This window comes from Bacillus rossius, chromosome 16, assembly GCF_032445375.1.
Source record: "Bacillus rossius redtenbacheri isolate Brsri chromosome 16, Brsri_v3, whole genome shotgun sequence".
Classification (NCBI taxonomy): domain Eukaryota; kingdom Metazoa; phylum Arthropoda; class Insecta; order Phasmatodea; family Bacillidae; genus Bacillus; species Bacillus rossius.
The window spans coordinates 44,063,127-44,194,278 of record NC_086343.1 but is presented as its reverse complement, the minus strand read 5'-3'; the positions used below and the strand labels follow the sequence as shown (position 1 = coordinate 44,194,278).

Here is a 131,152-nt window from a genome sequence, read left to right as displayed (position 1 = left end):
CGAAAATAACCGTCGGAAACGTGGTATTGTAAATGCCCAAATTTTGAAAATTGGTATTAATGAGCACATAAGTAATTTATACAAAATAATTCAGACAGTGAAAGACGATTATAATGTAATAATAAGTGCTATAATTAAAGCGCAACATGGTGTCTTGCAACCACATATAATATCTCCAGCTTAAATTATCCTACACCTAAGATCCTTAGAAAACCATAAAACAGATGGATTATCCTTACCTTTCCCACTGAGTGTGACCAACAGCCATTTAATATTAAAAATAATGGATTTGAGTGTGTTTGTTCATAATGGAATATTGTGTTATGTAGTAAAACTGCCGTTAGTAGATCAGTTGAAGTTCACATTGTATAAACTAATTCCTCTGCCAGTGCCTATACCCAATAGTAATTCAAAATTTGTATTTGTATTGCCCACAATGGAACTATTACTATCAGATCAATCAAAACAATTTTATGTAAAAATGACCACTGCTGAATATAATAAAAATTGCAAAACTATCACGTCAAATTTAAGCGTATGTAAACAAGTTTCTCCAATGTTTAGTACACACCAACATGAAGACTGTGAAATGCAATTGTTGTCCTTTGTTATGCAGTTCCCTAAGGACTGTAATAAACAGATAATAGAAAGAACCACTTCAGTATGGACTCAACTTTCCCCTAACAAATGGCTTTATGTAACTCCCAAACCAGAAATAATAACAATGATTTGTAGTAACTCAGCACCCAGAGACGTAAACTTAACGCGAGCCGGTAGATTAATGTTATTAAACAAATGTAAAGGTTTAGGGGAAAGAGTGGTCATTCAAAGTCAAACGGAATTCAGAAGTAATTATAGCAATAAGGACATTGTACCTCCTATTGTAATAGATTATGACTGTTGTGAAGGTGTGAACCATAACGTAAAATTTGATGACGTAATGCTGAGTTTGTCATTAAATAAAAATACTCCTAGTTTGGAAGACTTAAAACTAGTTGGACATAAAGTAGAAGCTGTTGAAAAGGCAATAAATGAGGAACAATGGAAATTGAATCATGCAAACCTCATGTATAAATTCTCTTGGGCAATATATGTTATTAGTATTGTAATAACAATAATGATTGTATGTGTATGTTGTATCAAATGTAAATGCTATAGGTTGTTTACTTGGTTTAACCGGAATGACTGTTGTTTCAAAGGTCTTTGCTTTCGACCTCTTATTGTTAACACTGTAAATAGAGATACGAGGTATGATAACCGTCCTTCAACGAGGACCGTAGAGAGGACACAAGCCCTCGCACACGAGATAACGGAGATGAGTTCATTGAGGAATGAATATGATGAAATAGAACCAGCACCTGTAGCACGAAGGAGGTAATTCCGCCAGTCAACAAGTGCCTGGCTTTCCCCGGGGGGGGGGGGAGGGATTGTTGTGTCCGGGATTCAGAGAGGGTAGACATAATGACAAGATTATTTCTTTGTATTGTATTTATTTCATTTAAGCATACGTTTTAAGACATTTATAAATATTGTACGTAGGTCTTATGATTCAGTGGAAATGGTACATGCGCATTTAGCCGGCTGATGCGTAGCGAATGTTTGTAATCTCAAGACGTCAGCGGGCATGTACACAGAACTGTTTGTGAAACTCTGTATGCTGTACAAACCAAGGATGAGTGTGCTTGTGCGTCGTTGCTGATTCCTGGAAGCCGGCGTGCCTCGTGACCGGACGCCTGAAAAACTGAACTTTGATCAGGGCGTTGCTGGCGGTGGACTTATGTGAGAGACGCTGAGGGACGAGAGCAGAGGAGGCTAGGCTCTCGGAGGGAGCGGACGTTCAGTATGTAATTATGGTTGTAGTTGACTTGTACTAAAATGAATTGTAGAATGGGCAGCAGCAGTAAAGAGGTCTTCCACTAAATCAACGAGTTCCTTCTTGGGGTACCTATCCCTTAATTTTGGCTATCAGCGAGTGTTCCGCTCGGCACTCGAACCCCATAGGCTCGACTGCACAGGAATAGGCAGTCGGGCGCAACATGAGTTGCAAAAACAGTTCACATCTTTGCAACTGGAAGATTTGTCAGCTGTTATTTCCAAGCAAGACAGAATTGATGCTGTTTGGTCACACATTGGTAGCATGAAGTCTGCAGACACGTCGTTGAAGTATGACAAGATTTCCAAAGTTATGTTGGCTGTTCTGTTAGTTCCACACAGTAATGCCCAATGTGAAAGAATTTTTAGTGTTGTTAAAAAAAATAAAATGCATTCAAGGTCATCTTTAAGTAATAATACAGTTAAAAACATCTCTGATTTTAAGAGCACTTCATCTGAGTGTTACAACAGAAGTTATAGTGAAGACTTTGTGAAAAGAGCGAAGAGAGCAACAAAACATTATTTGCAGAGCCAAAAGGAAAAAACAGCAGTTTGATTTTTGACATGTGAAATTTGTGCTATTACTTACTTATATGTGTTGTTTTATGACTTGTGTAGGACTATTTCATATTTGAATTTTAAACTGTTTTGAGAAATTTTATAGTGTGCTAAGTTTAAGTTTGCAGGGGCATAATTTTAACTTGAGTGTGGCAAAATTCAGGGGAAAAAAATAAAAAACACCACCCAGAAGATTAGTAGGTAAGTTGGTTTTCAAGAATTTTTAAAAGAAAAAGTGAATTTTATGTTTAGCAAAGAAAATTAAGTTTTAAAAAATATTTTTCATTTTGTTTGTTTAAATTATGGAGAATAGCATTCCTTTGCATGATATGTGATGTTTGTGTGTACATATGTGTATAACATATGTTTCCCACTTATTTGTGGTGAACAACTTGTGTATAACAGACATGAAATGCCGCGACCTATTTACGCACTTTTCGGAAAATTTTAAAATCTTACTGATAAGCAACTTTACAAGTTGGCAGGTCTGCTCCTGTCTGGCTTTAGCGAGATTACACGCAACACTATCAAGAACACATTCAAGTCCGGCGACGTCCAGGCTGGAGTTCAGCGGCGGCAGGCCCCACTGATTAAGCAAGGGATGATTGAGCTCGCGGCCCAAAAAAGGGATGGAGGGAGGGAATCTGGAAGCAGAATGACAGGCGGAGTTCAGGCCAACGTTAATGAAATATAAATCAGAGTCCTACAGAGTCTGATCTGAACGATGAAAAGATGTGAGGATGCTTTTAAGGACCTTATTGACTCTCTCTGGCTGATTGCCCTGGGGGAAGTAGGCGGAGCTGTAGATAGGCTTAATTGCCCACTCAAAACACATATCCCTATATACGTTCGACTGAAAATAACGGGCATTGTCAGAGACAATCATGCAAGGGGGACCTAACAACTTCCAGACTTGCTCCCTCAGGGCCTTTACAATGGTAGTGGCCTTCATATTTTTCAGTGGTAACAGAACCACGAACTTCGTGAAGATGTCTAACACCACTAACAGGCATACATTGCCCTTTCGGGACCGCGTCATCGGACCAAAAATATTGATATGAAGAACGTGCCAGGGGGCCACAGGAGGATCAGCAGCATAAAAGCCAATTTTAGAATTATGAGGGGGCTTCGCGATCTGACAGTCATGGCAACTGCGTACGTACAGTACTTCTGAACGTCCTTGTGTAACTCGGGCCAGAAGAGGTGGGCAGAAATTCTGCGAAATGTCTTGTCTATTCCCAAGTGTCCTCCAATCAGAGACGAGTGAAAAAGGAAAAGGAGGAGAGGGGAAAACGACGAAGGGAGGGGAAGGAATCGCTCAGCTGTACGGCGACGCAAGAAGCATATGCTTCAAATGGAATTGATTTTTTTAAGTGCTGCATGATTTGAAGTACAAACCTTTATGTTGACAACTGTTAGTAGTTTTACTAAACAACTTTATTTGTGAATACTGCTACTTTATTTTTATCACCAAAAGTTTACTGTACTTGACGTTGTTGTATTTATCATCTTGCTTTGCATATTGCATTGCAAAAAAAAGTAACATACCTATGTAATTTGAAATTTTGGCTCTTAGGGACAGTTTACACCTACATTAATTCAAACACATCAACTTAAAACCACTGGCATAATTTATGTAGGCGTTTAACTGAAGGAATTTGAAAATATGGTGGAGGATGGGGGGGGGGGGAAGGGGGGGGGTAGGAAATGATAAAAACTTTCTTGTTGAATGATGCCAAAATCAATATAAAAATATATCAAACTACATTAGCGCAGTAAAACCCTCTCACCAGAATTCCACTCAAAAATATTTCCTATTTAATAAGCTATAAAAATGTATCACTTGACCTATTGTACATATGTATAATTTTACTCTTTCAGTTAAGTTGCCACTGGTATGATATGTTTTAACTGTAAGTCTTTCAGTGGTATAGCATCCCACATTACCTCAATTGATGACATATGAAGGTTATCAAAATTACTATATCCTATGAATGTTCCAGACATGTCGGATCATTTAAATTTATTTTACTATGTTATTATGCAAAAGAGATAAATGTTTTGGACCAAAGATATCAGGTATTACACACATATTAAATGTAATAAAGATAGGTATGTATATTGAAGAACATAGTATTGCCTGTAGCATTGTGATGAATAAGCATTAATCAACAAATGCAAAGCTATAGACGTTGTGAAACCTGTTAGAAAAAAATGGCTTGGTGAACCTGAAACTTTACCATGACCAAGATTTACGAAAAAAAAAAAAAAAGAACTTTATATTTTATACTATAGATATATTTTGCTGGTCTTTTATTTTCGAGTATATATTTTTAAACATTTGTGGTGACCCGGAGTCGCTGATACATATACCAAGGAATATAACATAATTATAATTTCTGTTTATTGTAAGACTATGTTATGTGGATAAATAATTAGATGACAAATGATGTTTTATAAGGGTTATGTATATTGAATATTAAAAGGTAGCTCATAGTTAAAAGACATGTGCAGTAGACTAGATGATGCGCGTAGAATGTTTGTGAAAATCTTAATCATAGTGTACTAAAGCCTGACGTCAAGGAACCACGCGGTTGCAGCAGTGTCAATAAACATGTATACTTGCTCGATGCCCTGTGCAAACGAACGAATGAGTCTGCTTGTGTGCTCGTGGGAATGTGGAAGCCTCGATGGAAGGCAGGCCTCGTGACCAAGAACTGCCCGATGGACTTGGGGGAGGGGGAAATCTGTGGTAGAAGGCTGGTGGACACTCGGAGGGTGGGACTGATTGGCGTCGGATGTGCCATGTAATTCTGTAAGCTGTTTTAGTAGAGAACGCATATGGAGTTTAAGATGTGCTTAATAAAAGGACAGTCTTCAAGTTGATGCCTGCAGTTACGTCTCTGGGGTACCTATCCCTTAGACTTGGCAACGATACACGTCCGCTCAGTGTAGGAACACTCCACGGTCCGGCTGCAACTCTCAGGGCAGCCGGACACTACACATTTTAAAATTACATTGAATAATAATTATTATTATCAAAAAATGAATAAAAATAAAGGGCCCTTTGTACATAATGTAAGACATTTTATTAAAATGAATTATGGATTTTAAATAGTTATTAGTCCTGAATTTTCAGTGTCCTCTGCTATTTCAATAGAAAAATAAGCAGGTGCTTCCCTTAACACAGGAGCTCAGGAGATATCCTGGAAGCAATGCATTGAGGAGACCATCAAAAGCAAGGGAACTGTTGAACGATTGGAAACGTACAACGCGTTGAAAATCTTGAATCCATTGCATAACAAATAATGCAGCATATTACCATATATATATATATATATATATAAATAAAATTATACTCAAGGTTGCTACATCACGAAAAGGTAGAAAAAAAGGTAGGGGGGGAGGGGGGGGGTTGTATAAGTGAAACTTAAGGTTCCACTTACCAATTACGTTGGTAGAATTCATGTCGTCAGGCCGTGACGAGAAGAAGCATGGTACTGGTACTACACACTTGAAGATAAAATAAATAAAAGATGTCGGCAGTATAACTAAATAATTACGAGGAAGAGATGCTGGGAAACTATCCCATCTTGAAATGACTACATCTTTATTGAAATTCGCCACTTACACTTGTAAACCAAGATACAACTCAGATAAGCACGGTGGTTGCATCTGGCGCATGTCGTCGCGACGAGAGTCGAGGGACGCGAGCAGCGCGCTGGGAGGCAGAAGTAGCACCTGGAGGTCGGGCACGTCAAACACAGGAGTGTTAGGGACAGAGGGGGGAAGAAACAAAACTTCACAAGCAGTAGTCCGCAGAAGGGTGAAAGTGGGCGGGCCAGGACACTGCCGAGGTGTGAAAAGGATCCAGGCGCAAGGCCCAGAGAGAGCAGAGCACAGCGCTGGGAGGAGAGAGGGGGGAGGGAGGTAGTGTGGCGTGATGCACTTTTGCACAGGAAACAGGAAATGCAGTGAACAGCACTGGACGACAGGACGCTGCAAATGTCGGGCCGAAAGGCTTGGGAAAACTATATAAATATCTTAAAATACCTTTCGATAAATCTAAAAGAATACCTCAAACACAAAAAAGAAATTAAAACTTGCCATAAATGACACAAAAGTGACACACTGTTGATACGTCTAAACTTTTGAGTACCTTGAGAAACTTCTTACCAGGAAGTTGCTGTATTAACCATGGTTTAAAATTTTGGGCATGGGATTCACAAATCAAATGCTGGGGATTTAACGTAAAATGTGGAGTACAAGGTCAAGGAAATGTGCATCAGTCCTTTTATAATATTCTGTTGGTGTCCAGGTTTGTGAATAATTGCAGCAAACTTATGTTTTTATTATCTGACTGAACCTGAAACAAATTAGTGCAAATCTACAGTTTAAATAACAAAGACTTTAACATAAAATAACTTGGTTCAGCTATGATACTGACTGTTTCTGCTCAACTATAAACATAAATACCATTTTCTAATAAAAAAAAATTATTTCTTTCACAAATGGTTAGGGTTGTGTGAACCAAAAACAAGCTGACCTAACAGCAATTGGTTATGAATTAATTCTTTTGTTGGATAAAATTAAGTTAAAAATACTAAACCACTATTTCAACAGACATATCATTTGGTTTTAAGATATTTACCTGAAGAGATGAATAAGTATTTTATTCATAGTATATAAGAAAAAGTAAATCCATCTGAAGATATTTTTTTAAGATTAATTTTTATATAATCATTTGTCAAACATCTTGTACAAATGTTCATTAACTATACTGTCTCTAGTTAATAAAAAAAAAAAAAGGGGGGGAGGGGGTCTTGTATGCAAGTAGACAGTGTACTAAAGCTCACATACAATTGGAAGCCAAGTGTTTCAAATATGAGCCCCCTGCACATTTCTTCACAATTTTTTTGCGAATAAATGCTGAAGACATGAACCTGAACAGAATTTTTTTTGACATGATAACGTCTTATAAATCTATGAACGCCGGCTGCACGCTCGAAAAAGCATGACTCACTGTCACGTTGTGCCTGAGCAGAGCGTGCAAGAACCGGCCAACCACCGTGCGATAAAATCATCTATAATATCAAACAGGTTAAGGCGGGCTTTTTAAAAGCAGCAATTGAAAAATTTTGATTTATTTGTCTAATTTCATCATTTCAAATTAACAATTTGACATTGATTTGATTTCAGTTTATTTCTATAACTAATTTTTCATGATTATATTTAATTATTTAACTTAAATTTAAAAAAACTGTAAATAATATTTGAAAATTAAAAAGTATGCAATTTTTCATCAATGTTTTCTTATAACGTTATCACGTAAAATTATCGTCCATAAACAGACTTTACAGACAAACCCCCCCCCCCCCCCCCCCCTTTTACACTTTTGGTACAAGTTAATATTTTTGAACATTCTCACATCCTAACATATAATACTGAGCCGAAAATCAGTAATTTCTTGGCTCAATTTTTCAACTTTTATTTATTAAAATTTTTTTGCTTTCCCATAAGCTAGAGGACCTCATCAAAATTTATTTTCTCAGCTATACCACCCAGGGCTATACATATTAAAACATTACTAGTGGGTCTTAGAGAGTCTCAACATCTCAGCAGAGATATGCAGATGCTTACACGCAGCGTAGGCTAGCCGAGTCAATTTTATCTCCCTGCCTAACGTGCCTTCCACCTTGTTCCTCACGCAGGGGTAACTGCCTCGTCAGGCGAGCCTAGCTCGCTTTCCCAGGCCCAAGGTCCTGGCGAGCAAGCGGATGTGCTGGTCTTCCCCGCCACCCCTGGCCCTCTTAGGTTCTCTGCTATGCTTCCAGGAACCATGACCGAGGCATGGACCATACCCTCTCCCTTGTCAACCCCTCCTCTCCTTTAGGAACAAGCCACGCCTATGCTTGCGCTCCACGCACGAGGCTTGTGCGCGATCTCTCGAGCACAACCGAAACTAAGCATGCTAATATCAGTTTCTCCCGCCAGGGAGCACCACCTTCCAATCCCCCTTTGTCTTAGACGGCATACAGCAACACCACCGCTCGGTGCGCCAACTAAAGATGGCGCTGCCATAGAGAGTTTTAGATTTTTTTCTTGTGGCACTATGACGCCCACAAGCCCTGACCAATCCCAAGGCACTTTTCCTCCCATGGCCCACCTAGCTCCGCCCACTCTGTTTCACTTAGCTCCGCCCACTGTTTCTCTCTTCCCCCCTCCTCCTTTTCGGTTTCAAGACCATGCAGGAACTAAGGGACTCTCTCAAGTAGAGAGAGTCGTCAATCAACTGTGGTACGGGGAGCATCCTACATCTGCCGCGCTACTTCTACCGCAACTGTGTCTCTCCTGAGAAGTCGGACATCAAAGATTATAGGATGTAGTCGCGACGACCAGGGGAAAAACCCCCTTACAATTTTAAAATTAGACTACTTCATATTAGCGTTAGTGTTTTTCTGGTGAATTAAGTGCGTGCAACAGCGCTAGTGGTCGTCTACCATAACATGGATAGATAGTACCACCAACCTACCCCACAATTTGTGGGGTTTTCCATCCCCAGTGATGGGTAGACAACCACATCTACCCGCACTGAGTTTCTGATTTCGGCCATCTAAATTCCTCGCATTTGTTGTCAACTTTAGTCCGCTATCCGCCCCGTCACGCCTTGCCGTGCGGATGTCAGCACTTCGCATGCAGCTAAGTCTATGTTTGGAAGACACAATGTAAGAAATCTTAAGTTTTAAATTCTCTACGAACAATTTGCGAACTATTCAAATACCATTTAAAGAAAAAAATATAAAATATAGTAATGAAAAGTACTTGTTGATCCAAAATAATGGAAAGTTGTTTATTTTGATTTTACTACTCTGAAACCTTGTTTGTGCAACTTGCTTTAAAATAAATGTAATCTGTAAAGTAATTACATATCAAAGTATCCACGGCTGGCCTGTGTGTAGTAAATTCAATTATAATTTAATGTACTAAATTTTGAGTTTACTGGACCTGTGAATTTTCATAAAAATATTTACTGTCATTAGTTTGTTAGTCATCAAAGTGGTGACCAAAAGTATTAACTACCACACTATGATAAATCTGGCTTGTCCAAAATAAAATAAGTTAACCTTTAAAATAATCTAGAAGTAACCAGATTTCAGTGTTTTATTTCTATTTTTATATATTACGATCCACCTTAAAACCCCCACCAACCTTTTGGGGTGTTAACACCTAAATTCTTTGTATATTACCTGTGTTCCGCCTCTGTTCACTGTTCAAATGTCTTCTTGAGGTATGCCATAGCCCGTACGTTTCTAGCCTTTTTTTGTTTGAAGTACCTACTATGTCTACAGGAACACAGGTTTATTACAATACAACCTGCGATACTATAAAAAAGTATTTACACTTTCACCTGTTTATCACACAACTTCAGCAACGTGCAGGCACGCCGAGGGGCTGGAGAGGTGGACGTGCATGTGGCGGGTGAGCGCGTCCCGCTTGGAGAAGGAGGCGTTGCAGAACCTGCAGGCGAAGGGGCGGTCCCGCGAGTGGACCAGCATGTGGCGTCGCAGCGAGCCGCCCAGCAGGAACCGGGCGGCGCACAGCGGGCAGCGGAACGGCTCCTCGCCCGTGTGCACCAGGACGTGCTTCTCCAGGTAGTTCTTGCGCGAGAAGTCGGCGCTGCACACGGAGCACTTGAACGGCCGCTCCGCCTTGTGGTTGTTCCTGTGCCTCTCGAGGTTACGCTTGTCGGCGAAGCGCGACACGCACACGTCGCACTCGAAGCGCTTCTCCCCGCTGTGGACATCGAGGTGTCGCTTCAGCGCGCCCTTGAGCGAGAAGGCGGCATCGCACAGCGGGCAGCGGAACGGCCGCGCGCTCGCGTGCGTCGCCACGTGGCGGCCCAGGTTCCCGCGCTCCACGAACTCGGCCGGGCAGAACGAGCACCTGAGCAGCCTGTGGCGGGTGTGCGTGAGCATGTGCCGCTTGAGGTAGGCGTCCAGGGAGAAGCTGGCGCGGCACTCGGGGCACTCGTGGGGATTGTCGGAGCCGTGCGTGGCGAGGTGGCGCCCCAGGTTGCGCCTGTCCGCGAACCCGGCGCGGCACACGGGGCAGTGGTGGGGGCGCGTGAGCAGGTGCTCCGTCAGCTGCGCCTTGCTGTGGAAGCCAGCGCTGCGGTCGTCGTGCGGGTTGCTGAGTGGCACGTGGAACTGCGAGGCCGCATCGCCCGGCTGCCTCTTGGTCACGAGGCCGCCCGGGGCCCAGCCTGGGAACACCCCCGGTACTGTACTCAGCACATCAATTACAGCAATGTTTCTGTTGGATTTGTAAATAGTGCTTAGTCTAGATTTATATTAACTAATCCAAGTGTTGGACGCTTCAAAATTCAAATATGGTGCCATTTTGCTGCCATTAACTCAAGCGATCCTGGTGGCCACCAGGAAAGACTCAGTGGTTCATCTGGTACCGGCGTCATCGGATGTTCGGCTATCGTTTTTGACTTTCATGTTATCTGGTAACAGTTTCAGTATGAAACATTTGGTCCTCCGGGCCGGATAAATCCGCTAACCGTGATTACTGAGCTATCGGGTTCAGTTATAGTTATGTTGAGAGATTCGGAGTGTTTGTTTGCGTCGTTCGGTGTACCGAGTCTCCTTTGTCCGTCGTTGCGCCGCCATATAAACGTGAACGGGTTATCATCTTAATGTGCTATTAGCTTCCCGTGGAAGGGAAGATAACAACTGAGTGCGTAAGGGAAGATAAGAACTGAGTGCGTAAGGGAAGATAAGAACTGCCTTTATCACACTGACGGTGCTGGTGCTGACGAAGCCCTTTGTGTCGTGCCGCACTATTATTTCTTATCTTTCCACGGTAACCAGATACTGATAATGACCGGTCTGCTATAAGATTGCGTGTTTTCTAAGATTGGCTGTGAAATATGACTTTGAATTATTAAGTAGACGTTAACATAGATTTTGCCAAGTCTTTGTTTGGCATTACTACTTATATCGATACAAAATCGATTCAGAAAGTCAATTTACAAGACATGAAAAATCGATTACATTTAACTTTTATATTTTGTGCTCCCATTCTTGACTGATTGAGTGTAATTCGGGAGAATAAACACAACCATGACTGACAATGTTTCAGCTTTGGAGCGACGTTTGAAGCGTGCCGAAAACAGATAACACTGGCCAAAAGGGTTACTACAGACACTTCTAAGGAGTCATTATTCTTTGCAACCTGTCGGGACTTATTTCAGCTTCGTAGTGGGTTTGAAAATGACCATTTGACTTATGAATTGGCATGCAAGGAGCAAGTTGATTTTAATGACACAAGGCATACAAGTAGGCTAAATCACTTTGACGATCTTTATTATGAAGTTAATGCAATCTGGGACACATTAGTGCAGGATTCTAAGAACCGGAACAAAGAAACACGTAATCAATGTGCAGCTGGGTCGTCACCCCGTCTGCCAGCTATTGATTTACCCCACTTTCAGGGTAATCCAACAGAATGGCTCAGCTTCTCTAATCTGTTTGAGGCTCTGGTTGTAGACAACCGAAGTCTCACCAATGTAGAGAGACTATCATACCTACAGTCAGCTTTGTCTGGTGAGGCATTGGCAGTAATTCAGGCATTACCCTTGACTGATTCGAAATACAGTATTGCTTGGGAACTACTGTCTAAGAGGTACAGTAACAAGCGCTTGATTGTTTCATTGCACATTGAAGCAATTATGCAAATACCATCTGTGTCATTAGAGACCCCAGCATCAGTGAATAAGATCATGTCTCTTCTGGCAGAGCACATTGCGGCATTGCGAGTGCTGGATGTCAATGTTGAAACATGGGACCCGCTGTTGCTGCATATCATTGAAGCTAAGCTGCATAAGGTTTTGCGTAACCAGTGGGAGCTGTTTATTAATGACAAAGGAGCAGAGTTACCCAAGCTTACCGAGTTTTTGTTATTTTTAGAGGGTTACCGCCGTGCAGCTGAGTCACAGCTAGTGACGTCTGGGAAAACCTTAAGAGCAAGTCATCTATTTATTCTAAGCCAGCTTCTAGTTATGTGCAACATCAGTCATTCGCAGGAAACACTGTTTACAAGTCAGTGAAGTGTGTCATATGCAGTGGAACTCACAAAATCTACCAGTGCCCCAAGTTCCTTGAGTCATCTCCAAAGGAAAGGTATCAGATGGTGAGGTCAGGAAACCTCTGTTTGAACTGCTTGCGAACCTCTCATCATGCAAGCGCATGCCTTTCGTCTTCTCATTGTCGGTCTTGTGACTCTCAACATCACACACTACTTCATTTTAGTGACATGCGACCACAGTCACCAGACCATGATGGTGTGAATGCGTTGTGTGCTTCATCTCCTGGACAATATTTGGCTGCATCCGAACTGCATAATCAAGATAGTCCATCTACGATTTTGCTGTCCACTGCACTCATAGAAATTCCAGTCAGCTCTGGCAGGACTCACACAGTTCGAGCACTCTTGGACTCTGCCAGCCAATCCAGCTTTATGACAGAAGGTTGTGGAAGAGGCTAGGCTTAATACGTCGAAAGGCAGCTCTGCCAGTCTACGGTGTTTCCCAGGTACCAGTGCATGTCGCTAGGGGAGTAACTGACTGTTTAGTGAAACCAGTTGGTCAGGAGGGTCCGCGATTGTCACTCACTGCCTTCATTTTACCTAAGATCACCGGCTCACTGCCTACAACACAACTGAACCCTCATTCATGGGATCATCTTTCCCATTTGCAACTAGCTGACCCTCACTATGCACAGCCTGGGCCTATTGACGTGCTAATTGGGGCAGATCTGTTTCCCTATGTGCTGAGCGGGCGCACACTAAGTCTCAGTACCCAGGTCCCTGTAGCGATTGGCACTGTCTTTGGATGGGTAGTGATGGGGAGAGTACCCACATCTGCAGTATCGCTCAGTTGTGTATCACTTCATTCTATTACACCTAGTGATGGGACATGGAAATTTTCCCACCAGGTGGGAAAATATTTTTTGGGAAAATATAGGGAATTTGCCCAAATTATATTTTCCCACCCACAAACTGGGTATTTATTTTTCTTTTGTTTTGATATATAATTATTATATGTTATATTATATATTATCTACCATTTGGTTGCAGTAATTATTACTTAAGAACAATAGTTTCAGTTGGCAGTTTTGAACTAATAACTTCAAACATTTTCAATGTGACTGTTGGTTAGCATGCTAGAAATAAACCATAACCTCAAAACCATAACCATAACCTCAAAACTGTGTGCTATTGTGATGACTTTTGTTACTTTGTGGTGATAGTGTTTATGAAAGCCAGTTCAAATAAAAGTGTTAAAAATTGGAAGAAATAAAAGCAGTGTTTGGAAAGTGTACAACGAAAGAGGTGATAAAACTGTAGACTGCAAGTATTGTGGAAAACATTATAAATTTGCAAATGACTGCGCTGAACTTCGTTCTATCCACTGGCTCTATCCGGCCGTCCGGGTGTGTCATACTGCAGCGCGCTTGGGACAACAATGGCCTAAGTCATTACACGCAAATACAAACAAATACATTATAATTCTGAAGTTTTTTCCCCACATTAGCAGTTTGGAACCCCAGGGATGGTAAATATAAACCTTCCTACATGTCTAGGCTATCAATTAAAATATATATTTAGAAGGAAATATACAGTAAGTGATTGCACAAGGGCCTCTGAGGCCCTCCAATGTGTGGTATTCAAGGAATCTATCTCAAACAATAATTTTTTTGACCCACTTTGGCCGTTCGTAAAGATAGAGCTGATACACAGGGGCCTTCCTACAAGTATCTGCTACCAATAAAAAATTAATTTGGAAGGGCAACTCCCGTACGGGTTGCACAAGGGCCTCTGAGGCCCTCCAATGTGTGGTATTCAAGGAATCTATCTCAAACAATAATTTTTTTGACCCACTTTGGCCGTTTGTAACGATAGAGCTGATACACAGGGGCCTTCCTACAAGTATCTGGAACCAATAAAAAATTAATTTGGAAGGGCAACTCCCGTACGGTTTGCACAAGGGCCTCTGAGGCCCTCCAATGTGTGGTATTCAAGGTATCTATCTCAAACAATAATCTACTAAGCATTGGTATGCCAAACAAAATTTTTTAATAGTACAAACATCCTTTAAGACTTTATGTTAGAATTTATAGTAAAAAAAGAAAACCTAAAAGATACACATTACAATGTTGATAATATTTAGTTAACATTGAAATGTAGAGATAGCACAGCACTGTCATACAGTAGACACACAAAAAATTGTTAGCCTACATATATTCACAGAGGCGGATTTACAAATTTTCAAGGTAAATGCTTTAAAGGTTTTGCCGCCCTTGCCTCTACAATTTTCATGTCCTAGATTATTTTTACAATCCAACAATTTCGTTGAAATTGCATGCAAAATAATTTTTGGGTATATTTTGGAGTTAATCAAAGCTCAATCATGTATGATTAATAACACAGGGTAATAACACAGGGCTACTTATACAATAATGTGAATTTGGTAAACGTGAATAAATAATCATTATTGCGCTTACAAACAGTTATAAATAATCAACTCAGTCAAGTTATAAAAGTTTGTTACAATACCTTTACGTGCGATTTTTTGTTGGCAAAATCATTGATGATATTGTAGTAAGTAATCTTGTTCATTATATACAAACCATACAGTTCGCAGACTCCAACCAGTAGGATGACTGGCATGTATGGGTTGATAGTGGGAAGAGAGAAATACATTTTCTATAATTTCAAATTTCACTCATAAAAAGTGTGGGCAGAGGGCGCAAAGGCCGATTACTGGTTTGAGGGGGGGGGGGGGGGGGGGAGGAGAGGCGGCGAGAACTAGCTGTTTTACTCTAGAATATGGAAGTTTGCTACACGGATTCACGGAACGTACAATGACAAGGGAGAGGGGAAGGTCATTGGCAAAATTTGTTGCAGACTTCTATCTGTAAAACATCAGGAAACAGTGTAACGTTTTCCACCCTGACTTACGTTTGTTTGGGCGTCATTGGTTGTTGCACGACTCCCCAACCAAAGGGATTTTCCAGCGGTTCAGTGGTTACCGAGAAATAGCTACACAAGAGTTTGTCACATCCAGTGGCGTAGCCAGGATTTGTGTATGGGGGCTGTTAAGAAGCATGGGCCCCCCACCCCCGTATTAAAGCGGGGGGTCCGGGGGTCCTCCCCCGGAAAAATTTGGATTTTAAGATGTAAAATAGTGCTATTTTAGCAGTTTTCGGTACTTAAATTTAAATATTGTAATGGTAAAATTTTTATTAATTTTAATATGAAATTTGTTTGAGTGATGAATAAGAAATTAATTAAAGATTTGGTGCTAGGGGGGGGGAGGGGGGGTTCGAACCCCTAAAACCCCCCCCTGGCTACGCCCCTGGTCACATCACTTCCACTCAACCAACTCCAACACGTTGATCCAATCTTTTTGCAGTTCCGCTTCCTTACTCCTCCCCTGTGCACCTTACACACATGTTTTCTTTCCGCGTCCCATCCTCCATCTTGTCCTTTCTTTCTCTCCCGTCCCCTCTTCCGCCGGCACTGCGTATCCCTCCGCCGCACTCCAAATGAGGGAATTTGAATTCAACACTGTTTAGCAAGCTCACTTATTCTAATGAAGTATAATTTCAGAAAGTGTTTAACCACTATTATTGAAGTCCTACAAATTAGTTCACAATGCAAAAGTTTCAAGCTAAATACTAGGTGGATCAGGGCTCAAGAAAGTAGTTCCTAGCCAATACTGCTATCGAAGCGGTTGGAAGAAGTGGCTTAACTGCCATTTTACCAGGGCATTGGGGTAAGCTCCAGTCCACCTCACAACAGAAAACCGAACCGTCATGCAGGAATCTTTTTGATTTCTATTAGGTATATATTAAAAAAAAAAATTGTTGCCCCAAAAATCTGCCGCCCTAGACTCAAGCCTACTCAGCCTGCTGGTAAATCCGCCACTGTATATTCAACATCATGTTGTATAATAGAATTTTGTGATGAAATATTTATATAATAATATATTATATGAGCTCAATAAGGTTAAGGTTTGTTTGTAGGGAAGTATTTACAGACTCTATAAACCAACCAGTAGTTTATAGTAATTGATAATTTTATTTTATTTTAAAATTTGTATATATTTATTTGTGAAGTATTGCCACAACTTGTGTTTTGGGGAACTTTCTTCTTTTTCTTTCATTATACTTGATAGTAAATTTTAACAACGATATCTTTGGATTTTAAATACTTATTTGCCTACTTCCTCTATTCTTGCTTTTGAATTACAAGGTCGATGGAGGGTTTTTATTAGGAATGTGGAATTCGAACGGTGAGCATAAAAGAACATGATAAGCAGCAGACTTGACTGAGACCTTGAGCTATACGACTCTAAAATTTATTTAAAACTTATAGTTAATCGCATGCCAATATTCATCAAGAACTACATAATAATAGTCCTCGAAGATAGTCAAGAACTACATAGTCGTCATCGAAGATAGTCAAGAACTACATAGTCGTCCTCGAAGATAGTCAAGAACTACATAGTCGTCATCGAAGATAGATAAGAACTACATAGTCGTCTTCGAAGATAGTCAAAACTACATAGTCGTCATCGAAGATAGTCAAGAACTACATAGTCGCCCTCGAAGATAGTCAAGAACTACATAGTCGTCCTCGAAGATAGTCAAGAACTACATAGTCGTCCTCGAAGATAGTCAAGAACTACATAGTCGTCATCGAAGATAGTCAAGAACTACATAGTCGTCCTCAAAGATAGTCAAGAATTACATAGTCGTAATCGAAGATAGTCAAGAACTACATAGTCGTCCTCGAAGATAGTCAAGAACTACATAGTCGTCATCGAGGATAGTAAAGAACTACATCATTATCAAGAATGTGAACAACTGTCCTTTGTCGTCATCAAGAATCACCGGTTTGGAGACCCATCAACTACCAATCGCTGTCCACACCGGAACCTGTTCAACACCAAGCTGTATATACTGAGGGCCGCTGTTCCTGTGGAGCCATCATCGTGAAGATCAAGAACTAGAACATCACTACGTCATTACGAATGTAGTCACTGATATGCGCAGTTCACGGTATAGTTGAAATACCCTATCTTAAGATTGTATTGTCCTTAACTTGCGGCATATTCCGAGGTAACTATGAACTATGAGAACTTGTTACATCTTTCCAACTCCACAAGCTTATAATTAGTAGCAGTACATAACCCGATAGCAGTTTATCAATCTTATTTCTGATTCACCTACTTACACCCATATAATCTGAGATACTAACTGAAGAGTCCCGATTGAGCTAAAATAAGTTAAAACTTTGCTACATTTGAATATAGCAATATTTGTAATATCAAGTTCCAAAATATTATTGCAATATAAATATTGAATTTTTATTTGAAGAGGTGTCCTATTACACAGGTTGTGCAATATTAATCTTTTAAACCATTCTACTGAATATAGTTATTCATGTAAAAATTCAAATTATAATGTTATAATGTGAAAACAATTTCATTTACAGCAATACAACTAGTAATATTAAAACCGTGAATTGTTTGTATTATTCTTTGAATTGTAATGAAAATTAAGATTAACGATAAAGTATAATTTTGTGTGTGTTAATAATACAGTGGATAACCTTAACGTAAAGTATTACAGATTGTTTTCGATTCACCACCAATAATTATAAACATATACTCAGAGATCATATATGTTATTTAGAGCTTCTAAAATTTGGTAGAAACCAAATTACTATCTTTGTTGGTCTGCCAATAACCGGGCTAGGCATATTGTCATCGGCGGTCACAACTGATTTCTGCCATTTAAGCACACATACAAACACCACTGGCCTGCAATAGTTCGGTTGCCGCCATCCTGTACTGCTTTTTAGGATGACTTGCAACTTGAATCAGGATCTGACGTTAATTTTTCCACAGCACATATTAAAAAAAATGTCATATTAAGTTTTTTCATCACATGCATGCACTAATGCACTTCTTACATTGTTCTTACATTGTTAGGAGGAGTATTTCTTTAATTAAGATTTCCAGATTCATTTATTAATTCGATGACCTGTAGCCATCTGGCAACACTGTATGATCACGCTCAATCTAGAGCTGGCAACACTGTACAACACAGCAAGTTTTGCTGAATGGTGCCATTCTGTTGTTGTGCTTTGTCTGAGTTGTGCTTCGCTCGTTAGTGAAAAGAGATTCTTGTCTTCGAAAGTGTTCTATACATGACATACTGAGTTAATCTTACACTGGAAAACAAATAATGACACACCAAGTAATTTTAGTGTCTAATTATGTTTCACACTGATGCCAACATTGATCACTCTTCAAGTTTCTGTCAATAAACTGTGATGTGTCGACTGGCCTCAATGCCGACACTTGCTTGAATGTTAGATGATTTGTTATGTCACTTTGAAAATTGTATATCAACTTTTAAAATTAGTTTTATTCTTCGTGTCACAATAAATTGTAATCAATGTACTGTTCTTATTTTCGTAAAAAATCTTCATTCAAATCCAAATAACCTACTATCACTATCTAATACGTCAACGCTGAACTCATTTCACATAACATTTCGCTCCTTTTTTTTTTATCGAAAGAAAGTTACAATATCCTTAAATAGACTTAAAACTTTCATCATTAACTTGTACACGAAATATATTTGAAAAAAAAAAAAATTGTTGTGTAATTATAGTTAATTACATGTAAATATATACTATAAATGCGTTATATTATTTATTTCTGGTATTTCATAGCAATGCTGATGCTATCTTGATTTGGCGCTGATACAGTCATTCCTTCTTATCCAGTTTATATCAACACGCTATGTCGTAGTTCCAAGAATAGTCCAGATAAATCCTGCTACGTGTGCTGATAAGACAGCAGCGAAACATAACAGAGTTCATGAGAAAAGCCTTCTATGCCTACTTCAGCATCAAATGGGAGACTAAGACAAGCCGTGGCACCACATGGCACTTGTAGAACCTGTAAAGAGCAGTTGTGATGATAAGTGAACGGTGATGAACAGCGTTGCCTTTCGGAATTCCCCAGAACTCACTGCTACTTCTGTTCTGTGAATGTGAAAGGATTTAACAGCTGGAACAAAGGAACATTGTGTATCCAAGCAATATTCCATCCCCAATTCTACCTGTTACTCGTGGCCCTGATGTACTAGTACCACAACTACCGGAACATTTACAGGATTGTCCCTCTTCTGAACCTGAATGGGACGCAGAAATGGCCGGCCCTAACTCTGATTGTGATTTCTCGCCTGAAGGTGTTGAAAAAGAACCTAAACTTTCAAGCAAAGTGCATTAAATGATCTTGGCCTTACTCGGGTCTAGACTGTGCGAAAGGAACATGTTGGCACCAGAGACGACGTCCCATTGGTACAGACATCGCGAACGAGACTTTACACCCATCTTTTTTGAAGAGGGAACTTTGGTTTATAGCAGCAAAATTCTGGAATTTATGCTGGAACTAGGATTACCACAGTATGACCCTGTCCACTGGAGACTTTTTATCGATGCCTCCAAGCGTAGTGTGAAGTGCGTCCTTCCTTCTTCACAATGAAAACAAACTTGCATCCGTTCTCGTCGCACATTCAGTTATCATGCGAGAAAAATGCGGGAATCTTGAGATGATGTCGTGTAAACTGAAGTACCAGGAACAAGTGCCAAGTATGTAGATGGTGATTTTAAAGTCACAGGTAGAGGTATTCCGTTAGGTTTACAAGCACGTTACACAGAGCACCTCTGGTCTCTGTGTGAGTGGGACAGTCCAGCAATGTGCCGTTTATTGGTGTTTTTGGCACAGATTGCAAATTTAAGATTATATATTTTTATCATTTTTAAACTAATTTAATTTTTGTCCGACTACGGTACACTTCTATCAAACATTTCTCAGTCTAGTTCTCTGTCCCTTGTTCTCACCACCTAATACAATATTTTTGCCAGCACATGCTATGCTAGCAGGATGACTGCAATTTCTCTTGCTCCCTAGCACGTCCGGGGTCTGTAATATTAATTCCCTATAAGATTAAATTTGCACAGAGCAGCTTCTGGCATGCGAGCTCTATTTCTTAGCGGCCTACTGAGCCCAGCGAGTCTCGGCACGACCGAGTATCTCGTGGACCCTCTTTCCCAGCCTCGTTGCATTTTTTGTCCACCCTCACCCCCAGTTCCCCCCCCTTTGTTTCTCAGAATTTAGCCCAGGATCATTACCCTGACGTGAACTCGGCAAGTAGTGGCCTACTTCAAGGACAATTTGCAGAAAAAATATGTGCAAATATGGACCACACACGACATCTAGTGGCAGAAATAGTAACTTCTGCACTTGCACGCCCGCGACACCTAGTGGCGACATTGCTAACCTCCCTCTATTTTCCCCTTTAGGCCGCCAGAGAGCAGCACCGGCTGCGCCATAAGCCCTTATGCTTTCAACTCGCGTCCTGTAAAAGTCGATTCTATGTAGCATTCTGTGCCCGCTGGTAGAGAGCGCGGCAGTCGTCCTTCGGCGCATCAACTGATGTTGTTGTTACGCCCACCTTGGTCACCTCCGGAAGTTCTCGGCCCAGAGCAGAACCTTCCCCCTCTTTTCTCTAGGGCCGAGCGCCCGTTTTAATTAGGAGCATTATCCGCTATAGCGGCACTTAGACTTCGGCTACTTACCGCGGAGCAGGACGGCCTGTCATCTCGGCGTCCCCTCTGTTGAGAGGCTTTTTCGCGGCAACGACAAACTCTTCATTCGAGTAAGGAATGTAGTCAGCTGTGTTAAGGGATGTGATCCCAGTTTCGAAATTTGATAGTAGCCAGTCAGTCATTGTAATTAGGCAACAAGTAATGTCAAAGTTTAAATTTTATAATTTTTTATATCATTCTAAATTATGGTTTCTTCCGCGACCTCCGCGCTATTCTCGGTCTGCGCCTTTTGGATTTCTGCGCGAGACTATTCGTGAGTCCAGGAGCTACACCCTGTTTGGTGAGTACTTTGGTCTCTTTTCCTCCCCGTATTCCCATTTGTAGGCTTTCTCGCGAGAACTGTGTTTGGCTATCTGGAAGCAGGTCTGATTCGTCTGAATTTGACTTGTGTTTCAGACAGGATCCAACACTTGGGCACCGAAATTGCACCCAACATGTTGTCCAGGACCTAGAGCTTCGAGTCTCTTTAAGAAGAACTTCATCCGGGCCAGATGTCCAACTTTGAAGCCCCGGGTGATATTTAAAAATATAATTTCTCCCTACAACCAACGAACGAACTTATTTTAATGAATACCAGCGAGCAGTGGCATAGGGAACTTAACAAATAAGAATATCTGAAATTGTTTAAATGAAACGATAATTACAGTAATAAGTGGACAAATCTAACATGCTATAATACATCAGGAAGGATACTTAAATATTTTTTTTTGTGCTTGATTTGTTTTTAAAAGTATAGTATAACTTTTTTAATCATATCGGGCCGGCCCTTTTCATATCTTGTTAATACCCTTCATTGTGAAACTTAAATAATCTAAAACAAATGGCAAACAGATTTAATTTAATTCTTTTTAAATAAACCAGGAAACCTATAGACAAATATACTTATGTAGTGATTTATTTATTTCTTATTTACCTATATCTATCCAAACAATCCACTAGCTCCCAAGTTGCTAGTGTGCAGGGAGTATCAAATTGTCTTGTTCACCACCTCGTGACACTTATGATATTACTTGTATTTTTCTTTATAATTTTGCTCAGCTGTTTCCTAGGACTTTTTTTATAAATTTAAAATAATCTAATTTTGGGGCACGAGGGGCGTTACATGCCACATGCGCCTGGCCAGATTACAAGTGTCGTCACTACCCCCTCCCTCTCTGCTCCCCGCACATCGTCATGCCTTGTCGTCGTCATTTATTGCTGAGCGGCTTTGGAAATTCCGCGGGCCGCCGCGTGAAGTCATGTGAGTGCCGTGGGTGCGGCGAGAGTTTGGCGACAGAGTCCCGCGGCGGAGCTCCGCGGTGAGTTCGGCGACAGGTTTTTGGCAACAGAGTTCCGCGGGGTGTGCCGCGGGAGTTCCACGAGGAGTGCAGACTGTGGAATTTGACAGACAATAAATGACTTGAGAATAAACTTTTTTAAGTGCGAGCAATTTTTAATTAGGCATTTTTAAGTGAGGTTATTTATTATTGATGTAAATATTAGTAATCAAAAAAACTGTAATAAAACCAAACTAGGCTACCCTTTACCAACCCAATAGTTCTCCCCACATTATCAAATCGCAACAATATAATATTTAAATATTCAATCCAAATCTGTTGACGTGTGTGTGTGTGTGTGCGAGCTAGGTGCAGGTCTGGATTGTCACGACGACGCTGCACTCACCAGCTCCGGACGGAGCGGCCTCCGGCAGCTGCAGACAGCACCTGCACACACACCAGCGCTGAGCACCCTCCGCACCGTGCATCACGACTACACACATCCTGGACCTTCCACTCGTCCGTCCCGCTACAATAAGCTAGCATTTATACCCTTTCTGAAGTAGTTAAGATCCCCGCCTACTTGTGGCACACTCACCGTGCGCAGAGCTTCTGGAAAAACAATGCGATTTCAAAAATGCTCGAGATATCCAAGTGGGGCAAGTGGGGTCCGCTTACGAAAAGCATATAAGAAATCGCTGAGGGCCGAAAAGTACTTTTGATTTCGGATTAAGTTTTTAAACCGTATTTTTTTAGAAGATGGCTAAAACGTGTGTTTTCAGAGTAATTTTTAGACGTAAAACAACCGGTACAGATTCTTGAAAGCACTAAAGGGACTACATTTATCTTCATTTTTTCACCATATAATTTAACGGTAACCACTCAAATTTCACAGTTTTCCTGTGACGATGAGAAGACTGCGCAAGATATACCAGCGAGCGTCGCGCTTATCATCCCGCCTCAGTAATACACACACGCAGACCTGCCAACTTGTAAAGTTGCTTATCAGTAAGATTTTAAAATTTTCCGAAAAGTGTGTAAATAGGTCGCGGCATTTCATGTCAGTTATACACACCATTTGTTCACCATAAATAAGTGGGAAACATGTGTTATACACATATTTACACACAAACATCACATATTATGCAAATGAATGCTATTCTCCGTAATTTAAACAAACAAGATGAAAAGTAATTTTCACAACTTAATTTTCTTATGCTGAACATAAAATTCACTATTTCTTTTAAGAATTCTTGAAAACCAACTTACCTACCAATCTTTTGTATGATGTTTGTTATTTTCCCCCCCTGAATTTTGCCACACTCAAGTTAAAATTATGCCAATGCAAACACTTGTAAAACCTTAACAAAATATGTCACCACGAGGGGATGAAGTTTGGAACAAGAATCTGTGAAAGGCAAAATGGCCCATTTTGCAAACGGTCAACAATATTAGAAACTACATCTAAAGCCATTTCATTAACAATGGCAGTTGTCTTAGTTCTACCACAGCTATATTGTTTAGCCACATCACACTTAGGAAACATTTTTCTAAGCAGTGGGCCAATATGATCTGCAACACTGAAGGGTATGTTGTGTTCCACAAAATAACAAGTGAACAAACACTCAGCCTGAATAACCTCATTTTCAACACTATTTGTACCAAAGTAAGTGTTATATCTTTTTATTTTCCTGTTGGTATTTGAAATTACTTACATGTTTCGCACACTTGATATGGATAGTGGGTAAATATGTACTTAAGTGGTATTTGCGAAAGAAAATTTTAAAAATCTGAAAATACTTTTATTATATGCTCTTTAAATTCCTCTTTTCATTAAAGCCGGCGAAGATAAGAAATTCTAAATACTTTATGAGATATCGCCGTTCTTAATTATGCTATAGAAGATGTGTGTAATCATTCGACCGTTGCCATTTTTGTTATTTTGCCGTGTGTTCGTGAATGCCTAATTAATTAAAATGGTCCGCCGGCTTTAATGAAAAGATGAATTTAAAGAGCATATAATAAATTTTCAGATTTTTAATATTTTTTTTTTCGCAAATACCGCTCAACTACATATTTAAGCACATTTTATACCTTTTGTTGGCACATAAGTACTATATTAAGAAAAATAATCGACGCCTTGACTCAAACAACTTTATTTCTTTCTTGCTTCACTACATAACGGAATGTATGTGAAACTCAAATACACTTCCAAACATAACTGTATCGTAAATATTTTGCTTTAACTGAACCACTATAGTTTTTAATTAATGTACACCAAACCACTATTTGTTATCAAACACAACACTACACGCGTGGACATAACCTGCAATCTCATACACGACGGGCCCATCTACAACAGTCCGAACCTGTGGCCTCTGGATGGTCCGTGTCCTTATCCCATTGATAAAGGTTACTATCTTAAAGTGAATGAATGACGTCACATGTCGCACATACGACTGTCCAGTCTACAATTACGATGTCTGATGTCTGAATCTAACGATTTCTAAAGTATTCACCACAGCGCAGTAACGTGGAAGCGCGGCAAAAAATGTCGCCGGGTCAGTGCAAATATATGGTATTCTGTACTGTAAACTACAGTACATGTACCACAAAATGCGGTTAAAACAATCTTGCAGCACGTAAAAATCGGTACTTCCTTTCTTCTTGCCGTAAAAACCATTACAAAACTGTGGTATTGTACGTGACATTAACGGCACTGTTCCAACAAAAATACGGTACAAAAACTGTATATATGGTATATACCGATGCAAGTACACTATTTTATGGCACGAGATTGAAAACGCTAGCCCGTGCCCCGTGGTCAATGTAGAATTTCAGGCCAGAAGAAACGTAATGCGTAAAATTAATGCCGCTCCCCGTAAAAACGTAAGAACTGCAATCACCCGTACAAATTACGGCAGAATCGTACAAGTTGGCAGGTCTGCACACACGCATCCCTGACGAGGCGGGCCCCTTAAGGTCTGATAGCAAGCAGTCACTAGTTACCAGCGTGACCAGAAAGGAGATGACTTATTTACACATACAGGTGATTGTCACATTTATTACAATCTGTGGCTAGATGTTTTAAAAAGCCAGCTGTATAGACTTGCCACCCCGACCACATGAGCAGAAGTGTTGGGTTGATTCCAAAAATATACCTGTTTGAATTCCAGTTTTTATTCTAATTTTTGGGATTTGATTCTTGAACTTTGATACCACCAGATTCCGTAATCTTTACAATAATGCTTGTCAAAATACTTCTGATTTGTATACTCAAATACAAAAAACCTATCTGTTATTTACAAATGTAATTACGTACTAATAAATAAGATATGTAATTATTACTTACAATTACACCTATCCCTCACTTAGCACGACTATTTCGTTCCTAGAAATGCTCGTGTTATTCGAAATCGCGTATTCTGAAGTATTAGTTTCCATTAATAGCAAGGCTAATTTATTTAATGTGTTCCAGAATTGTGCAGGAATATACTTTACGTAATATAAATGCGTTGAATAACACTCAACTATAAATATGTCACATCATTTATCTTTATATGCCTCTCATCGCACTTTGTATGACAAATACTACACCGCGTAACGGGAGATACGTGGTTATGTACTTTATCGTCAGTCGGCTGGCTGACCTGCCCGCCTGGGCGTGACCTTCAACTCACGTCGCGTACCTTTCCAAACCATCCTTTACTGACAGTGAAACCGATATTACTGTCCGGATAGTTATAATTTAATTTTTCACAAATTAAAGTGCTTATTCGCGTATCACCACCTGGTTCACACCAATCCTGTCAAGCCAATTTTTTGTCTTTGCAACATTCATTTAACAACCTTTTCCACGTGAATCATCTGTTCATTTATGTTCCTGTATCTAATGTCAAATATATTCCCGCTAGTACAACCAACAGCATCAGACTTATGTATATAAACTTTTGGTAAGAGTCCTTATTTCGTAGGATTGTGCGCACAGTTGACTTGCTTAAAACTAAAGTGTGACCAACATAAGTGTGGCCTTCATGACAATCTGCGTGCCGTAATACTTCTAGTTTTGTCTCAAATACTTGAACACGATGCATTATAAGTGATCAAGCACGTACAGATACCGGCAGCTGAATGGGCAGACGTTGCTTTTATTTGAGTGAATTCCCTGTCACTAGCTAGATCGAGTTAACGGCCCGGTTTGTGGCCAGGCGACAACGGTACGGCACGGTGGTATACGCGCGGACGTAAAAAAACATTTTGACCTTTACACTCCATAGCCGCAATTTAACATGTCACAGCTGATGTTTGTACAACAGCCAATAGCGTAGACATACCTGCACGTGATTCTTCCCCTTTTGTTTGGCTAACTGTATCCCACAGCACATGTTCACAGAAGTTGAAACAGACTTAGTGGCGTCGTGGTCTACTTTTTTTTTGGCCTGCCGTAATTTCATGCTAACTGAAGTTTACAGACTAGCTATTTGAGACTGGGGCAGTAAAATTAAAATCGTGCTAAATGAATTCGCACAATCTGAAGCCGTGCTAAGTGAGGGATAGGTGTATTGAAATTAAAAATGGCTTATAAAGAGTAATATAATTTCATTTAAATACCTGAGCCCCAAAATAAATTGACTGATGTAGTGTAGAGCTACTTCCTGCTTGAGGCCCCACTTGGAGTGCCAAATTAATATGTGCGAACCCTTTAGAAGTTTAGGCTCCACACACTAAAAAAAAACGTTGGGCTGAATTAAAACTGTGTAATAAATGTTATTTCTTAATTGTGTGACTCTCCACTGGCAGTGTTGATATCATGTAGGTCACAGTTAGGTGTTACTTGATTGATTAGGAACATACATAAATATACACTGGGGTAGGTGAAATTACAAATGACATAACACAACACTTTAAACATAAAATATAGAATTATTTTATTCCCAATGTAAAAACGATTTAAAAGATTTCAATCTTATTAATATATTTAATTATTACTCATACTAAAAACAACAACCTAACTTAACATTGACATCATAGGAATTCAATAAAAGTTCAATTACCAGGAGTTATGTTGCGCACATTTAAATATTTTCAAAAGTCTTTATTCGGGTTCGTTGACACTACACAGTTTTTAATTAATGTTTTAGGGAACTTAAAATCAATTTACCTCGGCTAGTTAGGTTCAAAAGTCATCGGCAGAGCTCAGAGCCTCTCATCTATAGGACCACTGAGTCTGTTAATTAGTGTGTAAATTCGTAAAATTTATGTCCAAGTATTATTTGAATCATCTATAAAGTCAATTTCATTCAGAAAATCAATGTTTATATTAAGTTTCGACGACGATGTGACATAAAAACGGGAGTTGCGTGATTTGTGCATAAGATGAGGACACAAATATCTGGGCACTTTTATTACTCACGTTATTCACTCCTATATTATTTATCTTTCTAGATAAATCCTATTTCAATATTGTGAACTCCCTAATGGTTCATAATTATCATCCTCTATCCGGGATGCCTGATGCTAAATAGCTAATTTTCAAGATTTAAAATCGCCGACGTCACGAAGTTGCCGCTCATTCAGCTGGCCATTAAGAACTCTCTTTCTTACTAGTTTCTCAAATAAACCAGTAAGACTCAACTTTTAAATGGTGGCCTGTGATTGGCCAAAAGAACCAATTCTGTTACTTAATTTCTTACCGAAAACGTGAACTCCGAACGCAACAATTGCGCGGATAACAAAATTTCACTTACATTTTAAATAAATAAATATTAAAATCATAATTTACATAATAAATAAACGGCGTTAATTTCACCGTTTACAGTTTCCAAGTCCATTAGTCCTTAGAGGGGTATCAACAATACCTAGTTCAAATAGTCCGGTAAAAATCCAAAGAATCACTTTTCCATAGACATACATAACAAAATATTGCCGTTTCTGAAAATAAATAATATTATACATAGAGCAAACAAAATAAAATAAATCGTAAATAATAATAAATAATTAAACTGTCAAAACAAACATGTTGCAGTACAGTAGATAGACATAAAAATTTAATTGCATTAATTTATTCCAAACTCTATTTTACAAAATTGAAAAAAAAAAATAAAGCATAGTATCTTGTTAAAAGATCAGAAGAATTATGAAATTTTGTTGGAGTATCATTGCAATAAAATAATATTTTCATAACATTTGTTATAACAGTATTTGGTTGTAAATATGAGGGAAAATAAAAATATGTGTGTGTGTGTGTGTGTGTGTGTGTGTGGGTGTGTGGGTGCGTGCGTGCGTGCATGCGTGGGTGTGTGTGTGTAAAATAAAGAATCCTAACAAATGAGAATCATGACAAATGAAAATATTTCCAATAAACTGAAACAGGACCCTAATCAACTAAAATCATACCACTGGTAACTGAACAACTGTGCATTTATAAAAGTTTGCACAGCAGAGATAATGAATACTCAAGACTTCATGCACATACAGGGTTGTCAACAGAACTGAATTGTACGCGATTTCTCTTATAATAGCACAGAAAGAATCGTCCAGTACTGATGTGTACAGGATGTCTTATTTCGTGTCTCACAATGCTCTGCAAACATGTCTCGTGTATATTGGTTATTCATCACTTCCATAGTTTCCTCTTTGTATGCCAAGCCAGAGAGATCCAGGCATTGACGATGACGAGAGATGGCATTTGTCAACGAGTAGGTACCAAGTGGTAGTAGAGATTATCTTAGAGCAATGCTATGATGTGTGTGTGTATGTGTGTATATAAAATTTCAGTAAGCTTATTGTAATGTGGTAGAACTTGCCACAATTCACATTTACCACAATACAAGCTCAGAATTTCAGAGTTTGCCAAAACATAAAACAAAGCAACACTGATGTTGTACAACTGATGGAATGTAGAGTTGTCATTTAAGGTAGATGAAAGAAACATCTGCTAGTCGGTGCCTGTGACCTACGATATCTCACAGTGATGGAGGTGGGAACTCACGCGTGGAAGGTTGGTGACACTGCGTTGTCTTCCAGACTGCAGTGTGCCCCGCCCATTCCCTCCCTCGGAGCGCCGGGGTCTGCCGCGCTCCGCATCCTGCCCTCCGGCGCGTGGCCCCTGTGCTCCTGCAACCAGCGACAACTCACTGCCTGGGGAGTCCTTCAATCACAGCAGGAACTGCTTCTTAACGTCCTAGTCAAAGACTGATGATGAATTAATGCTAAGAAATTCTCAACGTTGTAAATAAACACTTGAATTTATTGTGATAACATTTTGATGTAGATAACGTCTTATAAATCAATGAACGCCGGCTGCACGCACAAAAAATTGTCACATTCCGCCCGAGCAGAGCGTGCAAGAACCGGCCAACCACCGTGCGGGAAAATCTTCTATAATGTCAAACAGGTTAAGGCAGGCTTTTTAAAAGCAGCAATTGAAAAAATTTGATTTGTCTAATTTCATCATTTCAAATTAACAATTTATTGACATTGATTTGATTACAGTTTATTTCTATAACTAATTGTTCGTGATTATATTTAAACAAATTATTTAAATTAAATTTGCAAAAACTGTAAATAATATTTGAAAATTAAAAAGTATGCAATTTTTCATCAATGTTTTCTTATGACAAAACGTAAAATTATCGTCCGTAAACAGACTTTACAGATAATTCCCCCCCCCCTTTTTTTTTCTTCTGATATCCTTTCTTTCTAAACTTTAACAAAGAAATTTTAAATTTTACATATAAAGTATTTGTAAAAACTGTACACTGATATTTTGCACACAACATAAATGAAGTATCTTGAACAATCCTGTGGGAGTTAATATTTATATAACATAGAATATTTTAAATGATTTGAGTTTTAAACTTGTGATTGAACCGACCTGCATAGCGCATGAAACAAACTAATGTCGCTTGAGTTCAGCATTACACCACTTGATGTCAGGCAGTAATTTCTACAATGAGTTTAAAGTTTAGCCTACTTGTAGATGCTTGACCATGGGTGCTGGAAACACTTATTTGGGGGGGAGGGGGGGGGGGGAATAGTTAATATGATTTCTAAATCTGTCAAACCCAAAATAATTTTATTGATTTTTTGGTATAAGTATGACATAAAGATGAAGTGTTACTGAAAACAGATTCAGCTAACAAAAAAAAATGTTTAAAGCCTTGTATTACTTACATTAAAAATAATAGGGCCCATAATAATTTACTGTGAACTAAAAAATCAAAATTTAGTTAAGGCCTAAAGTAGCAAAAGTTTCATGTAATATAGCATCATTAAAATCTATCAATAATCACAACACTAACAAACTAGGAATTGTCACTCATTTTAGTACAAATAAGATACTTTTCAAAAAAATTAATAGTTAATATAGAAAAGTGCACACATTTTCTGGGATTTTAAAGAGATGAACATCCCACTTATTTAGCACTCATTTTATTTGTCATGATAGATGGCACACAATTCAACATTTACACCTAGAATAGTCTTATTTAATATTTTGATATGATTTTATTCCTGAAGTGATGTCTTTCTCCTGAAATAAAGGTTCATTTTCATTTGACTAAGTTGTATTTTCTAACAAGAAGCCTCATAAAATAAATAAATAAAATAAATAATGGCAGAGAGTTAACTGAAGATCATCACATTATTACATACTTTGTGAACTTTCTTCAACAGCAACTGGTGAAACAAGTTAAGCAGATGAAATTAGAAGCTGAACTATTGATCAAAGGAAATTAAATCAGGCAAAAATAAAGGAAGAGGAACAGTTATGATAGAAGTACTGTTGTTAACACTAAAATTACTCCAAGTACCCTGAGATGCGAAGTGCAAGGGTAAAACGCCTCAATAACAAACTTATTTAATTTTGTAAACAAAACCTTGACGTCCCTCGGCTTCAGGTCCCCGTTTTCCCGTTGAAATAAATGTCCTGTTATGCCCGTACTGCCCTCGTCGGAGAGGTGTGGGTCCAGGCCAACGTGGCCGGGACCGGGAAAGGCGGGACCTGGAGGGAGAGTGAAGTGATTGCGAGGAATGTTGGTAGGTTGTCGCAAGCAGAACACGGCATTAACGAATTTCACGAGCCGTCTTTTATTAACGCTTATAAAGTCCTGCCGCAGCCTGGCGGAACCGTCGCGGAACAAGTGCCCTACCACGGCGACACGGACTCCCTGATGACGGGGCGGTTCTCAAATACGTTTCGGCGCGAATCGTAAAGTTTATTAATGCTAGGCTGACCCAGTGAGAAAGGGCCCGAAGACGGAACGCTGTACATACGCGGCCCGTTACGTAATGTTCCGTGGACAGCGAAAAGTTCAGAGACTCGTAGCACCACGTTCGCGTTGTAGAAACTGCCCGCTAGACACGTCTCCCGATGACTCGTAAGTTAACAATGCTAAGCTGATTCGCGGTGGCAGCTCAGCTGCCGTGACCGACTGCGGACTGAGCGAACGTTCAATCCCGAGCGCAACGTGCGCGGCTCGCGGAGCAACGAACACGTCTGTCTCCGCTCGAGACCAGGACGCGACTGCCTCTCCCCGCTCGCCCGCGGGCCGGCGCCCGCGGGTGGCGGGGAGGGAGGGGAAAATCGGCCGGCGTGGGAGAGAGCTCCGTCCCGCGGCGCGCCAGGCTGCAATTACATACTACGGCGAAACACTTCAGAAAAAGTTATTGAATTATTTACAAAGACATACACGAGACATTAATTACACAGCGAACTTGCACAATGAATAATAAATAAAATAAGTTAATTACACACATTCAAATCCCTTAATCGTTTACAAATATATACACACTGAAATAAAAGATAAAGTCACATAGAAAAAACACTCGTTGGCATGCTAGGGCGCACGCGGGTGCGTCCCTGGCCGTCGCACACACTGGGGTTCACTGGGGGGGAAAACAGGCCCCCTCAGGCCCGCGTCGGTGGCCAGGTACGGCCTCTGTATCTGGGAGGGTACGACGACTGTCGTCATATGCCCCCCCTCTCCCGAGGCCGTCCTGGCCCCCGACGCCGACCTAGACCGGCAGCCGCGTCCGCGTCCGGCCACTTGTCTGGTCGTCGGAGCTCGTCACGTCATTCCGTCCGGGTCGGGCAAACTGGGGCAGGAGCTGCATCACGCTGCAGCGTAACCCCCCGTCGGTCGTTTGTCTTACGTCGCGGGGTTTGCGCTGACTCCCCCACTCGTAGTCCCGGAGGTAGTGGGGGGCCGTCTTCTCACGCGTGGACCGGCGCAACGCCGGTCCCCTCCCCAAGTGAGCGGTCATCCTCGGCTCCCCGGAAGGCAAGTCCAGGACCACCTGCTGGGCCCTGTCGACATCGCCCTCCCCACTGAGGAGCCGGACCGTTACCCCGTCTGTCACGTCCTTGCTCACGTCCGTCCCCGTCACCCGCCGTTCCCAGGAGTGGACGTACCTCCGTCCACGTCTCTGGGTAGGCTCCGGCAACGTCACCACTGGTTCACTCAGGTCGACCAGGTCGCCCTGAGCAGTGTTGTCATGTGTTACGTCCTCGATGAGCGGTCCATCAGTGTCGTTGGCGTAGGCGCTGACGTCATCAGGCGGGAGCACCCGGTCCACAAAGCGCTCCAGCTCTGCCATGCTTGCGCCACGCGGACCCCTTCCGCCCCTTCTGACGGGCGTCCGTTCCCCGCCCCCTCTTGCCAGTTGCCAACCACCGTTCCCCTTTTGCTGTCCCCCCGTAGGAGGCTGAGTCGGTGTCGTCGTGGGGGCCCGTCCATGTGTCGTGCCCCAGGTGTCGTCGTCCCTGTCAACGTTCCTGCCAACCCCCCGCAGTGACTTGGGGTGGGCGTGTCCTCGTCGACGTCCCTGATCCGGCTCCGGTGGCGTCACCACGGGGTCACCGAGGTCGACCAGGACTCCTACTGCGACGTTGTCATCGGTCCTGTCCCGTGTGTCGTCGTCCCTGTCAACGTTCCTGCCCACCCCCCGCAGTGACCTGGGGTGGGCGTGTCCCCGTCGACGTCCCTGATCCGGCTCCGGTGGCGTCACCACGGGGTCATCGAGGTCGACCAGGACTCCTACTGCGACGTTGTCATCGGTCCCGTCCCGTGTGTCGTCGTCCCTGTCAACGTTCCTGCCAACCCCCCGCAGTGACCTGGGGTGGGCGTGTCCCCGTCGACGTCCCAGGTCCGGCTCCGGCGGTACCACCACAGGGGCGCCGAGGTCGGCCAGTACACCTTCGGTGACGTCATCCTCGGCCTCGTCACCGTCCACTGGTCCGCTGTCGTCGTGGTCGTACTCGTCGTGCGGGTCGCCTATCAGTCGAATGTCGTCCCTGTGCACCTTAGTTGTCCGTCCGTCGGCGCGACGCACGAGGTACGAGGTGGTGCCCAGTCTGTCTACGATCTCCTGTGGCCCCGCCCACTTAGGAGCCAGACTGGCGCAAAAGCCCCGCTCGCCAGCCGACAGGTGATGACACTTAACAAACACCTGCTGGCCAGGCTCTAGTCGTGCTGGGGGCTGGTGCGTCTGCGGCGTACGTCTAGTCAGGTAGTCAGCTTGGCGACGTCGGGCGTCTTCGCGCAGATCGTCCGTGGTCATGTTGTGCAAGTCGGGGGTTGCGCGCGCTTCCCCGGGCAGGTCGAGGTTCCGGCCCTGCACCAGTTCAGCGGGGGAATGGCCCGTGACCGCGTTCGTCCGACGGCGCAGGCAAAACAGCAGCGTCGGCAGGTGCAGGTCCCACTTGGTGTGGTCCTCGTCCAACCGGATGCGCAGCTGAGTTTTAATGTCCTGATTCCGCCTTTCGGTCGGATTCGCGCGCGGATGGTAGGTGGGCGTCGTGTGATGCTCCACCCCCCAACCCGCGCAGGACACTCGCCAGCTTCTCCCCGTGAACTGCACCCCGTTGTCCGTCAGCAGGACCGCGGGGTACCCGTATCGCGGGAAGAACTCGCGCTCGAGCAGGGCAATCACGGTGCCGGCCTTCACGTTTGGTACTGCGAACGCCTCCGCCCAGCGGGTGAAGACATCCGTGACCACAACAATGAATCGCCGACCACGGGACGTGCGAGGATACGGCCCCATAATATCCACCGCCACAGTGTGGAAGGGATTCCGGGGCCGTCGTGGGACCTGCTGCTCCTTGCCGTCGGGTCGCCTGGACTTCCGCTCCTGGCAACGCAGGCAGGCCCGCACGTAGCGTCTTACTTCTGCCGCGTCGCCAGGCCAGCGGAACGTCCGTCTGACCTCACGCAGCGTCTGCTCCGCGCCCGGGTGTCCCGCCAGGGGGTGGTCATGCAGGTAGCTCAGGACCCAGCGCCTGGCCTCGGGCGGCACGTGGGTCCGCCACCCGCTCGACCTGTGAGCCCCCCTGGTCTGGAGCACCCCGTTCAGGCTCCGGCAGCCCGGTATCACCCCCTCCCCACACTCTGTCAGTCGGGTCCGGGTGTCGGGGTCCCGGAGTTGCGCCGCGTGGACCCACGCCAGCAGGTCAGTCATAGTCTCGGGTCGCGCGTCAGGTGCAGGAGCAGTGGGGCTTGTCAGCGCGTACAACGCGCACGGTCGCGGCACCGAGTCCTCTACCCCGCGCTCACGCTCAGGGAGGAGCACTTCCTCCCAGCCCTGGTCGTCGTGGAACTCATTCTCAGGGTCCGGATTCCGGGACAACTCGTCGGCCAACTGATTTTCACGTCCAGGAATGTGCTCGACCGTGAACGAGAATTCCTGGATCAGCATGGCCCACCGAGTGAACTTAGACTTCCGGCCCTGAGCGGAGTCCAACCAGCGGAGGCATTGGCTGTCGGTTCTCAGCGTGAATGAGCGGCCCTCGACGTGGTGACGGTACCTCTGTAGGGCCCAGACCACCGCAAGGCACTCTTGCTCATTCACGTGATACTTCCGCTCAGCCTGCCCAAACTTGGCGCTGGCGTACTCGATCACGCGCCTCTCGCCCCGGTCATCCATCTGGTACAACACCGCCCCCATCCCCTCCTGACTCGCATCCGTCTGGATGAAGATGGGGCGGCTGGGCACCAGGCGTGAGAGCGTGTGACAGTTCCTGAACCGGCGCTTCACCTGTCGCAAGGCCTCGTCCGCGGCGGGGGTCCACCGGAACTTAGTCTTCGGCGACAGTAGGTCCGTCATCGGGGCCGTCACCGTGGCGAAGTCGGGGACGAAGGACCGCAGCCAGTTGAGCAGCCCCAGCAGCTTCTGGAGCTGCTTCCTGGTCTTCGGTGCCCCCTTTCCCTCTATTAGCTCCAACTGCTCAGGTCGGGGGCGGCACCCCTCCGCCGTCACTATGTGTCCTAGGAACTCTATTTCCGTGGCCCCAATGTGGCATTTCTTTGGGGCGCACGTCAGTCCGTGTCTGGCCATACGTTCTAGCACCAATGCCAGATGGTGCGCGTGTTCCTCCCACGTCCTGGACCAGATGATAACGTCGTCCAGATAGGCACTGGCGAACTCACCAATGTACCCATCCAGAACACGTACCATCAGGGCCTGGAACGTGGCAGGGGCGTCCATGAGACCAAACGGCATGGCGCAGAACTGGTAACGTCGACCGTCTGGTGCCGTAAATGCCGTCTTAGGGCGGTCCTCCAGACATACCGGCACCTGCCAGTAGCCTGATTTTAAGTCTAGTGTCGTGAAAATAGTGGCGTCCCCCAGTCCTGCCAGTGCGTCTGTGATATTGATCTGCGGGGGCGGGGCGGGAATGGTCAGTTTGTTTATCGCCTTGAAGTTTACGCAAAAGCGTAGACTTCCGTCTTTCTTGGTGGCCAGCACCACCCGTGAGTTATACGGGGAGGTGCTGGGTTCCACTACCCCGTCACGTAACATCTCGTCAATTTGAGTCTGTATGGCCTCCCGTTCCCGGATGCCAAATCCGTATACCTTCTCAAAGGGAGGGCGGTGCGGTACCATCGGTATCCGGTGCTCCGTCACGTTTGTCCGTCGTAGCCGGTCCGCGGCCGCAAATACCTGTGCCTGAGAGGTGAGGACATGGTTGATGACATCGACGTACTCCTCTGGAACACCGTGCTGAAGGTCTTCTAGGCGAATGACTGACTGAGGGGGACTGGGGGGAACCTGGTGCACGCCGTACACCGTCCAGCGCCCCTGGGTGCCGAAGTGCATCCGGCCAGCTCGTACTTCCACGGTGGCGTCGACCTCGTGCAGCCATGGGACCCCCAGAATCAGCCCCTCGCGGAGCTCGGGGACCACCCAGGCCTCGACGTGGCTAACGTGACCAACGATGCTCATTGTTACCTGAGTGATGCCCCCTGCTGCAACGACGGCATCCCTGGTGGCCAGCTGCACCAGCTCCCTCCGCGGTGTCACTGCCTCCGCTCCCACCAGGTGGGCCGCGATGTAGGTTCGGCTGGCGGCGGTGTCCACCAGGGCCAGCATCTCCCGCCCGTTAGCGCGGACAGGAATTCGCAGCAGCTCCGGCTCCTCGGGGCCGACCTGCCCCAGCTGTGCAGTCGTCTGTCCCCCACCGCCCCCGGCCACCTGGCCGTCCGGGCGTGGGGAACTCGCGGCGAGGTCCGCGGCTCGCTCCGGCGCCGACGTGTTGACGTTCCGGTGGTCCACCTCGTCGACGACAGGTCGACGAGGCGGCTGGTCCGGCCCTGGTATAACCGGCCTCAGGGCCGCGGCGGTGGCGCCGGCAGTCAGCTGTCCCTGCACGGAGATGGCCGGCGGGATGCCTGCGCTGATGCTCTGGTTGTCCGCCCCGTCGACGGCGTATCGACGAGGCGGCTGGTCCGGCCCTGGTATACCCGGCCTCAGGGCCGCGGTGGTGGCGCCGGCAGTCAGCTGTCCCTGCCCGGAGATGGTCGGCGGGATGCCTGCGCTGATGCTCTGATTGTCCACCCCGTCGACGGCGTGTCGACGAGGCTGCTGGTCCGGCCCTGGTACACCCGGCCTCAGGGCCGCGGTGGTGGCGCCGGCAGTCAGCTGTCCCTGCCCGGAGATGGCCGGCGGGACGCCTGCGCTGATGCTCTGATTGTCCACCCCGTCGACGGCGTGTCGACGAGGCGGCTGGTCCGGCCCTGGTATAACCGGCCTCAGGGCCGCGGTGGTGGCGCCGGCAGTCAGCTGTCCCTGCACGGAGATGGCCGGCGGGATGCCTGCGCTGACGCTCTGGTTGTCCACCCCGTCGACGGCGTGTCGACGAGGCGGCTGGTCCGGCCCTGGTATACCCGGCCTCAGGGCCGCGGTGGTGGCGCCGGCAGTCAGCTGTCCCCGCAGTTGCCTCGGCATGGGGACAGCTGATGAGGAGTAGTCCCGTTGTCCCCTGCTTCCCGGCGGCATACAGGACGTTAGTGCGGTAGGCGCCGGTGGTGGTCGACGTGTTCTGTCAGTTACTGGGACTGCCGGTGGCTGGCGGGCCGGGGAGCGGCACCCAGTTGTCCCTCCGCCCCCGGTCCTGCGTTTCCCGCCTGCGACGTGTTGCCTTCGCGCGCCTCCTCCCACGCGGCTCTGGTGGGGCAGAGGCGATGCCAATGGTACGCGTCCGGGCAAAAACGGCATCGCGGCGGACGTTCGTCCCTCTCCCTCGTATCGGTCCGCTCGTGACGTCCTCCTCCTGTCGCAGCTGGTTCCGGGCGTTCCCTGGTGCCACCGCGGTCTGTTGTCCTGCGCGGTCCCGCGCCGCCGGCGTAGCTCACCACGGTCAAGTCACTGTCCGTGACCTCTGTGACGGTGACCCCTCGCGGCCCCGAGCGAGCACGGGGAGCTCTCGCGCCCCTGAGTGCCGTCCTCCACTGCGACATGTCACGTTCGATCACGCGGGCGAGGGCCACGAACTCCTCCGTGTCACGACCAGCAGCCGTCCTCATGAAGGGGCGAAACTCTGGCAGCAATTGTTCGACAATGGTTGGCAACGCCGCACTCACGTCCCCACTTGTCCCCAATCGGCGGAACATGCGTAACTTCTCGTAAATGAACTGCTCTGCACTCTCGTCCTCCTCCTGGTTTCGGCAATAAAATGTCCGCAAACACATTGCCCGCGCCTGATCGTTATCAAACCTAGTTTTGACTTGGCGTACAAAATGTCCCCACTCGGTATCAAAACTCCCGGCCATTGACCACCAGTTCCTTGCCTCACCGCGGAGCTGTCCCGCCACTCGCGGCGTCCACTCCGCCCGTCGCACTTCGTACAGTTTTAGGAGGTGTTCACACTCCCGCAAAAACTCCCGCGGGTCCTCGTTGTCTCTCCCCGCAAACTCTGGCAACTCAAACTGCGCGCTCACGTACCGCACTACCGGCCCATCTGCGTCCGCGTGCCTGTCCCCCTGTTCCCGATTACTGTCCTCAACTGTGCTGTCCGTGCTGTTCGCGCTCTCGGCCGCGCCGCCGGACCCGCACACCTCGTTTTTTACGTCCATTTTCGCGGAGTCTCCCTCCTCACCCAAGTCCGTTTCGAAACTGATTAGATCGTATCTTTCTTGTCCCGCCTGTTTCCACGCCATCCTGTCCTCCTGTGCTACTGATCCGCGGATCGTGAACACAATCTCCCCCAGTAATACAATACGATCCTCCCCAGCGCGTTATCTTCAGTCCGGGATACCGCTGCACCGCCGTCTTGTATTTCTGTCCCCCACGACGCGCTATCTCTCGCCGAAACGTCTCGTGTTCGCGCCGTTCCCGCGCTGCGTTATCTCCCGCCGGCGCGCCGGCGCGACGTCTCGAATTCGAGCCGCTCCCACGCCGCGCAGCCGCACCTGCTTCCGTTCTGTCCTGCACCTGCGCGCTTGCGTGCGCTTGCGTGCGCTTGCGTGCGCTTGCGTATGCTTACGGCCACACTAGTTGGGCGCCAAATGACGTCCCTCGGCTTCAGGTCCCCGTTTTCCCGTTGAAATAAATGTCCTGTTATGCCCGTACTGCCCTCGTCGGAGAGGTGTGGGTCCAGGCCAACGTGGCCGGGACCGGGAAAGGCGGGACCTGGAGGGAGAGTGAAGTGATTGCGAGGAATGTTGGTAGGTTGTCGCAAGCAGAACACGGCATTAACGAATTTCACGAGCCGTCTTTTATTAACGCTTATAAAGTCCTGCCGCAGCCTGGCGGAACCGTCGCGGAACAAGTGCCCTACCACGGCGACACGGACTCCCTGATGACGGGGCGGTTCTCAAATACGTTTCGGCGCGAATCGTAAAGTTTATTAATGCTAGGCTGACCCAGTGAGAAAGGGCCCGAAGACGGAACGCTGTACATACGCGGCCCGTTACGTAATGTTCCGTGGACAGCGAAAAGTTCAGAGACTCGTAGCACCACGTTCGCGTTGTAGAAACTGCCCGCTAGACACGTCTCCCGATGACTCGTAAGTTAACAATGCTAAGCTGATTCGCGGTGGCAGCTCAGCTGCCGTGACCGACTGCGGACTGAGCGAACGTTCAATCCCGAGCGCAACGTGCGCGGCTCGCGGAGCAACGAACACGTCTGTCTCCGCTCGAGACCAGGACGCGACTGCCTCTCCCCGCTCGCCCGCGGGCCGGCGCCCGCGGGTGGCGGGGAGGGAGGGGAAAATCGGCCGGCGTGGGAGAGAGCTCCGTCCCGCGGCGCGCCAGGCTGCAATTACATACTACGGCGAAACACTTCAGAAAAAGTTATTGAATTATTTACAAAGACATACACGAGACATTAATTACACAGCGAACTTGCACAATGAATAATAAATAAAATAAGTTAATTACACACATTCAAATCCCTTAATCGTTTACAAATATATACACACTGAAATAAAAGATAAAGTCACATAGAAAAAACACTCGTTGGCATGCTAGGGCGCACGCGGGTGCGTCCCTGGCCGTCGCACACACTGGGGTTCACTGGGGGGGAAAACAGGCCCCCTCAGGCCCGCGTCGGTGGCCAGGTACGGCCTCTGTATCTGGGAGGGTACGACGACTGTCGTCAACCTATTCATAAAAAACATTCAGGCACCTGATGTCTAGTCATGCTATATGCACTGGTAATGTGCGATCTGGTTATGGCAACAACCGGCGCGCCCGAAATATTACCTTTTACAGTACTTCTGTAGCTTTCTCGCCAAAAGCAGTGAATATTTTCGTGGAAACGTATATACAAAATAATCATAACCTCTTGTTTATTGCAGGGATGAAGAAAAATAGGGCAGGTAAGCAAACACAATTCGTTAAAATAAATTGTGGAGATACATACTTTTTTTCAAACGTTTACATGGCCGTTTGATCCTTTATTTCATTTCATTATTCATTATTTTCTTCCAAAAATATTCTCTAAAATTTTTTTTTAAAACAAATGACATCCATAGAGTTCTGATTACGTAGACTAACCAAAATATTCCAACATTGGCTGCTCTTTACTCACACTCAATAAAAATAAAATAAGCGGGATTATTTAAAAAAAAGGTTTTGCAAATCATTGCTTCTCAAATAACTCATATTTTATTTTTCAGCAATTAATTGTATGACTTTTCTGTACGATTGTATCCTAATTTTATTAAATTCTGTCTGCTTTGTATTTACAAGAATGATCGATTATCTTTCTACAGTAATTTACGATTTTGTCACTAGTCATAGGTTACTACAGAAAGAGAAAGGCCACTGCCGAAGGTTACAGAAGAAAATTCGTGTGAATGGTAGAAATACCGAGAAGATTCTCTTCGATGTTCTAGATTGTTCCATTGCATCTTGGAATATACTGGAAGTGAAGTGGAATGCAAATTTTTTGGAAATCTTGATACGAGAAAAAAAAACGTTAAGCATGTGTTCTAGCGAAAGGGAATCAGATATGACGTAATGTTTTTATTTAATTTTATCATAATAGTACATCTATTAGCCATATGCTTTTTAAGTTACTTTGATTGTTTGTTTTTAAAATAAGTAAATCGTTAATTAAAAAAAAAAAGTAGATAATAACTGCTACGGGAGTTGAACCCATGTTTTTGCTGCAGTTAAACAGAAAAATAGTGCATTCACGACCTTTACGAATGGTTAACTTTTGACATACTTACCAAATTCTAATTTTTTTTGGTAATTTTACATAAAAATATAATGTTTTATTTTTTGTAGGTGTGTCAAACACATAAATGAATGAAAATAAATTTATGTATCGAAAATTCGAATTTTTTCTAAGAGGTTATTTATTTTTTAACCAGCCAATTTTTTGGCAGAGGACTATTTAGAAATCAGTAAAGTGTTAACTGTTCCAGTTAGTTAAAGCAGCAATAGTTATTAAGTATTATTCCAATGAAAGTCAGTGTTTGATTGAATTGACAACTTAGGTTTTGAATGCTTTTTGGTCATTTCTTAGAGTAGCGACTTTTGGTAAATATGTAGTTGAGCGGTATTTGCAAAAAAAAAATGTTAAAAATCTGAAAATACTTTTATTGTATGCTCTTCAAATTTCTATTTTCATTTAAAGCGGCGGAGATAAATTCCAAATACTTAAGGAGATATCGCCGTTTTTATTTTGCTATTACGTTTCAACCGCTGCGAACACAGGTCATAGGTAGTAAGGAACAACCGTCATATCTAACCGCTCAGGAGTTCTACGAAAGCGTGAATCATGTGCATTTGCATCGAACTATATATACAGATGCTTCCAAAACAGACACAGGGGTAGGAGCTGCATATTAAGATAGTCACAATAAAACTACTGGATTATATAAACTGCCCCCTATAACTACCATTTACTATGCTGAGGCGTATGCGGTATTTAAGGCGTTGCAATATGTGCTCCGAGAAAAAATTCACCAATCTATTATTGTGTCAGATTAATATAGTTTAATTCAATCTCTCAATTCCACCCCCCTTACTAGAGAACCTGTGGTCTGGCTTATTAAGGAACTTTCACTTACCTTGTGTAGACTTCACATCAGTGTACAATTTTTCTGGATACCTGGTCATATCGGGATTCACGGGAATGAAATGGTAGACCGCCTGGCCAATTTGGCTCGATGCTGTGGTAGTACGGTCCCGGCGGTATCATATAATGTCCTTCTCCCTTACCTCGACCGGCTCATTATGAAGGAATGGGATGCTGTATGGCTTATTACTTGTGCAAAAATATCGAAATAACAAATAAGACTTTAAAATTAGGAACGTTAAAAACTCACCTAAGTTGGAGGCGGTAATTAAACACAGTCTTAAACAATAAATGAAGTAAATAATCACGTATTGGTTCATTTGAATTCTGGCCTATCACGAACAATCACGTGACATCATTATCCAATAAAAAAAATAGATACTCGTAAACAAGAAACAACGGTTAAACACCACATGAATGCACTGGTATTGTGATGAATTTAAAAAATTCAATATCTCCTAAAGTATTTGGAATTTCTTATCTCCGCTGCTTTTAATGAAAAGAGGAAGTTGAAGAGCATATAATAAAGGTATTTTCGGATTTTTAACATTTTTTTCCGCAAATACCGCTCAACTACATATGATGAAATTTAAAAATTCGATATCTCCTAAAGTATTAAGAATTTCTTACCTCCGCCGCTTTTAATGAAAAGAGGAAGTTGAAGAGCATATAACAAAGGTATTTTGGGATTTTTAACATTTTTTTTCGCAAATGCCGCTCAACTACATATTTTCCCGACTTTTCTGTTAAACAGAAATCAGAAAATTGTAAATTTTGAGTACTACTTATATTGATAAATACTATTAGAATCTTAAATGTCGCAAACTTAACGTAATCAGCCATTCACACAAATTTACAGTATTTTAAATGTGGTTTCTCTAACCTAGCTATTTTTTCACACCATTATAGTATTTTAAATTTAACTAACCTAAACAATTATTTCCTTCATTTGATAGGTTTTAAATTTTGTGAACCTGACCTGACAAGCGTTGAAATTAGTTTTGGGTATTTTAAAAACCCAAACCGTCAAAACTAAGTAAGCTGTTTGAAATATCGAAATGTATTTTCACAGAACGATAAAATATAATGAGAGGGAACTAAATATACAATTTTTAAGAGTTTTTAATATTCTTAAAAGGGTACTTTTTTTTTTGTTGGAATTAAGTTGGGTGATATTTAAAGTGTGAAAAAAAAAGCTGCTACTTAAAATGTTCCTTGCTTGTCCTACAAAAGAGTGTTTTTCAATTCCATTTGAATTCTTAGAAACTCAGTAGATACTGGGGAGGGCTCTGATGGTCATGAAATTTGTGGAATAGAAATCATTAGGATATAGAAAATTAAAGGGGAAAATGCTTATAATATGAAATGAGATCCATCTATTCAAATAAATAACAGAAAAAAATTTTGAAAAAATATCTAAGTAAAAAATAGGGTTTTCTAATGTTTATTACAGTCATTAATACAAATATATGGCATTTTAAATTTTTATTTTGACCATGAATGTAGCAAGTTCAGAGGGCATACCAGTTTACATTTAGCATTTCATCCTTCTTAAAAATAATTAATTTGAAACTATGACAAACAAGAGATAAAATACTGTAGCTAGGCAGATGTTTTTTCTATGCTTTCACCAGTGACCAGAAAGGAGCAATTTTATGGAAAGCTCCTTGAAATTCGCTTTTTTTTTTCTTCTCAAGTGTTTATTAATTTTGTAAAGGTTTTAATTATTTTGATTCTAAAATTTTTTAATCACTATCTAGGTAAATATTTAAAATTACTCCTGCTTGAAAATAATTAGAATAATTTAACGAGCATAAAGGAATTTTTTTTTTTACTGACTGCAACATTGTAATATTAAAGTGGTTTTGTATCTGTGTAGCATTTTATATTAGGTCAGTTTGTTTAGGGTTTCCAACAGCTATCACCATTTTTTTAAATTCTGTATGGTATAGATAATAATAAAATTGTTATTCACTTTTTAAAATGAGCAAAACAAGTCGTACAAATTGGTTAGATATATTTATTTTTAAAATTGTTCAAATGATTTAATAATTTTTCATGTGGCTGACAACTTAAACCAACTTTTTGCTGTAATTATTCTCACCAAAACGTGTTATAACTTGGGCTCTGCGGATTGGTAACCTTGGCTTCTAGGCTGGATAAGGTTGATCCATGGTAAAATTGAAAGGTTTGGTTCAGTCAGTTACATTTAAAATATGGTGAAAGCATTAATAAAATATTTAAATTCTTGCTCAAGTTTTTTTGGAATGTGTACTAGAATAGTACCATAAGTGTAACATAGTGCACCATAATCATACTGTAATGATTAATTATTCTACCGTAATGCAAAGAAAATTAAGGAAAATTAAATTTCTCATAAAAAATAACTAATGGGATTTTCAGACTCCCAGCTGGAAAATAATTTAGCATTAATCGTAGATGCTGGAAAAAATTTATTTTACAAATTTATCTCACCGAATTCAATCAGCAGCTACTTAAAAAATTTACAAATATTTGTTGTCATCTGTTTTTGTGAGTTTAATGTGCAAAATTTAAAAAAGTTGTATATATTTTTTATTTATTTGTATATATTATTGGTTTTGTTAGGTAGTTGTAACACACTGTCAGAAAACTAATCAGCTTCAGCCAGAACCATTGAAGTAACTGTCAAATACAGTTATAAGAAATTTAATTTAAAAAAAAATTCTCATTTTCACACTTTTTAAAGGGTTGATGGTGGATAATGTAGAATTTAAAAAACCGTCAGTATGTGCTCTTGTATTTGTTTTTTATAATTTTTTATAAATCCCGGGTATTTTACATATTTATGTTTAATGAATCATAATTCTAGCAGTAGCCTTGCTAACCTTCATATTGACTTAAAAAACGTTTTTAGTATGTTTTTGTGTAAATTTAATTTTTTACATTGTCGCAGGTCGCGTGAATTCTTAAGAGTATTATTGTATTTTTAAATAGGCAAGGTGAAGGTGTTTGCAGTTCTAGGGGTTAGTTAAGAAAGTGAATCGTTTGTTAGGCTAGATCAGCAACGTTTCATATTCTGTAAAATCAATAAATAAACTGTATGAATTCTCTCGCAAAATGGTATTTTATACTGAATGGACTACAGAAAACTCTGTAGCTGTGAAGTTCCTGGAAGTAGAGACAAATTGAGTGGTTTACCAAATTATAAATGAGTAAATATTAAGTATGAAAATTTTTTTTAATTGTTGCAAATAAATTTTGTAATTATTTTAGTAATTTTCAGTTAAATATATATGTATGTTTTTAAAATGATATTTACTTTACCGTTTTCTTGGACACTAGGAGGTTTTTTTCTTCTTCAGAATCTAGTTGGAATTTGAAAACGTTTTGTTGTAGGATTACCACTTAATGTTAGTAGTACTCAAAACACAATCTCCAGGGTTGTTTTCCATTAACTAGTGACTGTGTTTATATGTTGTGTCGACATTGAGGGGATGGCTCGAGGCAACTGCGGAAGGGAGCGGGAGGGAGGACTGGGATTCGAACCGCGACGTGCGAGTCCAGCGTCTCCCCCCCGTGCTGGTCTGACTCGTCTTCACTTGGTTGTGATTCCTCTCCTGCAATTTCTATAGATACTTACCAAGTGTAACATAATGTGTGCAAAAAGTTTACCAAAACTTGCTTGACACTTTTACCCACATTGTTACACTCAGTTCACATCTGTGGAAAATATTTGTTACAGAATAACAAATGTGAAGGAGGTATCAAGTTAAAATTGCAGTTTCAGCCCTTAAATAATAAAGAGTAGTGATGAGGAACTGGAAAATGAGCGTGGCGCATGAGGCGACCCTTCTCTAACTTCCCGACCTGGCTCGGGACACGGACATACAACCAACACTCAGTCTTAGAGGAACTGCAGTCAGTGTACCGTTGGTATTCTACTGTTGCATGCAACGCACATCGCAATATTTGTTTCTGTAAGAATTGATATGTCTTTATTTACATTCTTAAGGTTATAGTAGATCTAAAACTTCCATTTTCCTCCCCATTTAAGAATGTAAAAATACGTAGAACTGATCTAAGTGAACTTTACCACTGGCAAATCATGATACTGGATGCAATTTGGAAGGGATTGTACTATAACTTGTAATACCCCAAGTGTCTTAAAGAATTATTAAATAAGTAGGTAAAAAGATTGGGAAACTCTTTTAACACTATGGCCCTCATTTAATAGCTATCAAGAGTCAACAACAGAAGCGACACTAGGAGTAAACAAAGAAAATTTAGTGACTCCTACGAACACTTGGGAGAAAAAGGATCGTTATTATAGATTTATTAAATAAAAACAATTACGTCTATAGACTTCCTTTTTTATTAATCATTGTTCTTTTCTTTTTATTTTAATTGATTATATTTTCCTTTGTAACATCTGTTTTTCATTTATAAGTGATCTTACATCAACTATTTACTATTACACTTATTAAATTATATTCTTTAACTTTATTTACGAGAGGTCCGGCCCTAAGTGTTTAGCAAAAATTACAATATTTAAAGAAATGAATGAAATTAACATCGCTAACTTTAAAGGTTGTACATATAGCCTTTGCAAAACATCATATGAATTTCCTCTCTTCAAACTGCTTTAACTGTCCGCTGCCTTTAACTGGGTTAGACTATTTTTGATTTCGTAAAGAAAATGATTGAATGATGCGGGTATCACCCGGTGCTGTAGATTGGCGGTGATTGAGGTAGTAGGCCTAAAGATGGTGGATTCTGCTCAGAATCCGACTCTAGAGATTCTGGCAGAGGATTTTCGTTGCCCCAAACTTGGAACCCTGTCAGAACAGGTTGTTGGTCCTGGCGCTCAGGAGAGGGCGTCTCGTTTTGGAAAACCCGAACCACGATGCGCGGTAGACGCGGAAGTATCCATAATTTAAGAAAAAAAAAACTAAAAAAAAAAAACTAAAGTTCTCTACTTTTTACTAATCTACTGACTGGTTAATCTAAATTTTCATGTAGGGACTTCATCCCTATAGTCTGAGAAGACTATATAATACAAGATGCGATGCCGATAATTCGCCGAAGACCGCAGCTACAAGAGGTACCAGTCAGCCAGGAGGCGCGCACCGAAGTCTCTTCAGCGCGGGATATCGTCAGTATATCATAAGCGCGGAATCTCTAGAGAATTGGAGGGGGTTAGGCTCTGAGCCGAAAATTACTGAGCCCACCCGAAGGTGTCCGGCATAAAATATATTAGATCTTACTGGAGTGACTGCGCGACTGAGGCGCTATCTTCTGGTGGCGAGAAGAAGTTCTAAGAAATCGACTTGGGGCCAACGTGTGTGGAGCAACCAGTGTTGCCACCTAGCGCCACGAGATATAAGGGGGAGAAAGGTTGTCGTTACCTCCACGCGAACGCGCTAGTGTCGGCGCTGCAGACGCCCACAAGTGGCGTTAGTGACCATGGCTGTCGCTAGATGTCGTTAAAGACCAGAATCGTATCTGCGGCTGTCAAGCCTGAGATGGCCTTGAATTCGGTTACCGTCCCCAGGAGTTCACAAACGGTCATCGCTCCTGGCTTCAATACTGAGAAGAAAGGGTGGGTGAGCAGGGGGGGGGGATGGCTTCAAAAAACGCATGGTCTGTGGGACGCAAGGCCCACGAGATCCTCCTGTCGTGTCTTGCTGCTAGTGAACCTTATACCGATTCGTGACAGTGTTAGCAGGGCTCAGCACTGCTCCACAAGCTGCTGTAGGCAAATTTAGTAATGCGGAGAAATTAAGTTACCGGCCTCCGACGTGCCTATAGGCGGGAGGAATGTAGGCCAGACTGCTGTGCTAACCTAGCATTAGGCTGGAAAAAAAAAAGCTCACCTCTGAGAAAAGAGGCTGAGGGCCTGGTAGTAAAGATATGAGGAGTAAAAAAAAAAAATTGGTTGTCTGTAAAGTCGGTTTACGGACAATAGTTTAACTTGACGTCATTACAAAACATTGATGAAATAATTGCATTCTTTTATGAATAAAATTGAATCTTTTTTATTTTAATAATAAAAGAATAAATACTTGAAATTATACTAGTAATCAGATTTTTAAAATGCAAGAATAATTAACCTTTATTGCCGAAATTGTTGTAATAAGCAATGAAAACCACATATTAAAATTCGTCGAGAATATTTTAGGTTTTTATGCCTTCCAGTGCTCAAAATGATATGCAATTGTGGGCCCGGGCACGAAATTTTATTTATAATTCATTAATAATAATGCCCCTCGCGATAAACAAAGGAAAATATGTATTAATGTGTGCCTGGTTCCCGCGCCAGCTGATAAAGAGCACAATTCATTCGGTTCGCGTCTTTCACCGTAGGTCGCAGCACCGTAGGGGAATAATGTTATTTCGTTTTTATAATACAATTTTATAACAAATACGCATCCCAAATACACCAAACTTATTTATAATGTGTTACAATATTTTTTAAAATATTGTGCAAAAAATCCCGGGTGAATTGAATCCCGGTTGAATTATTATGTGTAAAGCTGGACTCCCAATCATCCGTTTCATCCGTCCGTCACCCGTCCGTCCGTCAATCACGTGACCTGCAGCCAATCAGATGGCCCGAAAAATTCCATCCGTCCGTCCGTCAAAACCTTGCCAAGCTTTAGCTTTTGACGGACCAACGGATGGTCCACCGCCTTGTTAAGTCGATCGTCTTCATTACGACTTTCCGAAAACAGTGTTCGATTTTTTAAATTTGCAATATATAGAAGGCTGTGTCGTATTGACCGATTATTATTGTCATAATAACGGTAAATATTGCTTATGAGAATGAGCTTTTCGGAAGATATGCTCATAAATTACGTCTGGGAAAGGGAGCATTTGTATAATATATATATAGCAAAGACTATCGGGATAAGCAACTGAGGGAAAAAGCCTGTATAGAAATAGCTTCTTTCTGTTTCCTTTGACGCAGTAATAAAAGAAGCATAATTTTATTTATTGCTGGCATGATTAATGTTATTTTTAAGACGGCACCCGTTTAATCAACTTGTCAAAGCATGGTTCCCGCCTGTCAACTTATTATCACATTCATAAAAACAAAAGTAAATTATTTTCACCAAAAGTTTACCTATAATTGAGAAAGTATGTGGCGGAAAGTTGTAGCACTGATATTTTAGAATAGTAACGGACGGACGGATGGCGGATGGTTGAGAGTCGGTAATAATTTCCGAGAGAAATAACGGACCGAAATTGACGGACGGACGGGTGACGGATGGATGAAACGGATGATTGGGAGTCCAGCTTAACTGTAAAACACCATTGTTCGTTAAAAACGTATTTGAAAATTCAACATTACTTTTAAATAACCGTACCGATTGTGCTGAAAATTGGTGGACAATTGTTAAATTATATAATATTAATAATTCAAACGACGAAAACACGATTGAAAAGTGAAATCAATGGTTGTTCCAATCGAGTGGAAGAGAGATATGGCACATGTGTACATTGAGCGTAACAGGACACATCCGTAGTGGGACAAAGTGCATTACGGGACACTTTTTCATGCGTGCAGCTGGCGTTCATCGATTTATTAGACGTCACGTCAATAAATTTCCAAAAATATTTAAGATAACAAAATTTTAAATAAAACGTGCCTAAATATCTAAGCCACGGCACAAACTGAAATCTTTTTTATAGTTGTTTACAATGTATGCATAAATATACTATCATGTAGCAACAACAACAAAAGATAATATATCTACTCCTCTTAGCTATAAGGCCCTGACAGAGATTAGTGTGTCCTTTTTGTTTCAGTTTACTTAGATTGATTTTTACGTCAAATCGGTTGATTTTTACGTCAAATCGGTAAGTTTGTTTGTTAACCCAGGGCCGCCATGGATGTGGATACGGATCACGCCGTACACACAGTCAGAATTCCGCTAACCAGACAGTTGACTGAGTCCCAAACCCCTGGACCCAGTACTACTGGCGTCTTACACCAACCTCCCGCATGTAACAGTAATATTTATAATACTAACTTTCCTATCCAAACGTATACCTCGAATCTAGTTAATTATCATTTGCCGATATCAACCAAATACATTATGAGACTTCAACTCAGGTCTATATCAATGGTATTAAAGCATGTGAGACAAGTAGCAGTGGTTTGCTGATATCTAGCGATGTGGTGGTAAGGACAACCAAAATTCAAAGGACCGTTACTGTAGTATAAAAATTTTATCTGACTTAATTTTAAATTATTTGTTTTTTTTAGTGTTACTATTACTGACTTTTGTTAAATTTTATCAGTGACAAAAAATGTAATAGGGAAAATATTTGTATGGCTGCAATAACAATATATTTACTTAAAAATTAATTGTAAAGGAATTTATGTAGTTAACAGTGTCATTTATTTTGTCTTATTTTATTGAAATTATGTAGTACTGCTTTTTTTTTACACTTTTTTTAATAGTTGAAGATTACAATGCAAGAAGTTAGCCAAAATTTCACCTAATTCAGTTCTTATGACAAACATTTCTTTCTCAAGTTTAATGTGATTTATTCCCTTTTTAAAAATGTTTCTTCACTGATAAGTGAACAAAGATTCTTCCTTCATTTTAATTACACTATTATTTGTGGGTAAACTTATTCAATAGGCACGTTCCTTCTTTTAAAAATTAATAATGCTTCCATTTTAAACTACAAAATCTGATATGGGGAAATAATGTTTCATATACATCTAGTTATGCTATTTCTGAAACAGGTTTTTGGAACATAGGCTATGCTGTTGGGGAAATATTCATTTGCAACTGCAAAACTGTCTTGTAAAAAAATTGTGTGCTTGGAGTCCATATGCAACATAAGTGATAGTTATTGCCTATTACGTATGGCTAGAATTATTAGTATTTTTTTTAACAAGAGATAATAATTAAGAATAGCAAGGATGCTGGTATGATTTAAAAAAAAAAATTTAGCGTCAATTTTTAGCTGTTACGAAAGCTGGGGAATAGACAAACACATGCAGTGTTACAAGAATTCCGTAGCATCACTGCTGTGTCATTTCTACCTCTCCCCTGCCTTCTACCACTAGTAACTAGTATATAACATACCTACCCCGCCCCTCCCCCTTGTCTTCTTCCCATTCGAGCGCTAGCGCATGCGTTGGAGTGGCGTCGCCACTGACGCACTCTCCTCCTCTGTTGGTTCCCCCACCACGCACAATAAATAAATAAATTAATTTTGTGGACACTATAACTGCCGCAATCTTTCACTAATCATTTCCAAACTTATATATAATATCTAATAGTGGAAAATCTTGGTTGAGTTATTTAATGGGCAATATCCGACTAAAGGGGTAGAAAAGGGGAAGGTTTTTTGAAAAACAGAAAAATTGTAACTCTATAATATGGAAAATATCATATCCATTGGAACGTATTATAACTCGTAGGAATTATACCAAAATCTTTTGTCTGAAAAAATATTTGATATGACCAACTATAATTAAAAGAGATTGAAAAAACAAGGTTTTTGAGGGCAAAAAAAATCATAACTCTCTTTGTAGGCAAATCAAATTTGTCCAGATTGTTTGTTAATTTTATAATTTTTATCTAAAACTTTTGTCTGAACCAATTTTTGATAAGACAAAACATTGTTGTAGGGTGTCGAAAAAATAAAGGGGTAGAAAAATAAAATTCATGATTTCCGTACTATGTACACTAAAAAAAACTGTTCTTTTTTTATCGTATAAACTTAAATTATTATCTGGAACATTTGTCTGAAATGAATTTTTATACGACCAACCATTACTGCAAGGAGTTGAAAAAAGGAAATTAAAAAAAACTTCCCTGCCATGTACGCTTTTAAATATTGTTGAAAACTTTTGTCTCAAGTAAATGTTATGCACAAACCATTACTACAAGGGGTGGAAATAAGAAAGGTAGAAAGATAAAAAGTCATTACGTTTTTAGATGATGTACTATCAAATCCATAATAATTTATTGTAAAACTCTGAAACTTTATCTAAAACCTTTGGCTGAAACAATTTTTGATAAAATTATTGTAAAAACAGAGGTTTAAATAGAATAAAAACAATTAAAATTTCCTTAGTATTAAATTCATCTAATTTATTTTTGACCATCGTAATATTACCTTAAACCGTTGTTCTAAAATTTTTTTATATGACCATTTATTAGTGCAAGGGATAATATAGTGTTTTTACGTCAAAAATAATTGTATAACTACCTTAGTAGGCATAATGTGAAATTTGTAAAGACATTCAATGCTGGATGCATTGAGTTAAAATAAAAACATTCAAAATATTTTCACTGCATGGAATGTGAGAAAATGTTTAATCACTCTTTTTTGAATATTGGCAAAAATATAGGATATGTACATTAAGTTCTTAAAATGTTCCAGGAGTATATAGAAGTTTCCAAACCATTTTAAGAAGGAAATCTACCTACTAAATCTACCTATGTCTGTAATTTAATATTTAAATTTCTCCTGTTTCTTACATGTATACAAAAAAAATCACAGAAATAATTCTTTTTCTTAATTTTATATATAGCAATACTGTACATTATTTTGTAAAACAATATATTTACTTTATTAACTTATTACCAGTAAAAACACTAATCTAATAGCAAATCCAGGCCTGACACCACCTGGGCCTAATGCAGTGTTTAGCTTTCCCTCTGATAATACTAATGTACAACTGTACATATTTACTTTAATCAATGTTCAGGCGTGTTTCACTGTAGATCATCCTTTACTTATTCTACTTAATAATTATATTTACTTTGTCTGCTGTTTGTGTGCTTCTAGCATTAGTGCTTTCATAGCACATAACTCAAATTATACTTATCCCAGCACTTTGCTTTTTGAACAGTTTTACAGAATTTCTCACAGAAAAAGTGCCCATACAATCTTTTGATAAATTAGTTTTGTAATTTAAACTCTACTTACTTAACCTATCATAACACCAAATACACATGACTGTTTTGTGTTCCTACTTCACCTCATAGCAGTATGTATTCAAATTATAATAGTGCATACAATACTTGTTTTTGACTCTAACATTTGTGTGCCATATTTTATAAAGTATGAGAACTATTTGAAAATATTATTAAATATCTTTTTCTACAAAAAACTAGGATTGCTGAATGCAAAATAAAGCTTTCATCACATGACACCATAATGCCTGAGAACAGCATAGTCGGAATGTCTCAAAAAAGAAAAGTTGCTTGATGATGTAGTAATAACCAACTCGGGATGTCCTTGCTAATAGCACAAAGCAAACACCAGATCAGGACAGCAGGTGTGTGCACGGCTCTGGTGTTGCAGGGACCGGGTGCCGGCCTTCCTGCGCAAGCTGTGGAAGATAGTGGAGAACCCGGAGACAGACAGCATGATTCGCTGGAGCAACGTGAGTAGCTGCCTGGCGGGCCGGCCTTCATGGTAGCTTGTTCTCTGCTGGGCAGTGTACACAATAAAAGAATTTTACATCAAAAACCTTTAGTTGTGAATACAGAATGTCGTAGGTTTACGACGACAAAGTTGGAGGGTGATAGTAAGAGAACCTTTTGTAGTGCGAACTTTTGAAAGTTTCATGTCATGTACAACAAGAATTGTAATGACATGCATTAATTTTTTAGACGTAATCGTTTCAATGATGATAGTGGGTAAAAATACAGTATGTTCTCCTAACATAGCAATTGAATCAATTTAATTGACTAATTCGTGGAATTGGCACACAAAGTTTACAAAAACTCAAAAAGGGTGCCATGAAATAAAATTATCTTAAATAAATCAAAACTGATTTTAGTTATTAACCCTTTTAGTGCCAAAGTCCGATAAATCGGCTTTGCCTTGTTGTGCGAGAATTGCCAGAGCCGAAAAATCGGCCCAATTTTTTTTCCGTTTTCAAGACAGGTTTTTGTTACTAGCAGCACATTCCACCTTTGTCTAATGAAGTGTCCTACTATCTAGTTCCTTTTTCTGTAAACAGGTAGCGAATGTGCCCTACTATTTAGTTCTTTTTTCTCACAACAGAGAGTATGAGTGTCATACTGCTGGACATCGCACAGCGTAAGAAACCGCGTTTTGCTGCATTTCTTTATTCTAAAGAAACACGTTTCCTTTTGAAAAAAAAATTTGTTTCTTTTGTAAATTCTTTATTTTAATTCTTTTATATCATAAAACTTGAGGGCTGATCGCGCATTGCCGGTGATTTCGAGATGTTAACTATGGGCGCCACCACGTGGAAGGGCACGTGGACCCGGCGGAGTCTCTCACTCAGGGCGTGACGTAGCCCAAGTGGGGACGAGTTACCAGCCCTTTCTATCCTAGCTACCCAGACCTGGCCCGCTCTAGGCGTCGGGCACGCCACACTCCTAGACTCACTCACCACGTGATTAAATAAGTACTCACTTTATATTTATTCTCCAGATTTAATTTCACTAACACGTCTCTCTACACGCCCGTTACACGTTACACATTACACGGTTAAAAAGCCTGAGGCACGAATCGGTTTAGGTGAAGGCATGGTCCACACACGTGGCCATGCTGCAAAGTTTACTTATTACACGGTGATGAAAGAAACTCGACTGAGACAATTAATTAATTAAACAGTCCGCTGACCGAGAGCTGCCCCGAGGATGACGAGCGAAAGAGATTCAGAAATACTTAACGAGACAGAATTACTTGGTCAGTGCAGAACAAAGGTTGAAGTCCCCGGGGTGCTGGCGCGTCTGCTCTCGGTCAGTGATGAAGATCGACTGGGCTGAGCTCATCGCTCGCAGGTGGCAACATGGCGCCCTTCGCGCCAACACAATTACCGTTACTATATTCTACGATTCCGTGCCCCGGCGAAAGTTGAGTAAATTACAGATAAACATTAAAAATATATAAAAATTACTGACAATGGAAAGTTCGTTACTATTTACTTATTTAATGACAATTTATGTAAAAGCATTCCTACCCTCGTCCAAGTCCGTGCCTGTTCGGGTCCGCCCGGGCAACGTCTATAGTTATTTAAGGTAACCTATTTAAATTAAAGAAAACACAAGTAAATTGCACAACACTGGGGCAAAGACGAATGAAAACAAAAAGGGTTTACAAATAATATTAAAACGTAGCAAATTAGGGGTGCGGCGCACTGCAGCTAAGCGCCCTCTTGCCGGGCTAGACACACACGCACACACGCACGCACGAGCGGGAGGTTTGAATATAGATGGTGGTTGGGCGGTGTCGTATCGGGCTCAAAGGGGCCGCAGGCCCGGACGACGTCAATTGCCCCCTCCGAAAGTAGGCCGATATGACAGCGCCGTTTGACAGATGGTTGGGGGGCGTTGCCTGTGGTGTTTACGTCGCGCACTCCCACGTGGCAATGTTGATGTTTATGTTTGTGCGGGCAGGTGGCAATGTTGACATGACGGACGGACAAGCAATGTTTACACGATGGAAGGGCGAGCAATGTTTACATGATGGCGGCGAGCAATGTTTACATGATGGCGGCGAGCAATGTTTACAAAATGACAGTTGAGCAATATTTACACTATGGAGGACGATACACACGGACAGAATGGGCGCTGGCTGACTAACCTTGTGGGTGGTGACCCACCAGTTGTCCCGAGCCCCAAATCTGCGTCAGCTGCGGCTGCGGCGGCTGCTGCGTGTGATAGCGTGGCGGTGGCCAGGGCGCCGGCCGGCAGGGGCGGCGGCGGCCAAGGTCAGGCGGCTCGTGGCAGGCGGGCAGCAAGCGCGGGCGGCGCTCGGCACGACCCGGCTCAGCCTCGCCGACAGGCGGGCGCTTCGCGGCCCGTCGTGACAGACGGGTGACAGGTGTCGAAGTCCGGGTGGTGGTCACGTTCGGTGGTGGGACGGTCGGGCGTCCCGGCGTCGTGGCGTCGACCTGCATCGCGACAGGCGGACGCAGGGAGCTCAGGCGATTCTTCACGGTGCGGCGTCCCAATGTTGCCAACTTGCGACATTTGGGTGGCGTCTCGTGCGGCAGGGCACTTGACCGGTGTTCCGGTACTGCGGCGATCGGCGTCGGAATCGGGCGTCGTGGCGTCTCGGTCGTTCCGGGCGTCGCGTCAGGTGGGCATGGAGGCGGCTTCAGTGTCGGCGTCGCGCGCGTCTGTCTCACTCGGGCATGATCAACTGGCTGTGCTTCGAAGCCAGGCGGGCACAGCGGGGCGAATCCGGGCGGGCACAGAGGAGCGAACCCAGGCGGCGGGGCGGCGCTCAGGCGTCTCGGCGTCAGGGCCCTGGACATCGTGTCGCAAAGCGTCCTGTTTGCTACTGCGCACTCTGGTGGCGGTGACGACGGCATGATGACGTCGAAGCCAGGTGGTGGCGACAGGGTGACACGAAGCGTCGGCGTCGAGTCTGGAGGCGTCCGTGGCGAGTCGTGTGGCGGAGACGATGCGGGTTTCGCCGGAAATGACCTTGGTGGCGTCGGGACGGCGGTTCGGTGCGGTGGCGAGGTCATTCCGGCGTCGGGAGGTGTCTCCGACACGAGGCGGGTGCTGGACGGCGTCGCAGACTGCGGCGGGACGGTCGTTGTCGGGCGTCGCTCGGTTGGCTTCGGCGAGTCAGGCGTCATCATAGTCGGGATGAGTGGCGTCAGGTCGGCGAAACGAGGTCTTGCTGGCGATGATGCGTTAGGACCAGCGTCGGGAGACGTCAGGTCGACGAGAGGTGCCGAGGTTGGCGGCTCCAGGACAGGAGGTGGCGGAAGCGGAATTGTCGGCGTCGGGACGGCGAGCGTCGGCGTCGGGATAAGTGGCGTCGGGTCGACGAAACGCAGTGTGGCAGGCGGCGGCGGGATCGGACTTGTGTCGGGAGACGTCAAGTCGATGAGCGTCGGCACGGCGGGCGTCGGGACGGCGGCCGTCGGCGTCGGGACGACGGGCGTGGGCGTCAGGACGACGGGCGTCTTTGTCAGAGCGGTAGGCGTCGGTAACGTAACACGTGGCGGTGCGGGTGACGTCAGGACGTACCTTCGTGGTGCTGGGGTCGGCGTCGTGCGTGAGGAGTCGGCTTGGTGCGGCGGTGACGTTCCGGCAACGGGCGGCGTCCTTGGCACGGGCTGCGTCGGCGAGTCGAGCAGCGTCTTTTCCGGCGTGGTTGGCGTCGGCGTGAGCGGAGTCGTTTTCGGCGTGGTTGGCGTCGGCGTGAGCGGCGTCTTTTTCGGCGTGAGTGGTGTCGGCGTGATCGGAGTCGGTGTCGGCGTGAGCGGCGTCGGCGTTTCGGGAAGCGTCGAGGCGTGTCGTGGAGGATTTTCCAGCGTCTCTGCCTCGTACTGCGCCTGGGTGGCTAGGTAGGCAGTGCACCGTGCGCACGTGAAGGTAAAAAACTTGCGCAGTACGGTCCATTCACGTTCGCCGATACAGCCACGATGCCACAGGCCGGCACATTCCTGGCAGCGGTATCCCTCGCTACTACCTCCGGGACACGACCTAGCTCCACATTTCGTCACGCCGTGTATGCGGTACTCCGTACAGTAGCCACACTCGTATCCGGCGGCGGTCCTGCCATGCAAGTCCCAACTCGGGCGGGGAAAGTAACACCCGATACACTCGTCCGGATACGGATACATGTCTACGCACGTGGTACTCTGCACACGAACAGTCCTCACGAACACATCAGCACTGTGTTACTTACTGCGCTCGGAGTCCGTTGTTTGTGCGCGGATTCCTGGAAGCGTGCGCTTGGCTGATCACGTGGCTGGCGCGCCAGAGTCCCGCTATGCGCTCCGCGCGAACAATAGTTCCAGCGCGAACTTTAGTTCCGCGCGCTCCGCGTAACAACCGCCTATCTCACACGCTCGTACAGGTCTGGTTTTCGCGGAAGATGTAACTCGCCCCACGTTGGGCGCCATTTGAGGGCTGATCGCGCATTGCCGGTGATTTCGAGATGTTAACTATGGGCGCCACCACGTGGAAGGGCACGTGGACCCGGCGGAGTCTCTCACTCAGGGCGTGACGTAGCCCAAGTGGGGACGAGTTACCAGCCCTTTCTATCCTAGCTACCCAGACCTGGCCCGCTCTAGGCGTCGGGCACGCCACACTCCTAGACTCACTCACCACGTGATTAAATAAGTACTCACTTTATATTTATTCTCCAGATTTAATTTCACTAACACGTCTCTCTACACGCCCGTTACACGTTACACATTACACGGTTAAAAAGCCTGAGGCACGAATCGGTTTAGGTGAAGGCATGGTCCACACACGTGGCCATGCTGCAAAGTTTACTTATTACACGGTGATGAAAGAAACTCGACTGAGACAATTAATTAATTAAACAGTCCGCTGACCGAGAGCTGCCCCGAGGATGACGAGCGAAAGAGATTCAGAAATACTTAACGAGACAGAATTACTTGGTCAGTGCAGAACAAAGGTTGAAGTCCCCGGGGTGCTGGCGCGTCTGCTCTCGGTCAGTGATGAAGATCGACTGGGCTGAGCTCATCGCTCGCAGGTGGCAACATGGCGCCCTTCGCGCCAACACAATTACCGTTACTATATTCTACGATTCCGTGCCCCGGCGAAAGTTGAGTAAATTACAGATAAACATTAAAAATATATAAAAATTACTGACAATGGAAAGTTCGTTACTATTTACTTATTTAATGACAATTTATGTAAAAGCATTCCTACCCTCGTCCAAGTCCGTGCCTGTTCGGGTCCGCCCGGGCAACGTCTATAGTTATTTAAGGTAACCTATTTAAATTAAAGAAAACACAAGTAAATTGCACAACACTGGGGCAAAGACGAATGAAAACAAAAAGGGTTTACAAATAATATTAAAACGTAGCAAATTAGGGGTGCGGCGCACTGCAGCTAAGCGCCCTCTTGCCGGGCTAGACACACACGCACACACGCACGCACGAGCGGGAGGTTTGAATATAGATGGTGGTTGGGCGGTGTCGTATCGGGCTCAAAGGGGCCGCAGGCCCGGACGACGTCAAACTGTTTTCCAGAAATTTCTACAAATGTATTTTTTTCAAAGTTATGACAACAATCGTTCATTTATGTAAACGATATAGCTATGTAACTACCAGTTTCGTGGATATTACAAATTGCGTAGGATTTTATACCGTTGGTTATTCTACGTTGAAAATTACTATTGTAGTAGTCATAGTAAACACGTTTTCCCGCATATTTCTCAGTGGAAAGTGATGTTACTCTGTTTCAAACTAATATATTACCGCGAAACTTTGTGCGATCAAGGCTTTTGTTCTCGTTTTCATAATAATGTCTCGGAAAAGAAGTTAAATGGCGGGTAAAGATGACAAAGAAATGCTCGACTATTTTTATTTGCTCGATAGTGATATTAGTGAAAGCAGGCCCGTCAAGAGGGGGAGGAAGCAGGGGTAAAATCCCCGGGGCCCGACTCCCTTCAGGGGGCCCCGAGGCCCGAGCATAGTATTTCAACATTTTCGTTTGAAAAGGCGATGGTAGATTTAAATGACTATTAAATGTATGTATACTTTGCACTGCAAACATATGTTATTGTCTGAGACCTTTATAAAAAATTTTATTGGATATTATTCCCGTAGTGATGGTTTTAAAAAGCGCTTACTTGCCATAAAAAAACCGGGTAAATTATGTACTGTCTAGCAAGCAGCGAGCCGGCGACACTTGACTGACTGGACTGCTAGTACCTGGTGCTGATAAAATGAAGTTACATTTACATGTATGCATGTAGCATCGGTCGCTGTGTGAGTGTGTTAGTGCTATACAAAATGTAGTATATTATAACTCATGCAACGTGACTTTTACGATTGTGCGAACAATTCCAAGAATTCAATAGTTGGCCTTGGTAAGTCAAGTGCATCTAGTTATCTGCTCTTCAGTTTAAGCACATGTAAAGTTGTTCATAACGTCTGTGCATGTGCCTGTTTCCATGTTAAAATTAGTCTCTGCAGTTTACACTATACCACGTCTGCAGTCTACAATCAATCAATTATATATTAAATTAATTTAGGGTTGTGCAAATGGTTGGTAAGTTACTTCGAAATCGAATTTCGCCACTTTAATTTCGATTTCAAATAGAATTTAAGTTATCTAAATTCGTAAATAAGCGAAATATTTCAATCCAAACAAATTTTTCATAGTTTAACAAAGTTCGTTTCTTTTTAATTGATTCAGAAAAAAAAATATTCTGTGTATTTTAAACACATTCACATATGCAAGTAATGCAAACAATATACTATCTATTTGAAAAGATTTATATTAAGATTTATTTACATGCTATTTAAATAGTGTGCGTGTTTATTTTTGCTCTTCAGTGAAATCGCAATAAAGTGTAAACAAACATGGCCAACAATGTGAATAGCCAGGTACTATTCAGTTAGATGCTGACAAAAATAGTATTGTACTCACGTTGTGGCATTGTAACAAAATCATGTAACATTTGAAAAAAAATACCTGATTCATTTGTGCTATCAAACAGCAGAGTACATATTTACTTCTGAATGTACAATTTTGAAATGTACAGAGTGGTCAACTTTATTCATATTTTACGCACTTTTCTCTGCGTATTAAAATGTTTATAATATAGGTAGTGTCAATAAATAAAGGCTGGATTCATCTAACAAGAACTTTCGTTTTCGTTTCACTTTCGCGAAACTTCATAAATTTTCCTTCGCTTTCGTTTCGTGGGGGAAAGGTTACAATCACACAATCCTATAAATATATAAGTTTTAAATAGATGCAAAAAAATAACCCTTTACTATAACCAACCTAGTAAAATCTGTTAAAACTGATAATTGTGTTAGCATTAAGTTAACTGTTTTTTTAGGTATGATTATTTTTAAGTGGTAACTATCATGGAATACCATCATAAATCTGGGGCACAGAAAAGAAAAGAAAAGGCTGCTCGGGACAAGATTTTTAGTCGTGGCCAGAGATATATTACAGGCTTTGTAGTTACAGCTAAATCGGAGGACAACAGATCAGACTTGGATTGTCGTGGTCAAGGATACGATAATGGCAGCAACATGAGTGGCATTTACAAGGGTGCTCAAGCTCACATTAAGAAGGAAAATCCACTTGCCATCTTCTCACCTTGTGCATGCCATAGCTTGAATTTGTGTGGAGTTCATGCAGCCGAGAGTTGTGTTGAAGTTATAAAATTTTTCGGAGTGTTACAGAAGTTGTTCACTGTTTTTTCTGCAAGCCCTCAGAGATGGCAAATACTGAAGGAAAATACTGGCTGCTCTCTGCATAGCATGTCTACTACTCGCTGGTCTGCAAGAGTTGAATGTGTTAAGCCTTTTGCAATATACTTACTAGGAATCAAGAAGGCAATTGATCAGGCTCTTGACTTGAACATTACTGTGGAAGTTCGAGCTGATTTAAATGGTACTCAGAGCTACCTGGAAAATTTTGAGTGCATTTTAAAGGGGTTCAATTTGGTTTAAAGTCCTGACTTCTATAAATGATACCAGTTTGGTTTTGCAAGCAAGAGATGTTACACTGGATGTAGAAGTAGAAAATATATAGCATTTGATTGAAAACATTGCGGCCATAAGATATAGCTGGGATTCGATTTGGGCTGAATGTAAATGTGTTGCAGAATGTCTAAATATACTACCAGAGTTATCAAAGGAGCAATCAAAAAGAAAACGGTGCAGGAAACAGTTTGCAGATGAGAGTCTTTCTGCAGATGCTTTCGAACAAGCAAACCTAGAAGAACATTTTCACTGGCAAGTATTTAATGTACTGTTGGATGCTGTTATTGGAAATTTGACGAAGCGTTTTGAAGCAGCTAAATACTTGTGTAACATTTTCAGAATCTTGTGGAAATGTCCTGAGATAGAACAGGATCAAGTTCGTGAATGTGGAAGGCAAATTTATGAGAAATATAGTGTGGACATAAGTGAGGAAATATGTGAGGAACTGTTACATCTCAAAGCAATTCATCTTCCCAATCTAGGACAGAAAATTCTTCCACCTATTGATTTGCTGAATGAACTGCATGAAATGAAACTGGACAGTTTATTTCCTAACATTATTGTTGCTCTGCGATTATTTTGCACATTTCCAGTGACTGTAGCACAAGGTGAACGATCTTTCAGTACTCTGTCTAGGATCAAGAATGTACTGCGATCTACAATGTGCCAGGACCGTCTGACCAACCTAGGAACATTAGCAGTGGAAGGCAGGCTTTGCGAAAAAATTAGACTTTAATCAGGTCATTGAGATATTTGCTAATCGCAAAGCTCGCAAAGCACCTTTGAAATAATTTTGAATTTGGAACTCTGTGTTCAGGCTGTGATAAGAGTGCTGTTACTTGTACTGTGTACTTTTATGTAGGTCCTATGTAAAATTTTAATGTTAAATTTTCAACATCTGTTATCTGTGGCCCAGTATAATTTTTACCTCATATTTTTTTAAGTAATTTATTTACATTATGTGGAATTTGCAAGACATGTGATCAGACTGTGGCAGACTACAGGCTATCATTTAAATGATTGTTAAATTTGTAACATCTCTTATCTTACTGTGGCCTAGTTTTCGAGTATAATTTACTGTACTCCAAGTTTTATGTAATATAATTATGTGGAATTCGTGGTGTTTTTGATGCTTATATCATTGTGTTCGACTTAATTTGCATGCCATTTTTCATGTAAATTATTTATGTAGAATTAGTGACTTCCTTGACCAGACTTTGACAGAGTTTATTTTGTACCCCATAATTTTATTAAAATTATTAATGTTAGCATAAATAATTTTCTGACTTTCAATAACATAAGTACATGCCATTTCTTATTTGAAATGTTGTATTTTAATAGGAGAATAAAAAATTTCCTTTCACTGTTGATAACATTAGGTATTTTTAACAGTGATGGAAGGGGGCCCCACTGTTAGTATCCCCTGGGCCCCGGCCTGCTCTCGACGGCCCTGAGTGAAAGTGATACAACAAGCGACAACGATACAAGTACTGATGAGGAAGAGCATTTACCCATCTACTTCAAACAGGGGCGCAACAACTAAATTTCCAAAAGGGGGGGGGGGGGGGGCAATATACCTTTTTATAAAGAATCATCGATCCCCCCTATTTGCGGGGGTCCAGGGGTCGTCCCCCGGGACAATTTGTATTTCAAGGTGGAAAATGGTGCTATTTAAGCAGTTTTATTATCTAAAAATTGATTACACAGCACTTTCTTTGCCCCCGTTTGCCCCTACTTCTAGGTTTCAGAGGGGGGCAAAATACCCTTGACCCCCCTGTTGTTGCGCCCTTGACTTCAAACACACTGAGACTTACGCCAGTGTTTGCAGGTAATTATATTCCAGCCGGTGCATCACTTCGTACGAATTCAGGTGATAGTTCAAGTGATTCGTCGGATGAAAATGAACAGACTGACGTAAATAATATAATCTGGTCTTCTTGTGAAAACTTTTCACCACCAAAACACAACATACCCCAGTTTTTAGAAAATGCTGGACCAAAACATTTACCCCCTCGAAACTCGAAGCCCATAGCATATTTTCAGCTAATGTTTACTTTATCCTTACTACAGCTTCTTGTAAAGGAAACCAATAGATATGCTCAGCAGTTTTTTTATCACAGAACAAGGGTAAATTAGGTACAGGTTTGAGAGCTATTTTTTGGAAAAAAACTTCAGTTGTTGAAATGAAAGCATTTGTAGCATGTATAATAAATATGGGCCTCATAAAAATACCTACACTTTCCTCATATTGGTCTACTGTTCCTTCTCGCAGCATGCCATGGTTTCGAAAAATGTTTTCTCGCAATAGATTTCAACTACTTCTAAAATTTTTCCACCTATCCGATAACAAAAACCTTGGTCTACCAGGTGAATCAAACTATGATCCAGAAGGAAAATGCAAGCCAATTATTGACCACGCAAATAATGTTTTCAAGCACCACTTCACTCCATACCAAATGCTGAGCATTGATGAAAGTTTGGTCGGAACAAAGAGCCATACGTCATTACTTCAATACCTTCCCAACAAACACCACCACAGATGGGGAATAAAATTTTGGATGCTTTGTAATAGTACTGTCAATTACTGCATGGGATTTTATATATACCGTGGTGCTAAAGATCAATTAGATAAGACTAGCATAAAACTATATGGTCTTGGGTACACTGTGATAATGAAGCTATTATCAGGTGTGAATTTACTACGAAAAGGTTAGGGCCTATCACATTTTTGTTGATAATTTTTTTACAAGTGTACCAGTTGCACAGAAACTCTATTCCGAAGAGACTTACCTTACTGGCACTGTTAGGCGGAACAGGAATCATCTACCAGCTGAATTACACAGGCAAAATAAATTTCAGGTTGGGGAGAAAAGGTATTTCAAAAGTAATGAACTGCTGTTATTAGCATATCGCGAAAAGAAATCTCAAACAAAACCAGTAATTTTACTATCAACAAATGGAAAAACAGAAGATGTTCAGTGTACCAAAAAACGGCACGGACTAGAGAGAGTGCGTGAAAAACCAGAAATCATTCACAAATACAATAAATACATGGGTGGTATAGACACAAGTGATATGATGCTGTATTGTTACCTCGACGAAAGAAGGTCATTGAAATACTGGAAAAAAGTATGTTTCAATATATTTGGCCGTATGGTACTCAACAGTTATATTTTGTACAAAATGAATACAGATGGTAACATTCTGACAAGATATGAGTTCGTCTCTGCTGTAGTGGACAGTCTCGGGAAAGAGTGGTTAGAACAGCAACACCAACAACCTGGTGACACTAACGAAAGTGTGGCGTCATCAGGAATTCTGAAACTGTTATTGAAGAAAGAAAAAGAATGTTGTGTTTGCAGTGTATCGAGTAAACGTCAGGGAGGAAAAAGAAAGCGTTCGAGGACAGTTTGTGCAAAATGCCATAAAGGGTTGCATGGTGTTTGTTTTAGTAAACACAGCTGCTAGGACCAGTGAATATGTATTTGACTATAGTTGTGATGGATTTATCGTTGTTGTTATCATGAACTACCAATTAATTTTATATTTTTAATTGGAAAAAATGTGATAATGCAAAATGCTGATCAAACCAAGACAATATTTTTCTTCTAAAATTTGAAAGTCAGTTTCACCTAAATTTGTATAAAGGCATACAATAGTTATGCATAATTTTTTAATTACATCATTTACTTTTTAAATTACATTAATAACAGAATTATTATTATTAAAAAAATTATAAAGATTCAAAATACACTATATAGTTGGAGTTATGCTAAGAAAAGATTTCATTTGAATTGTCACACAGTTAGAAAAGCAATTTTTTTTTTTTTTTCAAAAATTATTATTACAATAAATATTGGAAAAAATTACATTACCATTATACTATCATATAGAAAAACAATTAAATATTTAAAAAAAATTCTAACCAAAGAATATTACTGTCAAAACTACTCCCTATCCACATTACAATCCATAAAATTTTTTTCATATTTTTTTTTTTTAAATTTAAAAAACAACAAATATAAAATATGATGAAAAATTTTATGTTTAAACATGAGAAGTGACAGAAGAAAACATTAATCTATAAACAGTAAAAATTTTATAGTTATAACAGTAAAGGTAAAAAGTCATTAAAATTAAACTCTAGAGATGCAATTTAGTTAAAAATGACCTGGCACTATTAGCACTACCATGTACCATCATAGCAGAGGCTGGCACTAAGAGGGTTAACATTTTTTTGATCATATTATGTAAACAATGTACCTTACACCAATGGTTAAGTATAATTCACCAATAGGAAATCTGAACAAATATGTTTTTGCTCAAATGAAGCTAAGTTAGTTACTAAGGATCTAACGGTTGCTCATTTCTATCAGGTCAAGAAAAACAAATAAATCTGATAATCCTTCAAAATGTCATATTCTAAATAATGACAGTATGAAATTAAATTCACTACCAAATACATTTAAGTACTCGGACTTGAAATCAGTGTTCTAAGAGCTGGACCTAAGGGATTAAAGTAAACCCATGTACATGTTTAAATTAAACTTAACAAGTGAGTAAATCAAATATGTAAGGAACTCTAAGATCATAAAGTTAAATTGTTGAATGTCTTGACAGGCAACGGTTTGAATCAAAGTATTAGTGTATGAAAAGTATTTTAACAAAATTACAATTGCTAGAATACAGGTCTTTAAAATGAATTTTGGCGTGACTTTCGGACAGTGATTCAAAATATTCTATTTTAAATAGACAGTAAATTTCAGTCACGTTCTTACTTGATATTTCCTTGGCTATATGAATGTGTTAAACAGCTCTCCACGTGACGATAATCCACATCATGAGTTGGGGTCAATTGCTATATTCTGGAATCCATGGATGGATTATTGGGAGGATCACACCAACCGACGTTCCTCCTTCCTTGCAGGTCCTGGACTTGCTCGGAACTGGTGAACCCACTGTCTTGAATCGCAGCCTCCTCAGAACTGTAACTGGCTTCTGTGTTTATTCCGAATGGACAGTGTATTTGTTCTGCTCTTCGGTCGTGATTGGTGACTTCCAACTTTGACGAATAATCTGGTTGTCTTGTAGAACTTTTCTATCAACAATATAATATTCTCAATAAGCACGCAATTCTATTTTATTTGTAATGTAATAACATTACTACGCTACCACGCAAGTAACTGATATGCGAAAATGCAACTAAATAAATAAAATTCCTAGAATCCAATTGCAGAACTAACTATCGGGTCTGACTGATATGCCAAAAATTAAAAAAAATATATTATAAAATGCAATTGCAGCGCTGCCTATGGGATCCAGTTGTGAACTTAAAACCATCCAAAGATTAACAAGACATAAATAAATACACAAAACACACACACATATATATATATATATATGTATATAAATGTGTACTGTGAACCTAAACCATCCAAAGGTAAACAACAACACATAAATAAATAAACAAACAAAAAAATTCTATTAGATCAAATTGTGAATCTAAACCATTCTCGAACCAACTTAATCTCATACACAAAATTTCATCAAAATTGGTCCAGCTGTTTAGGAGGAGTACAGTCACATACACACCTACAGAAGATAAGCAACTTTGTAGTGGTTAAAGTTTCAGGACATACACTCACAAATTTCATCATTTCACATTTTCCAATATTTCAGTAAATACATTTGTTTAAAAATTCATCATGTTGATTGACTGATTTTTTTTTCACCTTCATTTTGACCATTTAAGTGTTTGTGTTTAAAGCAGTTTTGTCTTTTTCCTTGTGCAGGAGGGAAAATCGTTCATAGTGCTGGATGCCTCAGAGTTTGTGAAGGTGATGCCGTTATGGTACAAGCATGGCAACATGGCCAGTTTCATCCGGCAGCTCAACATGTGTAAGTTAATCACAGAAAATACATTTGTCAATGTGACCATGTTAGTAATCTGCACTGTTACTTAACCAAATTCCAGGTAACAAAAAAGATAAAGATCATTGACGAAGCTTTCGACTGGCTTTTCAGATCTCAGTGTAATGGAATGTAGTTTTTGGTTCCAGTGAAATTTCAAATGTGAATTTTACGATTAGCTGTAGTATTTATCTCGGCCTGTAAAGGTGCTCTGAAGATATCAGAAGAAAATTACAAAAATTATAGTGACGAACACAAGAACTGTTGCACATGAAACTGATGCTACTATGTTAGCAGCTGCTTCAGAACAGGTGTGTTGGAAGGTTGTATCGTTATGCACTTGTTATGACAGAACTGTCAATAATTAGCTATGTTAAAAAAAACATATTTTTTAAAATAATATAAAAATTCATGACAGTTTTCGGCCGTCAACAAAACTGGAAAAAATTTCAATTAATCCTTAATCCTATTTATGCTGAAGCAATAATGTGAGGTCAAGTTGATGCCTGTTATTTTGATCTTGCAAAAGCTTTCGACACAATTAATCATAATAAATTACTTTGAAAACTATAAAATCTAGAATTAACAATTAAGTACTTAATATGGTTCAATAGTTACCTTAAGGAACAAAGTTTTTAGGTTTCAATCAACAATATATATACATTGCAATTTACAATTACATCTATCCCTCACTTAGCACGACTAATGCATTCCAAAAAATGCTAGTGTTATTCAAATTCGTGTATTCTGAAACATTATTTTACATAAATAGCAAGGTTAATTTATTTAGTGTGTTCTAAAATTGTGTAGGAAAATATACTTTACGTAATATAAATGCGTAGAATAACACTCAACTATAAATATGTCACACCATTAATCTTTATATCCCTCCCATCGCACTTTGTATGACAAATATGACACCGCGTGACGTGAGATACATGGTTATGTACTTTATCATCAGTCAGCTGGCTGACTTGCCCGCCCGGGCGTGACCTTCAACTCACGTCGCGTACCTTTCCAAACCATCCTTTACTGACAGTGAAACTGATATACTGTCCGGATAATTATATTTTAATTTTTCAAAAATTAAAGTGCTTACCCATTCGCGTATCACCATCTGGTACATACCAATCCTGTCAGGCCAGTGATTTTTTTTCATTGCAACATTCATTTCACACCTTTCCATGTGACTCAAATGATCATTTCTGTTCCAGTATCTAATGACAAATATGTTCCCGCTAGTACAACCAACAGCATCAGACTTATATAAACTTTTGGTAAGAGTCCTTATTTCTTATGATTGTGCGCACAGTTGACGTGCTTAAAAATAAAGTACGACCAACATAAGCATGGCCTCCATGACAATCTGCGCGCCGTAATACTTCTAGTTTTGTCTCAAATACTTGAACCCGATGTATGAGTGATCAAGCCGGTACAGTTACCGGCAGCTGAATGGGCAGACGTTGCTTTTGTTTGAGCAAATTCCCTGCCACTGGCTAGGCTGAGTTCACGGCCCGATCTGTGGCCAGGCGACAACGGTACGGCACGGCGGCATACACGCGGACGTAAAAACATTTGGTCCTTTACACTTCATAGCCGGAGTTTAACTTGCCACAGCTGATGTTTGTACAACAGCCGATAGCGTAGACGGACCTGTGCGGGCATATCTTCCCCTCTTGTTTGGCTATCTGTATCCCACGGCACATCTGTTGTTTACAGAAGTTGAAACAGACATTGTGTCGTTGTGCCAGACTTTTTTTTTCCTGCTGAGATTTCGTGCTAACTGAAATTTACAGACGTGCTATTCAAGACTAGGTCAGTAAAATTAAGATTGTGCTAAATTAATTTGCGCAATCTGAAGACGTGCTAAGTGAGGGATAGGTGTAGCTAGTTCTGGTGTTTAACAAGGAGGTATTTTATTGCCTTTATTATTTAATATTTTTTATTGATATTGTAAAAGTATTAAACCCTCTCACGGTGTACTGTTTGCAGATTATTAAAAAAATATATTTATGAAAATAAACACTTTTCAGGACAATGTTTTAATTCAAAATGATTTATGTGTGATTGCTGAATAGTACAATTTAAATAACCATGGGAAAACTTTTTACATTTTTAAATTTGATTATGAATAAGAAAATCAAACATTTGAAAAAAAGCAAATTGGTTCAAGATTTAGTCCTCACACTTGATTTGAAATTACTTTTCAATCATCTCACGAATCCATTATAACTAATCCCAACAGAACACTTGCCTCATTGAATATATTATTATGACTCTAATATATTTTCAAAATATATATTTTTATATCCTCTTGGTGAGATCAAAGTTTTAATACAGTTCTATTATTTGGAACAATCTAAATAAATCTAACAGTGACAAAATAGATAAAATAAAACTTACATATCACAGATCTAGAATTTCTAAACTAAGTTGATGACAATATTTGCTGGCAAAGTTATAAACTAGAACGTGATCAGAGGTTTGAGGCTGTAATGGAACGAAACCAGCGAAATAGGGTTCGGTTCAATAAAAACAAATATGTTTTTAATATTCAACAGGTTCATTACATGGGGCATATTGTCACTGCAATGGGTTAGCAACCTGATACGATGAAAGTGGCTTTCATTAAAGACATGGGACTACCAGCATGCAAAAAGATGTAGAAAGATTTCTTGGCATCGTAATATTCTTGTCGAAGCTTGTTCCTAACCTTTCAGAAGCCACAACCTCACTTCAGATCTTTTAAAAAAGGATGTATGGCGTTGGAAGCACAAACAGGAACTGGCTTTAAAATGCCTGAAAGGCCTTCTGTGTGACAGTATATTATACATTCACGTCAAAACTAAAGCCAATTACTTAACTTTACACCCAGTCTTGGCTATTAAAAACCATGTATGGTCATGTTTTTATTATTCTACTGATGTTAATGACCTTTTTGGTCAACTAACGAACTGTATTTACGAAAAAATTGATACCTATATTCCGCTATCTTTAAAAAACAAGTAGAAATTTTCTCTTTGGTTCTCAAGTGAATTAATACATGCTCTAAAATCTAAGAAACATTTTCACAAGCCCTACAGAAGAAACAATATTTTATTCTACTATTCACAGTTCTCTCATTCACCAAGATTAGTGAAATCTTTAATAAAGCACGAAAAAATACATTGGACTTGATCTACAAAAATAATATTAAGAAAAACCCTAAACAAATTTGGGAGGTATGTAAAATTAATGAATGATTGTTATTACAAACAAGTATCTCTTAGTGGGCCTAAATGGTGATATTTATAATGATACTAATGAAGTATCAAATGTATTTCCACAGTATTTCTCTAGTGTTAATGTGACTCCAAATTCTATTCCCCCCGTGACTATCTTCTGAGTCTATATCTGTTCCTACTAGTGGTGCACAGATGCGGATACCGATTAATCGTAATCAGCGATTATGGGTACTTTCCGATTAATCGTAATTGGCGATAATCTAAACGATTACTTTGCCGATTATCTACGTCCCGGCGTAATTAAGTAGGTTTTTACTGTGTAATATTTTGTTACACATTTTAGGACGAAATACGGTAATATTTGTATATATTACAAAATTCATCCAACTCCGTCAGATCTTGATTACAGATATTTAGTTAAGTTTAATAAATCTCATTGCCTCGAACAATAAAAAATACATTTTTCCTACACGTTTATTTACGTTTAGTCTTTTGTTCTGTCTTATGTTTAGTGGCCTTGTACATTACCTACAGCCAGAGACGTAAAATAGATGGCACGCAATCAAAATACCACAAGCAGTTGCAGTGTATTCTATGACAATCAATCTTTTCGAGTCGTAGTAGCAGTTCAAAATCGCGGCCCCGATTCCTTCTAGTGTTTATCACTGCGTTTTACCAACTCGTTATGGGTGTCTTTGGTAACATTAGCCGTTGTTGTGTTATTTGTAATGTGACGTGAAAAGTGAAAAAGTATTTATAATTTTATATATTCAGTCAACATAAATAAAATCACATGCGCTAGAATTGGTTTTGTGTCATTTTTATATAAATATAGTGAGATGGCGATTAGGGAGAAAAAAAGTGAAGAGTGGAAACATTTTTCTATAAACTCAAGTGAACAAAATAAAGCAACATGTTTACATTGTTAAACAGTAATTTCTCGTGTTGGTGGTAGTGGTCTGATCAATCAGCAGGGATCAACGACCTAGAGATATATAGACTGCTTATCACCCTGCTTTCAGCGCCAATTGCTGCTGTCGACGGCATACTGGGGAACTACAATCCGAGCGAGAGAGACAGAGAACTGATTTGACAGAATGGTGGGCAAAACATGGCTGTAAAAGCATTGGTTCTTATGGGAGAAAGATGCGAGTTGCTAGTAAATTCCCTAAAATTGTAGGTTTTCCGCAATTTTACAGTTTTTGCGGGTAATACTTAAAGATGGAACGAGTGAAATATAATTTTAAATACAGTTTCATCGTAGTGCGATGTGTAAATACGACATTAAATGCGCTAGAAAATAGCTAACCATTCTTCGACACAACATTTGTGACCAATATGTAGATCAGTTATTGAACCTATTATATATGTATTTCGTGTAGGTTATTTGATACATTACATAAATTTATCTCATCACTAAGTACTATTAATATAAAATAATCGACTGCAATGGAATAATAACCACTTTTAAATAATTTGTGTGGGTTTGTTATTATTGTAGTCGTATTCGTTCATTACGAGTTTTAGTTGTGTCACGTAATTTTACATAATGAACATAATTCATCCCGTAATATTACATATTAACTTAGTACACTGCTACTTTTCTGCTGTCACCGTACGTCGTCTGCTAACAAAGCACTGTTTGCCCACCATTCTGTCAAATTCAATTGGAATCAAAGATGTCCTCCCACTAGCAGTCTATATATCTCTAGGTCGTTGGCAGGGATACACTACTACTAACCTATGGAACCACATCAAGCAAATGCATCCGGATAAATTAGTGGAGAAGTGTGCTCTTGTAACCACAGATGATTGTGATACAGATGGGGTTCCAAGAAAAGTAATGCAATTGACTCAAACAAAAATAACAGACATCATGGAAAAGAAAATATTGTATGATGTGAATGACCCAAGAGAATTAGAACTGACAGAGTTAATAGCTGAAATTATTTGTGAAGATAAGCAACCTTATGCGATAGTTGATAATAATGCTAGTTTTCCGCAACAAAAACTTACCCATTGTAAATTACAATTATTAGACTGTAGTTCAAGTTGTTTACAATAACAAATATAAATAAAAGTTAATTTAATTTACACTTTGCAATGACTTAATAGTGTATTTTATATTTTTATACTGTTATTTTAACTGTATTCTCAGTTTTACCTAATCTTGTTATTAAATTCACATGGGAATAAAAATTTTTGTGTGCATTATTACACTTAAAAAAATTTGTTCATTATAATCGGTAACTGAATCGGTATTTGCCGATTATTGCTCTCATAATCAGTAATCGAATCAGTAGTTGGTAAAGTCATATCGGTGCACCACTAGAAAATAGCCAAAATGATTCCACTTTATAAAAATAGTACAAAATTAGATGTCTCAAACTACATACCTAGGTATATCTTTAATCAATGGGTTTCCTAAAATTGAAACAAATTATATCAAAATTCGTAAATTTTCAACTTCATAATATATTATTTAGTAACCAACATGGTTTCAGGTCTGGAATGTCTTCTAGTAACCTACTTACTTTTCTTAGTCCTTCATATAATATAGTTACCAATAGGGTTCAGGCAGATACATGTTATTTGGACTTAGCTAAAGCCTTTGATACAGTAAATCATTCCTTAATAAGTTATTCCATTTTGGCCTATGTGAGAATTATGTTAAATTGGTTTTCATATTACATTACCAAAAGATGCTTTTTTGTATCTATTTATTGATAATTCTCTGTACAGTGCGTGTTCCGGTATACCTCAGGGAGGTACACTCTCATCTCGCCTCTACTCAGCCTCCCTGTTGGTAGATTTTTTGCTGATGATCAGAAAATCTTTAAAATAATTTATACGTTAAATTATTGTTTATTATTACAAGAAAATATTATTGAAGTCAATAATTGGCATTTACAAAATCTGGTCAAACTTAATAAAAATAAAACCAAGGTCATACCATGTACTAGTAAATACCTTCCAGTTGAATATGAGCACAAATTAGCTAATTCTTTAATCTCTAAATCCCCTTTCATAAAGGATAATGGTGTCATTCTAGATTCTAAATTATATTTTTACAAACATGTTGATTATTTATAGTCTCATGCTCCTCTTATAAAATGTATTACTTCTTATGCAATTAATTCAGGCTCTATTATCTCACTCTATTATCTGGAATGGCATCAATCGTACTGATATTGAAGAAATTGAAAATATTCAAAATAAAGTTATCCATTTAATTATTATGATGAATTTCCTACTACCTAATTTAACTCTTCTTGTAGACTGTTAGGGCCTATCATCATGACACAAATTTTGTTCATAATTGTTATCTTTCTAAATTAAATTGCTTATATATCGAGAAGTCCCCAATTTAATATCCGCTGACGTTCAACCCTGTATACTCTTGCTACTAATAATGAATTTATTTACAGGCTTATATTAAATTATGATAAAACTTTTTGAATTCTAATTGTGTCTAACTGCAAGTGCAAACTTTAATTTTTTTATATTGTGCTTAGTTTTTAAGTCCAAGTCTGTTATTTTTAGCAATTATGAATAAGCAATTTTTTTGTTATATTGTTTCCTTTCATGTTATTTTGTGTTTTTGTGTGTATCTGTTGTCATCACTGCTAGTGTGTGGTACTCCTGCCCTCGTGTGTTGGCCGTCTGTGGTTGTTATGCCTGCTGTGGTACCGACGGTGGTGGGATTCCATACCGTTGCACCGTAACTATGTATTTGTCTATACGTGTCACGTCAACGAGGTGCTCAATACGGCTTTAAAGCTGTCCCGAGCCAGAAGTGGCAGTCGCAGTTGCCAAAATGAAAATAAGCCCAGCAAAGAATGCGTGAGAATACTGTACCATCAATATCTACGCCTAACAAGTTTAGAAATTATAAAAAAAATGAATAAAGGTAAAAATACTACAATTTAGTAAGCGATAACACATGAAAAACACCCATAAATATGTCTGAACAAAGTTCTACAAGTCCCCGTTACTTTGCGTACATATATCTATGCAGCAGAAAAAGGTAAAGAAATTTACAATTATTTAGAAAACCATACAAATTACCAAATTTCTGTTTTGACCCAAAGTGCATTTAAGTTATGGTGCAGCAGAAAGTTCATGTGGAGTGCAAAGTGCAATAAAAATAAAGTGAAAAATAAAGTTTGTCTCTGGAAAAGGGAACGAGCCAGATTCTATTACAGTAAACAGGCTACACGATGTTAGTTGCAATATTCGGTGAACACACCATAGATGCAAATGCAAACACGAGTGGAATGCCTCGGCACTCACGTGATCGATAGTTGTAGCGCAACAAAACATCTACATCAAACTTGAAGTCTATAAGTGAGTTTTTTGACTGCTCTAAACATCGGATGCAGTAAGGGGCGTGATCGTAGAAACTCTAAACTGAGTAATTTCCCCGAAACACCAGAAAAATGGGTGAAAATGCAAAGGTATTGCTGTCCAGCTATAGCCCATCATCACTAAAGTTTAAGCGCCACCAAAACTCATTTACTCATTGCAGGGGACATGTAAATAGCAGTTCAAACAAGAGTTGCAGAACCAATGCCCACAACAGTTCTCTCAAAAGGCACATCACGCAGAAAAAAGTGTCAGTTGGTCTGGATTTGCTGCGCAACAGTGCAGCCCCTGCCACAGCATTAGTGAAGCGAGGGATATTAAGCAAATATTTCCGGCCTGTCCGTAAAGTTTACCACGTAATTATGTCTCTTGCACCCAAGTCTGGCTGCGAAACTCGGGTGTTACTGGCTTACTTGAAGGAACGTAGCGACCACACGGGTGGCCCAGGCGTCCCCCGCTCGTCTCGGCAGCCACGGTGGTCAGGACAATCAGGCTCGGCGACACAGACAGAATTCTCACGCCGTGCCCCGCAGGCAGCACCGCGCAGCGGCATGCAGCGAAAACAACCGCGAAGGCCGAGAATTCCGGTACGGGGAGTACAGTATGCGGTAAGCTCACACACGCGAAAATAGTCCCACTACAGAGTAAAGTGAATTAATCATAAACCAATTTAAATAAATTATCAAAGCATACAACAAAAATATAAAGAAATAGCATTTAAAAAGAGAACTAGAAAATGCTGCACGAGAGACACTGAGATGTGCAGCGTACAACACCCACTGTTAAAGTCTTATGACTGTCAGTGCGCATGGCACAAATTTAAATAAAATAAAAATAAATTAAAAAAATTTGGTTCAGTACCCAGAAAGGTTGCAGAGGATAAGGCTAAAACTTCAGTGGCACACACTTGTGACCTTGGACACCATTGTGCACTGGCCTCTTGATTATATTAAAATTTTAAAGAACATATTTTTTTATTTATTCCTTTAAATTTAATAGACTTTCAAGGTTAAGATATAATTACGTATTGTTGTAATTTAGGTGTTAACCTTTAAGTTTAAGTTAGATGATTTTAGTTTCATCCATGCTGCTCATAAGGGGCAGAGAAATGTACTCAAAGGGCATGTGGTACTGTATTTTGGCCAGGAATGTCATCAGATATCTCCAGTTTTGTTGCAAATTGTGAAATATACAAAAATAATTCCAAAAAAATCGAAACTGAGGCGACCACTTCTTCCACACCCGGTTCCTGGTCAACCCTGGCATAGGAAGGCATGGACACTACTGTGAATGAGTAGAGCTGCAGAAACTGAGAAATGAAACACGTGCATGTGTCATTGGGCACTTGGAGTCAATGTTTTCTAGGTTAGGAATTCCAGCAGTTGTTTGTGTCTGGGGTGGTAGTGATGAATTCCTTGCAATTTGACCAGTTTCCTCGCGAGTGGAATTTGTTCACCGAACATCCAGCCCTCACTACACCCAGTGTAACAGCATGTTCGGACTGTGAAGGTAACTGGTAAGTCAGCCTTGAAAGAGCCCAGCGACACTCGGCTGGGCCCTGACTCAGCTGCTCATGGGTCGCCGACAATATACTTACGAGTCTAGGTTTGAATTGCCAAAGAGGTTTCACTTCTATCAAGGGTTCTTGAGTTACATGCATTATGTTTTTATTCATCTCTAACATTGTTTATTTTCTACAAAAAACAATATTCAGCAAGTTATTGTTTTGTATCTAAAGTGTTTGTAAAAAAAAGTGTGGGCTGTATAAGGTTATTTTTTCTTTCAAGATTGTGGAGATTATGCAATTTTTCACGAGCCCACAAGCATACAAAATCTTCAGAAACATTTTTTTGGGTGTGTAGTTTATATACTTATGTTTATGTGAAACTTTGTTTAGAATATATTCTTTTAGAACTTTACAAGGACCACAGCTTGTTGAGAAATAACGTGCTTATTTTGTGTGTGTGTCGCCGATGCGGAATGCATGTGCAAACAGCGAGGGCAGAAAGTCCTAATTCTTTTTTTCTATAGAACCTGTAATAGTACCACAAAATCTGATACATAGGTACCCTCCTACAATAGTTTACTATAGATTAAATATTTTTTAACATGACAACATCAGTACGGAGTGGACAATTTAATAATAATTAAAGCAGGAGCCCCACAAGACAGCAGTTTAGGGCCGGTTCTATTCAATATTTATCTGTATGATATGCCTACACCCGCGCACTTATCGGTCCAGTTTGGCTGATACGCAGACGATGCGAATATCCACATCATTTCATCAATAGGAGCTTTAATCTCAACAATAAGGATAATAATATTCATCATAATTATTTGAGAAAGACAAAGTAGGAGTCTTAACCTATCGATCAGTATGTTTGGATCCTTCCACGATGAGTAATCATTCTCTTCCGCCGCCAGCTTCCTTATATGTTTATAATTGCTAGAGTCTGGTAGATGCCAGGTATCCCTGCCTGGCTGAATCCTTGTGTTCAGAGCCACAGTGATCTGTTTGTCAAGCGACATGACCAAATAAGCTTTCTTTCTATGATTCATGGCCATGCAAAACTGAAGAACAGCCTATGTCTGGAGCAGTTAGGGTGCAGACTTTGGGAGGTTGGTTCAAAGAATCAAAGGGACTATTATTGTAGGACCAGCAAATCATCCACGTTCCTATGTAGTAAAGTTGCCAAATGGTAGAAATGTGTAATGCTCAGAAAGAGTTCTTAGCCCAGATAAAAGAGCTTTGCTCCAGAAAGAAATGACATTTGAGTTGGTACACCAGGAGGCAAAAGCTGATAGGGAAACAGTAATGCATATAGCTCATGGCATAACAAGGCTTATTTCCTTACAAACAGGTGGCTTTCTGGTTTCATAGAACAGTGCAGAGCAGGGAGTAGGCCAGGGAACTGTCTTTGGAGGAAGACTGTTCGGTGAATTCTATAGTGGATGTCTCTGTCAACAACAAAATTGACCCAAAATCTAAATTTAGTCGATTCCTGAAACAATCAACAAGGTATCGGTGCTCTTAATATGTTTCTAAATGAAGTGTTTAAGGTTTTGAGTTGACAGGTTCTGCATTGCATGTTCTATGTTTATTTATTTAGTTACAATTTCTGTTTGCATAATCTCTGTTGGAAAGCAAGATGAGCACAGTGTGTTTGATGATGAATGTCTCAAAAATCTATTGTTCAGTGTAACTGTATTTTATGTAACAATGTCTAGTTCTACGAGGTATTGTTTCTCATCGTTCATTACATGTTTTTGTTGGAAAAGATGTGTGGAGAGTGTTGGAAGACTGGCAGTGGTGAAGCAGTTTATGTGTATGGTGGAGAGACTGATGGTGTGAATAAAATGTCAACCACCTGAAATATGTATTACAGAAACATACTATATTTTTGATTAGCTTTTTCCTGAGATAATTCAGGGTTTTGTGCAGGGCTCTGGCTTTTTGATGCTCTCCCATTGGTTGTGCTCGCGAAATAAAGTATCGCCAACTGTTAGTTGCAGTACCTATGGCTTCGTAATTTGTGAATGTTTACCTGATGCAGATGGTTTCCGGAAGGTGGTGACCCTGGATAATGGAATGACCTCCGGGAACACCATGGAGTATTCTCACCCTCATTTCGTCAAGTCCTGTCCGAGCCTCATCGAGAACATCAGGAGACTGGTGAGTGGCTGATGAGAAACTGGTCCTCACTGTGATGGATGAAATGTCGTTAATCCCCGTTATCTACTACGCTTTGATGTGTGTGATTATTGTCACTTTCCCTTTAGCATTGAAGGAAAATAATTTCAGTGAAGGCTCTTTAGTTTGGCACATTGTGGGTCACGGCCGTGCCAGATTATTGAATGTCATTATAGTGTACAGGATAACAGAAATACCAAACAAACATCAGTGCAGCAAAAAGATATTTGAAACAAGTTGTAATAAATTGCAATATGGGAAGAAAAATATACATGACCATTACTACTTCTAAAATTTTCTGATATCATGTTGCTTCCATGTAAACAAATGCCGGAATTCACTGGAAAAAATCCGAACGAGAGCGGCTGAATCGGTGCCGGACTACAGAGAGCGTGAAGCCGAAGAATGCGATGTCAAAGAGCTCGACTGTACTGACATACAGTAGTGCACCTAGGTATGTGCAGTTTCCTTTGGTGCTGTCAACCAGTGGTGGTCGGTGTGCCGTGAGTGTGTTTGGTTCCAGTGTGGGGAGTAATAGTGGGAGTTTGAGGGTTTCTCCCCCCAGAAGATCTTAGCTCTTGGCTGTGGAAATGTAAACATTTCACATAAATGATGTTATTAATATTAGTAAATGTTCTATTGTTACTACTATAAAAGTTTTAGTAAAATAAAAAAGAATACTTAATGTGGGCTTAGAACTAAAATTATTCCTTTATTTGACAACAAAACATCACTTGGACTTTACATAAAATGTACTCTACGTCTTAAAAAAGTGTCAGGAAAACATAAAAATTTAAATATTTAAGGTTAAATTAGCAAACAAGTTGACCCATAATCTCTTACCACTGCAGCTGAAGAACTTAACTGCTTATAGATTGCACTTAGCAGATAACTTAATGTCAGCACAATATCATTGCACCTAATTTGGTTTCATTTTATAAGTAAATATAGTTGGGATTAATTAGTATGTATTTACCGGATTTACTCGAGTAAAAGCCCGCTTTTTTTCCTCCAAATTTTCGACTCCAAAAAAGGGGAGGGGGCCTATTTGCGAATTTGGGGGAAAAAATAGATTTTTCTTTTTTTCAGGTATGAAAAACTAATATTTAATAAAAGCAAAATGAAAAACTGCCACAATTAATTAAACGCCAATTAAATTTTGATTAAATGAAACAGCTGGCGGAACGACTGGCAAGTCGTGCGTCTTTGTTCTAATGAGGGAGGGTGGGGGAGGCAGCGAGTCCGCAGGAGGGAGAGAGAGGCAGCTATACTGCAGGGGGGAGAGGCAGAGGCGTGGCTTAACCTCCCTCCTGCCAGCTAGCCAGCCAACCAGACCCACTTCCCTTCCTCCTTCACTTCCCCTCTTCTTCCCCTCTTCTTCTCCGACAACACTGCACATCAACACAAGCGCGCGAGTCCAGCTTTCTTTATCTTTATGTCGTTTGAGATACGACTAACTGCGTACGTCTGTCACACCTTACGACAGTCCTACTGAGAACGGACAAACTATAATACCAGTCTCTGTATCACTGCCGCTTACAAAATCACCTCCCGCCGCTCACAATACATGGCTTGCTGTTTGATGCATGCCAAGCTGCCCTGCCCTCAGATAAATCCAGAAAAACACATTTTTAAATTTTTTCTCAAAAGTATTTACAAAACAAGGAGGGGGGGCGTATACACGGGTGGGGCCTTTAGGTGAGCAAATACGGTAAGTATATATTCAGCAAAAAACTGAATTTTTGGAAAATGTAAACTGCAACAACATACACTTGTAAATATTTTTTTAGTGATTAGCATGTTTTAAATTCCTACCTTCTTATCCTGCTGGAATGGGTTAGTAATTCTGTTTCACTGGTATATGGCTCATATCTATAATGTAGCAACAACTCTTGACGCAGTTGTAAACTGGTAATAAAAGCTGTAGCAAAGCTGATTGGAAGCAGCTCTTGCCGCAAGGCTGCGTGGCATCTCACCATAGCACAGCGCTACACACCATGTTTGTGTCATGAGCACAACAGATGATAGCACGGTGAGCACAACAGAAGATAGCACGGTGGGAGCGCTTGTGAAAGCGATTTTACAGCGTTCCTCTGCCGCTGCTGGTAGGCCGAGGGAGTGGTGGGAGCGGACCCAGCTACACTGAGATTTTGTGTAGCCCTGAGGCGCGTTACAATTCAACCATACAGCAAGGGAATATTCTCTGAAAAGAATGATAGGATAGCAACCTAAAGTAATGTTATAAGGAAGATGGTATAATTTGTTACAACAGCTTCGATAATGTTAACTTGGTATGGATACAGTAACATTTGACAGACTGTGTGTGGAAATGTAGATGGTACTACAACATGTGTGCACTGCCTAAGTCTTGTTTTTGTGGGGTTTTACTTATAAAATATATATATATATTTTTTCAATATTTATGGACAGAGGAGTTGTAAAGATACTTTTTTTTGCTGACATTAAAGGAAAATAACTCTCATAAAGAGTAGAGTGATATGGTTTTCCTGACCTCGAAGCTTATCGAAGAATATATTGACGCGATGTGGTCTGTTGCGCCCCACGTCAGCAGCGGGTGGCAAATCTCTGTGGTTTCTCGACAAAGCACCGGCCTGCCGCCGGCAACCAGTGGCTCATACTTTCATGCTGTTTGGTCAAGAATGTGACAGTGCGCAAACACAAATGAAGGTACTGTGAACTTGGCTGGGACGTGTCAGAACAGTTGAAGCACTCGTATTGCCGCTGTGTTCCCTCTTGCCAGGCCTGGCCACGTGTCCCCGGGGAGGAGCCAGACGCGGTGTTGCAGGTGAGGCCGAAGCGGGGCAGCGTGCCGGTGGGCCAGGTGCTGTCGCAGCTGCAGGAGGCGAGCAGCGCGCAGGAGATGCTGTCCGCACAGCTGCAGCTGATGCGCTCCAAGCACGTGCAGCTGGCCAGCGAGCTGGAAGCCCTGCGCAAGGTCGCGCTCGCCAGGAACCAGCCCGTGAGTCCCTCTCTGCTGTAGCCTCATCGTCGCACCTGTATTTTAGGGCGTCAAAATTTGGATAAAAAAACATCTCGTGTAAACGTCACATGATGTTTTTGGTCTTGCTATTGGATTCCGAGCTCTTTGTAAAGGTATTTTTTCCCCTGTAAAATGATGTAGTACATATTTCAAAGTATAAATCTAATATTTATTCGGACATTACCACTTACTTATTTAATTAACGGAAATACGAAGTTGTCAGATGTGTAAATTTTCTTTTAAAGATGTTTTTAAACGTTTTAACCCTTATCTGTTCATTTTGTCGCCGCGGTGTACCGCTTATAAAATTGTAGCCAGCTCTAGTGGCAACATTCGTGTTTGGTTATGTTGCTTCCCGTATGGAGTGAGCACACGTTGTTGAATATCGATATCTCGCTGATTGCATGTAACGCGCGCTCTCTGTCGGGTGCCGAGTTAACTACATTTGATGGTGTGCACTCTTTCGTGGCGTGTACTACGACGATAGTTACGCATTCAAGTGGCTCGCGTTCTGGTCACAGATTTTGTTTTTCTATTTAAAGTTGAAAAGTTTTTGTTGCTTGACTTAATAATTTAAATTGTTTGGCGTGCTCTTCTGTACTCCACTTTTTTTTTTAATAAACGTACTTTTCATGAATATGTTTTGTTTTTATGAATAACTTTAGCTAGCAAAATTTTTTTTTTCGCATAAACGTCGCACCTTTACGTTTCAAACTTGATTTTAGTATAAAATGTGGGACGATTATGCAGTAAAACATGGTATACTGTTGCACATTAAACAGAAAAAATTTGTAATTGTCCACTTAATACACGTGATTTTTCTTTAAAAAAGCGTAAGCTTTGTACACTTAAATATCAGTATGTTTCTTTGAATAGTAAGATATATTTTGTATTACACTTGCTCATGTGTATATTTATTTTATATATTATAGAAATCATGTTCAGAAGTTGCTGGTACGTATAAATGTAATGGGTGGCAGGGAATACCAAAAAGGGTGGCCACAGACCGGGATAACTGGGAAAAGTCAGGGAATTTAATACAAGTCCGGGAAAACCTGGAAAAGTGAGGGATTTTTTTGATGGTCAGGTAAATATTTGAGATAAGCTTGTTTCTACATTGTAATGATTTGTTCAATTGCCATTCGTTATAAAAATGTGAGTTAGCTTATCATGTTCAAAATTGTGTCTGCATATTACCATATTTACCCAATAATCCACGGACAAATTTGTATAAAATGAATGTTAAAAAGTACAGAGCGCTGCTTATTCAAAACTTGTCAACGCTGCAAGGCAACGCTGCATAACTCAAGTTTCTTCAAGCGCCAAGGTTGGTTAACCTTCTATTGCTTAATGGATCACAGACATCTTGCATGTGGTTTGAAAGTGCATATTTTTGTGAAAAAGATGCAGTGACTACTGAAGGTTTGTGATTTGTGATGATCTATGGTGGCTAAAAACACTAAAATGATTAAAATGGATGAGGAAACGGGAAATAATGTCATGGGAAGAAAGTCGGCGTATACGTGACTTGGAGGGAAAAAATAAGTTTGTGGCTGAAATTTTAATGGCGCTTCACTGCAATATACCAAACATCTTTGGTCGGTATGGTAGGTACTCTTTTTTTATTCATTACCATTTTTTCCTCGCTTTGAGGTTAACATTATAAAATTTACAGTTAACCCTTAAATAAAACATTTACTGCCTAATATGTGTAGGGATGTGTATTTTCAATTTACATTGTGAATTTTAATGGAAGTATTGAAACTTTTAATAGTATTCTTGTGGTAACAATCTATTGCTGAAAAAATAACTCGTAGACGTCTACAACGGTACAGAGAATGCTATATTATTGTTACAGAAAACCTTTAAAGCAATTTATAATTTGTAATGATTATGCAAGTCCTGAAAAAAATTAATAGAAAGTTGAAATATGTTTCTAAAGTCTGTTTTTAAGTTTGGTGCGAGGCTTATTAAAATCACATATTTTTGGTTATGGTCTAAGTATCATGGGTTTAAAGCTTATTCGATAGCATGGCTTAGGTCATCCTAAAGGAGAGCCATGTTTCTGCAAAAAATAAATTAAAAACTTCAAATTGCATTGTTTTTTTACTTCCGGGGATGTTTCACAATTTTTTTCAAGAGTGTGTTGTGATACAACTGGTGAGGCTAGGTTACATAATACAAATACTGTAATTGTGAAAATGGTCAGTTAATTTAGGTTAGCTGCATTAAAATCCTAAAATATTGTTTGAACAATTACATACTTAGGAATGACCACTATAATGTTGCTAACTTAAACTAACCAAACATTATTACTATGTTATAGTGTTTTTAATGAAGCTAACTATAATTTAAAAGTAAATCTAATGTAGGTAACCTAACCTAAATAACCCTCCGTATTTTTAATGTACCTAACCTAACATAACCACTCTTCAAAATTGTCAATTATTAGTAATCTACTTGTAGTATCACAATACCCTCTTAGATAATAATCGGAAAACATGTCACAAAGTAAAAAAGAAGTATTTTGGAATTTATATTATAATTTTTATAGAAAAGTGGCCTTCCTTTAGAATTATTGCGGCTTTTTTTGTTAAATTAATTGTCTGCCTTAATTCATTTGGTTTATATACTTCATTTCATAATGTTTTTATTCTCAGTGAGTTTTGTACATGGATAATAAACACCTAGAGATACATATTATCACATCTATATTGTCCTACCTGGAATAAAATTACGTTTCAATCTTTGTTTACTCATTTGTCTGTTGAATACTGTTGGGAAGTAAATTATTATATTAGTGATATTTCATGTGTTGGAGTTGCAGCCCTGCATTGTTTTTTAGTTGTCATCGATGTATAAAATTATGTGAGTGAGCTTTGTAAGTGAAGAAGTAAATAAACGAAGTGTCTTTGCTATGATGTAATTAGTTTCTTCCAACATGGGTTATGGGCCCAGGAACTGTAATTGAAAAAGAAATCGGAGACATTCGTGCGCGTACGCGAATATTTTAATTTTGTTTTGTTTGTTTTTCCGCAACTTAAGTATCATGGCGGCGAATGCATTGAACTTCGTTGAGAAATTAAAAGGGCGCGAGAACTACTGTTCTTGGAAATTCCACATGAGGGCCCTTTTAAAGCTGGATGACCACTGGGATGTCGTAAATGAGGGTATCACAGATGAAAACGAAAAACGAAAAGACGGTAAAGCACTAGCGAAGATATCGTTGCTGGTGGAAAAGGACCTAATCCACCACATTGAAAAATGCTGTACATCGAAAGAAGCTTGGGACACCATACAAACTTTGTTCGAGGACTCGGGACTGACTCGCAAGGTAGGGTTACTCAGACAACTGATCCTCACCCGGCTAGATAATTGCAGTTCTGTCGAAGAGTACGTCAATCAAATTATATCTACGGCACAGCGGCTCCAGGAAATTAAATTTGACATCTCAGACGAATGGATTGGCACGTTGTTGCTGGCAGGCCTACCGGACGAATACAAACCAATGATAATGGCATTAGAGAATTCTGGTACTCAGATTACCGCAGACACCATTAAAATCAAGCTTTTGCAGGATGTAAAATGTAGTGAAAGCAAACCAGGAGATTCAGCACTCTACAGTGGTCAACGAAATAAGACACATCCCGCCAGCAACAACAGGAACTACTTAAATGTAAACAAACCTGAAAGGAGATGGCCTCACACATTCCGATGTTATAATTGCAACAAGGTAGGACATTTTGCGGCTGAGTGCCGAAGCCAAACTAGAACTGGTGAAGGTAGAGGAAAACGGATGGAGGGAGAGGACCGAAGTGCATTTCTTGCATGCTTATTCTCTAATTCATCAAATGAATGTGAACGTTGGTATCTAGACTCATGTGCCTCAATGCACATCACCAAGTACAGACATTCTAAGGATTCAAATAAAAGTGAGCTGGAAATCTTCACTGCGAATGGTGAGACAATTAAAACAGAATCAGTGGGGAACATAAATATCAGTGTTTCAGTGTCTGGGAGAGACGATGTTGTTGAGGTTAGGGATGTGTTCTACTCACCAAACATTACCACTAACCTTCTCTCTGTCAACAAAATTGTACAGAAGGGCAACAAGGTCATTTTTGATGGTGATGGTGGAAAAATCTACAACAGCGAGGACAAGCTTATTGCCACAGCAACAGAACATGGAGGAGTTTACCAGCTTGATACACCAACTAATCACTGGGCCTGTGTCATCACCTCACAACAGGATTTATGGCATAGGCGATTAGGTCACCTAAACAGGAAAGATATGGCTTCACTAAAGTGTATGGCCATCGGTGTCGAGAGTGTTGAATACAGTGCAAAACCCTGTGAAGTGTGCATTTTAGGGAAGCACAGTCGACAGCTCTTCAAAAGAAGTGAATATCGGTCTAAGGAACCACTTGAATTGATTCACACGGACTTGTGCGGACCGATGGAAACCACTTCCCTTGGAGGCAACAGGTACTTCTTTATCTTAGTGGACGACTATTCCAGGTACACCCATGTCTACGTCTTAAAGTCCAAGGATCAAGTGCCTGACTTTTTCAGAGAGTACTGTGCGTTGGTAGAGAACCAGCTCAACAGGAAGATAAAAATGCTGCGATCAGACAACGGGACGGAGTACGTGAATTATAAAATGTCACAATACCTAAAAGAGAAAGGCATAAGGCACCAAAGGACTGTCATCTATACACCTCAACAGAACGGAGTGGGAGAACGGTCAATTAGAAAGACAGTCGATAAGGCTAGGTGTTTATTACAAGATGCTCACCTCCCTAAAGAATACTGGGCAGAAGCTGTTACAACAGCGGTATACTTGAATAATAGAAGTCCCACCAAAGCCCTCCAAGGCCAAACCCCGTATGAAGCTTGGTACTCGAAGAAACCAAACCTGAGCCATCTGAAGTTGTTTGGGTGTGAAGCCATGGTTCAAGTACCCAAAGAAAAGAGAAAAAAATGGGACGCCCGTTCTGAGAAGATGAAATTCGTGGGATATAGTGAAGACACAAAGGGATATCGCTTGATAAACCCTACCACCAAAGCAATAACTGTCAGCCGTGATGTAATTTTTCTGGAAGGCAAAATGCTTAGCCAGAGCAACCCTTTAGTCATGAGTCCACCAGAAAGAAGTCACACGCAAGACAGCCCTAACAAGGATGTTTTAACAATGCCCCTGACTGATCTTCCAAACGAGAGTTGTGAGGTAGATGGTACTAGTGAGGATCAAGAAACTCATGACAGCCGTGATCCCAATGAAGACATGTCCGACAGTGCCGAAGAACCTTTCTATGGTTTTTCTGATAAGGAACCTTTGGAACAGGAACTCCACCTACGACGGTCTACACGCCTCCGAAAAACTAAAAGTGACAAGGACTTTGTATCATACTTTGCTTCAGGTAAAGATGAGCCCTTGACTCCAAGGGAAGCTCTGGAGAGTCCACAGGCTTCGAAGTGGAAAGCAGCAATGGACGAAGAGTTGAAATCTTTTTCATGCAATGAAACATATGAGTGGACTGATTTACCAAAAGGGAGAGTACCTTTGAAAACCAAGTGGGTATTCAAGCTTAAGAACTCCTCCTCAGATCAGCCAAATTACAAAGCTCGCTTGGTCGTCAAAGGATGTAGCCAAAGGCCAGGTATAGATTACGAAGATGTGTTCTCCCCAGTTGTCAAATACTCCTCACTCAGGTACCTGTTTTCCCTAGCCACGAAAGACGATCTCAATATTGCACACATGGATGTCAAGGCAGCTTACCTACATGGTTTCCTCGAAGAAGAGATTTATGTACAACCACCCGATGAAATTGGAGAAAAGCCAAACAACAAAGTCTGGCGACTGAGGAGGGCCATGTATGGCCTAAAGCAGAGTGGTAGGTGTTGGAATCAACGCCTCCATGAAGTTCTCATCGAAATGGGTCTTAACCAATCAAAAGCAGACCCTTGCATCTACTTCACACATCAAGGCGAGAGTGTTATTGTTGTCGCTATATATGTTGATGACCTCCTGTTCTCCAACGACGAAAATCTTAAAAACATGGTTAAGTCAAGCCTTGAAATGAAGTTCAACATGAAGGACCTAGGGGAAGCCAAATATTGCCTCGGGATGTCCATCACCAGGGATCGTGTCTCTGGCAAGTTATGGATTGATCAACGCCCCTATATCGACGAGATCCTTGTACGCTTCAAAATGTCTGACAGTAAGCCCGTCGCAACTCCCATGGATTTAGGTGTGAAACTTCAGGGAACTCCGAGAAATACAACAGAATTTAGTGAAGGTGATGAGTGCTATGAAGAAAGCGAGAAAGATGACACAGAGGTTCCTTTTCAGCAGGCGGTTGGTAGTTTGTTGTATTTGTGTCAGATATCTAGGCCCGACATTGCACAAGCTGTAAATTGCGTCAGTCAGTTCAACAGTAATCCAATGATGTGTCATTGGGTTGCCGTTAAACGCATCCTCAGGTACCTGAATGGTACAAAGAATCTGAAACTGCAATATGACAGGAACTCTGACCCGGAAATGATTGCTTTCAGTGATGCAGACTGGGGCAGCGAAAATAACAGGAGGCACTCAGTAACAGGTTGTAGTTCTAAATTCATGGGGGGTCTAATCTCCTGGCACAGCAAGAAACAAAGAACGGTGGCACTGAGCACGGTGGAAGCAGAATATATAGCACTCAGTTTCACTGTCCAAGAGGTTCTGTGGCTTAGGGAATTGATAAAAGAATTGCAGCCTCAGGAGGTTGGACCATCCATCATATATTGTGATAACAGAGGGGCCATTTGTCTGTCAAAAAACAGAGTCGTGAGTCAGAGGTCTAAGCACATTGACATACGTTACCATTTCCTGAGAGAACATGTCCAGCAAAAGTCCATCCAAGTATGTTATTTACCTACTGAACAAATGGTATCGGACATGCTGACAAAACCTTTGTCAAAGGAGAAACATTGCAAATTTTTGATTGAAATGGGTCTTGTCTAGTGCATTGTACCTTATGATACACATATATGATACATATATATGAATGTATGTATGTATATATATATATATATATATATATATATATATATATATATATATATATATATATATATATATATATATATATATATATGTGTGTGTGTGTGTGTGTGTGTGTGTGTGTGTGTGTGTGTGTGTGTGTGTGTGTGTGTGTGTGTGTGTGTGTGTGTATATATGCACACATATAACTATTAATAATTTAAAGGGAAGTGTTGGGAAGTAAATTATTATATTAGTGATATTTCATGTGTTGGAGTTGCAGCCCTGCATTGTTTTTTAGTTGTCATCGATGTATAAAATTATGTGAGTGAGCTTTGTAAGTGAAGAAGTAAATAAACGAAGTGTCTTTGCTATGATGTAATTAGTTTCTTCCAACAAATACTCACTTAAAAAAAAAAGAATGATCATTAATTTTTAAAAGTGAATTAGCGTAACAGTGCAAAATCAGGGTCAGGGAATTTCATTGTAGATTTTAAGCTTTCAAGGAATATTTTTCCTATTATTTTTAACTTTGAAGGTTATGGAATGTGCATTGTAACATTTTAATCCAGTAGTATAGTATGATTGCAATCAGCCGAAATTTTCTGTATGATTAGTATTGTACAATTACTGCACACTTATTTTATTAATATACACTTTAATCGTGGTTGCTACAGGACTCGAAAACCAGGTAAAGTCAGGGAATTTGAAATGGTAAGAGAATAGCGGGAAAAGTCAAGAAAATCACAGCATATTTCTGGAATTTCTTCTTGTACTAACAAAAGTAAAATGGCAAATACAGCTTTTGTTGATGTTTAGGCACCTCAAAAAGTTCAGAAATGTTAATATCATGAATTTCAGTTGATTTTCCTTTTTTTCGTGAATTATCGTGCTTTTATTCAAGGAAGAAAATATTTACAAATACAGTATTTACATACAAGTTCGATAGCCTTCACTCAATAGTTTCAGGAGAATCAATAGTAATCATGTGCAAACATGTATTTCAATCTCAAACTGCGTTAATTTGACTAAGCTGCCATTTATTTTGATCAGCGTTTATCGTCAATAAATAATCCAACGAGGAATTTATTTACATTAATTCTGGAGATTACTGGCTTCTGAGGATTAATAGAGATAAAGTTACGAAGAGTTGTTAAAAATAACAGAATAATTTTATCATTTGTGATAAAATTTAAATTAATATATATTTTTTTGGTGGTAAGTATATCAAGACCAAAGTGTTTTTAAGGTAAATATATTTGTGATTTCTGCTATGTTCGAATAGACTGGATGCATAGGTATGGATTATGTGTTCATATTAAACAAAATATATAAAACAGGAAACCAGACTGCACATGTTTTAATGCCGATGGGAAAAACAAATAGCATCAGAAATCATTTATAAATTCAAAACTAAAAAATTCTGAGGAAAAATAACAAGATGTGCTATGAAGTATGGCATGATCATAATCAGGAAATCTGCAAGGGTATCAGTACAAAGTGTGAGACACTTAAAACTAGCTTTAAAAATCAGGTAACCTCAACTTGTGAAACTAGCAACATCAAGTAAACAATAATAAATAATAATAGTTTATATTATTTGTAATTTAAATTAAATTACATAATTGGTTATACTAGTTATTCTATTAAGTGGTTCCTACTTCAGTTCTGTTAGTTTTTTATTATGACATCAAATTTTAGGTCTGTTAGTTGTAATTGGTAAGTCGTAACTAATCTTTCAAATGCATATTTATTATTTTTACTGTAGCTAAGCTAGCCTAACCAACTGTCTTCACTATTTTAAATGCAGCCAACACAATAACTTATGTACCTACAGTAAATGTTCACTTATCTGTGGATGAACATTCCTGAAAACTTGAGACTATAAAACCAATTGTAAACAAAAAACTTTTCATTTAAATGCTTCATTTCTTCAATCCCACAGGCATACTTGCTAAAAGTTGTTGGGATTGAATGTGTGTTAAAATGCTTCTAAATTATTTCACATTCAGGACATCTTCAAAGACTACTTTGCACAAACAGTGTACAGAACTGCCTTTATACTATGTACTTGGATAAACTTAAATTTCACTATTTTTCCTTATATTTGGATGATTATTTTTTGTTTTTCTGACTAATAGTATGTAATATATGTATCTGCATACACGTTGGAAACTAAATTAGTGCAGATGGATGATGATGGCAATGAAAAAACTGAACTTTAAAAACCCCTGAGAGAAATTACACCGTTACTGAGAGAGAAACTCTGGCAATTATGTGCTCATTACAGAAATTTAGAGATTTACTACTGGGTGAACACATTAAAACTTTTGACCGACCACCAAGCCTTAATGTGTTTGAAGACAGGGGAAATTTTTGGTAGTAGGTTAACAAGATACTCATGCAAGAATTTGACATCTAAATATGTCATATCAATGGCAAGGAAAATTTTGTACAGAGTGCCAGCCAGACCTTACTTCAGATAGACTATTATACGAGTCTCAGACAAAATAATTTCTAGTAGCAAATATGCTTTCAGACCAGTTTAAAAATAGCAGCGTTTTTACAAATATTTTTAAGGATCTGAGAAAACTACAATCTGAGGATGAGTTTTGTCAAAAATTAGTGACCAAATTAAAGAATACTGATCCAAAACAAAAAATTATGTTTGAAGTATTGTATTTCGGCTGACAATATTGTATTTTTGCAAAGTAATATGAATGTTCAAAGATTTGTGGAAACCAGTTATTCCGTAAACAGTAAGAACAGAACTTGTTTTGGAAGCTTATGAAATTTGGGGCCATATAGGGTCCAAGAAACTCGGCAACTTTAAGTAGGCAATTTTTATGGCCAAATTTGCCAAAAACGGTTGCGTCCATTACCGTTGCTTGCGATTTGTGCCGTTAATCAAAGTACGTACACAAAAAGTTAATAGGTAAATTTTAATCTATTATTCCAAGGGAACCTTTGCGACTTGTCTCTATGGAATTATTTGTACCGTTAGCTAGCTCAATAGCAGGAATGCAGTATATTTTTGTTATGATGGACATATTTTCCAAATTCGTCCAATTATATCCGATTGTAAACGTGCCACAGGCAAATGTATCAGAAAGTGAAACAATTCGTTAAAGAAATTGGCCAGCCTGTCATGATTCTTTTGGACAGGAGATCGCAGTTCACTGGGAAAGTTTGGCAAGAAGAACTAAGAAGATTAAATATTATTCCTACCACGTCACCTATAAAACACCCACAAGGTAATCCAGTGGAACGACTAATGAGAATACTTAGACATGTGCTACGTACCTTTTGCCACAATTCACAAAGAAGTTGAAGGAACACGATACCTTTTATTGAATGGATTCACATTCACACTGTTCACGATTCTACAGGTTAAACTCCCTATGAAATATTAAGAGGAAATAGGTCAACTTCGATTCCCGCAGATTTATTACCTAAACCGGGATATTGAACTGACTTGAGGAACAACAAGATTTTAAAAAATATTAAAAGAAATAGAATAGTTGGTTAAAGCACGATTGATAGTTTTGGCTGACATTAGAAAAAGGCGCCAAAAAACTGTTTTTAAAATGAATTTGTCGTGCGGAGAGCTAGTATTGAAAAAAAGTATCCTATTAGTCAATTTTAGGAGTGTGTGACTAAACTGTTATTTTTATTATATGATGGCCCATATGCAGTAATTAAAAGAGTGAAGGAAAACTGTTACGAATGATCTGAAATTGAGACGGCACAAGTAATAGGCAACTATAACATTACGTAGTTGAGGAGATATGACACTTTCCTGAATATAGTACTGTATGACTACATGAAGTAGTAATTTTGTTTGAAACTATTGGTTTAATTTCTTACAAGTCATGATTTTGGAAGGGTAGGATAGATATGTTTGATGATTTTGAATTAATTAACATTTTGTTTTATTTAATTGATGATTAATTTAGCGTACTGTATTTATCTTAATTTTAATGTGTGTATTATGTGAAAGTTATATTGAGATTATTTTAAGACTTTTGTTCTCAGCTGATAAGTTATTGATAAGGTTGTTTATAACTATCATTTAAGAGCTAAGTACTTTTGTAACTACTATGTATATGGCCATAATTTAAACAAACCCTACACAATACTAGCACATAAAAATTCTTACGATGTATATAGTGCACTATATTAATTAAAGGGAACATTTTAATTATCAAACACAGAAAAAATACTTACATGCATAAAGTGGACAAAACTCACAAAAGGGAACATTAGATCACCACCGTCCAGGAAAACCCCTACAAGCATGCAGTACATGTAATGATCAAAATGGAATACCATGTTGTATCTATCGGGGCAGAAAATTGGATGTAAACAAATTTACATAAACATAAACACTACTATCAGCAAGCTACCGACTGTGATAACAAATAAAATACTTTGCTCTCATCTCTTTTTCGATCGTTTCTCCCCTTCTACAAATTTTGTGTGGGCTTGGTAACTCTAAAATTGGCGTATAAATACCCTAAACCCCCTCTTCTCCCCTCATAATGCCCCATCAAATGCCCTACGAAACCACGTTCAAGGTACGACTAAAAACTTTGAGAATGTTGCTCCCTAGTCTGTGTTAACCTGGCTATACAGGCAACATAGGCGTGCCCAGACATTTCCATTAGGGGGGGCCCTGCTAAATTTTTAAATCAGAAGCTGAATTTAGAATGTTAAATAGCCTAAATACATTCACTCATTGCCGTGTTTATATGTTTGTGCAGTATCAACGAGATATGTTTACTAGTTAATATTTATATCCGTATAATTTTAACAATCTTGGAAATATGTTTTTTTTTTTCCATAGACAATGTTTAAAGGGTTCTTACACATTTCCCCCCCTCGAATTTTCCAATAGCTTGGTCCAGATCTACCTTGAAATGAACTTCTTTTTAGTGAATGCAAACACAGCAATTCAGACAACAGAACTTTAACAAACCTCTTAAAATATTTATTTTTTTTGCTTGGCCATTTTAAGGGACCTCGTGTTTTAAATAAACTAAGGCGGCTGTATTTCCAGAACGATAAAATGTTTAAAAATATTGTTAATTAGCACGCTGCAACACTGAAAAACAGTTTGAGTGTCACAGTGCCAGGAATATATGAATATTAACGAACGCAATAGAGAAAATGCCGATCTGAGTGATTACATTAGGGGGGGGGGGGGGGCGGCCATGGCCCACCTGGCCCCCCCTGTAGGCACGCCTATGACAGGCAACCATTGATATTGGTAAAGACTTCCGGTTATACTTATTTCCCCAACTCTTCACGTGTCAGAGTGGTACCTTAGCCATGTGTTTAACTAGTTAACACAGCACCGGGTGTACAAAGTCCATAATGTTTATTAACAGGACATGGTTCTTCTGCACAGCTTGTTCAGGAGAGAGTTAATTTTCTTTCTACATCTAAATGCAATAACTGTCATATATACATACCATTTATAGTGTTCATGGTTATTAATTTGACCTTACAAACGATCACGGATCATGGTCATGGATTTTGCGCCGTAGTTTGTTCGTCGTCACTTGAGCTCAATGATGTCGGCAGTCCTGTGCTGGGTTTGTTATTTCTGTTCCCTTTTTTTACTTCGTTTTATGTTCTGGTCAAACACTTTTTTTCCGTTGATGATCGGAATGGAGCGTAGGCAGGCATCCTACGTCATGAATATCATTCAAATGCTTGTGCCCCATGTCAGGCCGCGAGCGGTGGTGTCTGAGCAGCGAGGGCGTGCGTGTGGTGTTGCAGGACTCGGCAGCTGGGGAGACGCTCAGCGGTGGAGCCGACCACTCGGCGGGGAGCCCCGCTGGCCCCACCCCGGTCGGCAGCACAGCCGGTGAGCAGCTCCCGTTGCAGCTGTGTCATGATCATGATGGTCCTTACGTGATTAGTGGCTGGTTACACTGGCTGTGATAAGCCAGCGCTGGGCTTAATAGCTGGGTACAATGGTTATACGGATAGGTCAATTAAAATTTTTCTGATTTGCGAGCACATGTTGTTGTTGTTGGCTGGCCCGGGCCGGGCACGGAGAGCGACGCGAGGAGGGCTGTATGTGCGCAGGCGCGGAGCTGGGCGGGCTGCTGGCGAGGGAGGCGCGCGCGCGCCTGGACCTGGTGGAGCTGCAGTGCTCGTGGATGGCGCGCGAGCTGGAGTGTGCGTGGGCACGGAGAGCGACGCGAGGAGGGCTGTATGTGCGCAGGCGCGGAGCTGGGCGGGCTGCTGGCGAGGGAGGCGCGTGCGCGGCTGGACCTGGTGGAGCTGCAGCGCTCGTGGATGGCGCGCGAGCACGCCCTGCGCGTGCGCGAGCTGGAGCTGTGCGTGGGCACGGAGAAGGCGCGGGCGGAGCGCGAGGCGGCCGAGTGGTCGCTGTGCATGCGCAGCCGCGACCAGAAGCTGGCCAACCTGCGGCTGGGCAACGACATCCTGCGCGAGGAGCTGCGCTTGCTGCACCACTGACTGCTACTCAGTCACTGATGCCTGGAGACCTGCACATACCCTTGTACACTCGGGAAAATAACGCAAGTTCGTTGGCTGCCGACTTGTGAGTCGTCTCAGCTGGTTTGTCTGCGATTCCATCCTTCTTTGGTTGAGGGTTTATAACTGGTTGAGATCCGTCCAGGTGAACAGTAAACCAATAGCAAAATTATCTAAGAGGTATATGTGTTTGAATTCAAGCCTACTGCCGAAAGAATCCGCGAATTTTGCAAGTCTCTACTAATGTATAGAGACCTGAAAAATTGCGGATTCATTTCATGTCATGCTACAATTGAAATAATTATACCTGAGTGCTGTTTCTGCCATTGGTTAAAAGTTAAATGAGGGCCAATTAGAGACCCTCACTCATAGAAGTGTCGAATCACAGGCTGCCCAGTCGAGACGACTCACAAGTCAACAGCCAATCAACAGTTGGCATTTGCCCGAGTGTGTAGAGGATAGTGGAGTCTATCCATGGAGGTCATTGAACCCGCAAATTTTTTCCAGTCTCTACTAATATATACGTTATACATAAGTACCGTATTTACTCGCATATAGGTCGCGGCAATTTTACCAGATTTGATGGGAAAAAAATGAAGTGTGACCGATATGTGAAGAAAATTTTTTAAAAATTTTTGAGGAATTTTTTTTGCAATATTTTGCTTTAAAATGCGAAAAAGAAGTTTATATAGGTATAGGCAAATTGATTTACAATGTACACATACAGCGAAACCCCTTATTTACGTTACCGTTATTTACGTTTTCCCGTTATTTGCACTATATTCTTCAGGTCCCGTTTGGTTCCCATTTAGTCCAATACAATACTTTCACGCAAATTACGACTTAAAAATCGAATTCATCCCGCTATTTACGTCACGTAACAACCATAAACAACCAGAAAATACCGTGGATACTTTAAGAGTAGATAAGATTAGCTAGTAGGCCTAAAAACACTAAAAACATAGTGAAAAACGTAACGTTTATAGTCAGCAATGAACATTTTAAATCGCAAAATATATATATTTTATAACATGAAAAGTTGCTCTTATTTCTAAACATGTAATAATTTAAGCCTAGGCGTGTAAAAGTCCGAGTAATTATAGCAGGAGACAATCTAAAATGCACGAGGGAAAAACGTAAACTCACGAATGTATGAACGTGGCTGATTGTTAATTTCTGATACTGTATTTATGTCATAACTTAGCCGAAATACTGGTACGAGACAAACTTCACAAGATAAAATGAGCGGAGTCTTGGTAACTGTTTTATACATATTTTATAATTTCGGAAGTATTGTACAGTTGACGCATGTTTTTTAAACTAACAATTTATTTCTGGGGATCGTAATTAATTAATTATTGGTATCAAGACATCAAGATGGACGTAAACTTGAACATGTCACGGCAGCGAGAAAACTGGTGCGTATACCAGTAAACTGGTATTAGAACTGGACAAAACCGGTACACGGGAGGTGGAGCTTATATTTTTTTCTGCTAAGCTCGTACCTATTGGCTGGCTGCTGATGCAACGGTCACGAGTCTGGGCGGAGCGTTGAGTGAGTTATACTGCGCATGCGCAGCTCAGTGAACAAAGAGAGCCAGCAGGCGCGCCGTAAGAGCAGCTGATCGAGTACAATGACCTTAAATACCAAATTCAAGACCTCAAATTATGGGTGCGACCTGTCTGCGATGGCGACTTATATGCGAGTAAATACGGTATCTACTATATGATGTCTGAAGCTGGAACTGGTTCCCGTTTGTGGAGCGTGGAGCCAATTTACAACTGACCGCCCTAACATCACTGTGCGAGTCACCAGAGTGAGCGAGTGATTGCACTCGGTGTTGTTGACACACCTTCCAGGACGGTGTTACCAGTGCGAGGAGGTGGCAACCACCCGGCTGTGACTACGAGTGTGCGACCGAGTGGCAACGCAGCTGCCTCAAGTCCCATCATGCATTTATAGGACTGTCTCAGACTGAAGAGACTGTGTTCGTGTGAGTGATGTCTCAGACTGAAAGATTGTGTGAGTGTGAGTGAAATATTTATTAGACGGGAAGAACTTAACTGAAGGAAAAGGATTGATATTAAATTATCTTTACGGATTAAGCAGGTGATTGGTATTTATAGAGATGCTAGAACAGGTCTCTCTTTGTGTCAGATCTCATTTCCAAATAGTATCTGCATGAGTTAATATATTATTACAAACTATTTTTATATGTTTTTTTTTTTTAAATTTAATTTTTGATAGGGATAAATTTTATATAAAAAAAATTATACTATTCTATCAATTTAAGTTTATGCTTGACTACAATTTACAATTGCTTATGGTTATGAATCTCAATTGACTGTAGTTTTTGTAAATATGTTTTTCTGTGCTCATTGTTCCAGTATTTGTACTTTACAAGTTGTATTATGGCACCATGAATGAAAAAAGTTAAATCCATAATCTTGCAATTCTTAAAATTCTATAAATATTACTGTAATATTGTTTGTAAAGATTACTTTCTCTAAACATTTGTAATTAAAGGTAGTAAAATAATGTGAATAGAAGCAGCAGGGTGAATAGAAAAATCTTTTTTTCGTAGAATTGTTACATACAAAAATCTTTAATGAAAATCTCTTACATAATGATGTTAGAAAATAGCTTAGGAAAAAAAAATAGTTAAAGAATCAATTATATAAAAAAAATTGGTTTGTCTGTAAAGTCGGTTTACGGACGATAGTTTAACGTGACGTCATAACAAAACATTGATGAAATGATTGATCCAGAAGAAAATGAAATATCCAATTTGGCCTGAGACTGAGCCGTAGTAGGTTTTTGCAACCAAACCATTTAGGCATTAAAAATATGTTATTCTTTGAGGAAGTTATTTTTTTTTAAATTTTTCTATCTTTTGTATGATAAAATCTACCTCTGCATACTTTTATGAATAAATAGAATCATTTTTATTGAATTATCACTATTTTGTATGGATACAAAGAAGGAGTGAAATGAAATCTACAATTTAATTGATAAATTTACTTTTATTTGCATTCATTAATTCAAATATGTTTATTACTTTTGTAGTGTCGTGTGTGCCGTATTTATTTTTACAAGTACAAAAATGAAGGTATAGCGGCGGCGATTCGATCCGTCAATCTTTGGATTGGTAGTCAACGATGCTAACCGCACGGCCACGAGGCCATATTGGTAGAGAGGGTGAAAAATCGTAAAAACGATATAGCCGCGAATTAATGTGACTCGTTAATTACTTGCGATTAAATGCGAAAATCCCATATTCCTGCGAATTGACACTAAAACGTCTCATAAACACTTTGCCGGGCAAAACTAACATTAAAAATACATTTTACGATAATTTTTCACGGAAAATTTGACATTTTAAATGTTAGTTTTTCATGTACATGTAATCAAACCCTAATATTTACTCTAAAAACAAACCACGCCACCATGTTGCCAAAGAATTGCTGCCAACACTTTTTTCGGCATTGTCAACAACTTTACAAACAATACGAGAGAAATAAAATATGGCCGCGGTATATTCTCTCTATGAAATTATTGAAGTTACTGCGTACGAGATACGAGTAGTGTCGTTGAATCTCGTAGGAAACGGTACTACGTGGTTCGATATATCAATTGACGATTCTCGATGTATTTCCGTAGCGCCATTTGCTACAGTACACATGCGGTGTAGTAAACCTTTGCTTTGTTTTTACAGTTGGTTTTTACGCTGTTTGTAAACAAAGTGTAGTTTGTGCGGGGTTTTTTGATATAAAGTGCTCAAATTTTACCATTCAGTAATTGTTTTTATTTGTTTATTATAATATGAAGCGGACCAAGTCCGTTTCCGTACATTCGCGCGCATCGGAATATAAGGGCCATCATTTTTATGTTAGCGATACAAATATTTTGATGTGCAAGCCGTGCAACCTTCGCATCAACTGGGAGAAAAAGGATACGTCGGAGAAACATATTAAAACATCGGGTCACATTGACAGACTCAAGCAATTTTCTGAGCAAGATGACAGGAAACGACAGGCAACATTACCAACCACACTGCATAACCAAAAAAAAGCAAAAATTGAGAAAGATGAATTTATTGAAGAGACTGTGAAAATGTTTCTAAAGGCTAATATTCCTCTTAGAAAAATCAATGATCCAGCTGTAAGGGAATACATCAACAAGTACATTCCTGGTTCTGGGGACATACCCCAAGCATCTACACTGAGAAAAAATTATGTCCTAGGATTGGTGAAGCAATACAAGAGGAAATAAAGGAAGCATTGCAAAACAAAAAAGTTGTTGTTGTGGCGGATGAAACTACAGAAAGTTTAGGTAGATGTGTATTTGCAGTGCTTTTTCACACAGTGTCTGCAACAGCAGTGCAAGAAGTGTATTTGGCCAGTTGCCCATTTTTAAATAATTCAAACGGCACAACATGCAGTCAGGCTATACTGGAGACTCTAAATAAGTACAACATTTCTTATGACAATGTAGTGGGTCTTGTATCTTATTCAGCCAGATACATGGGAACTTGTTTTGCTGCTTTAAGGATGATTCTTGGTGAAAATCTTATTCACTTTCAGTGCTGGGCACATAAAATTAGTCTGGTTGGTGACTGTTACCTCAAAGAGTTTCAGGAACTTAATACATTGGTTGTAAAAATGAAAATTGCTTTTCTTCATTCAAGAAAAATAAAGCATGCATATATTACATATTTAGATCATCACCATCCTGAATTACCTGCAATCTTGTTTCCAGCACCTGTACTAACAAGGTGAAATTCATGGTTTACTTCGGTAGAATACTTGGCTCAGTATATACAGCAACTTGTGAGCTTCTTCTTCTACAGTAGCAGTGCCTATATTGTTGAAATGTTTGAGGATCAGTACTTGAGCCAGAAGCTCAAAGTACAATTAAAATTTGTGAGTGAAACATGTGGTACAATGAAAGCTCTTTTCACTAACTTGGAAGGTTCAGCATACCCTTATGCTCACAAGTTGTGGGATGAGTTGGTTACGTTGCAAAACAGTCTGCAGCGTTATGCTGATGGTGCTTTCCCACAAGGTACGCTCAAGCTTTTGAATGAGTATTCAAACATGACTAAGAAGGAAGAAGTTAAGGTACAGATCAAGTCATGCATGCAAAGATGCCTTCAGACATTGGCAAACCACATGGGTGGCACAGAAGCCAATCGGTTTTATCAAGGGGTAGGTGCTCTTCAATCCTGCTACAGCCGGCCAAAGACTACAAGTTGACATGCAAAAAGCTGAACAACATATAAAACGACTCACATTTGTGTCTGGCATAAATACAGACACTTTTTCTGAGGGCTACTGCTACTTTCACAAGCAGCTGTCATCTAATCTGAGAGAAGGATGTGAAGTCGACATAGTTAGGTTACTACTTGCTGTGAAGATCAAGTATCCTGAATTCTCAGAAGCAGCACTACGCAGCATATGGGCACCAGTAAGCAGTGTCGAAGCTGAAAGGTTCTTCAGCAAATATAACTTGATTGTGATGGATAGGAGAAACAGTATGAGTGAACAGACTGTAGAGACCTGTTGTATGCTTTCTTTCAATTCCATTGACAACTCTTAATTTAGTCTGAAAAAAATTTTTTTTGGAGTTGTGCTGCAATGTACACACAGTTTATTATCATAATTGACTGAAGGAAAAACTTATAATGGTTTATGTTGCTGTGTCCCAATTATTTTCCTTTCCATAAAAAATGGATAAAAACACTTCCGTGTTGTGTTTGTGTGCCAATTACGTTGATTTTTTTATTTAATTAAATTAAATTTGTTTTAGTTGTATGTCCAGTTTTCTTTTTTTTCATAGATTAGTTAGAGCTTAAAAAATTCTATAATATTGGTAATAAATGCTATAAAAATGCTACAAGTAAATATTTAGATGCTATAAATGACCAGAATAAATGCTATTTTTCACCCTCTCTACATATTGGAAATAACAGTTTCAGATGTATATATTGACGTTGACCGGGGCTACGCCCTCCCTTAGCCCGATGTGCCACGTCACGCCGCAACTGACCCCCTCTCCTCCCACCACCACCCTATATACAAACCTCCCGCCCCGTGCGTGCGTGCGTGCGTGCGTGCGGGGCGCCCGGCAAGAGGCGGTGCTAGAGTCGGTGTGACGACCCCTTTCTTTTATTAAAATAAACATAATGTTTAAACCTTTTTATGTAATAAAATATCCCTAATTGTTACGCCTCAAGTTTTAGTAATTAAGGACGGCGCAGCGCCCCATGCGGGCATCCGCAGAACTACCCGCCAATAGTTTTTAACCTTTAATAAGAAATAACACCATAACTAAAGGTTGTTAATTATAAATAGGTGTAGGTACTTAAATTGTTTGCTTTTTAAATAATAATTGTTTGATTAAGTATGTTACCGGACGGCTACCTGGTAACATAACGGGAACATAACGCTTCCCGGCGGCCATGATGCCCTGGTCTCGTCACACTGTTTCTGTTCGCCGCCTGGAGTAGGAGCAGCCCGTGCACCTCGTCGACTTCATCTCTTTTGTTCACTGATCCATTAGTTTCCGTCGCATCTTTAAATAAATCTAAACCCTTGTAACTTCTTCGAGGCCTGCTCCAGGTGGTAGACTCTTTTGCCTAAATATTTGTTTTCCGTTTACGGATATTTCGTACGCGTAATACGTGATTGACTCTCGAGGCCAGGCCACGCGGTGACCTGGTCAGCCTATAAACTGGTTATCACCAGCAACGGTGTTTTTAGTACTTTAAGTAAAACTCTTTTAACATTTTTGTAACTTGCCGTTAAATAATTCGCCTGTGCAAGTACGCTGGTAATAAAATCACTAACTCAGAATGTGTGGTTCAGTGGTCACGTGTATAATTCCCTGAGTTCCGAGGCGTGTGGGACGCCTCAAGAGCCCACGAACACGACGCACGAGGGGGGAGATTAGCCTAGCCCCACATGGGTCACGTCACGACCCTGAGCCGAGAGTTCGTAGCCGGGTCCACGTGCCCTTCCACGTGGTGGCGCCAAAATTACTCCTTTTCGTCCATCCGAACCCCCCCCCCCCCCCCCCCCCCCACCTTCTCCCCCAACGACAAGTGGCGCCCAACATGAGGCTAGGCAACGATCCACGAAAACATAATGTGTGAGTTGTGCGGTTGTGCTAAGGAACGCATGGAATAACAACCATTGTGCACGCGGACTGCCTAACGGTACTCCGGCCGGCCGGCCAGCCGACCGACCACGTGATCGCCATGTGCGGGCTTCCGGGAATTCTACCGCGAGACGACAGGAAACTTCATACAGGTATTGTGCGTTACATCTGCACTTGCAACCATGTCAGAGTTCAAGGGACTTACCGCCGGGGCGAAACCCCTTCTGGACTTAAGCGAGATGTACTGCGTGAAGTGCACACGGCCACGTCACGTGGGCGGGCTTACAGGCGCCACATGGTCAGACACTTGGGTTTGCCTGGGATCATGCGAACTATGCACGGACACTTTCGCACCCAGAACAGTCCTGGTCCTGGTCGAGTTTTTAAGATGTACGGAACCTAACTGCACGGGAAAGTCACAAGAAGGTGGATGGTGCATGAACTGCCGGGCGTTCAAACACATACAGTGCGCTGGCGACGCGAAACACGCAACCTTCAAGGACGGGTGGTACCTCTGTACCAGATGCAGTGACGTCAGACCAAGGGCACGAACCGTAGTCTCGCGGAAACCACAGCCACGACAGTAGCCGTGACGTCACATGCCCGAACGACACCGATGGGACACGTAGAGCTACCCGAGTTCGCCGGAAGGACCAGCGATGACTCGGGGAAATTCCTAAAGAGCTGCCGCGACCGACTAAGCCGCTACTGTGTACCGGATGCAGAGTGGGCGGGCTGCGTCGGACAAGCGCTGAAGGGAAGTGCCAAGACCTGCTGGACAGTAGTGGGAGAGTACGACGTGCCATGGGAGGAGTTGAACCGTCGCTTCGAGGCGTGCTTCGCCGACGCGCGGGCCGAGATGAAGGTGCGCTCAGATCTATACTGTGCGGAGCAGGGCCAGACGGAGACGGCAGAGACTTTCCTAATCAAGAAAATCCGTCTCTTCAAAAGACTGTTCCCGACGGGCAATCCGGACGAAGTGATCGAGACGGCTGTGGAGCTGATGCGCCCCGAACTACGCCCTCACCAACGCCACACAACGCAGAGGACGGCAGAGAGCTTCATTCAATGCGCACGAGCTGTCGAACAAGATCTAAAGGCGGTGAGGACAGCACGACCGGAAGCCACGCAGAGACAACGCCCAACCCACTCCGCGAATACCACGGCCGTACACCGCGCCGCGGGACAACAGCCGGGACCACGACCGACAGCCGGCCACCTGGAGGGGACGCGCCCTCGGTGAGAGACCACCCCCTCAATGCCACTCCTGCCCGATCGACATACGTCACTGGCACTTCGACTGCCTGGTGCGAAATGCACCGCGCGCGGGGCAGGTCCGGGAAGAGCGGCCAGGAAACGGCCGGCAGGGGGCGGTGGAGTAAACAAACCCCTCCCCCCCGCACTGCCCTGAAAGGACGAGACCCGAGCGACATCCACGGGGGGCCCAGTCTGGGCCACGTGGGCATAGACAATGGCGAACTACTCTGCATCCCAATCCTGGTTAATGGCCGCGCAACCGACGCCCTTATCGACACAGCTGCGAGTCACAATTGCTTCGCTGTCAGGCGTGTGGAAACCGCGCAGTTCGAGCCTCGGCCGAGTCGGCTCTCCAACTCGCCACCATCGACGACGCCTGCCAGACGCAGGGCGTCGCGACGCTCCACATCAGCACCAGAGACCAGCACTCTACCACAACGGCCCTGGTGGTCGACGGCCTCCGGGGCGACGTCATCCTGGGGCTGCCGTGGCTGTGCGAGCAGAACGCCAACATCGAGGTACGAGCGGGACGACTATACGTCGGCGTCCAGGGGCGGCGCACCGTCCACGGCATCGGACGCCCCCTACCGCCACCGGATCACAAGGTCAGTCTCGACGATTTGCAGCATAGTGTACCCCCTGTCATCGGGCGAGAATTCAGAGTGTACTCGACCACCAGAGCCAAGTGTTCCAGACGGCCGACCCACTCAGATGCACGGCGATGCCAGAACACGCCATACAGACTATCCCGCACGAACCAATTTTCATTCCCCTGGGGAGTTACGGACACGTGGGCAGGCAGACCATCCTTACCCAGGTGCAGGAGATGCTGAGCGACGGTATAATCGAACCCAGCGAGAGTCCATATAATTCACAGATAGTTCTAGCAGAAAAGGATGGTACTTTACGCTTCTGTGTAAATTAAAAGCCGTTGAATAAGATAACCATCAACGCCCCGCCCCCTCTCCTGAACATTGCCGACACTATAGCTGGGTTGGGGAATGCCAAGATTTTTTCATCGCTAGACTTAGTCAGGTTACTGGCTAGTGCCAATCAGACCCGCGGACTGTCCGAAAACGGCCTTTACCATCCCAGACGGAAGGCGTTTTCAATTTTGCGCCATGCCATTTGGTTTACAGGACGCCCCCGCCACGTTCCAAACGTTGATGACGCGCATGCTCGATGATTATGCCGGTAAATTCGCCGCTGCATATTTAGATGACATCATCGTCTGGTCGCAAACCTGGGAGGAACACGCCCAGGGGCGTAGCCAGGGGGGGGTTTTAGGGGTTAAAACCCCCCCCCTTAGCCCCAAATCTTTAATTAAATTTCTTATTCATCACTCAAAGAAATTTCATATTAAAAATTAATAAAATTTTTACCATTACAATATTTAAATTTAAGTACCGAAAACTACTAAAATAGCACTATTTTACACCTTAAAATCAAAATTTTCCCGGGGGAGGACAGCTACAGCGTTTCCTAGGGCTGGCCAACTGGCTCAGAGCGTTTGTACCGGGATTTTCACTCGTAGCCGCGCTGCTCTCAGACCTGTTGTCACCTAAGCACCCCTTTAAGTGGACAGATGGCGCACAAGTCGCCTTTGACTAGCTTAAGTACAGGTTCAGCCAGTGTCACCTGCTGGCCCGACTCGACCCGAACAGACAGATCATCGTACAAACCGACGCGAGTCAGGAGGGCATCGGTGCCATCTTGCTACAGATCGGCGACGCGGGCGAGCCGCGAATCATAGAATACGCCAGCGCAAAGTTCGGCGACGTGGAGCGGCGTTACAGTGTGAACGAGCGGGAATGCCTTGGCATAGTATGGGCGCTACGGCGATAACGGCCGCACCTAGAAGGACAGCACTTTTTGCTATGCACTGACAGCCAGTGTCTTAAGTGGTTAGCGACGATGCAAGGACGCCGTTCCAAGTTAACACGTTGGGCAATGTTGCTACAATCTCTGGACTTAATGGTTGAACACATACCCGGAAAAACTAAAGAACTTGCGGACGAGCTGTCTCGAAACCCCGATCATACGGTCAGAGTTCGGGACGATGCCTTATGGGACGAGCTCTTACCGCCAGCAAGACGCCGGTGCGCCTGCGAAACTCACACGCCGGAACCACAGAGTATATAAGTGAACCAGAGACGAAATAGAGGCGCGGTCTCTTTGATCTTGGCGAACTCGACAGCAGACAGTCGAAAAGTTGGCCGCCATATTTGTGGCGTGTGCGCTGCTCATAAACACATGTTGGTTGCTACGTTTTCCTGAAGTATGGATCATTATTCCGTAAAATTTCTACTCGACACACAATTATATTCAATTTGCCATTAAGGTTTAATGCGTGGACCATACGTAACGAATGCATTCAGTTACGATTCATGCGTAGATTGGCTAGTGGTGAAGTATTATGAGACGGTGATTTTTTGTTATGTTAGAGCGTGTTTAATTAAGTGACGAGCCTATTTGTCCGTGTGTGACGGCGTGTTTGCATAGGCAACTTACGAAATATTTTATTTGCGTGAAATCAGAGGTTATACAGCACAAAATCCATGACCATATCTGCATACAAGAAAAAAAATAGTGGGAAGACCTATATCAAATTTGTTGCATTTGATCCTCCAGAAATATTAAAATATAAAAAAAAAAAATACACTGACGTCGTACCTCCTCTTTATTAAATAAAAAACCCGGGTCACAGTCCTGTCCGCGGCGCAACACTCCAGCCATGGCCTTGGTAGTGCTACCACTCGTCACCAGATGGCAGTGTAAATATAAAGAGACAATGTATCATAGTTATTTTATATATGTTATTATTGTAAATATTTAGGTAGATTATTATGAAGTGTATACTGGAAGTATGTTTTGTAGATGTGGAAATAATATTGTAAAATGCAAAAGATCATCATCATGCAAAAGAGATAGAAATATGTAAAACTTTAACACAGATGGTTCTAGAAGAAACTTGTATAAATTGTGCGGGCTAACAAGCCTAGACAGCTCTCCTCTCTCAGCCAATCTGGGAGAACAATTACCTTTGTGAGCTTTCCTCTCTCCCAGCCAATCTGGGAGAATATATATTACCTCAGTCAAAAGTGGTATCATTGGCTTGAATTCCTCATCTTCCTTTCCTCAGCTAGCGACTCTTCGTGAGACCGTGGGCTTTCCTTCTCTCTTTCCTTCTCTCTCTCATTCTCTCGCACCTATCTGCTAGCGACTCCTTGTGAGACCGCGGGCTTCCTTCTCTCTCTCTCTCATTCTACCTCTCTCGGCCCACCCATCCGCTAGCGACTCTTCGTGAGACCGCGGGCAATCCTCTGCTAGCGACTCTTAGTGAGACCGCGGGCATCCCTCTCTCCGACTTCCATCCTTTCCGCTAGCGACTCTTTGTGAGACCGCGGGCATTCTCTCTTCTACACCCAATCTTCCTGCTAGCCACTCCTTGTCAGCACGTCCTCGGTCAGCTGCACTGGGCCGAACGGTCCACTCCCGCCTCAGAGTGTGAGGCTGCTCTACCCAAGAGCTGGCGCCGGGCAAACAACACAACTGAACGACCGAGCGACGTCCACCCCGTCTCCACAGCTTCACCAGAGACGAGGCCGCGACATTTGGCGCCCGAACGTGTGGCACTCCATCATCGAGACTACCAGAGTTCAAGAACAGTCAGCAGGATTCGGCGACCCGAAGTGTGTATATTCACTATACAAGTGTAGAAGAAGGTGTGCAGGACAAAACTTGTAGAAATTCGCGACACAATGCTACCACACAGACTGACAACCTCGCCGAATCCTGCTGACTGTTCTTGAACTCTGGTAGTCTCGATGATGGAGTGCCACACGTTCGGGCGCCAAATGTCGCGGCCTCGTCTCTGGTGAAGCTGTGGAGACGGGGTGGACGTCGCTCGGTCGTTCAGTTGTGTTGTTTGCCCGGCGCCAGCTCTTGGGTAGAGCAGCCTCACACTCTGAGGCGGGAGTGGACCGTTCGGCCCAGTGCAGCTGACCGAGGACGTGCTGACAAGGAGTGGCTAGCAGGAAGATTGGGTGTAGAAGAGAGAATGCCCGCGGTCTCACAAAGGACCTAATGACAGGAGAGGAACAGTGGCACAACACATCTGAGTGCAAACCAGTGAGGGCAGAGTTAGCAATGGGTACCTTGGTTTGGGATACAATAACAACACCAAGGCCCACACAGGCACCAACACAGAAGGCAGGGGCAAACCTCATAGACTGGGAGGTACTTGCAAGCCCAGCAGTGCAACCAAACGTGCATATAGGGCGGACAGCTACCGCAACAGGACGCATAGTGCTTCCAGAGTTCAGTGGGCTAGCACATGAGGACCCATGCGAGTTTGTGCAGTGGTGTCAGGAACGGATGACACAATGCGGGGTGCAGATAGAAGAATGGACCCAACGCACGAGTGAACAATTACGTGGGCAAGCTCGTGAGTGGTGGAACCTGTGGGGACGCTATGACATGCAGTGGCAGGAGTTCGCTACCCGCTTAACACGGCGTTTTGACGACTGCATGGCAGTCATGAGCTGTAAGGCTCGCTTCTACGGCGAGTCACAAAAGGACTCAGAGTCAGTAGAGCAGTTCGTGGCAAGCAAGCTGCGGCTGTACCGGCGCATAGCCCCGGGAGAAGACCCCGAGCAAGCTTTACCAGAAGTTACAGCATTAATACGAGAGGAATTGCAACCATTCCTCAGGCCATACTGCAATGGGACAGTAGAGGACTACGTACGACAGGCAACAGCTACAGAAGGCAACCTACCACACCTCCTGGGACGTCGGACCGGGACAACTATCTCCGAACGAGGACCCAGGCATCAGGTTGGAGCACCTGCAGGGACAAGCAGGGCCATACTGCAGGAACGTCCATGGCGGACAGCAACACGGGCGATCGAGGGCCCACCTGGTGGGACAGGCCAGAACATATCTCCAGAATGGCGGAATGCAGGCAATCGGCGCGATGGAGGTCGACCACCACAGTGCCGTCTTGGATGCCCACAGGGCACATATCACTGGCATCAGGACTGCCAGAGACACCAACAGCGACAACAACCAGCGGGAAACGGGCAGTAGGGGGTGTAGGACCTACAGACTTACCCCCCGCGCCAACCAATCCCCTGCTGCAAGCCACAGAGGACAACATTGAACAACTGGGGCAGCTCACCACGCTAGAAAACCGACTGATGCGGATCCCCATCACCCTGAACGGGAGACAGACTGCCGCACTTATAGACACAGGGGCGAGCCATGTGTTCGTCGCCCAGCACTGTGTACCACCCGCAGAAGTCACACCCAGACGCTGTGCCCTGCGCCTTGCTACGAACACTGGAACAGGGACAGCTATTGGAGATGCCATCATCACAGTGGGTATACGCGAGATGGTGACCCAAACTCCAGCAGTCGTCGTAGAAGGGCTCAGAGAAGATTTGGTACTTGGACAGCCCTGGTTGGTAGAGCAGGACGCCTTGATTTCGCCAGCATCAGGCCTGGTCAATTTAGGTAAACGTGAGCGCCTGGCAGTATACACACTAGGAAGCATACCACCACCCCAGGAGGAGCCCACAGGGTTGGAAGACCTGGACAATCAGGTACCCTCCGAATATCAGGACGATTTTAGGCGACTTCTGTGGGAAAGACGAAGCATCTTTGCCACTGCAAATCCCCTAAAGCGCACCACAGTGACTGAGCACAAGATTCCTACTGCACATGACAAACCCATATATGAAGCCCCCAGAGGATATGGGTTCCGGGAGCAACGGCTGATACGAGAGCAGGTGCAAGAAATGTTGCGAGATGGGGTCATTGAGCCATCAAACAGTGCTTATAATTAACGCATTGTCTTAGCGGCCAAGAAGGATGGAACCATGCGGTTCTGTGTGGATTTTCGCCCGCTGAACAGGGTTACGATCAGTTCCCCTCCACCACAGATAAGCGTAGAAGAAGCCTTGGCAAGTCTAGGCAATGCACGGGTATTTACAACTCTTGACTTACGCTCTGGCTGCTGGCAGGTGCCAATCACCCCAAGCCACAGAGAAAAGACAGCATTTACTGTACCCGATGGCAGACGCTTCCAGTTCTGTGCCATGCCATTCGGCCTCAAGTGCGCACCAGCCACATTCCAAACTATGATGGTCCGCGTACTAGAGGGATACATCGGCCAGTTCGTGGTGGCCTACCTCGACGATGTGATAGTGTACTCCGAATCCTGGGAGCACCATGCACGCCACCTGTCGCTGGTCCTGGAACGGCTAGAAATGCACCACTTGACCTGCGCCACCCAGAAGTGCCACATCGGACTAAGAGAGGTTGAATTCTTAGGACACATGGTGGATGCTGAGGGCAACCGACCCCACCCGGCACACCTAGCAAAGATTGCAGAGGCAGAACCACCCAGAACACGCAAACAGCTGCAACGGTTCCTGGGCCTCGCCAACTGGCTACGGAACTATATCGCAGACTTCGCCACGCTCGCAACCCCACTGACAGACCTGTTGTCACCTCGACAGCGCTACCAATGGACCCCAGCTGCTCAAGAAGCACTGGACAATCTGAAAATAGCCTTCTCCAGATGTCACACACTGTCCCGAGTAAATCCCGAGAGTGTGCTGTATGTCCAGACAGATGCAAGCACCGACGGTGTGGGGGCAGTGCTATACCAATTGGACCAAAAGGGAGACAGGTGCATCATTGATTATGCTAGTGCCAAGTTTGGACAGGCAGAAAGGAACTACCACAGCAATGAGCAGGAGTGCCTAGCTGTGGTATGGGCACTTAAGAAGTACCGACCCCACCTGGAGGGGAGGCCATTTGTGCTACGCACAGATAACCAATGTCTCACATGGTTACGGACACTTCAGGGACGCAAGAGCAAGCTCGTAAGGTGGGCCCTGTTCCTACAATCCTTCGACTTCCTTGTCGAACACATCCCTGGGGTAGAAAACCAGCTGCCGGATGCCCTGTCACGAGACCCCGATAAGGACTCCCACCTGGAAGATGACGTGTCATGGGAGGAAATACTGCCACCTTCCCATAGGGCACACGACCACAGGTCAAGTGACACGACCTGTCGTCTGCTCACTGTGGGAGAAGATGATGACCCACCTCCAGCAGACCTGATCGAACTCAAACAACGAGTTCTCGACGCCCAACGCACCTCCTCAGATGCTGAGCATCGACGAGCAAAGCAAGCAGAAGGACTGGAGGAGATACGGACCATGCCCGGCGAATGGACGGCCCAGGGAGTGTCAGATGAAGTGGAAGGCCCCGAGGATCGGCGGCAAGCGATTGAGCTGACAACAGCGCGAGAACCCCAGAGGGCCTACACTCAGCAGATAACCCCGCAGACCACACGACAACCACCGGAGCTACAGCCCGGTGACCACGTGTATGTCCGCACACATCCCCTGTCCAATGCAATTAGGAACTACTGTGCTGGACTGAGCCCCAGGTGGTCGGGGCCACACCGCATCCTGAAGCAGCTAAGCCAAAGTACGTATTTGGTGCGCCGGGGTAGGCAAAGGCGAAAAGTACACCGGGACCACATCCGGAAAACAGCACTCCCAGAAGGGGGCAATACCGTGAAGGATCCTACGCCAGATATGGCAGGAACAATGCCGGACAACCACCAATCTGTCACACCCCAAGGGATGCAGCATCTGTTCCAGGGAACACCGAGCCCGAGGACAAGAATGGAGAGGCCTGCAGAAGCCCCTGCCACGACCCCGAGGCGACAGCACCGGAGGCACCCAGCACGAATTCTGATCCTTGATGTCACGGGGACACCAGAGGCAGGCGTAAACACCACAGAGGAGCAGCCCCTGGTGACAGAACCGGAAGACATTGAGACAACAGAACCACCCTCCCCTACCCGAGGCGGATGGGGGCATGGAGCCTCCCTCGCCGATGCCGAATTCCGGGTCAACGTGGAGGAACCAGCTGAGGACAACCAGAGACACCGCCGACGACGCCGCCGGCCCCCACTGTTCCGGGCAGATTATGTCACCGGCTGCGAACTGGCCACACTGGTGAATGGCGACCCAGGGAGTCCAGAAACGGCGGGCCCGCCATGACGCTCGCAACTACGAGGAGAGAAGGCATCATGCGCCTGCTGGAGGGCGCGCGGACGGCCTAGACCCGGGCTTTTCCAGGGGGGGGCGTCTGACGTCGTACCTCCTCTTTATTAAATAAAAAACCCGGGTCACAGTCCTGTCCGCGGCGCAACACTCCAGCCATGGCCTTGGTAGTGCTACCACTCGTCACCAGATGGCAGTGTAAATATAAAGAGACAATGTATCATAGTTATTTTATATATGTTATTATTGTAAATATTTAGGAAGATTATTATGAAGTGTATACTGGAAGTATGTTTTGTAGATGTGGAAATAATATTGTAAAATGCAAAAGATCATCATCATGCAAAAGAGATAGAAATATGTAAAACTTTAACACAGATGGTTCTAGAAGAAACTTGTATAAATTGTGCGGGCTAACAAGCCTAGACAGCTCTCCTCTCCCAGCCAATCTGGGAGAACAATTACCTTTATGAGCTTTCCTCTCTCCCAGCCAATCTGGGAGAATATATATTACCTCAGTCAAAAGTGGTATCATTGGCTTGAATTCCTCATCTTCCTTTCCTCAGCTAGCGACTCTTCGTGAGACCGCGGGCTTTCCTTCTCTCTTTCCTTCTCTCTCTCATTCTCTCGCACCTATCTGCTAGCGACTCCTTGTGAGACCGTGGGCAATCCTCTGCTAGCGACTCTTAGTGAGACCGCGGGCTTCCTTCTCTCTCTCTCTCATTCTACCTCTCTCGGCCCACCCATCCGCTAGCGACTCTTCGTGAGACCGCGGGCAATCCTCTGCTAGCGACTCTTAGTGAGACCGCGGGCATCCCTCTCTCCGACTTCCATCCTTTCCGCTAGCGACTCTTTGTGAGACCGCGGGCATCCTCTCTTCTACACCCAATCTTCCTGCTAGCCACTCCTTGTCAGCACGTCCTCGGTCAGCTGCACTGGGCCGAACGGTCCACTCCCGCCTCAGAGTGTGAGGCTGCTCTACCCAAGAGCTGGCGCCGGGCAAACAACACAACTGAACGACCGAGCGACGTCCACCCCGTCTCCACAGCTTCACCAGAGACGAGGCCGCGACAACACAAATGACGTGCACACTATAATTCCTTTCTTTTGGTACGTACCTAAGTGAGTAAAGCATGAAAAGTATTAGGCCTAGTTCTTGGACAGTAGGTAGTCAACCTGTTGCAATAAATTCAAATTATATAGTAAATATCAGGAATAGCTTCTCGTGCAAAAGTCTTGAAAAAAAATCCCTGTTTTTACTAAAGAACTAACTTAACCTGATGTAATTTACCTTACAAATAATATATTTTTTATATCAGCTTTCTCACTGTAAAATGTGTTGGCACTACGCTCATCCCCACTGCTAAAAAAACATCATGTACCACAGGTTCAGTTGTACAGGATCATGCCATCAGGATCAAAGGTATATCTAGATACACCTGGATACGCAATACGGAACATTTACCCTCATTTGTTAAGTATGATAAGGTTAGATTACATTGGGATAAGGTTTATTACGTTAAAATTATGTTTGGTTAGGTTTACCTCAGGTTAGGTAACCGAACTGATTACGTTTCATGTTAATGAAATCATTACTCAACACTATGTACCCACATGAAAAAAGTACATATAAATGAAAATTTTAGCCAATCACTTATGTTTTAAAGCACTCTGATGGTTTTACTCGAACACTTATAGGTCTATAAGCAGCTATTTTATTTTAACACGCCAGGCCAATTTTAATCGCGATTATTCCTATATTCGTTTACTGCATAAGTTAACAAACCCACATTACACTCTAAAATATTACTGATAATTAAGATAACAAATGGATGGAAAGTAACAGCCACATTTTGAAAGTTGTGGAATCAACATTGCAGAACTTACAGGTACTAGGTTGACACGTTATTTTTACTTACAGTATTTCATCTCTAGGAAATCTGAAGAAGCTTCTTTTTTCAGGATGACCACTGTTGTTTGAACAGTTTGGTGCCGAGCACCAAGTGGCTCCAAAACGTTTACGAACCTCATTCATTTTCATAAAACTGATCTCTGCAGCATCCCAAAGTTTAAAACGCTATACCAATGCCACAATTATACTTGCCACAAAAATGGCGGCTAGCCTACAATGTGTCAACACGGCGAGTTCGGGTGTGCACAGCTGATTTCGCCTCTGGTTCTTATCTCCTCTGTGCCGGAACACCAGGCAATGATCTGCGTCATTGATCAGGGGAGCCCCCCTACCATCCCACCAGGGGCCGAGATAGATGACATTGATGAGTACGTGCGCGCCGTGCAACTAACGGACGAACACACGCAGGCAGTATTACGCAGCTGTCATCAGGGTCTGCGCGAGGGGTACCGCGTCGTGGACGGCTGTTTACAAGCGCGGCCCGCTGGGAGCGAAACACCGTGGCGGACATTTGCACCACTCGAAACCCGCAGTCAGGTATTCCAGATGTTGCACGTTAATCGGCTGGCCGGACACCTAGGCACGGACGAGACTACAAGGGCCATTCGCGAGACGTTTTATTGGCCAGGTCTGAGCCAGTATGTGCGAAATAGCGTGCGTCGCTGCCGTCACTGCCAGCGACACAAAACACGACGCTCCGACGGCGCGGAACAGCTGCCGCGGTGGCCCGCTGAGCCATTTCACACGGTTTCCTTAGACCTAATGGGACCGTACCCTCGCTCCCCAAGGGGAAAAAGGTAACCCCTGGTGTGGACCAACTGCTTCACCAGGTGGGTAGAGGCCTACCCGCTACCTAACGCCCGTGCGGGCACCATTGCGCACGCACTCGAATCTGAGTTCTTCCCATGCTGGGGCTACCCGAGGGTGCTGTTGTCTGACAACGCCAAGCAATTTGTGGGGCGATGTTGGGCAGGGCTGTGTGGAAAATGGCGGGTGATCGTGCACACGATGCCGATGTACCACCCAAGGGCCAATCCGACCGAGCGTCGGAACCAAGAAATTAAGGCCCAACTCCGCCTCCGGTTAGCCGAGGATCACTTCCTAGTGGGACACGCACATACCCGAAATTATGTGCTGTGTGTGCCGACGGGTCAATGCGGCCACGGGCGAAACGCCAGCTAATCTGGTACAAGGGCGTAATCTTCCCTTACCCGGACAGTATCGCATTGACGACAGAAGTCCGGAAGCCGCGGAGGAGAGCCCCGAGCGCAGGACACGGGAACTGGCGGGGGCGCACGAAGCCGCCCGGCAACACCAAACCGCGTACCAGGCGAAAATCACCCCGGTTACGACACGCCCGCCCCCTCCATTGAACCCCGGTCAGCTGGTCTACGGACGCCTTCACCCGCTCTCAGCAGGGAATCGCAACTACTGCGCTGGCTTGGCACCTAAATGGGTCGGACCCATGCCGGTAGTTAAGACCATAGGCACCACCACCGTGGTAGTGAGACTCCTGTCGGGGCGAGCGGCGAGGTATCATAGAGACGCCATAAGGATAGCGGATGAGGGGCCAGACGAAACAGACACCGAACCGGAGACTCCTGCGTACCAAGGACCAGAGAGGGAAAGTGCCCAAACCACGTCGACCCCAGTGACACCTACGAGTGAGGCAGGAGGAGACTTCCGAGGATTCCCCGAACCACAACGGCCGACGGCGATCATGCATGGCATCGCGCCACGGCGGTTGTTCACTGGCGAGGAGCGCAAGCCGACGGAACTCCGCGAGCCGGAAAAAAACATAGGGAAGGAACAACGACTTGGTCACCGACACCGGACCCCCTGGTGTGGGAGCCGGATGATGCCCCGTCCCGCCCGGAGACACCCGGCGAGGACACACCCAGGTGGCCTCTGCACCTGTCACTGGCCGAGGCCAACTTCCGCATCACCGTAGAAGAGCCAGCGAAGCCCGACACATCCGAGACGAGGTTGGAGAGTGCGGAGGGGGAGGCGGAGGCCCCCACTCCCACGCCACGCTACTACGTACGACCGCGGCGAGTCGCGCAGCCGCCCCGATGCTGCAACATGCCGGATGCCGTAGAATCGTCACAACGGGCTCCTTCAGGGGGGGGGGGCAATTGACACCGACCGGGGCTACGCCCTCCCTTAGCCCGATGTGCCACGTCATGCCACAACTGACCCCCTCTCCTCCCACCACCACCCTATATTCAAACCTCCCGCCCCGTGCGTGTGTGTATGTGTGTTGGGCGCCCGGCAAGAGGCGGTGCTAGAGTCGGTGTGACAACCCCTTTCTTTTATTAAAATAAACATAATGTATAAACCTTTTTATGTAATAAAATATCCCTAATTGTCACGCCTCAAGTTTTAGTAAGGATGGCGCAGCGCCCCATGGGGGCATCTGCAGAACTACCCACCAATAGTTTTTAACCTTTAATAAGAAATAACACCATAACTAAAGGTTGTTAATTATAAATAGGTGTAATTAAATTGTTTGTTTTTTTTTTTAAATAATATTTGTTTGATTTAGTATGTTACCGGACGGCTACCTGGTAACATAATGGGAACTTAACGCTTCCCGGCGGCCATGATGCCCTGGTCTCGTCACTCTGTTTCTGTTCGCCGCCTGGAGTAGGAGCAGCCCGTGCACCTCGTCGACTTCATCTCTTTTGTTCACTGATCCATTAGTTTCCGTCGCATCTTTAAATAAATCTATACCCTTGTAACTTCTTCGAGGCCTGCTCCAGGTGGTAGACTCTTTTGCCTAAATATTTGTTTTCCGTTTACGGATATTTCGTACGCGTAATACGTGATTGACTCTCGAGGCCAGGCCACGCGGTGACCTGGTCAGCCTATAAACTGGTTATCACCAGCAACGGTGTTTTTAGTACTTTAAGTAAAACTCTTTTAACATTTTTGTAACTTGCCGTTAAATAATTCGCCTGTGCAAGTACCCTGGTAATAAAATCACTAACTCAGAATGTGTGGTTCAGTGGTCACGTGTATAATTCCCTGAGTTCAGAGGCGTGTGGGACGCCTCAAGAGCCCACGAACACGACACACGAGGGGGGAGATTAGCCTAGCCCCACACGGGTCATGTAACGACCCTGAGCCGAGAGTTCGTAGCCGGGTCCACGTGCCCTTCCACGTGGTGGCCTCCAAATTACTCCTTTTCGTCCATCCGAAACCCCCCCCCCCAGACGACAATATATTTATAAAAAAAAATTTTGTGTTGTGGAAGTTTTAAAAATGTATGTAGTCCGCCATGTTTATTTCTTATAGTGGTAGGCGGGAAATTTAAAATATATTGTCGGCTGCTAGTCTGCAGCCATGTTTATACTAACTTCAAGATTGTCGAGAATGTTTTACGCTTTTTCGCAATTACACCTTTAACGACGAAGTTTGTTCGTCGTGAAATTAAATGTCGAATTTAATAAAATGCCCTTGGAGTTAATAAAAAAGTATCAGTAAGTTTAAGAAAGAATTTTGGCTTTAATCTCCAACCCAGACGCTCGTGGTGCGCTGGGGCCGAGATTAAAATTCGTTGAGAATAGTTTACGTTTTTATGTCTTCCAGTGCTCAAAATGATATGCAATTGTGGCTCCGGGCACAAAATTTGATTTATAATTCATTAATAATAACGCCCCTCGCGATAAACAAAGGAAAAATATGTATTAACGAGTGCCTGGTTTCCGCGGAAGACACTGAGCGTAATGAGACACATCGTAGTGGGACAATGTGCGTAATGGGACACTTTTTCGTGCATGCAGCCGGCGTTTATCGATTTATTAGACGTCACGTCAAAAATGTTTTAACAGACTGTTTGTATACACCCTACTGTATTTATTAAATCCATTTTACAGTACCTATGTAATATCCGTGTTTTTGAGTGTTTAGGTAATCCCCATTTTCAGAGAATTTTTCTTTTATGAGTTTGGTTTCATCAGCCAAGAAATATGTTTGAAGAAAAGTGTTGAGGAGATGGAAACTGGAGGGTAGTAATACACGGATTGCATTCATTATATTGTTACCTATGTAAAATCAGGGGTGGCCCATTTTTACACCCCCTCGAAGTAAAGTATTGTTGTGTAACTTTTTAAACCCAATACCATATCTGGTATTGCTTGTACGTATTTAGTCTTAATAACCATTTAATAGTAAATAGTATTAATGCACCCCAAAAAAAATAAGCTCCCACCGCAGCGTATGAACATGGAAGGTACGCTGGCTGTTCTCGCCTGCCCGCCCGCCTCTGCGCTGTAGCCAGTCTGGGATGCGCGTGTCCCTCCCATAGCAAACATAGCATATCATTGCCGGCCTGTGATAATGAGAATAGTGACTTCTTCCAGCTGTGAAACAGCATGTGGGATGATGATGATGATGATTATTTATTTATTTTTTGTTAATTATAATTATTTGAGTGCCTACCGACAGCCAGAGCCTTTAACAGGTGGACAATTAACAAATATAAAAAAAAAATAACATTAACAAACACAAAACACAACAATAAAATGGGACACCACAAACATATACAAACAAAACATAAATAATAATAATAGCTTATATTTCAGACATCTTTCATGTCAAATAGACTAGCAATTAACCTATTCTGCCACTTGTCCCAGCTTATTTTGCCTTCACTGATACCTTTCTCCTCTGTCCTCGCTCTTTTATAAATTTTATTAAGGATCCACCACCAGTATCCATTCTTTACGGGATGGACAAAAAGAGGGTGTAAAGAACTACAGAAGTCCTAGTGAGACAAGACTTGCCCAGGACCAGGTTGATAAGATGGAAGAATGTCCTGCCTTGCAATTGTATGCGCTTCCCCTTATCAGCGCAACAAGTTAATCTTATACAGCTTGCTGTTAAAAATGTTTACGAACGCTCATTGATTACCGGACTCTAGGGGAACAAGCACAGAGTTCAGTGTGACTTGGAGCTACACATTACTTTTGCACAAGTTTATCGAGGCAACTTACGACACAGAATACATTCGAAGCCTTTAAACACAGTCATCAGAACACTTCCATACATGAGTGGAAAGAGTGGTAAAAACTGATTATTTTCTTATGTTTTATTAGTATAATTTTCATATTTTTTCTGTTTCCATGATAAGTAATATATAACTTATAAAGCATTAAATTCATAAACAAAATAATTATGGTAACAAATTACTGTTTGCATTTTTAAATAGGGAACTTAATATGACATGTGATATTTTGTATGTTGACAAAAGACTTTATGAAATTGTTGGAGCTACAATTTAACATACAACCTTTTGCATTTAGGCATATATATTTTTTTGCATTTGAATAGTAAATAAATTAATCGGCTTAGGAACATTATAAACAACATTTGTACTAAGAAAACTTCTTTAATTAACATTTTTGTAGAAACAACTTAAAAAAGTATAATGAAAATATTTACATTTTATTTAAAAATATAGTGTAAGTGGCTGATAATGTGAGGGCATAATGTTTCTCTACAATTGCTGTGCCGGAGATTATCATAAAGCAAATAATAGTCTTCCATGTAAGTTTTCAACTCTTGAAGGTTCTTAAAGTTTCCTTTCTTGAATGCTGGTTCGGTCGCCAGGTAAGTTCAGACCAGTCGTCAGAGAAGTTTAGTTGGAACCAAATGTGGCCATCAGGTTCATATCAAAGACACCTTAAATCGGTGACAAAAGGGTCACTGTTCTTTGATCCGGGTCGAATACTTTTGTAGTACGCATTCCTTGTAATTGAGAGTTTCTACATGATAGGGGCTGGGGTGCTTTCTTGCCTCTTTAATATCTCACGGTCAGCAGGCATGTAGTACCTTCCGAACCTTGTTCTCTATTTGAGCGTGCATACTATCCACTTCCATCGATGTGTGTCCAACATCGTGTTTCTAAGTTCGTCATTATTTTTCTACAAGTGAAAACTGATATTTTTTAACCATGGAATTGAAGCAGAGGACTACCATGGCAAAAGGCCAGTAGTCTTACAAGTACACAATCATGGCCTGGCCCTGATAAACAATGGGCCATCTGGCCCGAAGCACCAGTTTGAGGTGCGAAAACAATTAGTAAGACAAAAATTTGAGAGCTGGTGGAAATGTTTTTTTAATGGACAGTGATACTTAACAACTTAACTAACTCGGTTAAAGATTATCTGCCCAGAGCGTTAGCTACTTGAAATCAGGGCCTGACCATAGCAACTATTTGTCGCAGGTCAAATGCGTTTGGAGTTTTATTATTTTTTGAAGTAATAAGTGATTCAAAATGTAATTATTTTTTTTTATAAATATGAATTAAATAGTGAAATAACTGCTCAAAGTAATCTTTATAAAAATAGTTTTTGATTTCCAGATGAAATTTTAATTTATTTATAATATATTAAATTTTTTAAAACGGCAGTGAACTTTCAATATCTATCTTTAAGATATATGTACCAAGTTGTGTTTATAATAACAAATGCAATATCTAAGAAAAATTATTTTTCGTAGCACTTCTCTAAAATGGAAATTTCACAAAATATACATGTTAGTACCAACAACAAACACAGTCCACTGCAAAATGCCCTACTTTGTAGATGGGGCAGGAGCATAACCAATATATTTTTAAGTCAAAAATTAGGCTGGCCTCAGAGTGATTGCCTGTAGGAGTAAACAGATCTCGGTATCCAAGAGGACAGCCTCTGGTAGACAAAAAATGGCGGACATGATGTCAGAATCGAACAAAGTGGCTGTGACATCAGATACAAGGTGGCGGACATTTTAAGTATTAGAATTCAAGATGGCGGCCATAACGAAAATTGCAATGATTAGGTCATAATTAATGGTGGGAATTTCTATAAAACAAAATGGTGGAACCATTATGGTCCCTGGAGTCGAGGTTAAAGGTCAAGGTCATCCTAAATGGCCACCATGACATCACATTCCAAGATGGTGGACAGCATCACAGACACCACACTTCGACTCAGGGAAGCCTACAACACATGTAGTTTCGGTTCCCTACCACGTTCGTGCAACTTCGGATTTCTCTCAAAAATTGAAATTAAAAATATCGAAGGGTTAGGTTAGGTTAGGTCAGTCACAACATGCTTGTTTTCATTGGAAACTTCAGATTTAGCGGCTGAAGTGGCGTTCATACCAAAACGCAAAACTTCGGAAATCTTCGGAAATTCTTGCAGGGAACCGAAACTACGTGAGTTGTAGGCTTCCCCTCCGACTCAAGGGCTTTGGACCTGCTATGGAAGTAAATGCATATTGGAGTGCTTGCACTGTTCATGTACAGGTAGCCTACATGTAAAAAATATTAATAACTTAATTATTGTTTGTAAAATGTGTTTCATTTATTGTTATTACGCATAGGACTGATCCCAATATATTGACCTTTATTATTTTAAGAATCAGTTGAAATAAATTGAGGTCATATGTAATTAATTCAAACTATTAAGTTTTTAAAGCCTTAATTTACTTTGTTTTGTACTGACCATTGATTAAACCAAGAATGGGAATATATTAAATTCATCAATATATATTCAGGATTTTTTTTTAATGTTATGTTTTTAATTACCTACTGATTTTCAAGACATGGTCAGCATGGATGACAAGATGGCGAGGGAAATGAAGGCTGGTAATCTGTTAATTGATACATGTTTGCTCTAGTGGGTAACACATTAAGGTGTGCCGCAAATTTGAGATATTTGGCCCAAAATTAATTTTTTCACCTAAATTCCTTAATATAAACTTTGTTAGCCCATTGTTCATCCTGATAAAATCTTTAATACTAGAGTCCCGCGACGTTTTCCCAGCGCCGCAACTGATAGCCTTATGTGATTTCGCAGCCTACGAACGCGACAAGTAACAGTGTCTGGCTTTGTGACCAAGAGCGCTTTTCTCAGCGTCCTCCCAGGGCAGTCCACTTCCCAGAGCTTGGCACCTACAGTCATGCCCTATTCTAATGTTCCAGGCCGGTCGGGCATGTATCGACACCCAGCCTAAGACTTTCCTCACGAGCCAGCAGAGTCCGGGAGTGATGCCAAGTCTAGTCTGCTAGTCGTAGTTCGGATTACTAAGTAATCTCGTTAGCATGACTCGCGCGTGGCTACCGCGAGCATTTGTCTAGATTCCGAGGGAGTGGTTTGCTTCATTCCACCTCCAGAATGCTGAGTGGAAAATTCAACGCCCTTTTGCCTATAGTTGGCTCTCTATTTAACTTTCGCCCTAACTTATCGATTCTTGTGGTTTCGCACTTTTTTTCTACTCTTGACCACTGGAACACCTTTTTCGTTTGGTTCCAGTAGGGTCCAAGAGATGGTGCAAATGCGCACGTTTTTCTTAATATCAGAAAATTACAGAAAAAAAGAATAAAAAATTAATAAAATTTTTGGCTTGTTCTAAAACTTTATCCTTGCTCAACAACGGAGAAGTTCACAAGTTGACAGAAGCTGTTTTTGTAATTTTTTTAAATTCTTTTTTATTTTTAAATGTTTTTTCTGTGATTTTCTGATATTAAGGAAAAAGTGCGTTAGTTTTCTCCTTGTGCTCCTGGTAATTTCTGTACCAATATTTTGATGTTTTTTTTTTCTATGTGTTCCTGGTCATTCATGTGGTTTCTGAGAAATCGATCTCTAATGGAAAAGTTTTTACTTAATGAGGCATGCAATTTTATTTTTGAGTTACTTTTAAATTGTGAACTTCACTTCCAAAGTATTTAACTAAAAATATTTTTCATCAGTTCAATATCAAAAAAGAAACATTAATTACTCAGTTAAATAATATGCTTAAAAATATCTGAGAAGCATTAGCATGCAAGACGAACTTCCTTCTCCTTGGTATCTAACGAAGCCATCCTCCTCTTGCGATCGTTAGTGAGCATCCCGCATCCCACATAAAATAAATAAATATTTTTACCTCAACATAACACGAGACGACATCTGTTGGCAAGAATCGGTACTACTTGTAACAAGTTATTTTGCATGAGATAAATTAACTCTCGCTGATGAAATATTAAAAAAAAATTCTATTTAACTAGTACCTAATGGTTCGAATTTAATACTCTTAGTGAACATTCACTATTAGTCTCAGTAACTAATATGGCTCTTAGTTCGGAGTCTGTCACTGTATCGGAACCGGAAGTATACAGGTGTAAGTTTTGCAGCAAGGAATTATTCTCGAGAAAAAATGGTATACAACACGAGAATAATGACTATATTAAAACTTCACTATGCAATATGTTAATATGTATTCGTTGTAGCAAGTCGTTTATGCGAAGAGAGAGCTTAACAAGACATGATAAACCTTGTAATGTTAAGTCTGCTTACAAGCTAGAGGATAACGATGGCTCTACTAATCTTAAGAAGAGTGTACTGCAATACATCAATAATTTTCCTTGTCTTGAACAAGATTATGTTCATGGCTCTTCCGATCTCGACAAATAACTTAAATTGAAGGACGATGATATTCTATGGAATAATGATGATAATGGAAGAATCCTTAACATGAAAAGTGAGAATACATTCAAGCCGAATTCAAGTAGAACCAGAGGTGTAGTTCCAAATTTTACAGTGCCGGAGCTCTTTGTATTTAAGACTCTTTGGTTCACCCATCCTGCTAATAAAAGCGGGTGGTCCGGGGGTCCTCCCCCGGGAAATTTTGAATTTCCAGGTGCTAATTGAAGCTATATTAGCAATTTTACTGGTAGAAATAACAAAAAGATTTTGTTAACATAAACTTATATGGAGGTATTAATTTAACAAATATCGGCGAGTTTCATGACTATTAATTTCACTTTTTGGAAAATACAAATAATACCCTTACATGTTTTTACAATACATAGACACACAAAGGACACAATTGGTACATTAAGAGACATTGTCATACATTATATTACAAAACTGTAACCTTGTTACATGGTATTGTACAAAATGTCTGCAATTCAAGTTAAGTATTCAACACTGTTTACAATAAATCAGCAAAAACATTTTTTTCAGTATCTTGGTGTTGCCCTTTTGCTACGCGGGTTCTCGTATCATCTGCTGAACGGTGCGATCTCAGCCACGTTGAAATGTAAGGCTCAGGGTTCCAGTCTTTGAGGCAGGGTCCATGCATTTTGATGAACATTAGTGATGATACATGTGGTATTAAAAGTCTGTTTCTGGTAGGAGATACAATGATGTTCATCAAACTGAACCCCCTTTCGCACTCAGCTGAACTACACGCAATCAGTCTTGTGCAGTTCATTAACACATTTAGTTCTCTGGGAATACAGCGACTATTGTCAAGATAATCCCGGTAAGCATTTTATATCTTGGCTGAATTAAGTTGGAATCGTGTACAAAGATTCTGTATATCCTCTTCACCATACCATACATGCAAATCAGCTGGCGATTGATCACAGTCAAGAACTTTTATTTGATTCAACAGAATTTCATATTGAACGTTCTTTGTAACAGTCTCGGATGATGCTGACGACTCATGGCTAGACATGGTTGTAAACAGCCTCTTTTTCCGGTTATTTGCTACACTAGACAGTTGTTGCTGGTTAATGGATGTCATTTTCGTGTTATCGGTTAATGGTATGGAACAAAACTGTCCTTTCTTGATCGCAATTTGGGCCTCTAAAATTCGAGTGCCAGGCTTCTCTTTGAGAGATTCAATGAAGCGAATGCATTGCTTAATTAGTTTGTCTGCATAGACAATAGAAGCATTTCTATTTTGTAGATTCTCAGAAAGAATGGCTAGTTATGCTAAAATGTCATACATTATGGCCAAATCAAGTAAAAACTGCTTGGATGAAAATCGCTTAAATAAGCCATTGTACATGCTTCTTTCAGTGGAAGATTTACTCATATCTACTTTGGCTTTTGAAAAATGGCTGAGTAAAGAGCTGTATCCAAACCATACCGCTGAAACTGTTCGGAACGAACTGGCCACCCACCTGGTTGACAAAATACGGCCGATTTTATTAATTACTTGGCCGAGCTCTGCAGCGCACTCAGCTAATTGGCGTTGATTCATTGGGGACATACTGTACAAAGTATATAATTTGTCCATAAATATGTGAAAATGATTCACACCTGCTACTTCATCAACAGAATCGGCTAATGCTAACTCAAGTCGGTGATTCATACAATGCCAAATTATAATATTTGGATACTAGGATAGAAATTTCTGAGCTACTCCAGAGTGTTTCCCAAGCATAACACTAGCACCGTCACTTGTAAATCCTACCAAATGTTGTTTGAGGTATTCACTATTAAACCCGTGTTTATCAAGACAGCATAATAAACTTTGAAAAATTGTCTCAGACTTTTGATTAGAAAGTTCTACTAGATCTAAAAATAAACAAGAGGGTGGTTGTTCTTTGCTTATTTCACATCTCAAATAAACTATGAACACAGATTTTTAACTTAGGCTGGTCGACTCATCAATTATATTTTATATTTTCCCAGACACGCCCTTAATTTGTCTAATAATCCGTTCCTTCATTTCTTTTGAAATATGCTCTATAATTTCAACAGCACTATATCGAGACTGTAAACCAACACCAACATTTACCCCATTTAGCTTCTGAAGTTCAATTAAACCGAAATGGTTACTGTAAGGTCAGTCATTTTGCGCAAAGTAATAAGCTGATCTAAATGTTGCTTTTGTTGAATCATGCTGAGCTTTACTCATATATTCACAAACATTTTCAATTGATTGTTTGTGAGATGTTTCAACAATTGTCTGTGCTATACGGTGAGCATTAGATTGCTTGATTTCGATTATTTTTTTACGTAGTGATTTAAGCTGATCTGATCTGTTAGATCCGTAATAAATAACTGAATATGAACGCCATTCATTAGCAATAGAAATTCGCTCTTTTTTGAATACGCCTAAATTAGTTACCTCGGAACATACTTTGCAGCCTAGCTTACCTTGCCTGCAATCAATCCATGGGAAAGCTTCTTTTTTCCTTGACCACATTTCTTCATTCCAAACATCTGGCCAGTGTAGCAGTTCCACACTTTCAACACTACTTGCAGTTGCAGCCGCACAAGAACTATCTTCATAGTAGTATATAATAGGGGCTCCTGAAACTGGCGCCGGCGCGTTGTGTGTGGTGTCGGTGTCCGCCATCTTGGATTGTGACGTCACGGCGGCAAAAATTCCTCAAAATTCCTCAAAATTGACTCAAAATTGACTCAAAAATTCCCGTTTTAAGAAAAAATTTCCCGTTTTCGAGGGAAAAATTCCCGTTTCGAGGGAAAATTTCCCGTTTTATTCCGTAAAAATCCCAGCGGCTAGAAATGTCCTAGAAGAGGCTTAAGCATCCTTAACTCAAGCCTCAGTTAAGCCTCTATCAGGACTTGACCTTGACCTTTGACCTTGACCTTGACCCCGGCGGACATTTTGGATCCGCCATCTTGGATCCGCCATTTTGGATGACGTCATTTTGTTTTCTAGAAAATTCCGGCATTGTGTTGTCCGCCATATTGGATGATGACGTCACCGTTGCAATTATCGTTATGGTCGCCATATTGAAATTTAGACGCCATCTTGGAAATCCGCAATTTTTATGTTAGAAAATCGGGATGAATTCCAAAATTCATCAAAAAATTAACTTATTCGAATTCTGATTGATTATATCGATCACCGTCCTCGGTTCGAACCCGGTGAGTGCAAAAAAACTAAAAATGGCGACAGGCTCCTTCCTCAATGGTGGATGCAGGCAGACTGACTCCTACCACTTTTTTTCAAAGCGTATATATCGTCAGCTGGTATGACGTCATGTACTCCATCTTGAAATTTGGTCGCCATCTTGAAAATCTTTATTTATTATCCGATTTTAATGAAAAAATTCCAAAATTCATCAAAAAATTAACGTATTTGAATTCTGTTTGATTATATCGATGAACGTCCTTGGTTAGATTCCCGGCGAGAGTAAACGGTCGATCCTTCCTCCATGAAAGCTACCTAGACTGATCTACCACCACCAGTACCAAGGTATATATCATCAACTGGTATGACATCATGTCCGCCATCTTGTCTTCATCCGCTGGAGACCACCATCTTGTTTTCGTCTGCTAGAGTGTGCCGATACCATGTAGTATAATTATCTGGTCTCCATACTTTTGTCCTCAACTGTTGACATTGAACATTTACCTTGGCCTTTGACCTTGACCTTGAACTTTGACCTCGGCCTTGAAATTTGACCTTCACCTTGAAATTTGACCTTGACCTTGAAATTTGACTTTGACCTTGAAATTTGACCTTGACCTTGAAATTTGACCTTGACCTTGAAATTTTACTTTGTCCTTGAAATTTGACTTTGACCTTGAAATTTGACCTTGACCTTGAAATTTGAATTTGTCCTTGAAATTTGACTTTGTCCTTGTCGACCATCATGGATTCGACATTTTATGTTCAGTACATGCTACCAGGAGCTACCACCTGCCGGAGTACGCCATCTTGTGTGTGTACTTGTATTATAGAGTACATTTCCATCTGGATGATTTTATTCTAACCCGCTACAGTGCAGTAATCATTTATTACCGAGGTGCCCCCGCCATCTTGAAATTCGGCCACCATCTTGAAATCATCTAATAATGTAGCTAGAAAAGCGGGAAAAAAATCCAAAATTCATCAAAAAAATCACTCATTAACTTACATATTGATTCGATCCGCTCCAGTCCTTGGTTCGATCCCTGAATGATGCAAAACATTTAATTTTATATAAAAAATAATAATTTCAATAAACCATGTTCAAAATTCTTAAAGAGACTTTAAATCCTCTACTACCATCATCCTATCAGACATCAAGACCATCATATTGGAAATTCGTAATTGTAATGCTAGAGATTCGGGAAAAAGTTCAAAATTCATTAAATAAATTTGTAATCTATATACTGATTGATTAGATCGTCTAAGGTCCTTGGTTCGATCCCTGGCCGATACAAAACAACTTTAATTTTAAAAAAGTATCAGAAAAGTGTAAGGTTCGAGAAATAAAACACCACAAAGTCTTTTACAAACATAATATTTATTACACAATTTCTATCCTACAGAATCACTTGCGAAATCCAACAATCTTATAAACATTTAGCCCTGCATAGACGTGCAACGACTACTTCTTAGCTCCAACAGCTCCAAATGCTCCAACAGCTCCAAATGGCTACAAATGCTCCAAACGGCCTCCAAATGCTTGACAGCTCCAAATGACTCCAACAGCTCCAAATGCTCCAAATGGCTCCAACAGCTCCAAATGACTCCAACAGCTCCAAATGCTCCAAATGCTTGACAGCTCCAAATGGCTCCAACAGCTCCAAATGCTCCAAATGGCTCCAAATGCTCCAAACGGCCTCCAAATGCTTGACAGCTCCAAATGACTCCAACAGCTCCAAATGCTCCAAATTCTCCAAATGGCTCCAACAGCTCCAAATGCTCCAAATGGCTCCAACAGCTCCAAATGCTCCAAAAGGCTCCAACAGCTCCAAATGCTCCAAATGGCTCCAAAAGGCTCCAAATGCTCAAAAGGCTCCAATTGCACCAACAGCCTCCAAATGATTAAGACAGCTCCAAATGGCTCCAACAGCTCCAAATGGCTCCAACAGCTCCAAATGGCTCCAAATGCTCAAAATGCTCCAAAAGGCTCCAAATGCTACAACAGCTCCAAAAGGCTCCAAATGCTTCAAAAGGCTCCAAATGCTCCAACAGCTCCATCTTCAATTGGTTCCAACTGATTCCAATTACTTTTCTTATCGAACTTGGCATGATTACTGACATGATTTTATTAGTATACATTTTGACTGGCAGTGGTAACGTGTTTTTACACCTTTAAGTTATAAGTTTTATTTAGAAATCAGATTTCGATAAATGGTAGCTACCATCAGGAAAAAAAAAAATATATTTATTTATCTTCAAGTTTATAAACATACATTTAATTTAAGCCATTATTGTATGTAGCCAGCTTCCCTCAGTTCTTCGAGTATGAAGGATATTTCTTTAATGTTCGAATAGTTTCCTGCACAAAGCGATCCATGTAGTAGTCGTAGCCTGTCAACCAATATGTTAGGATCTTTCCATGAGGTATAATCAATCTCTTCTGCTGCATTCTTCATCATTGCATGTTTATAATAAATATTATTATCTCTGGTGTCTATCGTTTTAACAGCAACCACATGGTCACTTTCGTCATCTTGCCAGTGATTATCACAAGCTTGATCAGGATAATTTATTTTATTACGACGTTTCCATCGTTTTGGTCTCAAGCCACCATCACAGTCTTCGCTCTTGCTTGCTTTCGGTGCTTCAGCACAGTACTCAATCATGTCACCCTTAGATGTGTCAGCACAGTCTTCGTTCATACCAGCTTCTGATGTGTCACCACAGTCTTCAATAATGTCAGCATCACAATCTTGATCAGGATAATTTATTTTATTACGTCGTTTTCATCGTTTTGGTCTCAGACCGCCATCACAGTCTTCGATCTTGCCTGCTTTAGGTGCTTCAGTACAGTACTCAATCATGTCAGCCTCAGATGTGTCACCACAATCTTCAATCATGCCCGCTTCAGATGATTCATCAAAGTCTTCGACCTTGTAAGCTTCAGATGGTTCTCCATCTTTCTCATTTTCATGGAGACGACTAGATATTGGAGTAAATATATTTTCATTTCTAATGTGGTTACAACTTCCTTCGTTTGTTTTAAATTTTAAATTATTATCTTGATCCAGATCAGTAATTTTAGCATTAGCTTTTTCGCCCCTCTTCCGCGATGTTGTAGCCCAGTCTTCGTTATCTTTATTCATCTTAATTGTACAGGTCTTGTAATGTCTATCCAAGTAATATCTTCTACCAAAGGATTTCTGACACTGACTGCAATGAAATGGTTTTTGACAAGGACCCAAATTACACTCGCTTCTCTCATGTCGTTTAGCATTCTTTCTCAAGGTAAACACCTTGCTACAGTATCTACAGTGATGACGTTTTGATACAGCAACAAATCCCGTTTCAGGATTCATATTAGTTATTGAGACTAATGCCAGATGCAAACTAAGAGTTTTAAAATAGATATATTACTTAAATAGAATTTTTTAATTATTTCATCAGCGAGAATTAATTTATCTCATTCAAAGGTACTTGTTGCAAGTAGTTCTGCTTTTCAACAACAGATGTCGCCACATGTTACTTGCAGGTAAATAATATTTAGTTCTTTTATGCGGGATGCGGGATGCTCACTAACGATCGCAAAAGAAGGATGGCTTCGCTAGACTCCAAGGAGAAGGAAGTTCGTCCATCCTGTTAGTGCTTCTTAGATTTCTCAGAGATTATTTGACTGAGTAATGATATTTTTTTTTTTTTTAAATTTCCACCTGATAAAAATTTTACAAGTGCTGATTTATTGGCAGAATTTCAATAATTAAATGCAACCTTGAATAAAAAATGACATGACTCATTAAGTAAAAAATTCTTCATGCAGAGATCAATTCCTCATCAGTAACCAGAAGCACTCGGAGAAAACCATCAGATGTCTAGTCAGGAATAATCAGAAGCACCCAGAGAAAACCATCAAAATATTGTCAAGAATAATCAGGAGCACACGGAGAAAACTAACATAATATTGTCAAGAATAAATGGGAGCACACGGAGAAATCCACCATAATATTGACAAGAATAATCAGGAGCACACGGAGAAAACCGCCGCAAGTTTTCTTTGATATCATAAAATTTCAGGAAAAAATAATAATAAAAAATAAAAAAAAATAAATAAAAAATTTAAAAAAAAATATACATAAATATATTCTGCTAGCCTGTGAACTTCTCATTGTTGAACAAAGATAGAGTTCTAGTACAAGCCAGAATTTTATGTATTTTTTTAATTTTTTTTAAATTTTTTATTAATTTATTTTTATTTTTTATTATTATTTTTTCCTGAAATTTTATGATATCAAAGAAAACTTGCGGCGGTTTTATCCGTGTGCTCCTGATTATTCTTGTCAATATTATGGTAGTTTTCTCCGTGTGCTCCTGATTATTCTTGACAATATTTTGATGGTTTTCTCTGGGTGCTTCTGATTATTCCTGACTAGACATCTGATGGTTTTCTCCGAGTGCTTCTGGTTACTGATGAGGAATTGATCTCTGCATGAAGAATTTTTTACTTAATGAGTCATGCCATTTTTTATTCAAGGTTGCATTTAATTATTGAAATTCTGCCAATAAATCAGCACTTGTAATATTTTTATCAGGTGGAAATTTAAAAAAAAATATCATTACTCAGTCAAATAATCTCTGAGAAATCTAAGAAGCACTTGTAGCGATTTGAACTGTG

General features: G+C 41.5%; 2 protein-coding genes across 2 annotated transcripts; one reads left to right on the top strand and one right to left on the bottom strand.

Moving 5' to 3' along the window:
- Positions 1-9,774: 9,774 nt before the first annotated feature.
- On the bottom strand, positions 9,775-40,717 carry LOC134540440 (gastrula zinc finger protein XlCGF7.1-like). The gene is made up of 4 exons (XM_063383191.1): positions 40,587-40,717; positions 29,437-29,561; positions 22,852-22,892; positions 9,775-10,693 (listed from the first exon to the last, which is right to left on the bottom strand). Exons 2-4 carry the CDS (start codon positions 29,529-29,531, stop codon positions 9,846-9,848), a joined length of 984 nt encoding a protein of 327 aa, XP_063239261.1. The 5' UTR covers positions 29,532-29,561; positions 40,587-40,717; the 3' UTR covers positions 9,775-9,845.
- Positions 40,718-40,994: 277 nt separating this feature from the next.
- LOC134540439 (heat shock factor protein-like) lies at positions 40,995-99,212 on the top strand. The gene is made up of 7 exons (XM_063383189.1): positions 40,995-41,182; positions 53,574-53,655; positions 67,488-67,593; positions 78,749-78,867; positions 81,692-81,865; positions 94,692-94,779; positions 95,143-99,212. The coding sequence occupies exons 1-7, from the start codon at positions 41,151-41,153 to the stop codon at positions 95,397-95,399; spliced, it is 858 nt and encodes a 285-aa protein (XP_063239259.1). The 5' UTR covers positions 40,995-41,150; the 3' UTR covers positions 95,400-99,212.
- The last annotated feature ends 31,940 nt before the right edge of the window (positions 99,213-131,152 follow it).

Bases quoted from the DNA above. Each gene is read 5' to 3' on its own strand.
- LOC134540440 (XM_063383191.1), bottom strand. From the start codon at position 29,531: ATGCGGAGCGCGGCAGACCCCGGCGCTCCGAGGGAGGGAATGGGCGGG. The intron at 22,893-29,436 runs GTGAGTTCCCAC...GTGTGTGTGCAG, and splicing joins GTGTCACCAACCTTCCACGC to GTGCTGTCTGCAGCTGCCGG. The intron at 10,694-22,851 runs GTGAGTGCAGCG...GGGTGTTCCCAG, and splicing joins GGCCGCTCCGTCCGGAGCTG to GCTGGGCCCCGGGCGGCCTC.
- LOC134540439 (XM_063383189.1), top strand. From the start codon at position 41,151: ATGTGTTCTAGCGAAAGGGAATCAGATATGAC. The intron at 67,594-78,748 runs GTAAGTTAATCA...TACCTGATGCAG, and splicing joins CATCCGGCAGCTCAACATGT to ATGGTTTCCGGAAGGTGGTG. The intron at 94,780-95,142 runs GTGAGCAGCTCC...GTATGTGCGCAG, and splicing joins CCCGGTCGGCAGCACAGCCG to GCGCGGAGCTGGGCGGGCTG.